Genomic DNA, 144,179 nt, shown 5'->3' on the forward strand with positions numbered 1-144,179 from the left:
AAGAGATCAAAACGAACTGAAAATGCTGGGCCACAGACCCAGTCCCTGACAGATAGTTGGGGTGGTAACATGTTATTGCAAAGGACAAAGCTTCTTATTTTCTTTGATAATCATTCATTGGTTGGTATCCTGTTTAAAATGACTCACTGAACTTTTTTTTTTTCCACATGTGGTCCTCATGCAATATAGAGACAAAATGAAACATCAGTTCGAAAGAGATACATTTTATTATGCTTCTTCTGTGTAATTGACAGATGTATTTCAGCTGTAAAAGCGTAGATGAAGCCCTCCATAAAATGAGATGGTTTATTAGCCACCTTTTTTAGTGGTTACATTAAGCATCAATTAAGTTTTTGTTTGTTTGTTCATTTTGTTGGTATTTTTTTTTCCTTTTTTGATGAAGGCTACCCATTCAAAAGAGGTTCCCCCTTAATGCTACATCAACATAGCTCAATCATATTTTCAGACTTTGAAATGATATTTCATTTTTTGCAAATATTCAAACCCATTCCGTTTCAATTTGTCTGTCTTTGATCTGTTAGCAGAGCTGAATGCACTGCCTCAGTGCATTTGATGCTGCTCAATGAGAGATTAGTGTCTCAGACATGTAGGATGGTGATGGATATGAGGCCTTCATCCTTGGGTAAAGGTACCTTATCATGCAGCAGCGGAAATATCTTAGCTTCTTAATGAAGTAATCAGACCAGGCAAGATGTTTATCAGTCCAGTAATCACACACTTTGAAATTCACTGAAAGACAGCCAGATGTATTACATGACACAACCAAGCATATCAACAGTAATTTACTTTTTTTTTAGCAGATTCTATCCCAGGTTGTCAGCATGCTTGTTCTTATAGCTCTGATTTCGATATATGTCTGGTTTTAGGGGAGTCATCTAGTCAGTTTGCATAGTTTTTTTTTTAGTTTTGTGAGCAGAGCACTTGCATTTCACCAGTGCTGTTTCCTGCAGCTGTAGCATATGATTTTCATCAGTTTTCCTAAAAGTTCACACTAGCGTTTGGGTGTACTGGCAGCCTAGCCACATAAATAGTCCCAATCCCCAATGTCCTTCAGGGACCTCCCAAGGCAAGGTAGAGATTAAAACTGGGTTAGATATGTAGCTTGTAATATTTTGTGTTGTGCTGCAGTATGTTTTTCACTACATTACAATACTTGTACTTTACTGTCCAGTAACATTTTAGTTTTACCTGATACTTGAAAAAAGGCTGCCCTGTATGATCATTAAGTATCCTATTAAAGCCTACTAAGCCACCCCCAGGTGTAACGACAGTGAGCAACTGTGTCTTTAATTGTTGCATCTGCTGGATGACCAGACACAACCCTGTATTATATTTATACATGATATTTCGAAAGAGAATGAGAAGAGTTCACTCTGACTGCTGCAGAGTGAATCTTATTATGGCTGCAGATTTGGCTCAGCAATACAACTGTTGCCTAACAGCAAGGGGCCCTGTGGTTCATGGTTATTTTTCATCATTGACGGGAGGACTCTTATGGTTAACTGCCAGAAGATTATAACACGACTAACAGAACAATTGTTCACATAGTTTCAAAGCAATTTGCAGTATATTGCTTGGGAATGAAGAAGTTAGAAGCAAGGTAATGCAAATTTTACTAATGGGTAACAAAAAGCTTTTTAAAATAAATGCTTGCTGTGTTCTGTAGAGGGCGCTGTAGGAAACTACCCCAGACTCTGTAATTTACCTCACTGGGTTGTTTTTATGGGATTTAATTATGTCAGTTATATCACACCAAAAACATTGGTTCTTGGTAACTACAACATTTATCCTGCACGATACTTGGAAAGAAACAGGAGATAGTGTTTTTTTTGGCAAACGTAACTGTTTATTTGATGAACGTAGGAAAAAAGCTTGCATACTTTGTCATGAGATATATTTTTGAAAGACTGAAAAGTTAAATGCTCACATTTAAGGAGAAAAATATATAGAAAGATAGAGAGTAGTATGAAAAAGTGTTTGTCCCCTTCATGATTTCCATTTTTTTGTATACTTGTCACACTTAAATGTTACAAATCATCAAAAAATGTAAATATTAGACAAAGAAAACACAAGCAAACATAAAATGCAGTTTCTAAATGAAGGTGTTTATTATCAAGGGCAGGGGGATCCAACCCTACACTGACCTGTGTAAAAAAGCAGTTGCCCCCTAAACCTAACAACTTATTGGTCTACCATTAGCAGCAACAAGTGCAATCAAGCGTTTGCGATAACTGGGAATGAGTCTTTTGCAGCACTACGGGGGATTTATGGTATCTATGCAGAATTGTTGTAACTGAGCCACATCGGAGGGTTTTTGAGCATAAACCGCCTTTTTAAGGTCATGTTACAGCATCTCAATCGGATTCAGGTCAGGACTTTGACTAGGCCACTCCAAAGTTTTCATATTGAATTTCTTAAGCCATTCAGTGTGCTTCAGCTTGACAACACAATCAGATGGCCGGACATTCTCCTTGAGGAAGTTTTGGTAGACAGCAGAATTTATTGTTCCATGTACCACAGCAAGTCTTCCAAGTCCTGCAACAGAAAAACAGTTCCAGACCATCACTCTACCACCCCCATATTTTACTGTTGGTATAATATGCTGTGTTACTTTTATGCTAGATGTTATGGGACACACACCTTCCAAAAAGTACCAACTTTTGTCTCATCAGTCCTGAGTATTTTCCCAAAAGTCTTAGGAGTCAAGCTGAAACAAGCCTTTATGTTCCTGTCAACAGTGGTTTTCATCTTGGAACTCTGCCATACAGGTCATTTTTGCCCAGAACACTCAATTGTTTCTGAACTTCCTTGGCTCGCAGCATGATGTCTGGCTTTTGAGGATCTTTGGTCTTGTCCGAGTTGTCAGGCAGGTCCTATTTAAGTAATTTCTTGATTGAGAACAGGTGTGGCAGTAATCAGGCCTGGGTGTGGCTAGAGAAATTGAACTCAACTTTCGAAAGATGACACCATAGATAATTTATGTCATAATGGGGGTACAATCACTTTCTCAAACAGGGCCATGCAGGTTTGGATTTTTTCCCCCTTAATCATAAATGCCTTAATTTAAAAACTGCATTTTGTGTTTGCTTGTTTTATCTTTGTCTAATATTTAAATTTGCTTGTTGTTGTGAAACATTTAAGTGTGACAAACAGAAAAAAATAAGAAATAAGGGGGGCAAACACTTTTTCACATCACTGTAGATAGAGAGAGAGAGAGAGCCACAGTGAGAGATCATTTCATCATCATTTCAAAGACAATTTGGAGAGTATGGATGCTCCTACCACCAATTGGCTCCTTCTTATGTCCTTTTTATTTATGTTTTTTTTTTTATCAAACATAGAGGGAATACAGTCAGAGAAATAATAAAACTCTTGTGTTGCAGGGTTTCATTTATTTGTGTATTCCTTCTCAAGCATCATATTAAATAAACTTCCCTTGGAGATTTGTCTAGTCAGCTGGGACACAACTACACTATGAGGCAGCCACCATGCAGGATCCACATATTAGCTTATGAGTAACTGGGACAAGATTCAACACAGCTGTATGATTTCAATATGTCATCCACACATATGGGTTGCAAATATTTCCCCAGAGCCTGGAGCTGAAACTGGAGTCTGGAGAATCAATTGTGTTCCTCACACAACACATACTTCATAAAAAATGATTTTACCCAGTTCTCGGCAGGGAAATCTCCTGAGATAAGAAAACTTACTGTCCGTGTTTGTTCATGTCTGCTTTTGTAGTTTTTGACTGTTTTCCTGTCTTAGTTTTGCAAAATACTGATGTGAGAGGATTTTTCTTTGATGTTCCCATGAAGGATGCCTCAAGCAAAAGAAGAAACAGCCCTCTGAAAAAATTCCTCAAATCAGTTTTGCAAACAATTTTTCAAGCAACAACAACAGTCACCGCCCAGTTTCTACCTGTTTGATGTTCCTTCTTAATCTGCCTGTAAGTTCTGCTTTTCATCTTAAGGTTCCTCCTTATTTTGGAAGCAATAAGAAGTTATTTAGCTCAAAGATGAGTAAGTGAGCACTGTTCCTAGCTTCAGGTAAAAACACACGCATATGAAACAAGCAGAAATACATCCAATGAGGTATCTTGAAAATATCAAGATTCATATATATATATATATATATATATATATATATATATATATATATATATATATATATATATATATATATATATATATATATTTATATGAACATTTAAATGAAAATTTTGATGAACATGGGGCTTTATAGGCTGCATTACACAGCACATTTTCACAGATCATTCTATCAATATAAACATCACTTATGGGGTTTTGCTTGTGCGTTTTGTTTATGATTCCACTGCTGCTATGAATGCTGCTCTTTTGTTAAACACTATAAACATCATCCAATGTTGTCATGACTTTGAATTCTTCTTTATTATTTGTTGCTTACTGTTTATAATATTCCTTATACTTAATTTTCTCGCTCTTTAGGATTTTGAGCCTTAGTTGCTTATTCCAGTTCCTGTTAATTTTCCATTAGGGTTTATTTTGCATTAACCCTTATTGATATGATTATTTTTATAACCTTGTGTCCTTCTATTTCAAGTTTGAGTGTTTTAGTTTCTTGCCAGTGTTTTATTATGATAGCTGTTTGTTTTCTGCATCTTTGTACTTTTAATTCTGCTGTCTTGTTTATCTTGATTAGTTTCATCTGTTTTGTGTTGCCCGGCTTTTCCCACTTCCCTTGGCAACTTTCAGTGTGTCCTAGTATAAATAGCCATGTCTTTTCATCTCTTTTTTGTTGCATCATATTGTGTTCTGCCTGCTTGTGTGTTTACTTGCATGTTTCTAGGATTGCATTTTTTATCTTTCTGGAAATTTACATTATTTTGTTTTTTGCACTTTTAAAAACAGATATTATAAAAGCTTATAGATAAATGGCTCTACCTCTCAGAGTTTTTGCATTTAAGCCTAACTTGCACAATGTCTATGACAAATGTTAGTTTCTACAGTACCCATAATGTGTCCAGTTCCATTCCCTACACTACAAACACTATTTTGTAGCAAGTAGCAATTTCTTCTCTACCCAGTTGAAAATATTTGATGTAGTTTCAACCTCAGGTGTCCTTACAGAAGGCTCTGGGGTCTTATAAGGATATGTCAGTTACACCAATAAAATGCTATGTGGCTGCACTAGGAGTACTGAAAACCACATGTTAAATATTTTTTCACACGCTTGCACACCCCGGAACAAAAGCAAAACAAACCAGAAAAAAAAAAATCTCAATTTTTGCTTCTTTTTTTGTTTTTTTAGGCGAAACGACTCTTATTTATTATTAAAAAATAAATCACTAGAATTTGTCAAAATACTCAAGTGTATTCTTTTAACAACCCTTCAACCAGGGTATTTAATGCTGCTAAAAGAGAAAATGGTCCATTGTGCACTGTATAACTTGACAGTTACTTTCTGTTATCCTTAATGATTGTTAACAGAAGTGAAATAGTGCCGTGGCCTTCCTTTCACAGACAGGAGTTTGAGAAAGCTCAGTGGTTTTGTCTCTTATGAAGGCAAATCAAAGTGTTTTATATATTCTGTCCCTCATTCAGCTGAATGTCAGACACACTCATCGGCGTCTCCCTGAAGACCTCATTATCCTCTTAATTTCCAATAATTTCAAAGACAAATGAGTACACCTGGCATCCCAAGCAATCCTGTCAATGAAGAACACAGGAGACTGTATCATCCTCGTTTCTCCCACCGTAGATAAATGGGCTGATGATCAAAACCTATTTTTCTCCCCTATTCTAAGTAGAACTTCCTTCTCATACTAGCAATTTCCTTTTCTTTCACATTCACAGGTAGGGTTTCATGCAGTCTGCAATGCATCTGATTTGCTGCTGGGGTGTAGCTAATTTGGTTAACACTGACATAGAATCTGACATAGAACTCAACAGTTTGCAGCTATTATACTGTGTTTGGCTTTGACATCACCAGGCCCCAGTGCAAGATAGTCAGCAGGGCAAAGCATCAATAAGGTTCCTTTCTCTGCTCAATGTACTCAACCTCTTGCCTCTGCTCCTTAGAGCATGCCACAACTGTTATTATTATACACACTGATTAAAACAAAAATTGGCCATTAGTGGCCATATGCACTCCACACCGGCAGCTCGCTCCATCTTGCAATATCATATTTAGACATACCATTATATACTGGTAATGGCAAATGAAAGAAATAAAGGCATGTAGCATGTAATGGCATATAAAACATCCAGCAACAGTGAAATGCACTGCGTGGAAGACAATTATGAATAAAGTGAATTCTATAAAACAGACATCTGTGCTCTACATCACAAAACCAAGTGTTAGAGCACCATAATAGGTGAAAAGAATCAGTGACAGTGTTCCAGCTTATTAACAACATAGCTCATGGCTGCACATTTGTATTATAAAGACCAAACAAAAATGTGAAGGCTGATTATTACCTCACTTTCACCTTCACATGGTGGTGCATTCGCGTTAACTTTAGCACTTACAAGTTATGTGCTGCTGCACTGCTAGTGTGTGAGCCAGGCATATTGTCATACTCTTTCTTTTCAAAGGAGTGACCATTTTTCACAGCTTTACTTTCTTTTTCCAGTTGCTTCTGTTAGTTTTCTCCCAAAAGGTTGATTCTGTTCATCTGGACGTTTTGGGACTTACTTACCTGGATGATTGAGCATGCATCAGCACTGTTAGTTTTCTGTTTTGAAACTGGCTTTTCTGTTTATTACTGTCTGTCTTGCTGTCTGCATGTGGATTTGCCTCCTTCTTTCGGCAGTTCTCTTTAGGGGTCATCACAGTGGACCATCTGCCTCCATCTCACCTTATTCTAGCATCCTCCTCTCTCCCACCAGCCTTCTGGATGTCTCCCTTCACTACATCCGTGTGTCTTCTCTGTGGTGTTCCTGTTTTCCTCCTGCCTGAAAGCTCCATATTCAAAACCCTTCATGCAGTATATTCACTATCCGTCTTTTGCACATGTCCAACCCATCTCAGCATCTCTAACTTTTTTTTCAAACTGCTTGACCTTAGCTGTCCTTCTGATACACTAATTTCTAATTGTGCCTGTCCTGGCCACTCCCAATAAAAATCTTAGCAATCTTGTCATCTTTCATTTATTTATTTATTTTTTTTGTTAGTGCCACCGTCTCCAAACCATACATCATATGAGATCTCACTGGCATTTTGTAAACATTCCCTTCATTCTTGTGGGTATCCTTTTATAAGAATCATCCCTGGCAATTATCTCCACTGACTGCATCTTGCCTGCAGTCTTCTACATGTCTCTTATGCACTGTGCGTTGACTTGGATGGTTGACCACAGGATTTTAAACTCATCTACCTTCATAAACTTTGTTCTCTATATGTTCACATTTCAGCCTGTGTCCTTCTCATTTGCACACATGTTAACTTAACTTACTCTTTTCTATATCTTCATTGTATAGCTAATTAATGTTATGCACCCGTAGTTGTCATATACTTGAAAATTGGCGATAGTGCACATAGTCCCCATTCACATGGATTTTTCTATGGCTGTAAAGACCCTATAGTAAAACATGTGAACAACATGAAATTCATCTGTTAATCCTTATTCTGATTTGAAATGTAATTTAGGAGTATGTGCTAATAAACCCCCCATATCCGTGTTTTTAATGTACAAACTGGTTATTTTCCTGCTTAATAAAGCATTGAGCTTGGCAACCAGTCTAATGTACGTACTTTCTTCTTACCATTAACATTTCTTTAGCACTGTTTTGTAATGGAAAGAAGGTTCCCCAGCTGAACCTGCCATTCAGCTACAGTTTTTCTGTGTGGAGTTGAATGTTTTCCATGTGCCTTGTGACTTTTTACCAGGCACTTTGGGTTCCACCCACCATCCCAAGGCGGGATACTTGAGATGTTATTTCAGTTGGAGAAATTGAAATAGCATCTCGAGCATGGCTCTCTGACTTTGTGTTAGCCCTGTGACACTGGTAGCTTGTCCGGGGTGTTTTCTCCTTCTCATCCATTGTCAGCAGGGATAGATTCCTGCCCTCCGATGACCCTGAATTGGACAAGACGTTATGAAAATGGAGAGGATTTTGCAGTCAAAGCTTATGATACTACAGTGACAAGATACTTGAAGGGATGAAGAAAGACTTGTTTCTGCACACGCTAAGTCTTTAATTAAATAAATTTAATTAAATAAATAAATAAATCAACACCAAATACACTACATACAATACACTACAATAAACTATGTAAGTAATATCACAAATTTTCTATTTGTGTATCTTTTTCATATTTTGACTCTTCTCATGTTCCAAAATTTTGCCAAGTAGGCTCATAGACTTGAATGAATTTTAAGGAATTTGTGAATGCTGGCATGTGTAGTAATTGTGGGTATCACAGATGTTAAAACAGTATGTTGAATTAAGCCTGTGAACTCTGATGAGACCCGAACTCACTCATACGGTGCTGACAGCACACAGGCTTACATTAATCCCACAAGAGACCAAAATTACCAAGTTAAAAACACCTAATTTTAATTTGATGCAGGAAAGTGTGATTCTCCCTACTGAGCTCAAGGAATACATTAGTCATGCCATGTGTGCAGTACATGTGGCTTATTTAACACTTAATCATTTAGACTGGTGTGATTTCCAACTGTCAGAGTGGTGGGGGGGAGACCAGAGAACCTTGATGAATTGTTAATGCTTGTAATACAACTGCAGTAATCACTTGTTTTGTTTATGGGGCTGTTGACAGTTGGGAAGGTATCAGGAGCTGTTCACAGCAAGGAAGGTATCACTTCTCTATTATTAGTGAAGGGCTGTACAAATTGCTTGCAGCTGTCTTAACTCACATAGTAGCAGTCTTCAAATCTAACACATGTTCTCAGAAGATGAAAAACTTTGTGCGTGACTCACTATTTGTTCCTCAGTTATAGATTCTTACTGGATATCTAATTCCTTACTTTAACATTATGTAAGTTTTGTGTCAAGATAACTACAATGTAGACTGGAAGTGTAAATTTATCCAAACACAAACAAATCAACAACCAAATGCAACTTTAAAAGAAGAGTAGAAGTAAAAAAGAGGGAGCAGAAGTTTCCAAACTTGTTCAAAGTTAAAACATCACTTTTTTATGTAAATGATTTCACATAAGCTGTCCAACGAAAACTTTCCTGTTTCAGTTAGAAAGCTTATGTGGGAAAAGAGCCACATCAGGGACTAATTAGTGCATGGAACCCTGACGTTGGAGCAAAGATTTGATATGAGGATGTTTTGCCTAAACTTACACAGCATTGGTTTGTCACTCCAAAGAGATCCAATGCATCATTCTGGAGTGGTTCATTATCCCCTATTTGTTAACTTAATATATGCCTTCTCCATTTACAGTAACTATAAACTTACAATACAAACACAATGTGAAGGCCCAATCCCAGAAGCCCATCTGAAAACCCATTTTTTCTAAACAGCCTATGACAAGTAAACTTTTTTAACGTTAAGATAAGCCAGTGGAGACAAGACAGGGAACTTGAGAGAGAGAGCAAGGAAAAGACACAGGTTTGAGCACTTTGAACCTGACAGTATAACACATTATTTGCTCTCATTTCTTTAGTTTTATGTATGAAAAAGTTTAACTGAAATAAAATTGTATTTTTGCACAAAAAACAGCAATTTCCAAAATCTTAGCATATTTAACATGGCATTATGTGCAATAATTCCTTGAAAACTTGGAAACTGGTTATCAAAAGTGGAGGACAAAAGACAAAATGGCAATACTAAGAAAAATATCTACAATAGGTAAACAGTATTTGAAGGTCATGTCCATAAGAAACAGGAAAAAGAAAATCAACAAAGATTTGACATAGAGCTGATCCATCCATTGATCACTGAGGCCTCATCAGAAAATGTGTACATGGGAGGGAAACTGTCAAGAAGACATTCTTAATCGAGGGAAACAGGTAGAAAAGGCTGAAGTATGCCAAATTAGACAAGAAGTGGACTGAAAAGCAGTGGAAAAAGTTGTTATAGAGTGATAAATCCAAACTTGATTTTTCTGTTTGCTGTATGTAGAGGCGATTAGGAGAGAAGTACAATACTGAATGTCTACAGCCATCTGTAAAACCTGTTGGAAATGGAGGTGAAGACTACTTAAAGAAAGTGTGAGCTTGCCTAATACAGTTCATGTTGTGCTGAAAAATAAATGTGGTCATACCAAATATTGACTTCCAAGCTTAATAAAATTATACAAACGCTTTGATGTTTATTTTTTCCCCCTAAATACTGTATTTCAGTATATTTTGTTTCAGTATTTCTTTTCACTAAAACTATTTCCAAACTAAATGTGGAAATTTGGAAAAAAAAAAAACGAAAAATAAATAAGAGGTGGCTCAAAACTTTTTTAGAGTACTTAAATTTTTACAGTGAAAAAATAAACACTGTCTGATCAAATTTGTATTATAACCTGTAACCTGTTGCATTTTTTCTTAAACCTAAATAATATTAATTAGCCTCTGAGTGCTAATATAATAGTATTTAAAACTATACTAATCAGAACTAAACTAACAAAAATTTTTAAAAAATAATTAAATAAATAACATTATTTTTACATGTAACATTATTTTTTTTAACTAATTAATCTTACTGTGCAGTTCTGACTACTGATTGAGTTCCACCTTAACACAAGCAGTTTGCAACCACGGTTTGCTCAATGTGCATTAAAAAGATTAATTTTTCTCTTGTTCATGAAGAGGTTTCAATTTCATGATGTAGCTTTATATTAGTCACACAGTAGTGAAGGAAGTCAGCAGCAGCCTGTCCCCATTCCTCTCCTACACAACTTTTCAAGGCTATCTAGGTCAGCTGTCTCCATGATGGTGCTGTTCTAAGCCATGAGTTTAGGTCCTTCATTGTTTATTCTATCATGTCACTGGAAATTATCTATTACTGCAGAAGTGAAGTATTAGGGAGACAACGCTAATCAAAAAAAAAAAAATCCAGCTCTATTTCCTGAAAACAGTAAAAGCTACATAAATCAGTTATATAATTGTGTTTTCTAAAAAGACTCATTTTTAAAGACTGAACTCAGAGGCACACAGTTTTCCCATTATAACCTCTCTACAGTTATAAACATCAGTGGGAGAAGTGACACTGACAAGTCACTTTGCATCTTATAAGATGATATTCCAACTTCTACAAAGTACTTTTTAAACAGCAAACAAACCTCTGCAGCACAGACTTTTGGGTAAAACAACTTTAATGATCATGAGCTTGAATTTGAAAGGATTTTTGCTCTCTTTGATCTTTTATTTCCAGTTCACCTTCACATACTCCAGAGTCATGAACATTTATAATATGCAAAGTATTCCTCCATTAAACCATAATCAACGTGAAAGCTTCATACCTGCTTAGAACCTTCTGACCTCAAATGTTATGAAAAGCAGCACTAGTTGGGTCTACTGGTCCTCCGTAGAAAAAAATTGCACCTTAAAGTGCAATTAAAGCTGTTTTAGTATGTAATGTGCACTGTAAACAAACTCTACTGTAAGATGCATGGTTCCACCCCCAAAACATATGAAGGTGTTATGGGTGAAGGAGGCAGTAAAACACCATAACATTTGCAAAAGGACTAGTATTTTCTTAGATAATCCATTCTGCTTCTTTCGACAAAAGATAAAAACCTGGGGAGCTTTTTCCCCAACAAATATCCTCATATGGCTGAGATATTACCCCTGCCTTATCGCAGAAACATATGGGCAGTGCTTTGATAGATTGTGGCTCTATAAGAAATCTTTATTCAGGGAGTGACGGTTTAATCCATGTAAACCTCTGTCTGTGTCTAACACTTATCTTACCATTCACTTTTTACAAAAGCCCAATTTGGCACTCTTCTGGAAACTTTACACCACTTTTTAATTAGTTGCCATTTGATTTCATTTTTCAGCTAGAACTTGTTCTGTAAGTGTCATGTATGCTTAATTTCCTAACAAGTAACTAATTGCCTCGAGATTAGTTTTTCCAGTCATGGATGAAAAAATCTCTTTCCCTTAAAAAGCTTCACTCTCCACAAGATTTATCTTTTGCACAAATTGCATGCCTATGGATGTGATAAGAACATGCTGTGCACAATAGAATGATATTACATCAACTTGGGAAATTATGTTCATTTCATGTCATTAGGCTCACGAGGAGAGGCCGCAGTGTAGCATAAAGATCACACTATCCATTAGAGGTCAAACTCAGTGCCTTCAAATCAAATAGGATTCTTAATTACATATAGTAAAATTGGCTAATTGTGCAGCTAAATCATTTAGAGAAAGTAAAATGATTTCCTCCTCTGAGGCTGTTTATTGACTTCGACATCATCAACTATAGGAAAGTTTAAACTTGATTAACCAAAATCAGTTGCAGGACACTTAATGGATGGATTGGTCAAAAGAGATTTTCTTCATTGGATGGAGAAGATTGAGAGAGACATCACAAGCACAAGTAGAAGTTTCACCTCTCATCTTAGAGCCTTTTTGTCAGATGGGACCTCTCGTATGAGAGGTGAAACATCTCCAAGAACCTAAAATCAAGTCCAGTTTCCTTTAACTCAAGTGCTTAATACTACAGTGACCTGGATAACTCTGAACCTACGCAGGGAGCCTCCAGCTTCTTCACAGTGGACCTTAAATTGCCCTCAATCCACCCCCCCAGATAAAGTGCTACAGATGTCAATTTAAGAAACACTGGACGGCTGCGTGAAAGTGGTAACATTCAGTGACACTAACGCAAAGACTTTGTAAAAGTTGTATATCATAGTTACTTATCAAGTGATAATTTGATTAGGCAGTAATAGATGAAGTGTACATAGTCCAAACATCCCACAGTCTATATTCCAGGTTCATGTTGATTGCTTATAAAACTGAATGCTCATTAGCCAGAGAATGTTTTTGACTGACAAAGAAAACGCATGCTTAATTGGTGATGGAAAAATTGTTTCTCAACTAATCATTTTTGGTACATAAATGAACATTGCAAAGGTTTGGCACAGAAATTGAATCAAAATACGTTTTGGCTGAAAGAGGAAAATGTGGTAAAGTACATTTTACCCTACCTGCTTTGTAAATGCATACAGCTTTCAGTCTTCAACCAGCAGACAATTCAACCATTTAGGTTGAGGCCAACATCCTCCAGAGCATGACTCCATGTTTTCAGTACTTTTGTAACACGGGCGGACTTTTTACGCTAAAAAGAAAGATTCTTTAAAATACAAGGGGGAGCAGGAGAGTCGGATACCACGGGCACAGAGATGAAGCAGGTCTCATCAGAAACAGTTTATTACTAGGCCAGGGAGCACAAATAAAAACACCCTTAAAATGTATGAAATAAAATGTTATCTACTAAAACTAAATAAAACAATTCTAAAACTTGTAAAACTACTACATTCATTAAAAGCCCCCTGCTATAATTATGCCACATGTTCATTATGGGTCCATCAGCAGGCCGGGAATTCCTTCTTTAGAGCTGAGTCCACGCCAGCCTCGTCTTCGGCAGACAAGAAAGAGCCTCCCATCTTCTTGTCCTTCCGCTGGCCCATCTCTTCCCATCCCGGCTTGCGTTCTGCACCCGAATCCATTATGCAACCACCACCACAGCTCCCCTTGCGTCGGTGTCCTGTAACATAACAAATAGGGGCCAGAACAATGGTCCCAGAAGCGGCCCGGCTCATGGCCATGGCGACCCTCTCCCAATCCAGCAAACAGTAGAGACCCTACTCACAAATGCAGGCAGAGGTAAACCTCTGCCCTGCTGCCAGTCACACGCGTTGTCTCCTACTGTTGCCGTTCCATGAGGTCAGGACTGGGTCGCCGGGTCGCCGGGTCGCTGTGTCACGCTGGCCATCTAGCATTAACCTTCCAGTCTGGGGCCTCTCTCCCTTCAGCGCTCAGCTAGCCTGCTTTTAAAAGGTCTTTACACAGCTGATAGGCCACCTCTGGACACACCCATGCCTCAGCAGGTGGTCCCTATCAGCTAATTTGTCCCATGTGCAGCCAGTCCACAGTGGATAAAAACCATGTCACATAAAACACTAAAAACCATGCAATAGAAATAGAATAAAACCATGCAAATAAAATGACACTCATAAATAAACACTAAAAATCAAAATAAAACAATATACAAGATAAATACACATTTCCACTGTGTGACATCCCCCCATATTTTAACTGTAACAGTCCCTGTCACAACATTCAGGTGTTCTGTCCAGGAGGGTGGCTGGACAACATTTGACCTTGCTGGCTACTGTGTCTCTGGTAGTCCCTTCTGTACACGTAACACATGAAACATCAGCAATAATCTGCTACCAACGAGTTCCTTTGAATGCATCCTAGAAAAGTTACAGCACAGGTGAGTTATACAGTCCAATTGCCACATCCAGGTAACCTGCTTTTCTTCAATTTCGTGACCACATAGCATAGCTAATGTATGGGATTACCAGACCATTGGTTCCTCTCAGCTGGGCACTGCTGGGATCCTTCCAGGCATAGCCTGGTCTTCGTGCTTCTCCTGCACTACTGCATAGCAGCAACCCATGATCCCACAGCCAGCAACTCTTGAAGCTCAACTCCTGATATCCCTGTGGTTGAACACTACTCATGAATCCTCACGTGGCAATAAAAAGTCTTTTCTGTACAGCCCTTCCTTACAACCCTCAGCGAGGGTAGCTGATTTAAACACTTGGTTTTGCATTCCATCATCTATATCTGTAGCCCAGGTACTGAACACTGCTCCCAAACCTGTATCCTGTCGACAAACGCCAAATGTAACACGGGCGGACTTTTTACGCTAAAAAGAAAGATTCTTTAAAATACAAGGGGGAGCAGGAGAGTCGGATACCACGGGCACAGAGATGAAGCAGGTCTCATCAGAAACAGTTTATTACTAGGCCAGGGAGCACAAATAAAAACACCCTTAAAATGTATGAAATAAAATGTTATCTACTAAAACTAAATAAAACAATTCTAAAACTCGTAAAACTACTACATTCATTAAAAGCCCCCTGCTATAATTATGCCACATGTTCATTATGGGTCCATCAGCAGGCCGGGAATTCCTTCTTTAGAGCTGAGTCCACGCCAGCCTCGTCTTCGGCAGACAAGAAAGAGCCTCCCATCTTCTTGTCCTTCCGCTGGCCCATCTCTTCCCATCCCGGCTTGCGTTCTGCACCCGAATCCATTATGCGACCACCACCACAGCTCCCCTTGCGTCGGTGTCCTGTAACATAACAAATAGGGGCCAGAACAATGGTCCCAGAAGCGGCCCGGCTCATGGCCATGGAGACCCTCTCCCAATCCAGCTGCACCCAGTAAACAGTAGAGACCCTACTCACAAATGCAGGCAGAGGTAACCCTCTGCCCTGCTGCCAGTCACACGCGTTGTCTCCTACTGTTGCCGTTCCATGAGGTCAGGACTGGGTCGCTGTGTCACGCTGGCCATCTAGCACTAACCTTCCAGTCTGGGGCCTCTCTCCCTTCAGCGCTCAGCTAGCCTGCTTTTAAAAGGTCTTTACACAGCTGATAGGCCACCTCTGGACACACCCATCCCTCAGCAGGTGGTCCCTATCAGCTAATTTGTCCCATGTGCAGCCAGTCCACAGTGGATAAAAACCATGTCACATAAAACACTAAAAACCATGCAATAGAAATAGAATAAAACCATGCAAATAAAATGACACTCATAAATAAACACTAAAAATCAAAATAAAACAATATACAAGATAAATACACATTTCCACTGTGTGACACTTTAAATTTTCACTTGTTTACTCATACAACCCTATTGCTTGAGGAAAGACATTTAGATGATTTAGAAGCCTATGAGTCGTCAGAAATTTGCAGATTTGTATGATATGGTTCCCTTGGCAGGCGTACCAGTAAAGAATGATTTTATGAAGGATGGGGAGACATGTAAAGGATTATGGCACTTAAGATTTGACTAATTGTTGCTGTTTTTCCCTGATAGTCAAATAATGTTGGTTCAAAACACCTCAAATAGAACCTAACGCAAAAGTAGCCACTGGATGTCAGTTTCAGGAAGTTCTCTGCTTGGCTCTCAGTGAATGATGTGACCCTTGCTTGGGGGCCAGCCTCAGGCTCCTCAAAGATGCTAGAAAAATTTCTGTGCCTGTCTCTCTGTTTCAATCAAATTGTGAAAAATGACAAAAGCAAGTCAAGTCTGTTCTGTTAGCAGAGGGAAATGTTAAGCAAGGAAACATGGAGGCAGAAAGAGTGAGGCAGAGGATTTTTATAGTCATGAGTGGGGGGGTCTGAAATATTCATTATATTCCCTTTGTCTGTGTTGAGAGCATCGTCAGCATTTCTGAGGCAACCAACATTGAACAAGAGCACGACAGAAAAAAGTAGTTAGGGCTGGGTAGTGCTATAACATTTCTACAGGTTCGGATATGTGTTTAATAGGTTTTGCTTCCTGTAATAACCTAAATGAAAGCACATTGTGCTTTTTATCAAAGACCTGTGTAAAAGTTATGTTAATTTCTATATGAAGGTATTTGACAAAACTGGCAAAATCCAGAAACCACAGCAAAACAGTGTGGACTGTTTTGGGGACTGAATATGCCCCTGGATATTTTATCCCTGTGTGAGCCCGACAAAGGTGCACCTGTAATACACTAATTGCTCTCTCTACCTTGCTTGCAGGAGAAAATCAAGCAGTGAGAGCAAGAATTGGCCAGTTATAATATATGAATGTGAAAAGCTAGACAGATCAAAAATAGACTCCATCACCTTTTCGAGTTTGAGTTGTGTTTTCAGAAATGTCCAGTCTGTAGTAAACAGCTTCTGAAGAAAGGCTCTACAACACCCATTAAAATTGAAAAGTTGACTATGAAGTGACTCCAGTGGATATTGAAGATATCGAGGTTGCATCTTTTTTGCCTGTGTTCTCTTTCTAAAAAAAAAAAAAAAATCTTGAAAAGGAAAAATATTAATGGAAACACTTTCCCCCCCACATTTTGCCATGTTATGGCCCAAACTATTTAAATTAATTTTTCACCTCATAATTCTACCCATAATGCACCATAATGACAAAGTGAAAACAGTTTACTTGAAATTATTGCAAATTTAGTAAAAATCAAAAACTTACACAAGCATGCACAGCCTTTGCTCAATACTTTGTTGAAGCACTTTGGGCAGCAATTACAGCCTTTAGTCTTTTTGAGTAAGATGCTACAAGCTTGGTGCACCTATTTTGGGGCAATTTCTTTCATTCTTCTTTGCAGATCCTCTCAAACTCTTCCAGTTTGGATGGGGAGCATCGGTTCACAGTCATTCTCCAATATGTCCAGAGATGTTCAGTTGGGTTCAAGTCTGGGCTCGAGCTGGGTCACTCAGAGACATTCACAGAGTGCTCACAAAGCCACTTCTTTGTTATCTTGGCTCTGTGCTTAGGGTTGTTGTCCTATTGGAAGATAATCCTTCCAAGGTCCAGAGTGCTTTGGAGCAGGTTATCGTCAAGGATGTCTCTGTACATTGCTGCATTCATCTTTCCATCGACCCTGACTAGTCTCACAGGTCTTGCTGCTGAAAAACATCCCCACTGCCATGCTTCACTGTACGGATGTATTAGCCAGATGATGAGTGGTGCCTGGTTTTCTCCAGATATAACACTTGGCATTCAGACCAAAGAGTTCAATCTTTGTTTGATCAGACCCGAGAATTTAGGTGAGCGGTCATGTAGTGGCTTCCATCTGGCCACTTTGCCATACAGACTTGATTGGTGGAGGGCTGCAGAAATATTTGTCCTTCTGGAAGGTTCTCCCCTCTCCAAAGAGTAACACTGGAAATTGTAGAAACATCTGACAGACGAACGCAAGTGAGCTCGACTTTCATGGAAAAGGCTGTGAATATCTGTGTATTTTTATTTTATTTTAGTTTTAATTATCTTTGTAATTATGGTGCATTATGTGTAGAATTTTATGGTGAAAAATGAATTTCATCCATTTTGGAATAAGGCTGTAACATGACAAAATGTGGAACAAGTAAAGCACTGTGAATAATTTCAGACGCACTGTACATTCATTGTTTGCAAATATATATACCTCAGCCCTCTGCACCCTTTTATGGCTGCATGTGCTGTTTCCCTATAACTGCCGTGGATGGCCAGCAATTTTCTACTAGCAACTATGAAAACATTTTTGAAGACCTTACATTTGAATTTATTTGAATAACACCAACACAGAAAAAAATAGATATGCCAATGAAATATTCTGTAATGTTTAACATTTGTACCCGAGATACTTTAAATCTTCTGGTCAGTGTTTCACCTCGGATGTGAAGCGTCGACATCTGTTTGCTCTGGATGAGGCTGTTAAACTTTGTGAAAGGAGTCCAATACAGGTCGACGAGTCAGTGCAGTTCACTTTTAACCAATATGAATGATAATGAGATGATTTGCTGAGAATATCCTTAATGTTTCTGTTGGTAAGCGATGCTGTGTCAGTGTTAGTGAACCTTCTAACATTGTCAGACTCAGGGAATTAGCAAAGAAACTCTTACAAAGTGAGAATATAATCAATCTGGTTATTACAGGAAAGTGTGTTTTTTAGGATATTTGAGCCTAACATGGCATAAAGGTTTATCATCTGTTGTTGTTTAGCCAGCAGGTTGTTAGCTGTCCAGAGCAAGAAGGGTCATAAGCATGTTTAAGCACGCTGATCTCCGACTTCAGTTCAGGAAATGAGGCTACAGGTACGGAGGAAGAAGATGGTGTTTAGAGTTTTCACCCGATTTCCCATTTCTTTCTTTCTTTGTGAATTCTCACGAATCTCAAACATTATTGGGGTATAGTTGGTTAACTGGATAAGTAAGTACTTTCCCTTTTCTCATTTAACAAGTGAGAAAGGTAAAACACTCATTGAAGTCAGCCTAACAACCACATAAAATAAACAAAACACATTGTAAGCTCATTTTGCTGGAGGTGGCATTGTTGCGCATATGGCTGCCTCAGCACCATCCTCTGTGTGTTGAATCATGAATAGCTTTGGTAATGCCTCCCACCATGATAATTCCATGCTGTGCTGTATATCCATGCTTGGAGGAAGAAGACAAATGTACAAATTTTCACATATCCACTTATATGGATTTCAGGACTTTATTGAGCATTAAAAAATATACACCAAGGAAAATATCATTTTCCTTTTCCCATATTTATGTTCTTCCTTTTCAAAATCTGATTTAATGCTTCCAGATGAACGACCCATGATCCAAAGGGACAAAATGAAAAACAAAATAAATAAAAATAGAGCAGTCCTTTTTAGTTCAACAGTATAAGTTGGAAACCACTGAAACAGTTTGAAAGCATATCTGTTTGTTGATATCCTTCACTGAAAATCTGAAAAAACGGATTTCAAACAGATTTGGTTGAACAAGACTGAAATCACAGACTAGGTCGTCACATCTGACTCTGGATCTCCGTAAAGTTCTGCTAGTTTCTGGAACTGGGGTCCCCAGTCATCCAGATAGTTAAAATCCTGCTCCGAATGTGTGCCGGGTGAGTCTAAAGGACTGACGGATCCTGTAGGTGAGCCCTGACCCTCGTAAGCGTAGGTCTGAAGTGAATCGTACGGCGGCACGCTAGTGTCCATGTCGGCCTCCACTAGTTTCTGCTTGATGAATTCATGCACATCCACCTCATCCAGCTCCACAGACGGGCTGCGATGGATGCGGGGCGGGCCGCAATGTTTCCTCCCCTCTGGGCGAATGTCCCGTCGGAACTTGAGCTCCTCTGCGGCAGCCGGGTTACGAAGAGCGATGATGTCGAAAGCCTCCGTGTCCTCCTCGCCACCGCCCTCATCATCATAGGTGACCACATTCTCTCTAATGTCTTCTTCAGAGATGATAAGGGGCTCTTTCTTGCTCCGCCTTAGAGTAATAAACAGGACTACAATTGCTGCAACACAGAAAAAAGATTTTTTGCAGTGTTAATGCTAATCATGGTGAGGACAGTTAAAAGATGCTAATGTGCTATGTGCTAATATTAGCCCAGTTAAATGTGTTTGTTTCTTAAAAAAAAAATCACTGCACCAAAGCTGTTTTTTGCGCATATACAGTCTATAATTTCCACCAGGATGCTTAAAATAACACAGGGCTAAAAAGCTACATGCCAGTAAGCGGCATTAGAAATCATTAGCAATGAATCCCTGATTATTATTTGAATGCTAACGATTGACACGGTGGCGATGTGCACATCAGAGTCATTGCTGGAGCCAATTCAACCTCATATTCAATCAAAATCTCCAACATTTCAAATACTTTTCTCATGCAATGACCTCTAAGTTTTATGTGAATAGAAAGAATGTGCCTGCTCATCCACATTAAAGAAAATACGGCCTGATGTTGCCAAATGTCTGTACTGACAAGTAGCTTACAGTGTAAAATATATTTTCCAACTCTTAATGAAGTCATGAAGTCAAGTAATACTTGATAACGTGCTAGAGTTTGAAACTTGTTACTGCAGCTAATGAGAGTTATGCTTCTTTGGGTTAATGATGACCTCTTACCAATATGTTAACGTGAACATCTATTTAATAAAATGGCTTCAGTGAGGGAAGAAAATTTTTACAGCAGTGCAATATCTAAAAGGAGTTCATTAAGTTACATTAGCACAGACAAGTGAGATATATCAGTATTACTGCAGAGCCGACTGGGCTTCACACTGACGCTGCACTGAAAGCTACTAGGAGAAAAAAATCCCATAACGGTTCACACCAAGATTTTTTTTAAATAGTGCATTTTGGCATTGCACATCTAACTATTATATTCTATATTCACCTAAAAGCAACACACTATTGTGTTAGATCGGCCTGTAATGATGAGGCACCTAACACATACATGGTGAGAGATAGGAAGGTGATGTGTTGGATAAAGAGTAACAGGATTCAGCTTTCATAACCTCAGGGATGCACCGATGCATTTACCTGATCTAATGTATTTATTCAAGCAAAACATTTTTTGTATACATATTGCAGTGGACTTGGCATGCTGTAAATGACTATAAAGCAGTTCTGTTGTCAGTGCACCTCAAAACATCCTCTCTTCAAACTTGAGTTAGTCAAGCACTGGAGACTTCATTCCAGTAGTTCAATTTTGTAGGTAAGAGAATAAAAGTAAAACCAAAGTGCAGAGTTTCAGAAGAAATAAAAAATCTATACATTACACAAAACACCCTTTTATTTTTGTAACTTTGTAACACTGCTTGGCTTCTGATTAGATTAGATCTATGGATCTGAATTAAACTAGCCTCCTTAAGTTAAGCATGAGAACTCAAATAGTGAAATGTATAAAGAGACATTTTTTCATGTCTTTAATATTTGAGTTTTTTTAATGGCAAGATAACAACTTTGGTGCAGTGAGACACAAAAAAACTGTCCCACTATACCCTCATACACCTGATGAATAAAGTAATTACACTCAAATTCATTAAAAATTTCACCACTGAATGTTTTTTCCATGCTTGTGTTTTAATATTGTTTTTTTTAAAAAAAGGGTGATTAATCGGTAATAACGCCCCTCCACCTCCCCAAACTTTATTCCACCTGGTGCTTTGCCCAAGTGGGGTTATAGAGGGTGAAAAATGCAATTTGTCTGGGACAGTGCTTATCACTCAGCTTGTTTAAAGCAACCAATTACACAAAGCCACCATGTGACTGTGTGAGGCAACTTGGGTAAATCACTGAGCAGAAAAAGGAAACAATTTATTTTTTGATTATTTATTTAACTTTGTCATGCACGTGTTGTAGCTGATACAGTTAAAATTGTTTTGCACCACCTCTCTCTTGTGCTATCTGCAGTTTAACGCCTCACTGTGATTTAGAGGTAAACAACCTTAGCATACAGTAAAAATGTTACTGAGGCTCTGAGAAAATGCACCTTTATTACTTACTGGCATTTCATACACCAGACAGCACTTTCCACAGTTCATGATCTACTTGCATTTAAAGTATATTCCTGTCCACTGCACAAACTATATTGGAATACACTTTCTCCATTAAAGCTTCATAATGGGCTATTCAGGTCATTCCATGTGGCTAGCCTCTACCAGCTATAGGGTATATATGTTGCTCACTATAACACTCATGGCACTGGAAGCACTATTTGAGTCTACAGATTTGTGTCTATTACAGTAGAGGCTGTTGCACAAGTCACAATTATTATGTGAGTATAGGAGATTACACAACAAGACTGTGTTGTATTATAAAATTAGGTTTCTACAGTACTGTGCGAAAGTCTTTAGCCGCTGCTCATTTCTTAATATTTTGCTAGGAAAATGGGAACTAGGTAGAGCAACATGGAAATACAGCATATAAGGCAAAAACAAGATTTGTACAATTCTAACAAGCTTGAAAGTCAATATTTGGTATGAACGCCTTTATTCTTCAACATGGCTTGAACTCTCTTAGACAAGCCTACTTGAAATTTCTATAACTAGTCCTTGGAAATAGTTCTCCAGGCTTCCTGAAGCACATTCCAAAGCTCTTTTTACTCTGTTCTCTGTCAAGATGATCCCAGAATGGTTCGCTAATTTTGAGGTCCAGACTCTGGGGAGGTAAATCCATGACTTCTGCACAGCAGCCTTTCTGTTATCCACCAGTTAGTTAACCAGTTTCTTTAACTTTTTAATGACATGCTGGACAACATGCCAAGACACTCTGAACCTTTGGCTAATTGGCCTTTGGAAATCACGTTGTTGTGAAATACTACATTATGCCTGTTAAACTGTTATCTCTGGACTTTTTCATAGATTCAACTAAAGAACAAATAGTTTTGGGTTTCTTTTTTCTTTTTTGCGTGATCCCTCCTAAAATGATCAGGTACAAGGACTGGACTGAAAATGAGTGAAATAGTAGCAGTCACAGAAAAACTTTCAGAAAGCCTACTGCTCAAGACTAATGGACCACGTGTCTGGCTCCTTGGAAGCAAGACTAAAGAAATGAGTAGCTTAGAACTTTTGCCCTGTGTGATATAATAAGTAAGTGGAAACTCATAAGCATCAAACCAAAGGTCAAAGAGAGCAAAACTTGGTTGACTGGAACATTGCTACAGAACTGCTATTATTTTTATGGCTCAATATGCAAGCCATGGAATTCATTATTTATATTTCAAATATGCAAGACAGGCTTTAAAATCATTATTAGAAATTAATGTGGTTTGTAACTAAGAGATGGAGTCCTGAGGGAAAAGAATGACTCAATCAGACTAGCACTGACACTTTGCCTAGTAGCCATTTTATTTGTACTAAAACGAAAGGCAAGTTTCAAGGCTTATTACATAAAATAAGATGCTAAAATGAACTTAAATCTTACCCTTGAAATGCTATTTATGGTACTCTGTGTCAGTACAAACTCATAAGAGTTTAGATATCAAGGAGGCTGTAGAGATTATTCTAAAATTCCTCATTTAACCCAGCTAGTAAAGTAATAGTGTACTATTTCCTCCATAGTGAGTTAATATTAGTATTGGAAACTACATCCAAACAATGATGGGCTTATGAATATTTTAAGCTATTTAAGGCATGCGTAAAGGTCATTATCAGCTGAATCATTAGTTTGCATCCCTTTCTGGTTTGCTGCAGGCCTAATTAAATGGCTTATTAGAGGGCACAGAGATAAAGCACGGACATTAATCGGACAAACAGAAAACAATCAGCCACAGACAAGTCACACTGACAAGCAAAGACGAGCAAGAACTGAAAGTGTGCGCGCTGTGTGTTTAGGCGATACACTGATTTGGTACCACTTCTCTTTATTAAACAGCTAGCTAAAGTTTACATGTTTTTAAAAAAAGATTTTTGTATTTTCTGGTCCAGGTTTTATAGTGTATTCATTATCGCACATTAATTAGCTTAAGCAAACCCTCAAAGGCTGCAAAGAGTTTCAAAATAATCAGTGCATACACATTGTGTTGCTTTCTTTGACTTAGGAAGAGCTTATGTACACATGGAGTATCCTAATTTGCACTGAGGTCTGAGCACAATGACAGCAATATAATGGAAGATGATTAAAGCCCTGTAAGTTTACCGTCATTATGCGGTAAATGTCGAGATACATGTTGCATGCTAGTACCAAAGCCTAAACACACTGAGATGCTTAGCCTGACAGTACTGGGGGAGGGGAGTGTATGACATGCAAAAGAAGTCTCCCAGTGGAATTTAAAAAATGAGCATATCACGTTTAGCGAACGCGCACCATCATTCCAATCCGACATTAAGCTATTTCTTCATTATATTTGGTAAAAGAACGGTGCAGAGGTGCCAAATTTTGAGGAATGGTGAAAAGATGTTGAATTATGAAAAACGACACAGGCAAGAAAAATGATGGGAAGGTAAATGGAGTGGAATGTATTTTTTTGACTGGGACACACTGACAAAATCTCAAATTTGTTCGGGTGACCCTCTGTCGAGAGGCGCTACGTGAGAGACAAAGAACCTGAGAGTAGAAAGTGTGAAAGCAAAATACAACACAGGTGAAACGCAAAGAGAAAGCAGGTGTGATATTTTGTGTCTCTTCCTTGTTCTCTTTGCTTCTCTGTTCAAAAGAGGCTCTTTCTTGTGCTGATGATTAGTGATTCAGCATGTGTCTCTCACTCAAGGGTTTGCACCAAACAGTGGTGATGGCCTTTTGTTCGCCTCAGCCAGAGGCTGGCATAGAGGACGAAGAAAGCTGGTATGAATATGCATAACCTTCATGCACTAATGTCCACAGACAATCAGTAAAGAGAGGAGGGGAGAGGAGCAATGATGAACCTTTGTTATTACATAGTTTTTCCTAATCATGTTCTGATGTACTTTAGTTTGCAGCAGTCCTCACACCTTTAGTAAATTCAACAATTTCCATTCGATCTTCTGTTTGAATTTTCAATATATGTCAACGATTTTATTTTTTTTGTCGGTCTGAACTCTGATGCTTGCCGACCAACGTTCTACAGGGAGTGCAGAATTATTAGGCAAGTTGTATTTTTGAGGAATAATTTTATTATTGAACAACGACCATGTTCTCAATGAACCCAAAAAACTCATTAATATCAAAGCTGAATGTTTTTGGAAGTAGTTTTAGTTTGTTTTTAGTTTTAGCTATTTTAGGGGATATCTGTGTGTGCAGGTAACTATTACTGTGCATAATTATTAGGCAACTTAACAAAAACAAATATATACCCATTTCAATTATTTATTTTTACCAGTGAAACCAATATAACATCTCCACAGTCACAAATATACATTTCTGACATTCAAAAACAAAACAAAAACAAATCAGCGACCAATATAGCCACCTTTCTTTGCAAGGACACTCAAAAGCCTGCCATCCATGGATTCTGTCAGTGTTTTGATCTGTTCACCATCAACATTGCGTGCAGCAGCAACCACAGCCTCCCAGACACTGTTCAGAGAGGTGTACTGTTTTCCCTCCTTGTAAATCTCACATTTGATGATGGACCACAGGTTCTCAATGGGGTTCAGATCAGGTGAACAAGGAGGCCATGTCATTAGTTTTTCTTCTTTTATACCCTTTCTTGCCAGCCACGCTGTGGAGTACTTGGACGCGTGTGATGGAGCATTGTCCTGCATGAAAATCATGTTTTTCTTGAAGGATGCAGACTTCTTCCTGTACCACTGCTTGAAGAAGGTGTCTTCCAGAAACTGGCAGTAGGACTGGGAGTTGAGCTTGACTCCATCCTCAACCCGAAAAAGGCCCCATAAGCTCATCTTTGATGATACCAGCCCAAACCAGTACTCCACCTCCACCTTGCTGGCGTCTGAGTCGGACTGGAGCTCTCTGCCCTTTACCAATCCAGCCACGGGCCCATCCATCTGGCCCATCAAGACTCACTCTCATTTCATCAGTCCATAAAACCTTAGAAAAATCAGTCTTGAGATATTTCTTGGCCCAGTCTTGACGTTTCAGCTTGTGTGTCTTGTTCAGTGGTGGTCGTCTTTCAGCCTTTCTTACCTTGGCCATGTCTCTGAGTATTGCACACCTTGTGCTTTTGGGCACTCCAGTGATGTTGCAGCTCTGAAATATGGCCAAACTGGTGGCAAGTGGCATCTTGGCAGCTGCACGCTTGACTTTTCTCAGTTCATGGGCAGTTATTTTGCGCCTTGGTTTTTCCACACGCTTCGTATGCGACCCTGTTGACTATTTTGAATGAAACGCTTGATTGTTCGATGATCACGCTTCAGAAGCTTTGCAATTTTAAGACTGCTGCATCCCTCTGCAAGATATCTCACTATTTTTGACTTTTCTGAGCCTGTCAAGTCCTTCTTTTGACCCATTTTGCCAAAGGAAAGGAAGTTGCCTAATAATTATGCACACCTGATATAGGGTGTTGATGTCATTAGACCACACCCCTTCTCATTACAGAGATGCACATCACCTAATATGCTTAATTGGTAGTAGGCTTTCGAGCCTATACAGCTTGGAGTAAGACAACATGCATGAAGAGGATGATGTGGACAAAATACTCATTTGCCTAATAATTCTGCACTCCCTGTAAATTCATGCGGCCAGATCATATTTCCAAGTTTATATATAATCACTTACTGTCACTGCAAAGAGGGGTTGCCATAGTAACAAGGCATGCATTTTCATTGAAGACATGTTTTCTGGGTGCTGTGACAAGCTGGCAACACCAAATAAGCCCTGAGTATTTTCACTGTATTTCTGATGGTCTTTTATATTCGTGGCGCATAACACATCCTTCACACATGAAATCAGCAGAGTGGTATCTATGTTGGCTGTCACCATACCCTTCCAAGCTTGTCCTATGCTCTTCTAGTCACAACATGCAATGTCAAACACGTGCCCTGCAGGGAGTGATGGCAGGATAAAAAAGAGAGATTTGATTATAAGTAAGACAGAAGACTCAAACTAAATTCCCAATTTTAAAGAAATTGATTGCATTCACATTTCTTTCTGAATCGAGTTGCCTCAGAATAAAAAAGTTCCCGTCTTCAAGTGCCACAGTGTCATTCATAATAGCCTGTCAGTTGTACGCACCGCCTCTCTCCTCTCGTATTGACCCTACAATCATCATTCCCCTCACCTGTTACTGTCTTTGTCCTTCCCATCTCCTTTTTAGTCACCTTCCTTCTAAACTCCTCTTTGTGTGCTCTCCTTCTCTTCTGTCCTTCACATGCTCTTCTTTTTCTTCTCTCTCTACCCTCATTCCAGATTCTACCTGTGTCCTCACACGCCTTTTCATCCTCCTTTCCTCCTCTGCCCTTGTCATAGCTTTTCAAAACCTCCCACTCTTCCTTGCACTTCTATGGTCCATCTCCTCCATCCATGGCCTCCATATATTTGCCCCCAGGCAGCGCCCCCCTGCCGAAGTCCCCACAGTGGCTGTCCCAACTTACCCAGCAGGATAACGATGCACAGCAGGATGGCAATCAAGGCCCCCGTGCTGAGACCTGCTGATGATAGGAATGCTTCGCCTTGGCACATCCGGATCCTGCCATGGCGCTGGCATGGGCACACCCGCAGGGTCAAGGTGCTGGTTCCGCTCAGCGAAGGCTCCCCACCGTCCCACACTACAATGGGCAGCTCGTAGAGCTCCTGTGTCAGATGGTTGAAACGGCGTCGTCTTGCAATAATGCTGGCTGTACTGTCTGTAAAAGAATAACAAAAGTAAAAAAAAATGTTGTCCTTCGTTAAAAAGACTCATTCTCTGGGTCCTCTTTTTAGTCATATGTCTCTTCCTGTGAAGTATATAATTTCCTGTTTATGTGTAAGTGTCATTAGCTAAATACATCAAAAAAAGCATTCACTGGGTATTGTGAATGTTTTTTTTCTTCTTCTTTTGAAGTATTCGAAGATGGTCGATTTCTTACAAACTCTACAGCTTTTCAGTGTGCCGAAGCTAATTAATTTCAAAGGTATTCATTTACTATTTTAATGTGCTGCAAAAGAGCAGATCACCTTGGCCCTTGCAGAAACATTTCTGTTAATGAAACATGTTACTTAGATAAACAAAAGTAAAAAGGCTGGGGAAAAAAGCAACTGAGGTAGACTTCTAGTAGGTTCTATAGCAAGGCTGAGCAATGAAACTGAAGCAAATGAGAAGACACAAAATCACTGAAAAATAATCTTTGGAAATTACATTAATACTTTACTAACCTTTACCCTGAATGTACCGTTTTATAATTGTGTGTACTCACCACATCTATTGGACAGACTGGGTAGTTAAGGCCAGTATTACTAATGAAATTACAGATATATAAAATCTAAGGGCTGGATTTACAAAGCGAAGAAAATTAGCATGAGACAAAAATGCAACAACATCTTCCAACAGTATAATCATCTTTAAACAAAGACACACTTGTTGCAGTTGCTTTCAATGAGTCAACACCATCACAGTAGTGGGCCAAAATATGAGAAGAACCACTTAGAAAGCAAGTCATCTACTAAGAAAAATACATATACAATATAATGTAAGCTCAGGTTTAGTTGGTGTATTTCTCCCCTGGAAGAGTTTAGCAATTCAGATCAATGAAAGGTAATTGAAGGAAATTCAATATGAATTTGATAGAGAGCAAATTCTTCTCAAAGAAATTGTATTTGAGCCGTGTGTGATCTTGAGGGTTTAAAAAGTAATTCTCTGGATAATAATGGAAGCTCTGATAAAGGGCAAGATTCATATGCGAGGCTTGGTTTTCAAACATTCAGGATGACTAAGTGAAGAGCAACAGGACAGGATTCACCCATGCCAATAAAACACTTGTTTTGATGCCTCTGGTATTCCAAAAACAATAAAATTGCTGTAAACTGCCTACAGCAAGGGATAGTAAATCAGGTTTGCATGACCAATTGGAAAGCTCTCCTCCCAAGATTTTGAGCTCCAAAAAGGAAACTGCCTAAAAGGCCAGCTGCATAAATACTTGTGTCTACGCCTTTAATCTGCAAACTGACACAGTGCCTTATTAGTAAATTCCATCAATAGATTTTTAATGGGAACAGAGGGTTTTGAGGTGGCATCAGTTGCAGATTATTATGCAGATATATAATTATATGCTGCACCTTCACCAAGCTTTAGAGATTTTTATTTTTATTTTTAATTCCTTTGGGATATTAATAACAACTTAGCTGCTGCTGTTATAGGTTTGTGCATAACGACAAATACATATTTAAAATATGAGCTACACAAAAAACTGGATAGTTATATTGTATTGTATATTCAATTTGGAAAAGGAATTTCCCCTCTTCCAGTGTAAGAGATGCATTGCAGGTTTAAGTAACAACTTAAGTGTGATACATACTAGTGCAAATCTTAATATTTGGTGGTAGATTTATGAATTTGAAGACAAACATGCATTGGTGTGCAGAGGGGGACAAAAAATCTGGAAACATTAACAGATGTAACATGAACACTAGGACAGCAGCATATGCAGGACTTTTAAGGTACTGCACATAACTGGACGTAAGACATGTAGGTGTATAATAATGTAAAGATAATGATGATGATGTATCAAAGTACTATCCTTTAACAGAACCAGCTTTGTCATCCCTGTTCATTTTAGCTATATGCATGGGTGAATCAGCTACCTGGATGAATAACTTGGGCCTCACATGACTGGCTACCCAGAAACCCGCAGATGACACATTGCATGCTGATACATATTCGTGCAGTATTTCAAGTTTCAAAAAATGCTGAATCGTGCACAAGGGCAACCTTTCCTCTGCACTCAGTGAAAACACCTCCGCCATGCTGTACTATCGCTCTGCTGCTCTGAGACCTCGCCTCCCACTCCAATCTCTGCTCCATCTATGAATAATTATAATGATCGACAGTTGGAATGACAACACGTACTTCAAGCTTTATTAAGTCAGACTTGCAGTATCACCGTATCAGCAAGCAGATGGGTGGGGGTTTTGAGAGAGTGCAGTGTGATAGATGCAAATAACAAGAGAGCGAGATGGGGAGGTGGAAGATGAGAGCAGAAGAGGGGGATGCATGGGGGTGAATGGAGGAGGAGTGTATGTATGTGTGAGCCAAAGGAAGGAGTAGTGAGGATGGAGAAGGAGGCTAAAGCAAACAGAGACAAACAAGGTCTGTGTAAGTGATGTTCTCCAGCAGAGCTTTTGCACTTTGGAGCACAGTTCCACAGCAGCATAGGTCCTTGTACAGACCACAGCGAGGAAGTTTGCATCAGTTATGTCATGCTAATTTCACATTAAACCTCCTGTCATCACAGGTGGTTGGAGGAGAGCTCTGTGCTTGTTGATTAATACTGCAGCGAGAAGGGCCATCTGCAAGCACACTGAATCCACGTGAGAGGAAACACAGTACTCATTCGTAAAGTCTCAGTTTAACCATGTGGCGTCTCCAATACCATGTGGCATTTCTTGCAGTACATGACAGGTGATCAACCAGGAAATGAGAGAAGATCTGGTTTTTAGGAAAGTATTAGGAAAGTAATGTTTTTGCAATCACTAGAAAAAAAATGCTCCTTTTTTTCTGGTGTCTGCTATACAGCATGGTGAAAGCCTCCTTACGCTAGGTTTTAAAATGGCCTATTTTCTTTTTTTACTTTTCCAGAAGCATTAGCATGATGCTGGTTATCACTTACATAACTTTTGTGTCACTTATTCATTCCAGTCTCTCCTTTTGTGAGATAAGGCATTTATTATACAGTGCATCAGAAATTTTACAGCAGAAAAAAGTAAGTTTCATAAAAAGTGGTTATGATAAACTTTAAATAGCCAGTTATTTAAACTTTATTATTGCCTTATTTTGCTCTTAACCATGAAATGACAAACAACAGCATTAATACTAATCATTAGTAATGACACTGCTGCCATGACATTTTGATGGTATCAATACACACACACAAACACACAAACACAGTATTTTATGATGCACTTGTTAATGTTTAGAAATTGCTAGTGTCAGTTTGTACTAAGGTCCCCATTTGTGCTGTTGTTTTGTGAGAGATGAACACAAGTTGTGTTTTGACATCTAAGGGTTAGTAATGATTAATAACAAAATAAAAGATATAGTGAAACTGTTCTCTATTCAAACAGATGAAAACTGCAGTTTAATTCACAACAATTTTACAGTTTATTAATCATGGTTGTTATAAAGACCGATCAAATAAGTTTGGTAGACATGCAGAGATGATCAGGATAGTTAGTGGCAATGTCTTCGCTCAATAATGAGTCAATTATGAACTCAATTATGTGCTCAGGGTTGTATTTTCCTATTGGTAATGGTCATAGTGTGAATAGGGAATCCTTGTTCTGATGCTCTATAGAACATATGAAGTGTGACTAAAAAAATAAAATGGAGCTAAAATAAACCAACAATAGACACATGCGACGCAACCACATCTCTGCAGACTTCACACTTGCCTACACATGCACTTAGTTGGATTCCTTGTGAACTTTGGTGGGTGTGTGTAGGTGCCGCTGATGGGATTCAGCACGAACTTTCTTCTTAGCTGCCACTTGAAATGTAACATTGTTCTATAGTTCCACTATTTTGGGGAAAATATATTCTGGGTCACAGAGTAAACGTGGGTACCTAATGTTAATGTTTACACTCATTGCAGATGTTTGTACAGGCTTATACATACAAACGATAACAAAATATGTTTATTTAGGTGTTAAGTGATGTGTCAAGATATTGAATTTGTGGCAACAATCTCACAGTTAATTCATAAGACAATAATATGAGACTCAGATAACAGTTTAATTTACAATATGAAAGAGTATTAAAAAACACTTTCTGATAAGGTTCAGTAAAGAAGTGTGTCAAAGTGTAAGGCGAGGAATCAAATCTGACAATCTTGGCACAAGGCACCAATCCCTGTGTCAGCTTATAAATCACTCAGTGCTGCTGAAACTTCTTTTACTTTGGATGCTGAGACTGTATCATTTATCACATCACAGATGAATGACACTGGCTAGTTTCTAAAGAAAGGTAGAAAAAATAACTTTTTTAATGTTGTATGGTAGCACATCATAAGCACAATGTCTTATGACCTATTTAAAAAAAATAGGTGCTTTTTCTTTTTTCCAATAAGCTTTTGTCAGAGAAAATAAGGTCACTTGAAATTGAGTGAATAATGTAGAAACACGGTTTTCTGCCAATTCAATTAAGGTTATAATTCACTGTGAAACTATAATGCTCCCAAAGATTTGATATTGTGGGAGGGCTTGTATGCTCTGGTGTACTATATGAAAATACTAAAACTGATGAGGCTTTTCATGTCGTGTAGCTCAAAGTAACCAGGTTAATGTCTGCTGGCAAGCAGTTTAACAACCAAACTACTGCTAAAGGTTACTGGGTTGAGAAACTGTACAAACAACGAGACTAATGAGACTAAATATATGGGTTAGGTTAGGTTAGGTTAGGTTAGGTAGGTTAGGTTAGGTTTCAATCACACGCTCCTAGAGACATCTTGCTGACCTTCTAATAGCCACTGGTTGTGAGAGGAAAAAATGCTTGTTTGACAACTAAGCACAAGTGATTGCTGGAGGTTTCTGTCAGTTGTTGTGAAATTGATTTCAAAGTCCCATTCACACAGGCCTAAAAACAAAGTAAGGGAAAAGTGTTGTAAAGGAAAAATGTGCTTTGTATGACTGATTGGTAAGTGGAAATGACATTGATCGATAAGGGGTATACAATGGTGCACTAAAAGCCTCTTTTTGATTGGTAGCAGGTTGCCACAGTAACCCGTGGTTTGCAAGGATGACACTGACTTGTCTGCAAGCACTCGCAGACTACTCGCTGAGTGACAGTGAAGTCCAATGAAAATAGGCAAGGCTTGCCTTCAAAGTAAAAGTTGTAGGTTGTAGCAGTAACTACCCTTTATTTATTGTGAAGGCGAATGTTCTGTATCCACTTGTGTTGCACTGTTTGAAGTTTCACTGTAGCTTGGAGAGTTAAAGGTTTGTTTTTAGACAAGTTGGCATCTTCCAAACTATGGGCGACCATGGGAATTTCGCTAAGCAATCCATGCAATCACAAGGAGGACTTGGTGCGCCACCCTCTTTGTCACTGGATGACAAAGAGGGACTTGCTAGAGGAACTTGTTTCTTGGCGCGTGTGACTGTGCCCTAATATCTTGAAAAAATGCAAAATCTACCATTCTTTCCATTGTTTCATAGTGACGCCTACATTATATTTAACAAAGATTAACGCGAATTTATGACAATATGTTCAGTGACAACAGATAGCAGTTTGTGTTTGAGTTTACGGTTATCATGTTGTGATAAAGGGCTGTGTTTTACATGTTTAGTGAATTATGGGTTCATCTTTTTACTTTTGCAGAGTGCCGTTGTGTACCTCTTTGCTACTGCATCACATTTGCTCAATTATAAAACGTGACTGCTGACGCCTTTCATGATAACATAAGCTGCATATGTTCTTGCCCCCATGTGTTAAGTTAAAAAAAAATGGACCCAGTTGCAAACAAAAAAGCTAGAGTGACTGGCGGGAGGTATGACTAAAAGGAACTCTAATCTCAACATTGTGAAACAACAAAAGAGCCTGCAGCAGGGTTGCAGGGGGAAAAAATCAACAAGGATAAAGCAAATTTCCAACAGGGGAAAAAGACTAACTCAGGAAACACACAAAGGGTGCACAAGTGCTTGACAAAGACCTACAGTAGGAATGACACACAGACAAACTACACACTGGGGAGAAGGGCGATAAGGCAGATATAACCTTAAGCAGACACTGGTGAGGTTGGGAAGGGAAGAACATGAGGATTTAAGAACCTGAGGGATTAGCCTTCAAAATAAAACAGAGAGAAACAGAATGGAAGTAGTTAGGACAGTTAAGAAAATATAGATGAAAAAAACAAACCAAAAAACTCACAGACACAAGGGCAAAGCCAAGACGACGTTACGACTGATCATTTAGAAAACCAATTGAACTTCAATTGAATAAAAGGAAAACTAATCAAATATTTCAGTGTGAGTTTGTGACAGCGTTTAGTTGTTTGCTATAGGTTTTGACAAAGCAGCACATGACAGGTCTACACAAACGATGCCGTTTCAGCAGATAATAGGTGCTTGGAAATCTAGCAGCGTAACACCGATTGCAAGTGAAGTGTGAATGACATAAAAGCTAATTAAACGTCCCATATTGCTATGGCGTGACAGCGCTACTTTCAGAACGGCTGATTAACTGAAATATTATAACGCCTTCTATATTTGCAGTGGAAGAAGATGCTTTCAGAAATCAATTGATCTATTTACGTATGTGGCTTATTCAGAGATGATAGCCTTAGTTTAATTGCCTTTTTAGAAGAAAATGCCATCACAATGTGACAGATAACAAGATCAAAGAGGCATTCAATTTTCAGTCATTGTAATGTAGGCATAGTCAAGTTGACTATGTTTAAAGGGCTTTTAACAGAATAGGTTTGTCACAAAGTGCTTTCCCAGAGCAGCTGAGCAGAAGCATCCCCTTGCTTTTCAGCTTTAATGGTGCCTAATACGCTGTAGGAGTTTGACCTGCAGTTATTGTAGTGCATCCACCACTTCAGCTGCATCAACACGTCTGCATGACAGCTCAGTATTTCAGGTGTCCTGGCTTCAGCTCCACTGCAAGCAGAAGGCACTGATCTAATTTTAAGACTAAATCTGTGTTTTCCTTTTTAGCTAAAAATCCTCACTCAACCTCTTTGCTGATGTGATTTTGTGAAACAGAGCCGGTGCTGTTGCACATCTCTGCAGGAAGCGCATTAGCAGTAACATGATATTAGATATGATATGGTGAAGTAAAGAAATAGCTTGATGGAAAAAAAACCAAAACACACACAGAACTTTAGCTGTCATCTTCTTTTAAAGCGAATACTAAATATCAGGAATGAAAGGGTGGATTCTATTGCAGATGTAATTGGTTAATTAGTTAAAAATATATCGGGGAGTCCAGCTGAACCTGTTTTCCTCACACAAAAATCTGGGCACAAAGCCACCATAATTCAAGTTTCGTGGCGATCCATTGTGCAAATGGTAACTGAGAAGGAAAGGAGGTCATGAGAGAGTTAGCCGTGTGAGTGACTGAGAGGGATTTTCATCAGTTGCACAACAACAGAGGGGGGTATTAGGCCTTGGCAGAGAGCTGCTACCAACTGTTGGTCTGCTACAACAGAAATGAAAGAAGCTGCTTTGAGTGTGAAGAGCTTACTTTAATTATCAGACAGTGGAGTCAACAGTATGGCTCACTGTGCCTCGCTCTCACTCTCACTCATATATCGTGAGCAGGCAGATACCTTCTAACACACAGTGCAAGCAAAAAGCTACGCATATGGTTTTTACACCATTTTCTGAGTGCAGCCGCACATGTAGGCTCTAATATTTGAGCGAACTGAAACCACATGAATTCTGAGTGCAGCAGCTTAACATTTCAGAGAGCGATTTATGCAGATGAGAGACGACTTTAGAATAAAAGGTGATATGAATCATTCTAAGTGGACAAGGAATTGTAGTATAAATGAGTAGGCAAGCAAATTAAAAGATCAGAAAGTGCCAAATGGTAAGCTCAATGCTATGTGATTAGTCATTTGAATTTTTAGCCTTGGAATGAGAGGGAATAGAAGCACATGTGCTTCCGAGAGGTGTCACTCCTTCATCTGGACAACTGCACATCTTGAGTTAAGATAGTCATTAGTACTTCTATGCTAACATAATGGGGAAATACTAGGAGGTATGAAAGTTACAAATTATGATTATTGTATAATGTGTAATGTGATTTTCTTCCTTTTGGTATAATGTATCTCTAAAAAACTCTTTCCATGCCATAACACATAATTGGGTGATCCTTTATGGGATTATATAAAAGATCTACTATGTCAAAAAGCAAGAGCCTCTGAGATGGTATGCACTAAAATCTCAACGAAATCTAAAATGAAAAGCACTATTACGCAAACAGCATGAAAAAAAACCTAACTCTTGCCATCGATCCTTCAAGAATGAAGAGCTCCTTTTATTTAATGCTTTGGGAATATTTTACTGCAGACGGTTCTGTTATAATAAATCTAAGAACTTTTGAGAGAATCATTTTGCAAGAGTGAGAAATATTTTCAAATGATGGGTATGTGGACTGGACATGTAGATTTTTAAAAGCTTTAAAAACTTGAATGATGCAGTCCTTGCCCATCTGTCACAGGCATGCATTACCCATGAAGCACTAGCCTCTAACACCTGGCTCCAGGAAGATGCCCTGGTTTCCCTAATACAAGCAGATCTTTCAAAAGACTCAGATCCAAGAAGGGCTTTGAATCACTCTTATCTGTAACGTGAAACCAATTTACCCTGTTATAACCTATCAGGAGCTTTTATCCCTACACAGAAAAGCTGCCAGGACCAAAGGTCTGTAAATCACTGGATTAAACTTTTACAGTGAAGCAGGCACCAAAGAAAATGTTGACTGCCCCTTTCACCTCACTATGCATTTACACTTTGATACTCTCTGCTGTGAAGAGCATCATTTTATTTCTAAAGTTCAAAACCATAAAATACCCCTGATGTTACAATAAAAAACAAAGAAAGGCAAAGAACAAAGCAAAGAATTACTGTCTCGCTGTGACAAGTTGATGTTGTCCTTTTTCTTAGCTTTGCATTAATGAATAATATTAACAATAACAATATTAATAATAATGAGTTGTTTAAAGAGTCACCCTCCCACTGTGTTTGGTATATTCCAGGTAAGACACTCAAGATAAAAACACTTCCACAAAGAAATCATTAATTATGGCTCCTTTGGCAAGTGTCCTTTCTCCTCTGTCTCCCAGGTGCATCACAGGAACATCAGTTGACCAGAATCAACTGATTTCCAGTGTTTAAAGCTCGGATTAGTGACTAGCTAGACACCCTTTCGTACAAGTGATCCAATACATGCAGGGGAAATTGCGCAGGTAAACAGTTGCGCAAACACTCACAGCTCCATGCTACGTTGTTAGCGCGAAAGTGAATGAAGAAACAAAGTTTGCAAAAGTAAACCAGTCGAAAAACATTTGTACCCTAATGAGACACTTAACATAGACAGTTTAATCAAGCTAAGAAAGGAAAGTGGCTAACACTAAAGCTATCGAGAGCTCAGAACCAACCACAAGCCAGCAGCGAGCAGTAAAAGATGAAACCCATGAATAAAAATTCTGGAGTCAAGAGAAGAACTTAGCTTTGAAGCACTTAGAATAAAAAGTGAAAAGGAGAAGGGTCAATGTCCTGTTACCTGCTGAAGTTATAAACATATTGGAAAATGATGCGTGACAGAATCTGACATTAGTTTTGTTGTATAAATCTGAAGCACCTGCTTTTAAACGGTAAGGTAAAATATGTCAGGTAAAGGCAGGTGTACAGCAATTCATTTTCAGATCCTTATTTATCTTCCTTTTCAGTAGGATAACAATATTTTGTCAGTTGTGAGAGTAATAGAAGATCCTGGGGAAATCTCTTTGTTATGAAAAAGTTTCCACAGAGAAGAAGTTGAGTTTTGTTCATATATGCTGTCAGTTACTGTTTCTTAGAAATAAAACTGAAATCAGCAAAATTGGTATAGGCAAGTCACACTAAGAGTATATTTGAAATCAGCCAAGAACATTTTGTAATCAGTGCATGTTTAGTACAACTCCAAGAGCTAAGTTTAATCCTTTGTTCCAAACAGGAACTGGCCCAAATACAAGACTACTAAACAACCAAGCCACATGTCATAGAACTCTGTAGAGAGAAGCAACATGGCCCAAAGCAGAACCTAGATAGTACTGGTGTAGTTCTGGATCACTTTCTTTCAATTTTGTTTAGGTATGGGCATAAAATTTGAGCTTATACTTTAACCACATTAACCGCACAAGGTGCCAACACTGAAGAGTGCCATCAAAAATAAAATTAATCCACTGTGTGTTTCAGTAACTCAGATGCCAAGAGTGAAGCCAGGAAAACTTGTTTGCTCACAACATTTGGAGGAAGAAAATTATATACTCCAAATGAAGCCCTGCAGGCAGTTTGTCTGCACTGCTTTCTCCCTTTGCCGAAAACTTTGGGCTTTATTACCTGACAGGCTTTTAATGTGCACAAAAAAGGAATGTAACACCCTAAGGTAAAACCCAAAAATGCTAAATATGGTCACTTTAACACAGCATATGGCAAATCAGCAAGATATGTTTTTGTGACAGTAGAGGTGTGTCTTCATACCCTTTAAAGTGGCAAAAATAAGAACTATATTTAACAAGTGTTTTTCCAGGACAGACACACACACACACATGCACGCACACACCGATATATCTAAAACAGTTCTAGGATTTATAGCAAACTCAAAATTTCTAGCCTTCCTCTAAAAAACTCTTGCACCACACCACTTTTTGGAGGTTCAGTAGCTGACTGCAGAGCTGCTCTGTATGCATGTCGTGTGTAAAACTGCTAAAAAAAACAGGAGCCAAATTAACTACTTATACTGTGTATCCACTGAAATGTTTTTTGGAGCAGTGCTAAAGTCGATCTTTGCCCTGTTTGATTTATGTACCCCTTAGGTGTGGAGGTGGGCAGGGAGTGAGGGATGTCTTTGAGTGCCACTTACATGAATGCAGCAAAACTTCCCTCTGCACTTTAATGTAGTTGAAGTAGGCAAGGGAATTCTTGTGGTGGGAAGTAACTGGACCAAGGGCTAAACAGACTCATCTCTGGTTATCACATTGATTTTTTTGATCTCTCTCATACTACCTTCCTCTCTGTTTTTATGCCCCTCTCCGGCTCAGAGATTCATCTGGAGTGCTGTGAACTCCTCTTCTCAGTGGGAAACTGTGAGATCTTCAGGCTGAGAGCTTTTAAAAGCCCTGTGATTGCAGACCAACCCAGGGCTAGGTATTCCCCTAAGACTGAAATTGTTGCCATGGTAACATCCACTGTTGGCCCTGGGCTGGAACAAAATAATGCACACAGGAGGTGGAAAGAGAGTGCCTGAGCAGGTAATCCATTTGACAACACAATGCTCAAACATGCCAACCCTCTATGGCGCTTATGTTTCATGCAAACCTGACTCACAGTAGGTACTACTGGCAGCATTTGAGTCTTCAGATGCTTACCATACCCAGCTGACAGAGAGAATATTTTTATTGCACCTCCAAGGTGCGGGAATATCAGTGCAGCTTATTGGATCTCCAAGCGTGAGCAATGAGGATATCTCTGTAGGCAGAGTGCAAAACTCATAATGAATGCAAACAAACATATTGATCACTTTGATTACCTTCATTGTCCTTAAGGGTAAAGTTGGGATTAACTGGTAGCTGGCTTGGTGAAGCAAAGGAAAACCGCTGTCCGTTGGCAAAGTCATCCTTATCCACTGCTGTGACAGTCTGGATCACCTGTTGTTCACAAGACAAAGGATAAATCACGTTCCAGAGACAACACCTGCAACATTTAATTATCTGCCACACCGCTTTGAAACACTAACTCTGATTGCACAGAGGACAAGGAGCTGATTTAGGTTCTCTAGCATGTCTTGTGATTTGTTGATCATAATTAGTCACAGTCAAGAGTGCCTCTGACCTACAGCCAAACGCTCATGTAACTATTTTTTCTTTACTTGTGTGCGGTGCCCGAAGGAGACTATCTAGTTGTGACACTTGCATCTGAGAGCTTTTGGCTTGTGCAAGGGGGAGCTGGAATCTAACAATGAAAGGCGTGCTCTCGGGGCAACCTTACTGCCACTTCTGTCAGATTACTACGCTTAATTGGTAAAAGACACAGTGAGAGCGAGGAGAGATTGTGTTGAGAGAAAACAATGACCTGATACCCTCTGTCACCGAGAAAAAGTTTAAAGTGTGAGATTAGGGGCGTACTGGTGTACTTGCTCAAGCCTCTGTCCTTTGTGTCTATTTGTACTTATGTGGATGTCATGCTTGACAGAGTGGCTGAGTGGAGCGGAGCTCTCTTTCTTCTAAGGGTTCGAAAGCTAAGTTCTAATTGCTGTTGTTTTAATCAGTGTTGGAAAAAAAAGACATGCTAAAAAGATCATTCTTAAAACTCAGTGGGATGTTTGCAAACAATATGGAGCTATACAATTTGCTGTCAGCATGAAAATGTCTGCATGGTTTGATAGCGGGTGCAAATTTGTCTTCCATTAATCCATTGTTTGGCAGATAGTGACAATCAGCTCTTATTTTAGGCATCTTTTGGGTTGAACATGTCCAGTGATCTTTGATCTAATTAGGAAATTAGTTTAGTGTAAATAAATAAATAAATCCTACATGTCACAATCTCAAATTATACACCAGAACAGCCCAGTGTCTGCTGAAGTGAGAATTCATACTGAATTTGTTGCATTGAAAGAGTCACCTGCAAAACTAAACAGCCCATCTTGAAAAGTGCTATCATCCCTGCTTTTCTAAAAGTTGTACATGTATGCTGCCTTACCACTACCTAATGTAAGGTTTATGCCACAGCTGCACTAAATTAAAAGTACTGCTAATTACTAAACTCATGCTTCATGTTTATGCAATGATTAATCCACCAGTATGTGCAAGCTCTTTAATTTAAATTACATTTCTACTGCTAAGATGTAATTATTGTTGTCATTCATGGATTTTCAAATATACAGTTTTACAAAAAAAAAACAAAAATTAGTAAAGCACATTATTACTTTTATATTATAATTCCTAAACAGAAAAAAAGTGTCTTAGTAGCTGAATGTAATTTTTAATTTTCAACATGTTTCTAAAATATTTGTGTTTTGTTACTGGTCTAATAAATGTGTTAAACACACGAGGTCACTTATACAAAAGTCAGGCATTTTTACTCCTTTAGCAATTGGCCAGTATTGCTGGAACAGTTACTCATTTTTGTATTTTAACCATGGGACACCTCAAGCTTTAAAAAAAATCAGCTCAAACTTAAATGCACTGTAAAAAAAAATAAAAGAAAAAGAACTAAAAAAAAGAACTATATAAGAACCAGTTCCAACCATTTACAGTGTACCACTAAATATAACTTTAGGTGTGATAAAATGTTACTTCTTTATTAGCAAGAGGTATTGTGTCAAAATTTTGATTGTCATCTTCCAACAAATTAAAAAGAAAAAAAATCTAATTGCTGTGGTATTAAAAAGAAATACAAACATATTCTAAAACATTAATGAGAAGCTCAATTTTTCAAATGCATTGTCTTCTGAATAGTGGTATCACGCTGTCTCATTCAGTGCATTATAATACTTACCAGTTAATCCCCTGAGCCAAGAGCCCTCAGGCAACAATGTAACCTTAATACAAATTTAATACAAACTTTAATTCGAACTTTTCTTCAAACTTTACTTCCAACAGCTCAAAACTATTAAAAATGTATTTAGTTGTGTCTTCCTAGTCTTTACTTCATCATCCTTTGCCGAACCAGCCTTTCAGCCATTTTCCATGCTGCTGATCGCGCTGTATCTCAAAAACCTTCTTAATTTGAATGAATCAAAGACTACTGAGCGCAAATTGGAATGAGCTTCGATTTAGAGCTGTCATGGTTTGCTGCTGAGATACTCATTTTGAATGAGGGATGATTAAGCAGCTCTCTCCAGTGCCTTCGCAGTCTCTTATTGCTCAGCTCTCGGTGAGCAACCCAAACTGCTGAGGGAAACAACAGTTCGGTGCAGAATTCATGTAGTCAGGGAAATGACTGTGCTTAATGGACAGAGCTCAACACTTTACTTCTGAGGTGTTTTTGACTTGAAGGAATGTTTTAATGTTTGAAGTCAGAGATGAAGAGGAAAAAAAAAAAAACGGAAATAGGTGTTTTTGTGTTTTTCTAGGCAAGTCCCCGACACTTACCTGTCCCGGCCTTGAGCTCTCACAGACAATAACTTCCTCATCTGTTGCTATTTCTGGTGGATTGTCATTCACATCGAGCACCTGAACAGTTACAGGAACATGACTGAGAAGGCTGGGATTGTCTAAAGCAGAGAAAGAGAAAAGAGATAAAAGCCAAGTGTGAGCCTTAATAGCAAAGTGAAACATTCAACATTTCAAACTAGGACACACTGTGCTCTTCCTGTTAGAGTGTTTATGGGTTTTGTCTGTCGGTTTGTCATTATAAAAGCACTGAGGGGTGCAATGCTGCACAAATCAACTTTGTTTATTAAAATTGATATAGTCATGGCATTTTTTTCAGTTGTAGTTCTTGGTTATAATACATAACCCATTTTACATGCAAAATATTCAGTTTGTAAGATTAAAAAAATATACTCAATGGTTAATTTTTAAACTCAATTTAGTGAAACTGCATTTTTTTACAATCTGTGCAATGTGAAGAACATTAGTATTTACAGGATGTTACAGGTCCAATAGTGCAAAATTGTCAAAGAAAAAGGCTTTTATGACCTAAGAAGACCACCTGAAACAGCACCAGTACTAAGCAAAAAAAAAAAGCAAAAAAAAAGGCCCAAAAAAAAGCAGGGCTAAATTTACTGTTATAATGCAAGTGTCTAAAAATGGCAGATTGAGCTACTCTTATGACTGGGAGTATACAGGTCACATGTAATTTTTCTCTGGCCCCACAGCAAGGGCCCTTGAGCAATCTAGTTAACCTCAGCAGCCTGCAGCTCCTCTGTCACTGACAGAAGAGTTGTTTTGTAGCTTCCAGGTGCGAGTATGTTTTACATTATGAGTGTACCAGAACAGTGCTGAAAAATAGCATGCTTCCTCAGCAGAACCTTCAGTGAAGAGAAAAAAATATATACATATATATATATATATATATATGTGTGTATATATATATATATATATATATATATATATATATATATATATATATATATATATATATATATATATATATATATATATATATATATATATATATATATATATATATATATATATATATATATATATATATATATATATATATATACACACACAAAGTTAACGAGGTGTGAATGTCTTTCATTTAAATGAATGCTCCTACATCTTTACTTACTTTATCTTGTGCAGCATTCTGTACACAGCATTTTTTTCACCGCCTATTGAAGATTTGACTTTGCACCAATGCTATTCCAAGACAATATTTCCACCATAAACTACCAAATTAAACCCCCAAACACTAAAATGTTATTTTATCATACATTCATCCTCTAATTCACTTTCTCAGTTTGGACAGTCCATCTATTCCCACGGCTTTTCAGGATAAAATCTCTACAGGATGGTTCACAGTGAACTGTTTGGTGCTTTGTCTCGATGACACTGTGTCCTTGCTCATTCAAAGAGGTAAAAATTTATCATTCTGCCTTTTGACAGTGTCTTGGCATGTAACTGTATCCTTGAATACTAAAGAGAAGTTAAAAGAAACATTAGCATTCAGAATCCCACTCGCCTGGCAAGAGATTTGCCTAATTGTGATTACAAATTATCCAAGTTACCTGATAGCAATTGGAGTTAGAGGGGCATGTATTGATTTAATTAATTTTCACTGCAGGAAAGGACACTGAAACAATTGAGACTAATTTGATTTTTTTAGTTAATTATAAGAAAAAATTATACTCCACATTCTAATCAATATGCAAATATTATCCTTCACTGTTGTTTTCTCGAGTCTTCAGACTGTTAATTCCATTACTTACACTGGACTGTTTAAATCTGTTGATTATTTTTGTATTGCTGTTAATAATCCCATTTAGGCATCTTGGTGCTCTGAGTAAGACGTGGATAGAAATATAAGCAGTCCAACAACTGCACACCTTTTTTGGTCAACTACAAAACTTTAATTACTTAACTTTAAGCAGTTTTCTTAATAACATTAGAAAAATAATTATTTTTTTATTTTTTATTTACCATTCAAATTACATTTGATTTTTGCAGCATAGCTCAAAAACCTTGCGGTCTGTATGTCAAAATAAGAGGAATATAAGATTTTGTATGACTATATATGAATATATGATTTTGTGAAATATTTTTTACTTGAAGATCTGGATAGAACAAGTATTGACAAAATTACAGTACATAATGTGTTTTTGTATTCTTTCCAAACATTTAATATAGAAAATTAAATAATTGCTACAAATCTGCAGCAGTGAAAGTGTCTATTAACATACACGGTACTGATGCCCCTTCAGATAAGATTATCTACATACACTTTCTGTAGATAAATGGAAGCTGTTCAGTGCAGATTCATGTGCTCATTCCTTTTGGAACCTTTCTTTTGGTGATATTGATTTGGACTCCAATTTTACCCTCTGTCTGAGTATATGATCCCCGCAGGGTGTCTTGTTATCTAGTGGGAGAGCATTTAAGAAAAAAACAAACTCGGGGTAGAACTACAGCACACACCTATTTTGTAATTTCTGCTTTTTGAATCATCTTGCTGTCATGGCACAGAACTCAACCATAATTTGAATGCGATTCTGATTTATAATGTCTCTTATTAGCTTGAGGCAAAACAAAGCAAGAGTGGAAAGATTGATCACTCTCTTGAGTGCCTCTTTCAACCAAATGCATTACAGCATTTTCAAGTGTTTATGGCTGTTCAGTGGATTATGTGCAGTGCATTTTGCATCTCCCAATTTGCTTATTTACCTTTAATAAAGGGTACATTTAATTTTTATGGATTTATAAACCAAAAAATCCACTTTGTTAAATACAATAACTGTAAAATTAAACTTACTTCACATAAGCTTTGTTAAGATGAAGCATAGCAAAATACAGCTGGTATCACCACTACCCACTCATGAACATTCACATAAGAGTAAACAGATGTACCAGTGGCATTACATGTACTCACTCTTGTAAACATTTTGTATACGGAAAGCAACCTGGGTACCTACCAACCTCCGAGGCCATAACAGTGATGTTGTGCCAAGGCATATCTTCCCTGTCCAGGGGCAGTGTTGTATATATAACTCCACTGTATTCGTCGACTCTGAAATAATTTATACCTTCCTCTTTTCTGTCCAAGAAGTATCTATTGAAAGAAAAACAAGATTGTATTTGATGTCATGTATACATTTGGAATGTGCAGTACAAACCCACAGCGAAACCCTCTGTTAGAGATGTCAGTGTTGTCAGGATAAGGATATCTACACACTGTTCTTTACATTGAGATGTCATCCAGTTTTTTTTTAAATGCTAATATCTTATTGTATTCTTAGAAATTCAAAAGTTAAATAATCAATTTAGTGCTAAACAGACTTGAGCATAAATGACAACTACTCTTCACATGGCAATAAGTCTGAACGCACCCCTCACTTCTTTATATTTTGCTAGTAAAAAGGTGAATAAGAGCAGCAATTTATTTATTGTGCATTCATACATAGAAATACATTATATAAGGCAAACACAGAGTTTGTCCAATTCTACAAATCTCCCAGTTCTACTAAGTTTGAAGTAAATATTTGGTACGACCACCTTTATATTTCATGCTTGTTCATTTTTTTCTGTCCAGGTATGTGTGTTTAGAACCACTGTTGAGAAATGACACCATTGCCAGTCAAACCCTTCCAGATGGTTTTGCATGGTAGATCAAAATCTGAAAGTATATGTTTTCATTGATTCCATCAATTCTGACAAGACCCCCAACATCACAGGCTGAAAGGCAGGCTCAAACCATGACAGAGCATTCCTCGTTGTATAAGGAGGTCACTGTCGGACCTCTGTCCTTACCTCTGTGCATAATGACCATTCAAACCAAAAACTTCTAAACCTGCTGTCAGTTCCTGTTTAATTTGGCGTACCTCAGTCTTTTCTTCCTGTTTCCCTTAGTTTTTGGACAGTCACCCTTGCCTTTTCCTGTTTCTTGAGCCTAGAGAACTGTTGGTCAAGACCACTTTAAAAATTTACAAAAATTACAAGAAGGTCTTGGAAGCAAAGCATAAAGAAATTAAACACTAATTTCTTAAACACTAATCTAACTGGACATTTCAGTATTTCATTAACACTATGCCACAGCAACATGTTTATCAACAACCTAAAATCTCTGAAAGTGCCATTCTGTACTAATTTTGTTCTTCGTTTCCTATTCTGTGTGTAAAATACTTTTATGTATAATAAAGAATTTTAAAACTTTAAGTATTTACTTAACTTACTTAAATTGCATAAAGTTAGATGGCTCGTGAGAAACATTAAAACAAAACAAAAATATATGAGGTAAAATCACAAAAATCAAAACTACATCTACTTTAAATAGCTAGTCTTGTTTTCCATCCCTTTACCATCCTCTGTGCTGCTGCTACTTTTAGATAATTCTTATTTTGTCCTGTCCTGACCACTTGCACATTTGAGAAGCTTGCTGGATCTCACCCAATGTGACAAGACAGCAATGCTTCAACTTTAATGCCATTTTGAGGAAGAGGACAAACTTGCAGGGAGCCTAATCTGGTGAGTACAGCAGGTGGCATGGAAAGATTGTTTCGGCAAGGCCGAAAAGCTCTTGTATTTTCATTGCCTTCTGCTATGGTGAACGATGGCCTACACCGCATGTTGTGCTCTTCCCAGATGCCTTAGGACATTACAGCTGTACCCTGTTTTAACAATCTGACCTCAGGGGATGAATTCCCTGTGCACAACTCTGTATTTGGAAGAAATAATGATGCTCATGGTCAGCTCCTGACCTTGTGTGCCACCTTTAGGCTTGGCCACCGCATTCATTCATGGAAAACAAATAAAAAAAACAAACAAGAAAAGAAACAAGTCTGGTGTCAGAGTCCTGGAGCTTTTATTACCAGTGATTATTCTAGAATCGTGACATTAGAGGGTTAGTCTGACACAGTGTTTGCTCTAGATGTTCATTGAGGTGAAATTGCAAATGCAGAAGGGTAAGTGGCTAGAAAAATCTAAAATCTGCAGGAACGTGTGAAGCGGTCCAGAGTTGCACAAGGAACAGACATTTCGCAAAGAGGAGATCGGCAAAATTTTAATAAATTGTTACCACGCCTGATGGAATTCCTCTGGTCATACAAAAAATAACTAAAATAAGATGACATAAATAAACTCTTTTAAAGTTGATTCCTCATGTTTGCAACATTTTTCCAAGATAATCTTGATAATGTGATTAGTGGATTAAAAAAACCCCACAAACTCTAGGAAGCTCCTTTAGACCCACAGATGACAATACACAACCACCATCACTGAGCAATACTGGTCAAGCGTACACCAAATCCATCCATCTATTTTCTGGTTATCCAATTCAAAATCACCAGGCCGTGGAGTCTATCCCTGCTGCATCTTTGTATATAATTCTTTTAGTATCCTTTTCAGTACCAAGTTATAGAAGAAGCCTCAGGATATTATGCAAGGGCATTGTGTTTTGACCCTGGCCTATATTCTACCAAGCCAGAGTGGAAACACTATGCAACAAATATTTATTTGCTTTTGTTTATGTCCATTTTATGTAAGAAAAAAACAACAACTGGAAAACAAAACCCTGAATTAATAAGATTTAGTAAAGCACAACAAGAATAAACTGACACACTGAAGTGACTGAAGTGTAGAGGCAGCATGAGCCAAAGGAGACATATTTATGCTCCTGTGATTTTCAAAGCCTGGTACCTCCACTAAAGCACATGAATAGAATAATCCCTACAGCTTTTAAATGGACTTTAGGTCTTGACAGAATGTTCTGAAAATACACATTTCTAAGTCAAGAGCAATTATCTTCAATATTTAATAATGACAAAAGGCAGTGTTCTCCTGGCAATGTTTACACTCTTGTAATGGCTTTCTAGCAACAGTGTTATCAAACTGAATGCAAAGGAGTCTGTGGAATACAAAGCAGAAATGAGCTCCAGTGCTTCTCAAGAGTTCAAGCACGAAATGAGCATTGACTACGTATTCCCTAATTTATCTCTTAATGACCTATTTATACCTTTAATCCAGCATTCATTCTCCTGTGCAATATACCCTTAAGTCGACAATTTTCAATCGACATGAGAGCTAGAAATGCAATGGGTTTACTGATGCCAGGATTGCATTTATTGAATATTTTAGCTCAGATTGCCAGTGTTCCTGGAACCCCCAGTAGTAATGTTGTCATGATTTATTTAATTTTCAGGCTCATAAGAGCATGACATCCTTTCAGCTGTAAAAGTAAAGGTCTTCAGAAGAAAAGCATATTGTTTGATGGCATGTCAGAAAAAAGAATCCACTTTAATACCATTATTTACTGTTTTGTCATTTTGTGTTTATTTATTTATTTTATTCCCACAGATAACCAGTGAAAGGTACACAATGCACAACACTAAAAATATGTTTTGTTCTATTTTTTTTAATATAAACTACTCATTTAACCTAAGATTTCAATTTATACAGAGTGTTTAAAAATGGTAAAACACTATACTAATTAAGTGACTGGTTTGGTAGATTTTAGTGGTATTTCACTGTTTCCCGTCTTACTTTAATGAGTCTGTTTGATACTACAGTTGACGCAGTCAGTTAATACTGGCTGAAGATGGGAATCTGTGCTGTAAGTAATGGTAACTAGGCCAAAAAACTTTTCAAAATTGTTCCTAATAAATATGATAATGTGTAAGCGCAATCAGAGGTAAAGACCTCTGGAAAACTCATTTGATTATTCAGATGTCAATTTCAAACCATTTCCCAACATTTCAAATGTCACTTCAAACACATATTTATTTCATTGCATGCATGGGCAGACTTCTGATGATCAAAGAGAGGCAAACACTGCTGAATTTTACATTCTGATACAGACACAAGAAGCAGGGGCACACTTGTTTAGCTTTCAGTGTTCAAGTGGATGTTATCAAAATACTTCCTGCTGCCTTCTTCTTTACATGATGAACAGCGCAAGTAATGTACTGCGGGAATGGACCACGTATTCCTCAAGGAACACATGGAAAAGTCTTTCATATGTAGATTACCTTTTTGTTTACTACAAATCTTTCACAGCTTGTCAAGATTAATACATGAATCAGAAAAATCAATCTTCACCCTATGTTTTCCAGACGTTTCAAACTGTACAACATTCATCAAGGACGACGAAGCTCACCTCATGCAAAACAGGTATAATTAGAGATGCTGTGATAGGGAGTTTTATGGCTGATTAAGTTAACGGATGTCATATCTGTGTGGTGCGACTGACACCAATACAGCAAGTGATAATATTATCCAAAAGAAACTTTGAAAAATGAATAGAATAATGGACAGAGGCAAATAATTCTCTTTTACCACTCCAATGTGAAAAGGAATTTAGTATCCCAATTAAAACCATAATGCTGTTTGAAACCAACTCCAAAATGTAAGTTTTTAAAAAATATATAGTTTCTTTTCTACAATAGACCAGCTGTATAGCTTTGAAAATACTCTTCAAACCTGGACTTGATTATTTTTGGTATTTTTAAGATCCTCTTGATCAAAAACCATCATTTATATGTAGACTTGTGAAATCTGAACTAACAAAGAGAAAAGTAAAGACTAATGATTGCATAGTTTTAAATTTGTGAAACCCTTACTTTGTCTGTGACAACACAAATGCCAAAAAGTTGATTAATTAGTCTTGGTCTATTAATCTTGACCTGTTTGCTTTGGTCTAGATGTGAAAAATAAGGCAGAATAATGATTAATGAGCTGAATGATATAATATATTTCATATATTATGTTGAGGTCTGGATACAATGCCAGGTAACTCAAACAAACCTCTGCATAGAGTTGGTTTTGTTATTATTCCAAAAAAGGTTCTGACTGGTAATTCATCTTTGCTGAGAAAGAAGCAGAAAAATCCCAACATAGACTTAATAAAATGGAAAGAAATCCAAAATGTTTCTAAATTAAATAACCTTTCTGGCATAAAAATTCTGAGTGAAGTTTCAAAGGTATGAAGAACACAGCCTGCCTAAATAGACGGTGTAGCTTGAGCAGCACATTAGCAGGGCAGCAGCTGTCATGTACCTTGCACTCACAATTATAGCAACATCTCTGGTGCTCCATCTAAGTCAACACAGGAAGCATTCAGGCAGAGTATGAAAGGAAAAATCCTGTATTTTTAAACCTCCACCCTCCATTTCTTAACTTTTGGGTTCTGCATTATTAAAAGGGACAAAAATATTTAGAATTATTTCAGTATTGGAAACTACAAAACAGTCGTGATACAATGCCATGGGCCAACTGTCCACTTAGTAAAAGTGGTTATAACTGCCAATAATAGGTTTTGATTGTAATATAACAAAAGTCTCACTAAGAGGGACATGCCAACCTAAAACTAAGGTGAGTGAGAATTAGTGAGAGCAGACAATGTGGAGTAACAATACTGTACATAGTAAAGACAATATATGCTTTCTATATATAAATATAGAAAGGTTAGATTAAAACAATAATAATAATAATGATAATGGCTTGGGGTTTGGGCAGCAGAGTGATCTAGTGGTTTGCACAAATGTCTCACAGCTAGAAGAGACACTCGTATGTCCTCCTAGTGTCTTGGTGGATTCTCTCCAGGTACTCCAGCTTTCTTCCACAGACATGACTGTTAGGTTAAATGATTATTTTAAACTGGCCGTAGCTGTGAATGTTAGAGTGATTGGTGACCAGTCCAGGGTGTATCGAGTGCCATGCCCTACAGCAGCTTCAGCCCAACCATGACCCTGAACTGGATAAGTGGATGAAGATTGGTGGATGGATGGGCTTGGGGGTTAAGCAGTTCCACATTGTAAGTGCCTTTTAGGGAGCAGTGACTTACTGAATTTACGTGTATGTAAACGCTCCTGTATGTGCACATTTCATTGCTGACAATTATGTTTTCATTGGCGATTTCGACCATTTTGATACCTCAGTTAATTAGAAGGAATAAATGAAAATGCATGACATGAAAATGTCAGTTTTTGAAGTAAACCTGATGTGATTTTAGTATTTTCTCTCATATTCGTATTTCTGTCATATTATTGATGCGATTAGAGTCAGTACATGTAATTTCTTGCTTCTGACAGTTTTTTCTACTCTTGGGTGTATGATGTCAGTCTGTATTTATGTCTAATATCATCACAACTTGGCCACCTGCTTTTCAAGTCTTTCATTTGCTAGGGCCAGCCAGTGAGAAGGTTTTTAAAGGGAGACTGTCATAATGGAAGAATAGTTGTTTTAGATAGTGTGTAAACATCATACATCCATTTTCAAATTACCATCCAAGCAAGTGAGTAGTAAAAATAAGGACATGGACAAACACTTCATGGCTTTCTTTGCTCAGTAGTGGACTCATTCCAAGCATTTCTGCCCTTTTGATTAATTTTAGATGGAAAACTAGATCCTGGGATGTATGTAGATATAAATAAGCCTCAATCATAATGTGGCTACTGTGGAGTAATAAAAATACATAATAAAGTATTTGGCTCATGTTTACAGTTGTTATAGCATGAGTAAAAGTTTTGATTAGCTTTGTCCTTGAAGTTGATGGTTTGAAGCATCATTTGAAGCCAGCCAATGGATATGGAAATGGAAAGTACACTTGCAATTGGTCACTGTCCTGCAGAAAAACAAAGTGTGTGTATTAATATCTGTGGCCTTCACCAGCTCCACCCATTTCCCTGGCACACCTTACAGACATCAACTAAACACCTGCAGCTGTATATTTACTGAAATTCTCCTGCTGGTTATTTGTTATACTGCTCCTTCAGCAGCTGTTGAAGTGTGTGACATACTACCAATGTACAAATAAGACTCTTCTTGTGCCAAAGTTTCTCCTCATCTATTAGTCAAACTTTAAAATCCACACACTGTAAAAACCTTGCTATGTTAAATGAAAAAAAAAATTAAAGCTCTCCATTGTTAAAGGACCTTAATATTAAACAAAGATGTTTGCTGCTGTGAGATTCAGAAAGCACCATACACCAACTGGGCCTTAAATGCCTGCAAAAAGGAACGTGTATTTTAATTTGTTGAAGTGAAAGGTCAAATCGATGTTGACTGATAAAATTTGCTTCTGCTTTGGGAAAAGCTGTGACATACTTCAACATTTGAGGTCACCATTTCCGTTTGCTTAAGCTGTGTAGGAGGTGACTAGCAGATAGATGATTTCAACCAGTGGCTTACTGTAACTGTTTGCTGCTGCAACAGTAAAGTATCAAGAACCTAAACAATCTTGTGCTTATGACATGCCCCACTGCAGCTCCCATCAGGCTCCAGCATTAATGGAGGAGTCTTTAGGCACTGCATGGTGCCCTGGATAAACAAATTACTGGAAGAGATTACAATTCAGAGTTCTGGGTATATATATTTTCCCCCATGTAACCCCTTTATATTACCTTATGGTATGTACTAATGAAAATAAACCTTCAGTGTCAGTCCACATTTTTTTTTTCTTTTGCACTTCATGAGCCAATATGTTCCAGCTTGAGTCCAGCTGATGCTGATAATGGCTGACACAGCTTTTCCCATACATCCTTAACTGCGACTCTCTTACAAACCTCTGGAGCATGCCCTGTCATGTACCAGTCTCAGATCTTTAGTTTAGTTAAAATGTGTGTCCTATACTGTCTCTAGAGCCAATTTCTGTGGTTTTAGAGTATTTTAGTGTTAATAAATAAATAAAATTGTCACTCAGAACTGGGTTTTGCGTGTTGTACCTTGTCTGCATCCATGCCCCCATTTTAACTCATAATCTTTGAATAATAATTAAATTTTCTTGCTCACATACTATTCATACTATATGTAGTATCAACCAAAAATGTGAAGTGCCATGCTGCTGTGTAAAAAAACCCAGTGCTCTGTGGTCCACGGCATAAGAGGTTAACAGCAATATAGGATTGCTTCTTATTGATATAACAGCAATACTTCATCTCAAGAGGAGTATCATGTTTACAGCTGGTCCGCCATTTACATCAAGGCTATAAAGAGAATTCAAATGATTACAAGCAGGACAGTTGCTTGAGTGTAATGTCATGAAATGAGATACCTGTTCAGAGAGACAACCTAGGATTAGTCCACTGCCTAAGGCTAATACCAATCTTCTTTCAACAGTACAAAAGCATGTGTTTATAGTGCATACAAATGTGCTAAGCAGTTGCATTGCCTCAGGTTACTTCATAAGCGTAGAGACAAAATAACCAGCCGTCTGATGCCAAAAAATTCGGATTCACTATGCTCACAATCCACACTGCAGTTGTTTTTTTTGTGTGTTTATCTACAATTCTAGTATCAGGATAAGACAAGAGTCTATTTGAAATGTTGCAGTGCATCTATAAAACATGATGTTGTACAGCAGCATGGAAAAACTCTTTAGACACTGAGAATATAAAGAACACAGAGAAATGATAATTTTCTTGGAAAGAGCCAGACATTTTTGCATTTTTAAAGTGGCATTGAGTGATAGTTCTCCAGGCTTTCTAAAGGTCTTTCAAGGTCTTTTTTGCACATTGGTAGCTTTTTCACTCTTTGCTTATTTTCTTTATTTATTTATTTTTACACGGGACCTGAGAGACGCATCTGCCCCTGAAGATGATCCACGTACTGTTTACTGAAACCTCATCATATGACTCAGTATCACAGCAAAACGTGTAATAAACAAGCCGGTCCACGGTGTCCATTTGACGCTTTGCCTCTCCAAACCGTCAAATGGACACACATGCCGAAATTACAAGCATGGGGAGATGATATATTCAAAGCCAGGAAGTCAGAAGTGAGCAAAAAAACATATTAAATGCATACCAGGGTCCTTAATCATCAGAATTGATTACGCTGTGAGACTAATATGTATGCAAATGTAAATGTGTTAATAATGTCTGTTTAAATGCTTTCCCATGATTATTTTCATGTTGGCTTGAAATAAAATATCCCCCTTCTGCTGTTACTGCAACTTCTGCATGCGTGTACATTTCAAGTTTTGGAGAGCCAAAGCGTGAAATGGACACGGTGGACCAGCGTATCTATTACACGCTTTGTCATGATATCGGGTTACATCAGATATGGTCTTGAGGTCTTGATTCTTACTAAAGGGAAACAGGGAGAAAAGGCTGGGGTGTGCCAGATTACACTAGAACTACACCAGAAATCCCACCAACGGGTCTTACGGAGTGATGAATGCAAATTTGAAAATTTTGGTTCAAACTATTAATATATACAGAGGGAGTCAGGAGACTATAATAGCGAGTGTCTGAAGCCATCTGTAAAACATAGTGGAGGTTCTGTCATGATTTTGGGGCACATTTCAGCCAGTGGTGAAATGATGGAATTTTGACACAGAGAAGTACCATCAGATTTGGATCCACCATGGAATACCATCTGCAGAGCATTTGACAATGGTAATAGTTTCATTTTTTAGCATGACAATGATCCCAAACACAATATGAGCACAGTAAAAGCATATCTGGATGCAAAAACACACAATAGAACACTATTGACCATGGAGTCTCCCCACAGCCCAAATCTCCACATAGAATGGAACAAAAGGCAACCAAAATCCAAAGGAAAGCTTTGGAATGTCCTTTAACAGCGTTGGATAACTATTCCTCAAGACTGCTTAAATACATTAAAAGAAAGTCTGGCTAATAGTTCAGCAGACTCTATTGAAGAATAAGGGTGGTCATACCAATTATTGACTTTCAAGTTCAGAATTGTAAAAACTCTGCTTTTGCCTTATGTACTGTGTACCCTGGATGTTTACACTACATATGTTGTGATAAATAACTCCACTTATTTCCAATTTTCCCAAAAGATATGATGAAATGAGGGGACTTACGGACTGTAAGTCTTCTAAATAATGTGCAATTTTCAAATTTCACACATGGTGCTTAAAGATGCTATACATGGGCTACATCACTTGCTATGCTTTATTATCAAACTGATGGCTGTACAGTATCTGTACACATATATTACACAGATTTTGCTTGGCAAACTTATGTTTTATCAACTAAAAAAAGTCTAACTAAAGTCTAAAAGTCAACTAAAAATAATACAGTTACTGTAGGTGCCAAGTACCTGGAAGAGAGATGTGGATTAAAAAAAAACAAAATATAAAATTTTTTTAAATGACTTCACAACTATCCAGTGTTTAAGGACTGCCCTTCTTCTGAAATATCTATAATTCTTACAGCAGATTGTATATGTTGGTAAATGTAATAAGAGTATCTCACCTGACATGACTGTTCCTGCTGTCAGGATCTCGAGCTGTTACAGCCCCCACCTCCGTGCCACTTGGTGAGTTTTCATAAACATCCATGATATAATAATCCATAGAAAACACAGGGGCTTCGTCCACATCCCCAACTGTAATTTTAAGGGTGGCAGTGTCTTTGAAAGAGCCAAGATAAGAAAAACGAGGATCCACATGTGTATTCACCCCCTCGATGTTGAGCGTGTAGGTCTTCTTCCTCTCGAAGTTCAGAGGCTGTTGGGGAAAAAGCCCCACAGGGGCCACATGATTAGCATGCTCATAGTACAATTAATTTAATCGCACCCACTATTTCTTTTCGTTTTTTAAAGCGGGGTTGTGAGGAATTTATATCTGTGGTCAGGGCCTAGTGTGTATGGGAGTAGGCGTGCCCCCAGTTTTTAGCCCCATAAAAAGAGACTGTAAAGAATTATGGCTTTATCTTGCCATCATTTCTATCAAGAAAGTGAGACTGTTACAGCAGAAGGGATTATTTTACCTCACAGACCAAAGGAGTTTCTAGTTTATTGCTTCCTCAGTTGGTTGTTTTCTGCTGGGTAAAATAACCATCTAGTGGTTTTGAAGAGATTCATATAACAGCTTCATTTACCTGCTGGTAAACAGTACAGCCCCACTTTAAAAAATCCTAAAGCTGACCCATTAATTCTAAACAACAACATGCTTTCTGGACAAACACAACTGTGTGTACTTTGTGGTGAAATTAGTGCTTAAACAATTGTCTCTATATGCTATTACAACACTGCATGTGATACATCTGCGATATGAGGATTTTATCCTAATGGTCCAACGAAATTTTAACCGAATGTTCAAAGCACTAAAGTGAGAATGCACTTACCTTTTTTAGGCTGATGATTCCTTCCCTCGTGTCTCTGTCTGCAGAAATTGAGAACATGTTGGCCCCCTCTGAATTGATGATGCTGTACCGAATGTCCGCATTGACTCCAAGGTCCTCATCATTGGCTTTGATCTTTCCTACAGGCTTCCCTACTTGAGCTGATTCAGGAACGTAGAGCTGGTAGTTTTCTGTGGATGAACATTGATGTGTATCCATTTAGAGACAGCAGAACAATTTTAAACACATAATCAGCCTCCTCTGCCTCATAGGCTTGTCTGAGTATTCTCCTAAAAGGCCTTAGCTAAGCAATTCTAATGTGTAACCACTTGTTCCTCTGGGAATGTAATTAAAAATATTTTGCTGTGTTTCAGTTGTCATTAAATGAGAAACTTAGGTTGATAGCGCTGCAGTGGAGCACATCAAACTCAGAGGCAGATGATTATTCAGAAAATGTTGATGGTCTTGAAATAGTTTTTTTTTCATTGCAGCACAAATGGAAAAAACTCAGAGCCGAGGGGGATTATACTTGATGAGGCACTTCCAAAGACAAAGAATCGCAACTTTGTCATTACTTAAATTTATCATTATAATTGAGAAAATTCCGACTGCAAAACACAGGGTTTTGATGAAATGCTCATTTAATTTAAACAGCTAATTATGGAAAATTTGACTCCAATGAGAGGATACACAGTTACAAAACAAGTATCATTCATCACAGTGAGGACTGCTGAGTTGGTGAAATTTACAGTATGAAATGACAATATATGCTGCAGCAAAACAGCCCCAATGTGTCCTGTGCAAACTTATTAGGACTTTTAGAAATGCCTTCCGTTTAATGTAACACACTTAAAATACAGTAGAAACTTCCTCTTATAAATGCCTCTTTAATGTAACTGCCTCAGGCAGGTGTGGTGTAAGTGCTTCTGCCCAAGGCCAAGCCTGCGTGGTCATGCAATGCAGCAGAAGTTAATGTATTCAGATAAGCAAAATAAGATGTCAACATTGGCACTGGTTATTTAACTACTGTACATTCACCTTGTGGCTAGTTTGCCAGTTTAAAATGTGCTGCCATCCACTCTCCTAAATGGAAGTGCATGATATTCCAGCACATGTGCAATTAGAGGAGGTCAGTTCTGCAGCATAATAATTTACTATAATGCCCCTTAAAACAGCACTAAACTTTGTTAGGTCAACCATCATCTTCAGGTGCATTGTACATACTTTGGGGAAACTTGGGCGGGTTGTCATTGACATCTGTCAGTGTGATGTTGATGGTGGTGGAACCAGAGAGGCCTCCAACTTGACCTGCCATGTCTTTGGCTTGGATGACAACAGTGTAATGTTCTCTGGCTTCTCGATCCATGTTAGCTAAGGCAGTCCTGATGATTCCTGTGCAACATTTGAGAGGGAAAAAATATAAACACAAAACATAAACTAGGTTAATAACTTTGCAGTTAAAAACTAATAAATAAAAAACATGTTATCTAGAGAACAGACAGAATATACTTTTTTCACTGTTACATTGCTATATTTTTTTCTTAGCAAAACCTCTTTAGTACTACTGACACAGCCCTGTGTCACTCTTCTTCTTAAAGGCTAACACTATAATACTGTGCATCTTTATCTTTGATTCTCCTCACCTCTCACAGTCAAGGTTAGCTTTTCCTCAATATTTATTATATTATAAGAAATGACTATGCAACCTTGGATTAAGGCAGAATGCAACTTTCTGGGGGACCCGATTTGTCATATTTATTACTACAATAACACAGCAAACACTGCCATGAACTTTCACAATGCTAACTCGGTGATATATGACCGGAACTCTTCCCACTATTAGAAACTGTACACAGGTGAATCACAGCACAATAACAAGTTAAAAGATGGAAGCAGTATTAGCTTCCTGTGTTGCCATTAGTAGGTGATTTATTGAATGTAATAGGTTCATGAGAATGTGTTTGTGTGTGTGTGCGTGTGTTTGACTGCAACTGTATCTTATTTGTTAGTCTATATAGCTTTGTGTGCGTGAATGTCTATATCTGTGCTCGGGGCTTAATTCGCCATCTTTGTTCCTGAAACCACAGCAGCACATGGAGCCTGATCTAATATGTTCTGTTACACGAGCGTTGATTGTAAATTGTGCTTTTCCCCACAGCAGAGACCCTCTGGCAACCACTGAACTCATGTTCTTTTGAACTTCTGAACCCTGCCATAATACACAGGGGTTGTCCCGGTGCAGTGCAGTGACACCTGCGGGTTGGTGTTGATCACAGGGTGAAATCCACTTTGCTGCTGTCGATTCCTGTTGTGAATCAACAATCAACATGAGAGAATTAATCGAGGCATTTTTACAGGTTTCCCATCAACTGTGTTGCATGATAAAACCACGTTTTTGTCATTGTTTGGCTTTATTTTATTCATTTTATATGAAGATGCCCTGAAATAAGGAGGTTGTGTAGCATCCCACACCTGCTGCTTAAATTCTACAAAAAATAAAACTTCATGAGCCTATTTAAAAAACATTACTTTTGTATCTTAATATTGTGGCATTATAAGGTCACCTTTCTTACAGTTATCTTCAAACTTAAACTCACAAAAAGAATTACAGTATTGTATTTCTATCATAAGAAGACTAAGTGTGTCTCAGTTTGGATATTATTATATTTGATGTAAAACACTTGCATTTGGGCAATTTAACAGGGGTTAAATTGTGATATGTGAGCAGGGGGGTGGGGGCTGTGTCACAGTATAGTGGATTGTTTTCATTACTGGGTCAACTGTCTGTCTGTTGCACCCTCCCTTTTTTTAATTCACGGAGTGGTTAGATCAATTTCATGCATCCAGCCGTGCCACTACTGCAAGCAAGCCTCTTTTAAGCAGCAAAACTAAACTATCTGCAATAATCCACTTGATATGGTAGGGGAAAAATGTGATGATTCTCCAGGGGAAACAATATTTGGATTTAGCTGAAATTAAAAATGTAACTCTAGTGCCATTGGATTCATCCTGAGTGGGAGTTTTGTTCAGAATGATTTCACTGCAGAAACTGTGAGTCTGAAGCAGCAAAGCAATTTGCTATAGAGAGAGAGAGGGGCAAAAAAGCCATTCATGGTAATAAGGCTACATAAGATCACAATGGCAAGTCAGAATGTTAAAATAATAAATGAAGTTACTACTGCTGTGTTATGTTCATAAAATGCTCACAGCACCTATTGCAATATGGGGACAGTATAGATGCTGTTGCTGCAGCTGTGTAATGTTATAGCCCTTTAATGAAGTGGAAGAAAATACAGCATTTTACATCTGATTGTTCGCTGCTACACAATGTCTGAAAGCTGATTTTATACCACTTTCTAAAAAGAGTGATGTTGACGTGTGAACGGGTGAACAGCTTGAAGGAGAAGCAGCTTAGGTGCTGTTTGGATATCAGGAGAAGTTAATGTAATAATGTCTACTCACACAAAATGACTAAAGACAGACTCCAATCACAGACTGACTTTTCATCGCCAGGTTTAATGTTTACAGTTTTTGTGGCATCATCACTTTTCTTTTGTGCCATACAAAGTATTAAAACTGCAGACTATATTACACTTTCACAATAACGTGTCATTAATATGAACGGCAAACCTTGGTCCTGGTTAGTGGCCAAGTAAGTTATCACCATCTGATTTGTGTTCTAAACTCAGCATTTAAAAAAACTGAGTTAAGTGAATTAAGGCAGGGCTATGATTTCCAAAATTCCCCAAAAGAGGCAGCTATATACCTGAGTTATACGATGAGCCATTTTCCTCTTTCTTTTCTCCTGGACTATAGACAGAAACTAATCCACTTGCCTCAGGCTGAATAATCATTAAAAGTGGGTCAAGGAGTAAGGCAGCCAATAGTATTAAGATCCAGGGGATCTTAGGTTAAACATCACCTGTCACACAGAGCAGTGGCTGAAGTCCCACAGAGTGCTAGTGAATTGGGATTCATTAGTAGTGAATCAACAAAAGCCTTGCCACACTTTAAATATCAAGACCAGAGTGGACAAGTACTATCTAAAAATAAAGGCAGGCTTTATTTGGAAAAGGAATTTAAGGAGTCAGTTTCTACTAAAAAAGGCATCCAGGATTTCACCCAATGTGACTGTGTAATCTTAATGCAAGCTTTAATGTAATGCTTTTATATGTAAACTTAAACCATGAGCTGTGAATATAACTCTTACCACTCTTTTTAAACTCTGACCTATGGATTCCTCTTGTTCACATTTGCCTCATGGCTCATTCTTACAGATTTTCTATAAAGAGGCCAGGGTCACGTAACTGTTTTTCTAATAGACTTTATTAATAATTTTTTTTTTTTAAAGTCACAATATTTAAACTGGACTCAAACTTAAGGCCTCAGAGAAACATGAGTGGTTAATGCGAAACAAAGTAAAGCTACATTTAGGCTGTTTTTTGGTGACATGCTTTCAAGCATTCTCGTATTCTGCCAGATGCAGTCGTTGGAAGATGGCTGTGAAATTTAAACACTTCACAGGTTTCAATGTATGCCAAGAAAGTACACCGCATACCATTAAACTGCCAATGTTGGCAATCTAAGCCATTGATACACTGATTTATTGATACCCTATTATCTGAATGTTGCAGCATAAATTGAGACTCATTAGACCAGGCAACATTTTTCCAAACTTCTGTTGTCCAACTCTGGCGAGCCTATGAGAATTTCCTGTGCTAAGCTAACAGGTTTTGACATATTTAGCATTCAGAAATGCTCTTCTGCATACCTTGGTTGTAATAAGTTGTTATTTGATTTACTCTTGACTTCCTAAATGCCTGAAGCCAGTCTCCTCTGACCTCAGGCATCAACAAGGCATTTTGCCCAGCAAACTGCCACTCACTGGATGTTTTGTCTTTTTCAAATGATTCTCTGTAATCTCTAGAGATGGTCTTGCAGGTAAGTCCCAGCAGAAAAGGAGTTTCAGACCAGTCTGTCTGGCACCAACAACTGTGTAACACTCAAAGTCACTTAAATCACCTATCTTCCCCATTCTGATGCTGGGTCATCTGGACCATACCTACATGCATCAGTGCATTGAGTTGATACCATGTTACCGAGTGATTAGATATTTGAGTCAACGAGCAGTTGAACAGTCACACCTCATAAAATGGCCATTGTACATAAATAATAACCACCCTATGGAATGTTTAATTTGCATATACATTTTACATTATTATTATAATAAAAAAATAAAAAAGACATTAAATAATTAAATATAATGACTAACATATTTCAAATACAAAATACATGATCGGAGAGGGTAGAAATACAATGTTTGTCTTTTAAGCCTTTCCAGAAGATGAAAATACTCCAGTTTTTCATTGAAAAGCTTTCATTAGAGCACAAGCATTTTATTCTTGTCACAGTGTTCTTTTCAAATACCAGATCTCAGCATGGCTCTGCTGCTTTTCTTAGTTTTAAAACTAATCAAAGTGCTTGCAGCCATTTTCATGTAATGATGCGAGCTCTGCAAACTCTATTGGAAGTCCTTTGTTATTAACTGCAGTCTTGGCATTACTTAACCTGGGGTCCTTGAGACACACAGACCTTGGCAAGTGGCCATGCTTTCCATTAAAACCACACCAAGACAGACGATCTGACCTTTCAAGTCTCTTATTACCCCTTTACTCATGAGGGTGCATCGCTCCTGAGCAATATTTCACGGCAGTGGTTTTAGGAACAATGAGCAAACACGAAAGTATGAGGTTTTCTTTTTTCACTATGGGAATTCCACTGGTATTCACTATAATGAGGATGGACTATTATCAGACATTTAAAATCAAACAAGCAAATGACATAACACCTGCAATGTGTGACCGTTCTTTCACAGCTGTTGCAATGCATTTATTGTAGTAATGTACGATCAGCGAACTGCATTCAGTATTAAATGAAAGTTCTTTAACAATACAGAAAAGGCGATGAGGGTATTCTTCAGAAAGTGCAAGTACCTGAAAGGTATGTCAGTACTTTGACACAAAGATCGCACCCCTGAACTCCCTATCGTGACCATTTCTGAGCTGTAATACCTCAGAAAGTCTCTGCTAAATCTCAGTGGAGCTCGTCAGTTAATTTAGAAAATAATTGAGAAAGAGCTGACTTCCTTCAACCTAGGCCCATTTGACACAGTGAGGTGGTTAGCCTTTTCCTCAACCTCCCCAGTCTATTAGAGTTGATACCATCATACTATCCACCTCTTTGTCTGGCTGGAAACTTCTAAAGGAGGACAATCTCCTGGGTGAACAAAAAGGATTATAGGAGATTACTAAAGCGCTCTTCAATCTCCAGCTTCAGGAATCTTGGTTTTTTGCCCTTCCAATACGATGTTATCCCTGTGTGTCTGAACTCGAAGAGCATTTCCCGGAAAAAAAAGGTAGATAGCTTCAGCAAAAGCCGCTTGAATAATCAAAGATATCGCACAAAAACACGGCTTCTTGTTACTTTACAAACTTTTCTCTCTGTTTATATATCAGTCCATCTATCCGACTGGGAAAAACTGATTGCGCTGCTCAAGTCTACAAAACAAATGACTTTCCCTGATTCAAGAGGTAAGACTTAATCCATTAACGGTGAAAATGTCTTGATCTGTGTCAGCTCCATCAGTAAACTCGAACAGTCACAAATCCCAGATCAGCAGAGAAATTAGCCTATTTAAGAAGCAAAGGGGACTTAGTGGGCCTGTACTGTGGTTTGTCTTTCTGTGTGTGTGTGTGTGTGTGTGTGTATGTGTGTGTGGGGGGATATAAAAGTGAAGAAGGGTTAAGGGGCAAGACTCAAAAGGAACCACTTTGATGTCTCTGTGACAGATGCACTGTAGTAAAGACTGGAGTTACGACCCAACCACAGCATTAAAAGGATAAATGCCGTCACCATCTTTTGCTGACTGTATGCTTACTAAATTTGCTGGCTTGCAGTTTTGTGATTTCCAAACCATGTAATCAAGCAAATCCATTGCAGTGAATGTTCTTAACAGAGTTAGCAAGTCACTAAGCTTCCCACATCAGACTATCAATATTTCTTAAAAAGTTCAACAGCACTCGGATAAAAAGGGACAGAGCCATCACAGAGAAATATGTGTCAGATGCACGCCCATGCAGCATTTTGGACTCTTTCTCTGCAGTGATTAACATTCACTCAGCAGAAAGCGGTTCAGTCTGTCTGTCTAATTCTCTGTTGTCCTTGTGCTTCATCTCTTCTGTTTGACCCAAATCCCCAGACAAGTCACAACAAAAGCAGCAGGTAGGGGTTTCCAGGTCCTTCCTCAAAGGGCACCTTGACATGATTTGTGACTCGTACTGGAAACTTTTAACCGCCAAATGTTTTTAAAATGTTAGTTTCACAGATGTCTATATAATGCATCACTTCTGTAAATGTTATCTAAATCTATAGCCTTCAGCAGATAGTCTAGTGTCAAGGCTGGAATTAAGATGAAACATCTAGCCTGCCTTTGCTCAAGGGTAAAATCCACTTACCGGCAACTGTAAAGTTCAGTTATTAATATGGTACTCTCCAGAAAAAGTGTAGGCGACAAGCAGAGACAGCATGAAAGCTGCTGTAGTTTGAAGTGGAAAAGAGGAAAAAAGAAAATAATAAGAATAATCCAGTGAACTGGTGAGTTTAAAAGTGCCGGTAGACAATTTGCATGTTTCCCCCTGCAGAAGTTGTAGTTGTCTCATTTACCTCTTGGCAACTACTTAATATGTTTAGAAAAATGTCAAATATCAAAGCACTTCTTTTTGGTTAAATCCATTTCTAGGAAAATGCTGTATACAATAATTCCATATAAAAAAAAAAAAAAAAAAAACAGGAAAGAAACAGTGACTGTAGATAATCGCATTGTTTTAAGAGTGTTGAAGTTAGCAACACATGGGGTAATCACTGATAAGCTTGTGTACACTTCTAGAATATGTGATGCTGTTGTAGCGTGCAGCTGCAGAGTCTCTGTGCATCAGTTTCTGACAAGTGAATAATATAACACACCTCTAAATTACATTTGCTTTGTATAATACCAGGGACACCGTGTACATTTGGCTCTGCATAAATACTATTTACATTATTCGCACATTTATTGGCAAAGTTTAAGCTAGCATGCGATCATATTTCTAGCAGCAGCCTGTTTAAAATACACATTTGGTAGCAATGTCAGTGTTACTTTAATATACATACATATATATCTTTTAATTATCTGTGAAACTGTTCTTTAAGAAAATTCATAACATGTCTTGGAAACACTTGGTTTCACAGTCAATAATCTTAAAATCACAACAGTGTCCACAGGCTAATTCAGTCATTCCCTTTTTTCTTTTTCTGCTTTAGCAATCTCCTCTTTACTTACTCTTTTATTAAACCGGTATCATCGTAATTAATTATATCAGTAAGACAGATTGCCGGGCACCTTTAACCATTAAATCTGGTTCTCCTGTCCTGATTCTTTAAGCTTAGAAGGACTTAATGAGCTTTATCCAGATGTCAGATCCTAAATATTACACATACTGGTGAATTGAAATGGTTGTGATAGAAATATTATTCTGTCAAACACTGTCATTATCTGCACTGACAAATCAGAGCATTTAAATTGCACATCATATCGCTAGAGTAGGCAAAAACCCTATTATGTTATATACAGTATGTGCCTGCATACAAATTTACCATTTTCTATGCAACATGGGAGAAATTACTAATGAAAATGGATTCTGTGGCCTCATTTAATTTTTTTTTCAGCACACACTGTCCCCTTTGGCCTTCCATCATTACCAGTTGTATCAGTATTATTTATAGGCAAATTTACAACCTAGGAACTGTTCATTCTTTTACTTGAAGTACGTTCTCTTCTGTTTCTGCACTGCAGAGACTGTGGACAATTTTTAGCTCCTTTTGTCAGGGTAGGTCCCAGCACAAAGGAACCTTTGAGTGACCCAAATGTACGGGAGCTTCAGCACATCTGTCTCATCAGTCTGTGACTGACCTTGAAATGCACAGTGTAAAACAGAATTAGACCACAGTTAGGTAAATATCTAAGATGTTTATTTGTGTATTAATATCTGGTATGGAGGAAAATCTAGAAAGAACAAAACATCAGTTTGACACCACGTCCTTCACCAAATGCTTTCATATCTAGCTTATACTGGTTTCTTGATGCAAATGTTTTATGTGTTGTATCCACAATTTTAAATGCATCATATTCTTAGAATCAGCGACCTACAGCTATAGGATCAAAAAGGTTAAAGAAAGCCTTTTTTCATATTATAACTATGTGTGTTAACCTTTTTGAGAATGGTGAAGTAACAAACATGAATGTAAACTAATGTCAAGCTTGACTGTTTCAGGAAGTGTTTAAGGCTTTATGGGATGCTATAAATTAAGCTAACACTTAATTTGCAGTTAGCACTGCGACAGACGGGCAACCTGTCCAAAGTGTACCCCGCCTCTCACCCTCTGGTAGCTGGGATAGGCTCCAGCCCCTTCATGACCCTAATAAGGTTAAGCGGAAACGAATGGATGGACTTAATTTGCTAATTGGATCAAGGGATCCTTTTTCAATAGCTGAAAGATTTCTTTTGACTTGAAAAGCTTACATAAACTAAATAAAACATTCAGGAATGGTTTGTTTGTTTGTTATTTGAGGGTTTTTTGGGAAATCCGAGTCCTAAAATATAAATGTTTTGGCAGTATATACATAATATTTCCGATTACTGAAAGGCATAAAGTACCCCACAGCAACAACCGCAGGTGCCCTTTAGTTTGATCAGGGACATTAAGGTAAAGTAATTTTATTTAATCAGACAGCTGCAAGGCATTAAAAATTACTTAATTGGATACACAAATGCTTCAGGAGCTGAAACAACAATTTTTGAATGCTTTGCTAAGACAACCTGTAATGTCAGCATTTTGTCCTCCTCTGAGGTTGAAAAGAGTAATGCACTGTAATTGTGGTCAATTTAGCATTTAACAGAATTCATCCATCTCATAAAGCAAGTAGGGTTGAGATGATAATGTTAAAACCACCGTGCTCGGGAGAAAGCACAGGTAAAACTGTTCACTTTGTTTCTTAGTGAGGATTTGGGTCAAGTCTGAGACAATCCTTTGGGTATTCCCTCAATGCCATATGTGCAGGCCAAATGCTACTATTCCCCTGTCCTTAAGTGATCTTTCTGTCTACCTCATGGGTCTTGTAAAATCTATCACTGCTGTATCAGGCCACCAGACCAAGGTCAAATGGGAAGAGGTGCGTGTGTGTCTGTTTGTCTTGTCTGTATGTTCTTGTAATCTTGCTACTAATATGTGTGTTTCCCATGACAGCGTCTGTGCAGTTTAAGCATAGTGGGAGCCAGGTACATGAGGCTAGGAGAGGGTGTAAGCAATCTAATGCACTGTGAGACAGATGCAGAAGCAGCTTCATTTCCCCATTGTGGCACTCAAACGTGGCAGCATGCCAACTCCAACAGCTTTAAGACTTGGACTTGGCATATTAAAGACCACATGCAAGAGCAACCTGCACATTTTTAAACTGACCGCTGAAGGCCCTTGTCCTAATTTGAGGGAGGAGGGCGGTTTGCTAGTGGCAAAATCAAAAGCCAACTCGTATAAATTAATACATGTAGGTGGAACAGCGCTGTGCAGCGTCTGCAGCTGGAAAAGCCTTCGATCGCATCCCCACCTCCTCCTCTGCACGCCCCATGCTGAATTACAATGAAGACAAGATGCCTAGTCAGCTCAAGCAAAACAAGCCATCTGATGTGTCAAAAACACTCTGCATATGGAAAAAGGAAAAGGAAATCACTGGTGATTAATCATTGTTATGCCTCCAAGCTGGCGGCAGTCGTGCCCAAAGAGAGCTTTTTTTTTTTTTTTTTGGTTGTCTTTGTACACTTGTCCATACATATGTTGATCTGTACATCCCATTTTCGTGAACATGTTGTCTCAGGAATGGCTAAGAGAAAACCCTTATGCTTATGCTCATGTGGAATTGAGGGTGAACTAATTATGGGTAAATTTCACTGTGATCCCATCAAATGTTATTTTGGGGACAAATAATGTCACAATTTTACAAAAGCTGTGACAAAATTTCAAAATCTCAAAAGTCACTTCTGTAGACACATGAATTTAAAGTGCCAGTGTCTATCTGGCAGAGGTATACCTCCGTGAGGCATACCTTAAAAACATGACTTAACTACACAGCTACAAATCCAGTAGCTGGGAGGATAAAATATGCTACATTGCACGAGAGAGCCAATTTTCATTCAAAAATCGGCATTGCTTCTGAATCACCACACCCTTGTGAAATTGCTCCATCAATCCCCACTGCCTTTTCCCTCGAGGCAAATCCAAAATATTCAGCAATTTATTTGTGTTGCTAATTCAGCAAAGAATTCATGTTTTACATGGGCGGTATGGTCTCAAAGGGACCAATACTTGTTCCAGACAGCAATGAATCAATTCATACAAGTAGAGTGTTGTTCATGTTAACCAACAGCAGCAGGAGCAGCAGAGGCAAGCGTGCAAAACGTCAGACATGTATGCACATGCACAGTCCTCCGTGCTTTTTTACATCATATAAAAAGTTATATATGTCTTGCACTTTAGATGCTTTATTAACATTTAATAGATTCTATTAGCCTCCATGGACAAAAAATAGATTTTGAAAAAACACTGAGCGCTGCCTGCTGTGCAGCCCCCACCAACCCCTTTCAAAAAAGGTAAGAAACAATGGCTTCTGAAGGCATCTCAACAAATGCCTCCTTTGACCCCTGAGGAGTCAGTTATTGCTCACAAAAAGTGGATCGCATGCTCAACAATACAGCAGCTGCACTGTATGAGCAGTCCATAACTCTGCTGTGGCTGCTTTAGCTTTTATGATATGAGACGTGCTGCAGTAACAGAACAGGATGTTCCACTGTGAGAAGCAAAGACTTCACAGCATGACGCACACATCATTTTAGGAGATCGACATCAAAGTTATACCTCCCATTTATAACTCATTGTTACCATGCTTTCAAGAGCATGGATGCATTTTTTTTCCCAAGCATGCAGTTATACCATACCTGTTTTGGGGTCAACGGAGAAATATGGCTGTCCTTGTAGGATACTGTAGACTATTCTGGCACTGTTTCCATAGGTGGGGTCGTCTGCATCGGTTGCTGTGACTTGCAACACAGATGTGCCTTAAAAAACAAACAAACAAACAAACAAAAGAAAAACACCAGCATATTATTCTTGTTGTTTCTTTAAAAGGTTCACAAATGTTAATGCAATTATGAGTTACGGCTACTTTCAGCTGCTTCTTTGCCACAAGGCGTCACCACAGCGGGTAGCTCGGGTAGCTCCACATATTTGATTTGGCAGTTTTATCTATGATGACCTTCCTGCCACAACCCAAGCTATAACTGTGCAATTGTTTGTTTGTTTTTTTAACAAACAGATTCATGTAAAAAAATAATTTCTATGCAAAATAATAATAATAGTAATTTGAATATGGGATAACAGTGCTAGATTCAGAATGATATTTAAAATGCTGGGCATCTCTTGACTTTATCCAATGAGCTGAGGTGCAACGAAAACTACATTTCATATTTACAACTGCCCTCTGCGCAAAACCATCTTTCTAGAAAAATAAATAAATTCTGAACTAATGTTGCAATAAATAAAGAAATGAAACTAAATTGAAAAAAATCTTGCCTGCAGTATCCATGAGTTATGTCATGTCATGTAAAAAGATCATTTGTGTTTCCGATTATGCTTAAATGGGAAAAATTGATTTTTTTATTTTTTGTTATTTAGAAATTAAACACTTGGAGTGTTACTCATTACAAGGTTCATTAACTCATTATAATTACTTGATGAGTAGACTGTAATTGGACTACAGGCTAAAACATTATGTATGTACACGTATGTGTATTTAGATACATGGATGGAGAGGTAGATATAGAGGCATGCAGATAGATAAAGTATAAATATCTTAAGGCCTGTTAATCTTCTGGACACTTGCTTTCTTGTGCTCCTTAGAGAATTAAACTATATTAAACAAGGAAACTGAAAAAGGGAAACTCACTCTACTGTGTCCCACCAAATATGATTTATTTTTTCCTTGGAATCCTGCTGGAGCCGAGTAAAATGCCAGCCATAATGAAGCGTGTACCTCACAGTATGCTTGTGTACTCTCAGCCTCGCAGCGAAAATTGTGCCGGGAATTATTTGGACTTCATCACCTCTGGGATTGCTCTGGAAGCTCAACTGGTTCTAAATCATCTGTCAATTAAAACTTATTAGAACATGATTTAACTGACGGACCTTAGCTTGTTCCGTGTTACAGGCATAAGCAACGTCTCTATAAATCGTAGCAGAAACGACAAAACAGCTTTACTCTGCTTTCTATTTGGTGTTTGCGTGTATGTGTGTGGGTATTGTTTTGCTATAATATCCCAGGAGAGACTTTAAACTGACTGCAAACGGAGCTGTGCTGACTGGTCCAGACTGCGTTTTTTGAGGGTAAAGACTTCATTTCAGGATCATGTTTAGAATTAATGTTCAGGTTAGACTCTAATTTATGATGGTTAAGGTAGGGTTAAGGGGCTAAAGGCTGCGTTATATGAGTGAGTGTCCCCACAGGGATAGCATATATAATGTTTTTGTGTGTACGGCTGCTGGAAGAGGCGGTAACAGGTTCGTGTTAATGCATATTCTGGGTGATAATGCACTCATTATGCTGCCCTAATACACTGTACAGTGTGCTTGGCTTTGCTCACAATGCACTTCAACTCAAGTGTTCAAGTACTCAGTGTATATATGTACCGTATATTTACAGTTATTAACTTGATGAGTTCTACATTAAAAGGTCTGATTGTACTCAGTAGAAAATGAACACTTAAATCTCACTTCTAAAAGAACAGAGAAGTTAAACGGAAATCTGTTTTTTTTTCAGGACTTTTAAGGTCACTGTACCTTCATTTCATGTTGCAGTCTTCCTAGGGATTAACACTTTTACACCACAAATAGCTGGTGGCTGCTTGAACATCATGTCTTACACAACCACTTAAACTAAAGTGGAGGCTGGAAACTTTTACCAGCTGAACTATGGAGAACATTGCTTAACCTAAACCCTGTTTACAATTTTTACATCTTATTTCATTACGTTATTTAAAGATTTTAGCAATGTTTTTGTCATACGGGACAACATAAATTAACTTTAAAGGGATAAAGGCTTGTCTGACTGTGAAACTGGATAATGAGGTTAACAGTAGATTTTCTCACAACCTGAGTCAAGTCTCTTGTGTTTGCTTCTTTCCCAGTTTGGGATAAATTAACTTGAAATGTGAAAGCAAAAACAACATGTGCTACAAGTACATTAGAACAAAATGTATCTGTGCTTTCTGATAGATAACAGCATCTACTGGAAATAACAAGAGATAAAAAAAATAAGTCAAGTGTGTGCAACCATTAAATTTTATTATGCTTATTAAGAGTTTAAGACTTACCTGATTGTGAGATTCTGCTTAACATTCTTATCAATAACATTTATATTCCCAATAACACTCATTTAATCTAAACTATTCATTTAAACAGGGGGCTATCCAAGCCTTTGGGTTTTGAAACCACTAACTTTTACCTTTAAAGAAAAGAGCAACTATAACTCCATCTCAAGTGGGAGAGATAAAGCAGGAAATTGATACTCCTTTCATCTTGTACTCAAAATATAACTGTTCAATTAAATAAAAGGAATGAAACAGTCGGACAACCTGGCGCATGCCCAACTGATCAATTTAGACAGGAAAAAGAACATCACAACCAATTAGTTGCTATACTCCAAGACAGCCCTTTCCCACACTTGGGAGCTCCAGTATTGACAAATGCAGGGGGATTAGTGCTTTAGAGTGTGATGACAGTTGATTGTTACAGCCGATTTGATGCTGCAGATGCCAAACCAAAGAGGAATCACTTTAATGGACATGAGCAAAAGAGGGGGTGGGAAAAAAAGGCTAATTATTTTCCTCTTCACAGTCCTTGATTTCCTCCCTTGGGTCATCAATGGTGATTGATTCTTATTGTGTAACCGATGATGAAGTTTGCAGCGAACATGGAAACTTTAGAATAAGAAGCCTTGTTAGAACTAAACTAAGGATGCCAATACAGAAATTAGTGCCGTTTTCATTTGTGCTGACGAATACAGCAACTGCTGCATCTTTTAATCACGACTGTTTCATGTGGAGTTTAAACCGTGTGTAAGAGGAAGACTCTCCCTTTCATGTACCTAAAACTGGACCCAAAAACCTAATGATAGTCTCTAAACAAGGTATCACAGCATACAGTGCTAAAGCACACTCTCAAAAGAGATTAAGGCGTGCTCCTGACACTTCTGAGAAAGAAATATACTGACTAGAAATATATGTTCATGAGCCCTGCCATGAATAATCATGAACACAACCAGGAAGATATTGACTGTTTATAAAGAGGGAGCGTACAGGTCTGTTGGGGTTTGCATATTTAATTTCTTTTATCACATTTCCATCTCGCTCCTGCATGGAGCTGATGAAGTTATTAATTTTCTGGTTAAAGAATTTCTGCTTCTTTCCAGTAACTCAGGAGATTCCTTTAGACAGATGGATAGAAATGGAATGTTTTCAACAAACTGTCAGCGCCAAGAATTTACTATCACATTGTATACCGAGTTAAATTGCTCTGACAGCAGTTTGGCCACCGTTTGGACAACCTACATATTTTGAAAGAGCGCTGTGAAATATTAGAGTAACGTTTTTGAGCTATTGTGTCGTGAGGCAGAATCCACTGGACTGAGAAAATGGTGGCTATTGTTCACACAACCTAAAAACAGAACAAGAGAGTAAAGAAATACAACATAAATGTTTGCCACAAGATGCTATGCGTATGAGACGCTGTCTCGGTGGAGGTGGATAAAGGCTTTACTTTTCTCCATGATATGGAAGACTTCACTGTCTCGATGGCGGGGATTGCTGCAGAGCCACTATTGAGTGCTTTATAAAGACCTGCCCACCAGGGACGGAAACCATCGCAGCAACCAGAAAACAAAGATGAGAAAGAGGACTTTGCTGGCTTACAGAACATCAAACATTCTGGAGAACATTATCGCAGAGGACGAACCAGAATGCTGCACAGGGTAATGACATATTTGATAGTGGTTCTTCACACTTATATCTTTAAATCCATCTTGTTGGAGCTTTGGGTTGTACTTTAGTGTGTAAAGTCAAAGCTCTAACTGTAATTTATTGTTTTGTTTTACGTTTTTTTTTTTTTTAAGATGATGGATTAAAAAGGATTATAAACATGAAGAAGATTTGAAAAGCAACAAAAGTTTTTCATCTCTCAAACCATTCAAATGGAGGCTTACTGCTATTGGCAATAGAGAACAATCACTTGTAGGTCCAGTATATTTTGAAGAGCTACTCACCCACTTCAGACATCTCAGGCACCAAAGCTACAAAGGGTCCATCTGGAAATTTGGGTGCATTGTCATTGATGTCTTGTACTTTGATGATGAATTCTGACTTTGGTTCCAGGGCCTCCTCTGTGTTACGGTCCAATGCTTGCGCATGGAGGACATAATGTGTTTTCCGTTCCCGATCCAAGCTCTTAGTGGCATGAATATCCCCTGTCACTTCATCGATGATAAATATAGTCCCAGCTCCTTCGCCGCTCAGAATGTACCTGACAGATCCATCACCTTTGTCTGAGTTTGAGTGAAGCTGGAATGAAAAACAGACAAAGTGTGTGTGAATGTCAAATTTCTTCTTAACAACTGCAAAATACCTGCAAGATAAAATTACTAAGGCGCACTTTGATAACTATGGCGCTGACTTGTTAATGAAATGGTTGTTGATTAAAGTCTGTTTTAAGCTTTTCTCATTTTAATTACAACTTCATCATGAAACTAATTGGAATATCTGCAGATTTTGGTCTTGGAAATCATCTGCAGATAAACTGATAAAATATTGTTAAAAAATATTAAAATTAGTAATAAAATTGTAACATCTAACTTGAAAATCCTATCTCTGGCTCGTGCTAAAGCAATGCATCCTTGGAGATTGAAGTTTTTTGGGGACAATCCTTCCAAAGCTGCTCTTCTTTCTCACCAGGGGAGAGAAGAAGAGAAGACCAAGCCACTTTTTAAGCCATAATTGTTACCAAAGGGGTTAAGATTTTTATCCCCGCAGCTCAGCAGGCCGTTAGATATGAATAATATTTTACTATTTTGCAGAATGTCAAAAGAAGGATACAATAGTATTAAGATTAAGATTTGAACAATTTATTTTTTTCATCTTTAAGCAATAAAAAAGCATCTTGTTTGAGGCAAGATTTAGTCTATGGAGACACATAGATGTAGGCACATATGCACTGAACAAATAATTTATATTAGTTGTAAAGACTAAATAGTAAGCAGCACAACACAAAAGTTGAAACAACATACAAACTGATATTTTCAGTGGATCAGTGGAAGAGATTTATCATATTAACTATTTTTAGCTGAGAAGTAATAAATCACAGTCACAGTTCTGTTGAATGACAATTAGCAGCATCTGTCATAGCACTAAATTTTCACAGTCACCAACAGTTCCTAACAGAGGACCACAGAGGGTAAATCATCGACACGCTAAAGAAAAAACATTAAAAAAATCAGTATTTATTAAAAAAAATGCAAACACAGACAAGGAACAAGCTGGGACTCGTTTGACTCATTTGATTTGCAGGGGTGCAGCAGCAGTGTTTCCAGGGAGACACAAGTCTAAGCCTTAGATGCCTAAACTAGTTTGTCAACAAATAACCTTCCCCACTGACATATCGACTTTGGGCTCAGCGATATGAAACTTAAAAACACTGAATGCAATAAAGAATTTCCTCAGTGCTTTGTCAGCTTAAGAATATCAACCTTTTTGTCCTTGACATGGATCAGACTCTCCCAAATTCAGTTTGACAAGGACCAAATGATGATAATGTACAGTATATACAGTATATATAATCCAAACCCAAGCCAAATAAGGTAGAAAAACCTCTGCATAGCACACACTCTCAAACCATAGCAATTAGACCCATTTCCTAGATGAGATAAAGAAGCAGTAAGGCTCTCATAGAAACACTGGAGCAGCATTACTGTGAAGCAGTTGCTTTTGCATTAGCAAAAGACATTAATGAGAACTTTACACCAATGGAACATAACTGGTACAAGTATTTAGCTTTCTGGCTGTATCATTTTACAAAGTAAGATTCACAAAGGCCTATACTGAAAATCATTTGACAAAAAATTGTTTATTTCTATAAATAATTAAAGTGATTATTTTTAGTGTATATGAAAGTCTTGGTAATGTGCTATCAAGGATTTTTAATAAGTGGCCAGCTAGCAGCTTTGATTTTATTGTGGGGGGGAAGAAAAAGAACTGGTGCAGCGTCTGAATTAGGACACAGCTAAAATGTTTTGAAGTGCAGAACTGAAGACAAGACAGCCCATTTTCAAAGTAACCTAAATATAGTAGCAATTCATCTTACCATTCAATTCATTGAGCGCATTTAGGAGTGCACTCGTTATTGACTAAGACTCATCATATTGTGTCTTTTTTGTGTTTGCTTTTTGTTTTTTGCACCACAAGAAAAGCTGTATAACCTCCCTGTAACATGCAATAGGACATGTGATGTTAAAGCGCTGCTCTATTTTCACTTTCAAGTGAGTAAAAGAAAAGCTGAATTAGAATAACAAAGAAGGACACATGGTCTAAAATGTACAACCGCTATAGAATACACAGAGTTATTTAACATGTCCTCAGCAGAGGTTCTCTGGCCACATCTAATCAAAACCTGGACTAGCAAATAAATGACTAATTAGAAAACTGCTGCTGATTGCAGCCTGACTCTTAATGAGAGCTGACTGTCCTTTCTGTGGTAAATATCAAGCCTGTAATTAGATAAGCAGTCAAAGATCCTGTTGAATTAGGTAGTTAATCAGCTTCTTGATTATACTAATATGAACCTACAAAGCAAGAAATCAGGATGTTTCCACATAGTAATGGCAGTATAGGACAAGTTAGTTTTTAGACTTGATTTGACCCACTTTTAATTCAGTTCCAGCAATTTAGAAATATTAGCTTCAAGTGTTGGCTGTAGAAGGATAATCGATTCACCCAATATATTAAATAATTCAAACATAGAGAATTTCAGATATTACTTAACAGTTCAATTCTATATCTTCTACATGCACGTATTCGCTTCTGTCAAGCAGCACTCTGCTCCAGCTCATAAACAATTTTGCCTCCAGTCAGACTGCTAATTTAGCCATTGACTTGTTTTGAAGGAGTCAATATATTATGCTTGGCAAAAGCACAAACCAATGATGCACATGGTGATGATTACCTTCCAAAATCTATGGATGATGAATGATTGTTAACAGGTTGCGGGTCATTACATAAACACCATAGGCTCAAAGTACAGCAGCTGAGAATAAAACAATAAGACAATGAATGTTTAAATCAAAGGAGTTTAATGAGCAATAAGAATGCCTGCTCAGTATGTTAAGTGGTCTTGACTCATCTTCATGATAGAAATGTAGCACATGCAATGCCTTTGATAAATATTCTGTCCATTTTGATCATCAACATGTTCAAGCTCGCCAACCATCTCTGCTAACAAATATGGTCTCTTCAGCATTTTTAGAGTTTCTCTATTCCATTTACCTTGCTGCCTTAAAAGACACGGTTCTGCTATAAAAAGTAAATTACAACCATACGTGTTCAGCAAAATACAACTGAGGTAAATAGGTAAATTCTCCCTTCATTATATTTAATATTTCAGAGTTTATAACATTTACTCATCTGCCATTTTTTTGCATCTGTTCAACTGTGTGTTAATGCAAGTTGATTTCCAGCTTATCCCATGGCAGCAATTCAATGCATTTAAGAATGTAGACATAGTCAACATGACGTGCTAAAGTTCAACCTGAGCATCGGAATAAGGAAGAAAGTGGATTTACATAACTTTGAATGTGGCATGGTTGTTTGTGCCAGTGTTTATGGAGAATGGTCTGAAAAGGAGAACATATCCAGTGTATGGCAGTTTTTTGTTGATGCCAGAGGTCACAGGAGAACAGCCAAACTGCTTTCAGCAGATAGAAAGGCAACAGTGAATAATACACAACTTGTTAAACTAAAATATGCAGAAACGCTTCTCTGAAGCACGGGAGCTACAGTTGTAGAAAACCACACCATGCGCCACTCCTGTCAAATTAGAACTGGAAACAATTTGCAAAGATTGAAAAAAAATGTCGCCTGGTCTGACAAGTCTTGATTTCTGCTGCAACTTTTGGATGATAGGGTCAGAACTTGGCATAAACGACATGAAAGCATGGATCCATCCTTCTGTGCATCAACAGTTCAGGCTAACAGTGGTGGTATAATGTTGCAGGGGATAATTTCTTGGCTCACTCTGAGCTCCTTATTCCCTACTAAACAATATTTTAAACACTACAGCCTACCTGAGTATTGTTGCTGACCGTGTCAGCATTCTGACAGCTGCTTCTAACAAGATAAAAGACCATGTCCCAAAGCTCAAATCTTCTCTAACTTGTTTCTTGAACATGACAATGAGTTCACAAATACCCTCCACAGTCATCAGCTCTCACTCTAGTAGAGCACCTTTGGGATGTGGTGGAAGAGTAGACTTGCATTATGGATGTTCAGCCAACAAATCACAGCAACTGCGTGACATTATCGTGTCACAATAGACCTGAATCTCTAAAAAATGTTTCCAACACCTTTGAATCGGTACCAAAAAGAATGAAAACAGTTCAGAAGACGAGCTGGAATTAGCAAGGTGTACAGGGAGTGCAGAATTATTAGGCAAATGAGTATTTTGTCCACATCATCCTCTTCATGCATGTTGTCTTACTCCAAGCTGTATAGGCTCGAAAGCCTACTACCAATTAAGCATATTAGGTGATGTGCATCTCTGTAATGAGAAGGGTGTGGTCTAATGACATCAACACCCTATATCAGGTGTGCATAATTATTAGGCAACTTCCTTTCCTTTGGCAAAATGGGTCAAAAGAAGGACTTGACAGGCTCAGAAAAGTCAAAAATAGTGAGATATCTTGCAGAGGGATGCAGCAATCTTAAAATTGCAAAGCTTCTGAAGTGTGATCATCGAACAATCAAGCATTTCATTCAAAATAGTCAACAGGGTCGCAAGAAGCGTGTGGAAAAACCAAGGCGCAAAATAACTGCCCATGAACTGAGAAAAGTCAAGCGTGCAGCTGCCAAGATGCCACTTGCCACCAGTTTGGCCATATTTCAGAGCTGCAACATCACTGGAGTGCCCAAAAGCACAAGGTGTGCAATACTCAGAGACATGGCCAAGGTAAGAAAGGCTGAAAGACGACCACCACTGAACAAGACACACAAGCTGAAACGTCAAGACTGGGCCAAGAAATATCTCAAGACTGATTTTTCTAAGGTTTTATGGACTGATGAAATGAGAGTGAGTCTTGATGGGCCAGATGGATGGGCCCGTGGCTGGATTGGTAAAGGGCAGAGAGCTCCAGTCCGACTCAGACGCCAGCAAGGTGGAGGTGGAGTACTGGTTTGGGCTGGTATCATCAAAGATGAGCTTGTGGGGCCTTTTCGGGTTGAGGATGGAGTCAAGCTCAACTCCCAGTCCTACTGCCAGTTTCTGGAAGACACCTTCTTCAAGCAGTGGTACAGGAAGAAGTCTGCATCCTTCAAGAAAAACATGATTTTCATGCAGGACAATGCTCCATCACACGCGTCCAAGTACTCCACAGCGTGGCTGGCAAGAAAGGGTATAAAAGAAGAAAAACTAATGACATGGCCTCCTTGTTCACCTGATCTGAACCCATTGAGAACCTGTGGTCCATCATCAAATGTGAGATTTACAAGGAGGAAAACAGTACACCTCTCTGAACAGTGTCTGGGAGGCTGTGGTTGCTGCTGCACGCAATGTTGATGGTGAACAGATCAAAACACTGACAGAATCCATGGATGGCAGGCTTTTGAGTGTCCTTGCAAAGAAAGGTGGCTATATTGGTCACTGATTTGTTTTTGTTTGGTTTTGAATGTCAGAAATGTATATTTGTGAATGTGGAGATGTTATATTGGTTTCACTGGTAAAAATAAATAATTGAAATGGGTATATATTTGTTTTTGTTAAGTTGCCTAATAATTATGCACAGTAATAGTCACCTGCACACACAGATATCCCCTAAAATAGCTAAAACTAAAACAAACTAAAAACTACTTCAAAAACATTCAGCTTTGATATTAATGTGTTTTTTGGGTTCATTGAGAACATGGTTGTTCAATAATAAAATTATTCCTCAAAAATACAACTTGCCTAATAATTCTGCACTCCCTGTATGTATTAAAGTGACAGAAGGTGTGAGTGGACTTGATCCTTATGTGAAAAGATCAGCTTTTCAAATGTATTCATGTTCAAAAATACGTGAGGAATGAAAGTCCCCTCCCTTCATTTTTGTAGTGTCAGTTGATTTGGGTGAATTCTGGGTGAATCTAAACATTGGTGTAGGTAACCATCCATTAAACCATAAACAGAAATAAATAGTCTCTAAACATAGAGGTGAACTTTTTTCCCTAAATATTTTTTTCCCTTCCAGGCCACAAGTGATCCACATCACCCAACTGTCGAGTAATTTTACAAAATTCGCTTATTTTGGTGTTTAAATCAACATTATTTTAAAAAGTTTGATAACCTATTTAATCGTAAATACCGTGAAACTTAATAGACTCTACCCTGACTGTACCCTGACTTTACCACTGTCCCTATATGGTCCCCATCACTGCTATTAAGGGGGACATTTATACTTCACATATTTCCTCTCCTAACTGTACCAAAACAAGCTTGTGGCAATTTTCTGTCACACTATTTTGAAAACTAGGCTTTATTTCTCTGCAGTGGGTGCTTCCACTACAGTCCGCCTTCAGTGTTGGAATATTTTATTTATACTTCATTAATTTTGATCACACAGAAAATTTCATGACATCCTGCCTTAATGCAATTAGTGTCAATTTTGTTAAACCACAGAGCGGGCTTGATGTGAGCTTAGCATACATCAAGACCACGTGTGGCAATCCAGAAGATGGGGGATTGAAAATGATGGCAATGTCCAAGTCTTGCAGTAAATAATAAATGAAAATGCATGACAATCTTTCACAAATGCTGCCAGGAAAGGTCCAAGAATTTATGAGGAAGGTGAAATATAACCTCCAAACCTTGTTGTTTTGTCATCTCTGCACAAAATCTTTGAGGAATTCTTTTCATCCACAGGCCATCAAAACAGGGGATTGTGTTTATCTCTCTGCCTCTACTGTTGACTATATTAAAGACTAGTCGAATAGATGATTGGCATGTGGCTGGCAGCTGGAAATGCATTTCTGAGGAGTTTAAAGAGATCAACAGAGTCTGGAGCTCTAAAGCTGCATAGCGAAAACACTCCAATGTCAAAGAAAACCAACCTTGTGCTTTCATCATATGCCCACAGGAGCAACCCGGTATCTATACTGTATCTTCACTTTCTTTTGTCAACACGCTGTACATTTTCACAGTTTGGACTACGTAGACTCATTCTTGAGAGTGGCTTGCAACTGTTTGTGTTCACAAGCTAATTGGTACTCAGAGCCAACCAGTTTACTTTTGGTACTGTCAAGCCAATTACAGGAAGAGAAGAGATTTGAGGAAGAGAGGAATCCTCCAACCTGAAAGAAATCTGCCGCTAGAACATAAGTTCTGCAACATTAAACATGGATTTTACTCTTTGTAGTCATGCTGGAAAACATAATAAAGTTAATGGGTCAGACGTAATCAAACTAAAGCTGTAACTTATGATTACAGTAACAGAATCGCCCATTTAGTCTGTCAGAGTTGATGACAAATAGAAATTCTCAAATTACAAATTATGAGTTAGTAAAGCATAATGTGAAAAATTGCACCCGCAAATTACAATAACCGAGCAGCACACGAACAATTTCTTCTACACCTGCATATCCTTCGCACATTTTTAACATTTAACCAGGAAACATATCTGAAATGTGTTTTCCACGAGTGTCTTGGGATGAGACAGGCAGCATAATCTTGGCATATTTTTTGATGGTGGGAGAAACCACGGCGCCCTGTGTAACTCATGCAATCCTGGGTAGCATATAAATGCTCCACACTGACGAGCCCTGTCAGATTACCAGCTGACAACCAACCTTCAAAAGGGTTCTCATTAACAACTGATCAAAATAATCAAATAGTATAGTATTTCTGTAGTATTTATACAGTGCAATAATTATCTTTTCATTTCTTTTGCTTATTTTTTATTTGTTTTTGTTGTACTATAAGATTGCTGTCTTGATTTATAGCTGGTTTAATTATATTTATTGTAGTTAATCTTGTACTATGTGCAATTCTTGTGGTTTATTTATTAAATCTGTAAGAGTAGAATTAATTAATAAGAGGGTCACACAGTTATATAGCCTTGTAAATGTGGTTTCATACTTTACCCTCCCTGTAAAAGGGCCCTGTCTAACAAACTCTGCGGTAATATGTGGACAGCACCTGTCTTTCTATGTAGATGTCCCTGAACACACCATGGCAAAGCTCAGCTGAAGTAATCAGCTGATTTGGCATATCTGGTCTGGGGAGCCAGGATAAAAGCCACTCCAGCTCATTTAGCCTTCTCTCTCCCTCTGTGGCTTTCCATCTGCGACTGTTCATTCTTTGGTGATTTAATTTAGTTCATGCTCCAAAATGCCCCACAACTCACCATGCTCACATACATACACTAATACATACATACTAATACTTCTGATTAGGACGTGCCACATTTAAACTGATTTTTTATCTGTGTTCAAAGAAATTGTGTACCCAAAAATGTTATTACAACAAAACTAATTTGTAACATTTATTATTATTATTATTATTATTATTATTATTATTGTTATTGTTATTGTTATTGTTATTATTGTTATCATCATCTGCTATAATAATTAAGTTACTGGACCCCCTCTTGATATCTAATTTAAAATGGGTGAAAAAAAAAAAACAGTTAAGTCTAAAATGTTTCATAACTTCACGTAAATTAACCAGGAGAGCTTTAAAAATTCATTAAGTAACACTGGCACCAGGGCCTCAGTATTTACAGTCAATAAATAAAACCACTGCTATGTTTAAACTGTGCAAAGAACCATTTCATAAACAAATGTGTGATCCCTCAATAATTTATTACCTGAATTTACTTATAGTCTGAAAACCAACAACAACAAAAAAGCTCATAAAATAAACACAATTAAATGCAAGAATTTTAAAAGATGCAAAGAATACAAAATCCTAGCTGAAAGGCTTAAATGTACATTTTTCTTTTAAAATATTTTGATAGGGAACTCTCCGCACTTCATGAGAGAGTCTCATCTTTCATAATAGTAGCTGTCCCACAACTGCAACATTTCTACAAAACAGTGATTATGCCTTAGTTTAATATTTGTTATATAACAGCAGTCACTTTGTGATTTGGCACTATATAAATGAAAATTGAAAATTGAAATTCACATCCACTTTGGTGTCAAACTTTTTTGGACTTGAGCCACAGTCCATGTCTCAGGGGATATGGCATCCAATACCTTGGTTATTGCAGCCAAAGCCTTGCTTTCTTTCCCTAAAAAAATGAAGAAAAAACAAAACAAAACACATTGGCACTCCAAAGGAAATTTGTGACTTTTGAAGGTCCTGACACTATAGATTAATTTTCTTCAAACAGCAGTTCTCCTCTTTTTGGTATAGCTGTCAGGGTTGTCTCTTATGAGAAGATTATAACTTTCTCTATGAAAAACCTTCAGGTAAACAAGCTTCCCTGTATAAATATATGTGGTGTGCAGTATGTAGTATGTTTTGTATTCTCTAACGTTTCAATGGTGGTAAGAACAAAAATGGCTGGTGTGCATTCTCCATCTGAAGGTAATTTTCCGTGTGTACTTGTCTTGTCCTCGGGGTAAGAACAGTTTTGTGCACGTTATAGTGACTGACCCAATCAGTGTCAATGCAGTGTCAAGTCCCAGTCTGTGTCTGCGCTGCTGATTAAAACTCAGTATAAGTATCAATCTGCAGTTGGTGTGAAAAATGTAAATGAAATCGACATTGTCTGCCCAGTTATCAAGCCTAACCTGGCAAGCATGCTCTGTCAAAACTTTCGGGTGAAGGTTGTGCTTTAGAAATGTAATTTCAAAGGTACAAGTAAGTAGACATGAAAGACTTGGGAGACTAGCTGACTCACAGGGTACAGTGAGCCAAAGACATTTTTACACCAAACGGATGTGAATACAAATTTGACAGATTCAGATTTCACAGCTGAAAGATATTAAATCCTTTGTTTCATCATGAGAAAGAAAAGCATCAAAACCACATATCCCTAAGCTTGAACCATCAAATATTAAATTAGGAATTTTCTGCCAACTGATCATCCAATGTATTAACAGATCATTTTACTACTAAAAGGGACATTATCGAGGTGCTTTTTAGTCCCCTATATAGCTATTTTGCAACCAACAACATACAGAAAACAAACGGTTCTAAATGAAATGGCAAAAAAATTATAGGTAAAGATTAAAAGTCTCAATTTATGAAATATTGGAACATGAACTATTAAAGCATTAAGCTGTGGCTTAGACATAACCACCATGCCAACAATTCTCTTCCTTCCATTCTTCTCTGCTGAAGAAAGAGAGCTGAATGACTGCCTGGTTCTGCAGCAATCAGGCAAAAGGCTTAGAAGCGGGGTGCAATTCAAACTGGCATAACTCTTCTCCCATTACAGGTAGAGACAGGAAAATTACTTAAAGCCTGCCTGTGAACTTAAATGGAGTGTGCAAATATCAACTTCCTTTAAAAAAAAAAAGCAGCACATGACATGTAACAGAATCTTAACAATTACATCAGACTAGCTGCGATACGCTCTACTGAGTGCCATCCTGATACATTATTAGTGGCTACGCAGTTTGACCTTCATCCGTTTCCCCCCTTATACTTCTTTTCTCTCCTTCACTAGATCTATCCCTTTCATTGTACAAAGCCTGATAATGTATGTGTCTCGTTGGATTGCATTATTGGTGAATGCCCTTTCTAATGATTTCGTAGTATTCAGTGTACAGATCCACATAATGTATGTGCCTAGCTTGTCTTGTTTTCTCTATGCTTGTTTAAAGGAAGCCACTATGCAGCTGATATGTCCAATCAATATGAACTGAGTGAAGGAGAATGTTTCCCATGCAGACGGAAAACGAAGTGTGTAAAATACTCGATCAGATTTCATACTACATGTCAAATACAACCTTTTTCCAGAAATGAATCTTATCCTATTTCTAACTGGTTTTCCAGAAAGCTAACGTTCAGTCGCATGTTAATTTTATGACCAGCTAAATCAGCCTGGGGACTAGTGGGACACAAAGCAGCGAGTCCATAATTCTAGGTCAACATCTTTGTTTACCAGTGTATGTGCACTGTCATAGTTTCACAACTCCGTTAATCAGAAAAGCACTAGACAAAGAATAGACACATTTAGTTCATGCTGTTTCTGAAACATTGCTTTGATGTTGAAAGAAGGTCTTTCTAAAGCATGCACAGGAGTTGAAGGTGAGAGTCACACCCAAGAACATTTATTTCATCAACAATGTGCATGGCAAGTGGGGTGAGGGTGGGGGCTTGGAAAGGAAAGAGAAATGAGGAGGCTATGCACCCTTGCTGATAATCAATGTCTTGGCTTCATATTTGCAATTAGTGAAGGGGATGGGTTTGTTTTTGATTAAATCGCGGCTCTTATGCTCCACTCAAGAGGACTTAATCACTTTTTATGTGGGTGTGCTTGATTGTCTGATTTTGACCATGCTCCCTCCCAATCAACTCTTCTGAGCACCCCCTTCTATTCAATTGATTTGTAACAGTCACAGTAAACCCTGATGATGAAGCACCCGCCTAATGACCATACATCAAGAGGTGGTGATGAGGGGCGTGCTGAAGACATGCCGTTGATGCACATCGCGGATCCGCCCTAATAGTTGTCTCTATTTTGACATCTGGGGGGAAACGGAATGAGTCGTTGTCTTCGCAGAAGGATGGTTGACTTCTTGATATACAGTAATAAGATTATCAGTGTCCCGGAAGCAACTCTGACACTAATTTAACAGCTCTGCCTCTAACCGCTGCTAAATTTGATATTTGAATGAGAGAAATGAAACTGTGAGCACATCAGCTGTTGAAAACTTGAAGCCTCTGCCTCATAGTCAGTCATAGTGAGTGAAGGCAAATGGTTGAGGCTCCAAGTATCTAAATTGTGCTAATATTGTTGAGTGCTTCAGGAAAAAGAGGAGGGAGTGCACCTTGAAAATAAGGCTTGTCTGCATAGTTATATCATTTTCTGAAGTGTAATTTACTTAACCCAGCTTACGCTTTTTAATTGTTCTCTTTTGTCAAAGAGTAATTGGGTTGCGTTTAGAATATATAAAAACATATTGATCAGCTTTTCCAAATGAAGACTGATGATCATAATAAATCATTTGATTGCTTTAAACTTAATTTTGTGTTCATACAACATGGTCATCATGCAAAAGTTGGTTGTATACTCATACCCAAAGTTTTTTAATAAGGTTTTCATTTTATTTTGTTTTGACTTTTTCTTTTCAACGTAGTTTAGTTTGTGTTAGTTTCAAGACTAGTTTCAGTGTTAGTTTGAATCTTAATGTATGGAGGATATATGCCAACATTTAGGGACATGTGCACAGGTATTACAATCACACATTTTGAAAGCAGCTGAGTGTTACTCTTGTAGACATCCAAAGTCTCAGCGAACATATCCACCAGCTAAATTACAATAACTTTTTTTTTTACAAATATTACAGTAACAATAATATTTCCTGTTATATTTTTGTTATAATTGTTATTTTTAGGTGTTTCAGTTTGTTTTAACCTTTAAATATCTTTTTTTTCACATGTCGTTTTAGTCAACTATAATAACCTTGCTAATAGCTAACCTAACTGATGCTGAAATTATTTGTTAATCATTATTATTTTATTATTAATAATAAAAAAGTACACCAATTACTCTGTTTGGGTTTCATTCTTAATCAAATTTTTGTGTCTGAACTCAAACTTGTAATTTTTCTTCTTTATAATTATGGGCTCTCCCATTGCTAGTTTTTTTTTTTTTTTTTTTCTGTGTGTTTTTTCCTAGTCTGTTATCATTTATTACTTTTAAAATCTAATAAGTCTTATTTATTTATCAATGTCAGTTTAAGTTCCCTCACTGTTTCCTTGTCTGTTGCTATTGCTCCCATTTTCCTACATTTTTTTTTTTTTACATTTTCCATCTACTTCTAATTACTTCCCGTGTTACTTTAAAGGTTAGCTCTCGTTCGTATCCTGAGATTCCTCCCCTGATTTTTTTTTCACCTGCGTTAATTGCTTTCACCTGTGTCTCATTCCCCTCCTGTTTGTCATCCCCCAATCTGCCCTGAGAGTATAAATAGTCTTGTCTTCCTCTTTGTCAGCTCATTTGTCTGTGCTCCCTGTTGTGCTAAATCTGTTTTGTGCAGCCCTCTTTGTTCCTTTTTTTTTTTTAAATTCCAAGGCTTTTGTGTTTCTGGATTCCTATTTTATCTAATCATTTGGACTTTGATAATTTTGGATGTTTTACTAACTGTGCTTTTGCTTTCCTGTTTTCCTAGACTTTTAGTTTTTTAGACTCTAAATTGGCCAATAAAGAGCTTGCTTTTGTTTATCGTCTGCCTTTATGTCCTGCATTTGGATCCTCTCTCCTCTGCAACCCTCATTCTATGACACTTTCTGCCAGTCAGTGTTTGCAAACTCTGATAAATTTAAAAAACAAACCTCATAAAGTGAAATCATTGTCAGACTATAGCGAGTTGTTTAGAATGCATTTTGACAAATGTCTTTACCATTTTGCTCTCCGCATGTTTACCTGCAGAGAAGCAAAACCTGAGGCCTACGCTGGAAAGCAATTTCAGCATACCCACAGAATCTGTATGATTTCTGTATTCACTTACCCTGATGCCTGCAGTCAGAACAAGCAGTCACATGAATCTAAGTCAGCCCAGGCTTTAACCTGCATGTTCACACAAAAGTGAACGATTACTATTGTCCTGTAAACAGAGCAGCTGATTTTAATTTTAAGGATAATTTAAATACAATACAAACAAAAAGCAACACAAAAGTGTGTGTGTGTGTGTGTGTGTGTGTGTGTGTGTGTGTGTGTGTGTGTGTGTGTGTGTGTGTGTGTGTTGATATAATAATAAACCTGAACCTATTTGAAGCCAGGAGCAAAACTGGTAAAAATGCTGACACTGTAAGCAACAGACTTATCATAATCGACTATTTTATTAAATTTTATTAAATAAGTTACCTGCTCGGGGTGAAATATTGCCTTATAGTACAGGCTTCTGCTCAAACATGATTGGTAAATAAAACCAGCACCTTGTTCAACAAAGAGTCTAACTTAAGATGCTGCGTTAACCAGATTTGGTTCAAACAGCTGTGAATGTGTTCGACCGGAGTTAAGTGCATCCATGACTAATGAGGAAAAAAAAGGATCATTATCAATGGAGCTTAGATGCCTATATTCACCATGGCAACTTGTAAATAAACAGCAACGCCTTAATTTTTAATCCAGTTGAGTGAGGAATATGAATCCGTGTCGGTGTGGATGATGATGTCCTTTTACTCAGTGCCATGCAGTCATCATTTATCAACTTTACATTTATTAGAATTAATAAATGTAGCTGGAATCCCACTTAATTTTTAGAATGTAATCTGACAGGGACAAAGTACAGACAGAAAATGTAAAATACAGACAATAAAAATATGGATTAAGCAGTTTACTTATAGATCTGTGACATTTAGACCCAGTAAGACACATTTAGTTGATTTCCTGGAGATGTGGAGGTTCAAACTTCAGACATCATGCATTTAAAAATGTTGCCCAGCATCTTACTGTATTTCATTGTGCCAGCATATTTTTAAGATGAAATATTAAGTCTGCATTGAATCCAGTTTTAGAATCATGACTCATGTTCACATCATCTCCAAGATCCAAACTGTGAGTGTTGCTGATCACAATCCTTCATCAGTGGTTTTTATTAAAAAAAAAAAAAAAAGATTCCTACAATAGGAAACAGTAAATGTTTCAGTGTAGAGGAACTGATGTTAGGCCAGCTGCTGATTCTAAGTGGACTTGAGGTGTGAATGTGAGCGTGAACGGTTGTCTCTGTGTGTTAGCCCTGTGACAGATTGGAGACCTGTCCAGGGTGCACCCTGCCTCTTGCCCTGTGACCGCTGGCATAGGCTGTCACATTGCAACCCTTAACTGTATAGGCAGAGGGAAAACAAATGGACGGATGGAAATAACAAGCTAATGTCTAACCTGAGCGTAAACTGATGGAAATGAATGCGCTCTGAGGAATGATGGAATGCCTCCAAATGTCAATCATTAAGCTCAGGTGCATCAGGAGGGGAGGAGCCAAGTTGTTTGTTTTTCTTTTGAAGAAAGCCTGCCAGCGAGCAGGTTAGGTTGACATGGTCTGTTGCCTCATTAAGGGAATCAAAGTTTAAGTCTCTTTTTAAAGGAAAACTCAGAGTTTCCCTCATCTCAGGGTTAATACACTCTTCACTAAACCTGCTTTCTGGAACGCGGCCCAGAAAGCTTCAGATAAGTTTCTACTTGATTTGTAAATAAATCAAGTAGAACTATAAATATGATGTTGCTGTTCTAAATCATTCACTGTGCAGCTCCTAAAAATCTATTTGATGTGCATATGAATGGAAAATATTTCAGTTTTGAATTAACAGGCACATCAAAGACGTAGGTATTTCAACTTTTAACATGTCATTAATACCTCTGCTAGTTTGGTATCACAGATCAGGCTGAAAGCAAACCCAGCTGACATTTATACCTACATCAACTCAAGGTGGCCAGTCGATCCGTGCATGTTTTATCAACATCTGAACAGCAATTTTAGTGCAATCAATACTGAATAAGTGCATCTTATTGCTCTTGCATGCATACAAAAAGACACACATCTTCGCCCTTGCGGATGACTGTGTCCTTAAATATTTCTCAGTGGTTGCTGAATATTTTTCTGCCCTTTTTAGAAAGTTTCCAACAGCGCAGCTTAATGGTGAGATGCTGGCTGTGAAATTTCTCTTGTTACTTCATGTAACGCTTCAATGGTTTAATGCTGAAAACATCTGAACGGTCTTGTGAAGAATGATGATGAAAAGAAATGTTATGTAAAAACTTTACTTCGCTCTTTTTCTTCTTCTTCGCACTGTTGCGCTATTACTATACATACAACAAGACAGTTGCCTGATTCTGTCAAAGCACAATCCATTTTTAGAAGCATGAATAAAACATTTAGCCATCTTAGAGGTTGCCACTTTGCTCTGCAAATGAACACAGGATAAGACAACTGGTGCTCCCTCTAGTTTGGGCTGCAGCACCCACTCTGTCAAATATCGCATTATTTAAGGTATACTTTAGCAGCAGGCGCGTACCCAGTGAAACTCATTTTACTTTTTTTTTTTTTTTTCCCCCTGACTAGGGGATCTGGTTCCAACAGCTTCCACTACGTTACAGCAGTCAGTGAAGCTTCACTCATATACTGTATTCAGGGTTTGGGGATTTCCATCATCTTCAAAAAATTACCGTCCAATCTGTACCTGTCTTACTACTTCAAAGCAGCCTGCTGAGCTGACTGACATGGAGACATTCACACCTCCCATTGGGAGAATGGGTTGTCTCCTGTCTACTCTCTGGACAAGCCCTGTCCCCTGCCAAGCATTTGCGTCTCACTCATGCATGAAGCTGTCATTTTCCAAATGCATCAACCCCCCCAGAAAGGTGTCACTGGGGATTATAGGATACCTCGGGGGATTAAAATGTTCTTGACAGACTGGCCGTTTCACTTATTCCCAGACGTCTCTCTATGCTGTCGTATGTGAAAGTATTGATAAAAAGTTCAGCTAAGATTTCTGACTGTCAAAGGCCAAATCTTACAATGCGATAGACATGTAGTTTTGACTGTGTGGATGTCCTAGCACACAGCGGCGTTTCCCTTTTTTTTGGGACCATGCAATGACTTGCAGTGACAATTTTTAAATGATCATGGAACATCTGTTTCAAACTTTACATTTTTAGATGAGTGTTGGCAATTCCCTGCAGTGGAGCTGCTCATTTCCTGCTTGCTAATGTCCAGAGTTTTTAATCAAGCAAAGGGGGAAAAAGGAAGGGGGGGGGGAATTGCCAAGTGCATTAATCCTCCTCCTCCTCCTCCTCCTCCTCCTCCTCCTCCTCCTCCTCCTCCTCCTCCTCCTCCTCCTCCTCCTCCTCCTCCTCCTCCTCCTCCTCCTCCTCCTCCTCCTCCTCCTCCTCCTCCTCCAGTCTTCGTCTAATTAAGGGTCATTCTGTCTCCTGGCCACATTAGGACACTGCACACTTGTCTCAACCCACATAATTAAATGTTTTTTGTGCTTACCATCTGGAGACCTCATCTCTTTAAACATGCATGTCAAATTGACTCCTTAATAATGTTTATGTTTCTTCTCAGTGCTTTATTATCATCCAGGATTAGCTGTTTGTGTTTACTTTGCTTTCATCAGCATCACCCTCCACACACACACGAACACGCACACAAACACAGAGTGCACACACAGAACAACAGTACCCTTAAGGTAGCAGCAGATCTAGCACAGAGCAGTCAGCAAACTTAACAATCGTGAACTTCAAAGCAGCGGACAAATTTAATATAAAAGTAACCATGTTTATGCAGTAAGTGCATCAACAAACCGGTGCCCCAGATATGGTGCAGCTATTGTTTATTACTGCTTCTACTAAGGATGCGATGCCTCATCGATGATACAGATTTTATATATATATATATATATATATATATATATATATATATATATATATATATATATATATATATATATATATATATATATATATATATATATATATATATATATATATATATATATATATATATATATTTTTTTTTGGTTTTCTGGGAGTGGCAATGGGATTTTACAATATATTAGGAAAAAGAAAACTTTTCAACAAAGATCCCAGATTGGCTCAATAAGCAGACATTTAAGGTTGAAAGAGATATTTGCTGATGCTTTTTTTTCCCCGTCTCACCCTTTGTCCAAGCATGTCATCCCTCTTTCCTTTCTTTCTCCCTTCAAATAGTACCATTGTTGAAATACAGACATATGTGGAGTCAGAGAAGCGTTCTGCCTTTCTCATTCCCTTTTTCTCAGAGCGCAGTTGAGGATTAGTCTGTGCCTGAGTGCCTAGAATAATGATCACTGCAGCGGAGAAACACATTTTCACATTTCAGGAGATAAGGGCAGGCAATCTGCAAGCAGAGGACTTAACCAGCTCCCTGTGGCTTATTGTGGAGCTGACAGAAAAGTCACAACCAAACGTCAACAACTAGGCTGCATCATACCTTGCACAACCAGGAAGAACACCCACTACTACGTTTTCCACTGTGAGGGATATCAGTCACTCTGACACTCCGGTGGCATTCATAACATTTCCAACAATGTGGCACCCCAGCTTACTGTGCCAGTGTCCAATTTCTTACTGAAGTGGTTAATTTCCCACCATCTGATCAAATCTGGGTTTATTTCCCACAGAGAAACCAAATCTAATATTTCAGTTCAAAGATGGCTTGATGTAGAGGGCTACTCTCACTTTCAGCCTTAATCCACTCTTGCACATAGCTGGCTTCCCAGAGTGGTAGGCATGCTGAGAGGCACTCATTAACTCCAGAGAAGAACACATTTTTGGACATTATCATGAGAGAATTGGTTGGACATCATAATGTCAGAACTACACACCTTTACAAATGAGACCTGAATATTTCACATCAGAAGACAAGGCGTTTGGGTGGGGGGGAGGCATGTATAATGCCGACACAGCAATAAAACAGCTTGCTCCTTTTGTAAACTGTTATAAAATAATAAAGAAAACGGGGGAGGGGGGGAGAAAAATGTCAAGTAAGCATTTAAAAGCAAGTTCCCTGAGATAAAAACAGTTTTTGTTTTTTTTCCTTTTCTTTTTTTCCTCCATGTTTCAGTCAATTTAATAAAAATCCTACCTTTCCCACATACTGTGCATCTGGTCCCATGTGTTCTTCTAAAACAAAGAATTGGTTCCAGATCCATCCACGCTTAGGCCTGTGGTGCACCTCCGTCTCCCCGTTAGCCAGTTTGGTCTGGTTCTTGGAGGGCACTTTGGTAGGAACGTGATGGCTCGCCCCAGAGCACCTCTGGATGAAACAGAGGCAGACCAGAAAGGGACAGAGACAAGAGGTGGTAGATATCCTCATGGTGGCGTGTGCTTTTGTAAAGTTATCCCCGCGTTTCGAGGTGGCAAGGTCCTCCCACCGCCGCCGCTGTAGCCGCCACCTACAGCCACCGCTGCAGACCTGTGCAGTAGTCCCAGCAAAAGAGGAATCTAAATCCAAACTATAGATGGGATGGTCCGGGAGGATCCTCTAAGGTTCATGACCCAAAGCGATATACATTTACATTATGGAATTTCCCCGACTAAGAAAGGCTGTACACATGGACGTGAACTTCTGGGTAGTTCTATGAAGAGCAGAGGTTAATCCCGGAAGCCATTCTGGATTTCCTGGGAGAGAGAGGAGAGGGAAGAGAAACACAGAGTTGGAGATTAATTTGATGGATATTAGAAGCTAAATGTTCACTAATTCCCTCCAATTAAATTGCGGCTCGTAAATCCTTACAGATGAGGATGCCTACTTCAAACTGGCTGACTGTGATAAACAAAAAAAAGCAACAAGAAATCCTGCTTCAGTATTGCAGCCAATTTTGCCATTATGCAGATAACAAAACAACTTCTAACTTGTTGAGTAACAGTGCTGTTAAAAAGGTTGTCTGCGCCTATGAGGTCAGAGCGCTTGGTGACTGATCCTGCCCTGTAAGGTCGGATTCATGGATCGCAACAGTGTGACCCAAACGAGGACTTAAAAAAAAATAAAATAAAATAAAGCTAACAGGAGGTTTTAATGTGGATGTTTTAAATACAGCTAAGGCGTACTGTGAGGCTGAAGACTGTGCGGCATGCACAGTGAATAATAAATGTGGCAGGAAGAGACACATTTATAATGAAAAGGACAGACATCAAGCCACTCAGACGTAAGGCAGAGGTGATTTTCAGATGGCAGTGGAATGGAAAAAGGGAGAAGGAATGTTTTTCCTAAATCAAAATTATATACAGTATCGAAGATGGAATTAAAGCAGTAAAAAATAACTGCAAGCACTGCTGGATTTCTCTTAGTGTGCATTCAAGTGAAGCACAGTCAGTCCCTGAATTCCCTTTAAAAATGTGCATTACAGGCGCACCTGCAACTCAGCGGCCTTTAAGGAGGAGGTATGAGTGAGTAAACTGGCTGATTTTTGGGGTGTATTTTAAAGCTAGATGTGCTATTTAACTGCTGCTGAAGCATGACATCAGTATTCACTGCTCATTTTCTTTTTTTTGATGAGGAAATGTTTCTATGTGACCTTGCTATTCTGAAATGCCCTTCAGTTTGGTGCCACAACTAAAGAAAAAATGTCCGACTTCAGTGTCTGATATGTGCAAAGCTAAAAGTACTTAGCTGGAGAGCTGTCCAGTGTTACCAACTTAAATGAACCCAAATGTTGAATTTACCTTAGACCAAAACAAAACAGCCATTACACCTGGACTCTTGACACTAAAGTTTGGTTTAACAAAGGCATTTGCACCATTTTTGTAAATCACGTTTAGAGTATACAGTTAATGTACCGTGTCAAACATTTGAATTTCCCCTTCACAGTAAAGCAAAAATAGGGTTAGCAGACTCTAAGTTTTGTTTTGGCTAATCACTCATACTAGGCATGTGACAGGATACATGTCTGCTCCATACGTACAGAAAGCATCTGTAATGCATGTTGACTGCATCCAGACATAGAATTGGAACACATTGACTGACATTTCAATTCCATTTTTCAATTCAACTTTATAAAGTGCCAAATCACAACAAATCACCTCAAGGCACTTTGTATGTATTATTTTAGGATCTACCTTACAATATAGAGAAAAACCCAACAATCATATGGCCCCATATGAGCAAGCACTTTGGCGACAGTGGGAGGGAAAAACTCGCTTTTAACAGGAATAAACTTCCGGCAGAACCAGACTCAAGGAGGGGCGGGACCATCTGCGATGATCGGTTGAGGTGAGAGAAGGAAGACAGGATAAAAGACATGCTGTGGAATGTTTCTGAATGGATTTCAGAAGTCGACAAAAACACGAGAATTAAAAGGAGATGTTTAAAAAAAAAAAAAAAAAAAAAAAAAATGCTTATGACAAAAACCCATGTTTGAAGCGAGTAATAATGTCAAATATTATACTGAACTATTTATAATGCATGGGTAGAGGTTTTTAATTAAAAAAGTCAATGTCTTTTGCTTTTAAATTAAAACCTAAGTTCTCCATTCGAACATGAAATAATAAATGAAGTGTGAATAAACATAAATACGGTACAAGAATACAAAATGTAAAAAAGTAAATAAATAAATACAAGGAGGAAAAACGGGTTTGTACTTTGTTTCCCTTCTCTCCCCCCCCTACATAATAAAATGTTCCACAGTCTTGAATACTAACTTACAGCAGCGAGTTGGTCTAGCATTAAAGTGTTACAGCAGAATAGCAGCTTCACAGGGATTATCAACAGAACAAATACTTGCATTTGATATATAACAGGATATAGGAGCTGACAGACTTCAAAGTGTGCTTCTATCTCTTACAATGCATGTGTCAACATTAGAGAGAAATGCTGAAACGGGATATTAATGCAACTTACCACTGTCACATACTTTTAAGGATAATCACTGAATTATTTTTTTATAAATATATATATTTTTTTTTTTTCTCCATGTGGATTAAGATGTGCTCAGAACTCCTTGGCTAATCCCCATGTATTAAATATCTTTACACACAAATTATTGAGCTAAACTATAGTTGTTGGTCATGTTCACTAAGTGCAGTGGTTGTAATGTGAAATACTGAATGCCGGCTCGTGCAGTCAAAGGAAAGGAAAAGTGGTGTGGTACAAAGTCTTGGATTAAAGCTGAGCTGGATAAATACTGAACCACACACTAAACGTGTAATCTTGGAAATGATTTTCATCTCTATAGGTAGCTACGCCCAAATCCTGCTTCCCCTGCTCTGCACCTATATCTGAGAAAATTACACCAAGCCCTGTAGAAAAAGGTAAAGCAATATCATAAACTGTTTTAGAGATTTTAGGGTTTGCTTCTTGGATCGCAATAATTTTTCTGACTCAATAATACAATTCGGTGACAGTGTAAAACATTTTCCTACATGGGAAAGCACTGGTGAACCGTTTGAGGTACCTGAGCAAGTCAGACTCGGTGTCAGAATATCTTTTCCAGTGGTTTCACTTTCGCCTCCTGGGGCTCTCTTCAATCAGCCTCCTAATTGTCTGATTATCGTGCTGATTCTAAGCAAAATACATTTCAGGGAGCCATGAAATCAACAGCATCTGGCTCCATCAATGGAAATAATTTCCCCCCCTGTATGATGATTATATTGTTTTGAGCAGCCTTCAGCCCACGGCATGTTTATATATGTGCAGCGTTTAACAGGATGGGTTATGCAGCAGAGGCAACCGCAAAGATTTTGGCAGAGTGTTTGCTAGACTGTCTACATTTATAAGCGCATCAGTTGTATTTCAATATGATTTTGTCAATGCAGTACTTTTCATTATATTATTCCAGTTAAGTTCATGCACAAAGTATGCCAAACCAAATGTTTCTATAATAGTTTTAAAGGATTAAGATTGTTAATATTTTTCTATCACCAAATATTTAATAACAACAAATCCAATGTGGGTTAACTGTCCTACTACTGTACAATAGTTGGGTCAAATCCATTAAAACCAAAGGCCCATATGAGCAAGGCACATTTATTTAAATACAACAATACAAACAAAATAAATTGATATTACAGAAAGATGTATTACATTACAAATATCTGTATCTGCAAACAAAAGCATATTGGCATAAAAGCTCCTTCTACAAATATTTCTGATTTTTCCAAGTGCAACCTCACGGGCTGAAAAATGAAGCCAATCCCAAAGTGCCAGAAACGATATCTCCAGAGGCCACTTAAGGCTGGCTCCAAAAGGGAGTCAATCCCCTACACTACCATATTAAAATCCTGAACTAGGCAACATTGAAAAGAATATTGAGAACCCTTTGCAAAAAAAACAACAACAATGTTTTGGATGTGTATACATTATAGGTCCATATGTGTATACAGCGTATATACACAAAACAATAACAATATGTACAATATTCATATGAATGCACAATGTTATTTTAAGGAATGCATATGTGTTTATGGGAGTCCACAAGCCAACTTTATTTATGTGTGTTGCTATCAGAGTCCAGAGTTTAGCAGGCTAGTGGCTGTGTGGAAGAAGCTGTTATTCAGCCTCCTGATTTGGGAATGGAACCTCCTGTACCTCCTTCCAGAGGGAAACGGAGTGAATTGTTTGTGGTTTGGAAAGAAGTCATGTATGATGTCGTGAGCCTTCTTCAGACTGCTCTTTCAGAATCCCAGGTTTTGTTTTGTTTTTTTGTTTTTTATTATACATACAGGCATGAATATCAGCTATGGGCATTTGGTTAAATATCCCTTAGCAGATTGTACCTCTTCTTGGCCAAATTGGTAGGGTTATTTTAAATTGGTCTCCTGGCAAGGGGCATACTCATGAGCAAAGGCCATTCAAGAAGCTTAATATTAGCCTGATTTATTCCTTCCAAAACCAATGGTGATGTGTGTTTTGGTATCGCTGTCCTGTTGTTCAATTGTGGGTGAAGTCAAGGTGGCTGATCGTTCTTCCCAATCCCCAGTGGTACTTCAACCTTTACATACTTTTTCTTCGACTTTTGGTCTCTCTAAACTTCAAACAACTTGAAAAAATATATCTCTGTCTCCTCTTTTATTCATGGGAACCTGAAAACTCAATCATAGTGACTCGACTGGTCCTGTAAACAACTTAAATTTAATAAGACCTCGGCAGAGCCAATAGTTTTTGCACGTAATCACACCCACTGATGACACTGCGGGAGATGAAACACTTTAAAACGCAGAAAGATAAAACAAAATGACGGACCAATATGGTGGAAGAGATATTGGTAAAAGCAGAAGAGATGCACCTCAATTCAGTATGGCAGAGATGGAGAACAGGCGTCTGTCGCCTGCTGCTAATAGCTAATGTTTTGGCCTCCTGCTGAGAGCTCACCCACTGCATTCGATTTCACAGCATCAGCTTTCTGTCTATGTCAAACACCAGACAGCAGAACACAGGGGCGGGTCAAAACACATATCAGTGAACTACTGTTCTATCCTCAGAACAAAAAGGGCCAGCTAGAGAGCGACGGCCACAGCAAAAGAGACTCTTGACTTGTCACCTCACAGAGGAGAGAAATACAAACATTTTCCACCAGTTTATGGGGCCTGTTTGTTGCCTGTAGTCTCAGGCAATGTTACACTGAGCTGAAGAAAGTAAACAAGAGGGCTGAAGTGAGTACAGGGAAACAAGCAACAAAGAAAAATTAGTGACACAGCAATATGTGATTATGTGAAATCAGACTGAAACACTGCTGTGAAATGTTCCTGAGGCCTGAACATAATTTTATGTTTCTGGTGTTTCTGTTGATTCAGAAGGGGCTCTCAATAAACTTGTTTTAATGGATGCTTAAAAGAAGCCAATTTAATGGCATATTTTTCACTAATAGGTCCAATGCGTGATTTAGTCTCCCTTTTTAAAAAAGGAACATTTTCTGAAAAGAGGGGAAAGACAACAATTTAGTTGCCAAGTGTCACAATAGACAAATCTATGTTGTCTGGCTGCTTCTATCTTCTAGTGGTTTATTATTCTAATTATGATGTTCTAGGTAGTCTTTCAAAATCCCCCGCTACCGTTTTGTACTTCTGTAAGGTCAATAAGGAGCCGTCCCTAATCCTTTTGGTCATATGCGCTAATCTTGCTGCTCTGTTGTCTTCATCACTTCTGTTCTCCCATGCTGTCAACACCACTCTCTTTTCCAATAATCTATCTGCCCCTGTGCTTCACTTTACCTTTTGACCATCTATTGCACATCCTTCCTCCTGCCCATCTCCACCTTATCCATAAAGACCTTGGGGGTGTAAAACCACTATTTCTTACCTTCATCTGAGATTCTCTCTTCTGTGATGTTGCTTCTCAGCTGAGTTTAACTGCCTAAAGGGCTTTTTGGTTATTTGGCAAGCAAATTTCAGCAATAAGTGCTGCTGATCTGTCCTCATTAAATTGTACTGATTTGCAGCATTGGCAAATCCTTTGTTGTTCTGGTCAAACCTTTGTCTTTAACTACTTTGCTTTGTCAGACTCCTTGTCCTGTTACCTAATCTAAAAATACTTTCTCACTTGATTTTCCTAAAACAATCCTAGTTAAAACACAGATGTAAACTGAACATATCATAAGAGAAATTAAAACCACATCTGAGGCAAGTGTTGGATTTGGAGAGATCAGTGGCGTACGGTGACTTTTACAGAAAGCCAAGCAGAGACAATTTATGGATCATTTTTTCTTCACAAAGGTTTTTAACTATTCTTTGCTCAGTTCTCTAACTGAGGACTAACAGTAAGACGCCCAGCTGTTTGGAATTTGTCTAATGATTCACTGTTAACACAATTTATCTATTTACTATAATACAGAATTTAAAAGTTACTTTTATGAGAACTGTAAAATCACGTTTGATTGATCTGTACCAGTTCTAAAAATAACCACTGTTTAGCTAGAGTCTGTTGGGTCATTCGACCCTGCTCATTGTTGATGAAAGAAAGGAGATTAGTCTGATCAGCTTCACAAGCAGGGCAATCCTCTGAATTCCTGGCATCTCTCTACAGCCTATTTGTCTCCAATTTCATGGAACCTCCAGGGTTTGCCACACATTCAGAGGTTTACCCAAGCGGTAATATTTCCACAGTGAAATCTTATTAGAGTATGCAGGAAATCATGTCTGAATGGACTGCTTTAGTGGTTAGTTTATTGACCCAAATGCCTGATCTTACAACTCTGGCATAAGCTTTCTAAAATGCAATCTGGCTTTAGTTGGTGCTGATTTCCCCCCAAAAAACTTCCAGTCTTGACGCATTAGAGGTCCACACAGCTTTAAGAAAATGACTCTTACAGATGAAAGCTACCGAACAATAATACAGTTTTTCTGTTACAGCATGTGGTGCTCAGGTGTTGGTCTTGCTCAAGAGAATATTGCGAGTTAAGCCAGAAATATGTCCTGCAGTTCATAGACAGGCAACCCACATCGCAAATCACACACTTGCCTCTAACATCCCAAAATTCCAAGACCCCTAAGGACAAAACACCAACATTAACACTACATTGGAAAGGCTCTAACATCCTACTGCTCTACACTGCTGCATTTAATAGAACTTCCCAAACTTTGTCCATTAGTGTGTGTGTGTGTGTGTGTGTGTGTGTGTGTGTGTGTGTGTGTGTGTGTGTGTGTGTGTACTTTTATTTTACTGTTTTCTTCTCCAAGTTACTATGAGCACATATTCCAGTACCTGCAAGAATCAACTTTGATCACATTGCATACCCCAAGGATGGTCGGCAGAAAACAGCCCCAAGATCATATATTAATCATGAGTAAGTTCTATAGATAACATTTCCCTCAACTCGTCTTGTCAAACCAAGATCTAAAGAACTGAGAATCAGCTCGCTCTTTCTTCTTGCCTAAAATGATGAGGGCAGAGTAATTTAACTTTCAGACAGTATGACTGACTAACATTTTAAATGAAGGTGTATTTTGTGGGATAAAAAAACGGAGAGAATACTGGGCTGTCAAAAACACTTGTGCTGCAGAGAATGAGGGAAGTAGAAGCCTTCAATCGACAGAGTGCAGGAGACTCCAAACTTCAGAGTACCTACAACTAGGCGTGAGAAGCTTGAAAAGGTGGCATATTGTAAACACTCCTGCATATATTCTTTCTCTCTCTCATGCACATGGCAAATGCAGAAGCACAAGAGACAAATGCTCCAGCCTTGCATTTCAATCTTCTTCCAACACTTGTGGGTAATTAAAAGCAATAAGCAGCAGGTTTTTAAACACAGATTAGGCCTGAAGGTAATTAGGCCCATTGCAGTAATGACTCCCACTGAGTCATGTAGGGAGGATGGTGTGTCAGTCACCCCCTCCCACCATTTCTCCCAAAGTCAACAGCAACTTGTCCTTCTAGTAAACAGCCCTCCAAACACCATCTGTCCTAACCCTTAGCTTTGATTACCTCAGACCTAAAATGCACCATTTCTCACTTGGCTTGGCAAAGCAAAGATTGGCAAAATGAGAGCGAGAATTAGATTAGCCTTTGTTGTCTCCCTTAACAGAAGTTTGTGGTAACGGGAGTTTGATTGTACATATGTGCAGCTATGCTCACTGTGTTCACTCGAGTGCCAAAGACAAAGTGTCCCAACAAGATCGGTAAACACTGAAACATGCGTACAACGATGTGTTACAAAGATATTCCACCAATGCTCTGCATTAGGGCTGGGCGATATGGCCTAAAATCCATATTGAGGTCTAATTTTGAAGCATGTGCGGTAACAATATATATCGCAATATATTCTTTTCTTCTGTATGTCAAAATGACTGAACAGTATAGCATCCCATTTTAAGAACATTTATTGTGCAAAACTTTTCTTGTTTTCAATGTAACACAAATAAAAATGAAGATAAATGCGCAAAAATGTTTGAGTAAAAAAAATACAAGTAAAATATCGCTAAAACACAAACTTCTAAATTGTTTAAAGTGCAAAATGTGCCTTTGGAAAATGCTGGTCTGCTGGTTTGTAGGGCTAACTTTTTTCTTTCCACTTGACTGACTGGGCGTTTGTGAAAGGCACAGTTTTTGGCTTTCGTCATATTCCAAAACGTGCTTCATTTTCAGGTGATAAAACAAATTACTTGTACTCCTTCTCTTCGCTATTACTGTCGACCGGCATAATTTGCAGATGATATTTTTCTGCTCAACTTCCGACTGCCTAAACCCAAACCAGGTCCATATGACCGACGTTTATGAGCATCTCCTCCTCCCCACCAGCTTGCAGCCGCTGCGATGGTTTTGACCACAACAGGCGCAGCTTGATGACATCATTGACATGCGCCATCGCGGTAGAGCGGTATAGTCAAAATCTCTACCATTGGTTTACGGTAGAAACTATATGAATTTGGCCGTTTATACCACCCATCCCTACTCTGTGCAATATGCTGATGCAAACTCAAATGAGTAAAGTGCAAGCAGCAATTTTAGGGATGAAAAATTAAGCCAATGCCAAGTACCACAAACTAATCAAATTATTTTAAGGCAAAGTTGCCAATAAATTGAGTGACATGGTTTCACCAAGTTGTAATAAAATGTAACTTTAAAACCATGTACTTGACACTGTAGAAGTCAGTTTTTGGGTTTGTCAAACTTAATCTCACTCTTGAAAATTAGCATTGCATTCAATACCATATAGCGCTGACCATCTTAAAAAGTTATTATGGTACGTCTAGTATTAGATAGACTATGTAAAGCACCAGTTTTAGTTGTCATTCAATACTGCAGAGATGCCCCACATTACATTACACGTTTCTCTCAATATGATCCATAGCACACACACAAAACGTGTAGTTCTTCAAAGCCTCTAATGGTTTCATCTCCCCATGTTGACAAGTTAAACAACCTTAATTATATCTGTGAAGCAGGACTCCTTCCACAGACTTTTTTTCCCTTCTTGGTGTCAAATTAGAAAACATGCCTGCACTCGTCAGCCACACTATATGTTGTTTGGCTGCTTAATGAGAGCTGGGCGGAAGATGGAAAATGTCCCATCTGTTGTGTGTTTAATGGTTGGATTTCTTGAGCTCTCATCATACAGGAGGATTGCCAGGATGGAGTAGACAGCACCCATCTGCTGGCCACTGCAGGGAAAAAACACAGTTTTTCAGCTCGCATCATCATCATGTCTCTTCACTTTGAGTGCAGCAAAATACTCCAGCAGAGGTCCATCAAAATTATGCACACAGACTACTGCACACCGCCAAATGCCTAAATGTAGGAGCTTATTATTTATCTTTTTGGTTTTCTTTTTTTTTTTTTTTAGGTAATCAAGGAAAAACATAAAATGAGCCAGTTGAACAAGCACGCATCATTTTGTCGCTATTTAATTACTTTCTATGAAATGATCAGTTCATTGTTACTATGCTTTTTTTTTTTTTTTTTTTTTTTTTTTTTTTTCATTTCTATAAGAGAGTGTAAAGCTGCACTGAAAAACGCTCCAAAAAGTCACCTGCAGTGTGGTTTTTGTTTGTTTTTTTCTTTACTTTTGGTAGCGGTAGAGATTAGGGGAAGAAAACTATATATTACCACTTGATTATATACTAATTTACAACAGTATCAATACCAGCAGTAGTGTTGTACTTCACACAACACCACTGCAGACAGGCTCACAGCCTCCCTCACTAGCAGCTGAAGTAGTTGACATTCACGGCACTGAGTAACACTTTAAGAGGAATTTTCAGAGGCCAGTAAAGCTCAAATCTCACCAACGTTGAGGTTTAAAACATGTAAAACTGTAAAGTATCATGTATGTGAACCTGGCCGGCGCACTTGTTTCTTTTAAACATTAATATTCATTACAACGTGTTTATTGGCAATTGTCTGAAAGCCATATTCTGCTAACTTATCATTAAGGTAGTGACAAGCAGTTATGGATAATTAAAATATGACTGTAATATTGGAGCTGGGCACCAAACAACATCATTCTAGCCCATCTGTAACGTTAAGATACAGTTCTAATTTAAAGCATAGCACAATTATTAATGTCTTAAGAAGTGTTATGTTTTTCTTAAAATCCAAGGTTGATGCTGAGAAAAAGTCTACCGGTAACTACACAGAAAGAGTGGCAGCCTACTTTACCACCTCTCTTTGATCAGCAACAAAAATATGGCCTCAAACAACCTAAACACACTGTCTTCTTTGTGTTTTTCTTTTGTTTCTTTGCACTGCTTACAGGAAACTGATCATATATACCTTACAGTTACATTACCTTTTCGGCTGTTTTTGTTAGATAACTACATCGGACAACTTAAATTTAGTGTTGTCTTTCATTGTGTTGTAGTAATTTTCTATTTAAAAAAATAATGCCATTGTATCAAAAATGGTATTGAGTATTTTCCTGGGTATCTACTATTGTGACAGGCCTACACATTATTAGTTTTCAGTGGTAATTCAGCACTATAAGCCTGAAAAAGGGGGCTGAGAAGAAGTTTAAATCTACACTGTTTTCATCCATATTTCCTTGATAGCAATGTCAACTAAATAAAGATGAAATGAATTCACCACAGGTTTGAGATGGAAATAATAAATGTTATAAATCCTATAATGAACCTTCAAAATGATGAATTTATTTTTTATCAAAACAAACAAACAAAAAAGGCATTAATGATCACATTTAATAGCTAGGAGCTGGTTCAAGAAATATTGGCCATACTGCATTAATAAATGACTAATTGCTCAGAGAATTTGTTGAATAATTTTCCACCAATTGGCTGATCATTGAACTGACTACTCATTGTAGCACTACTTGAATGAACACCATGCTTTTGGGGATTTAAGTCAAACAGAACAAGAGAAAAAGGCACAAGGTGGATTCAGACTGGAAACACATTCATATCACCTACAGCACTTGGTTCTCTTCATGTCTGAGGAGTCTAAATTCAGGCTGAAGCTACTGGAGTTTGGCAGGCTTCACTGTTTCACACACGCTAAAACACAGAGAGCAGGTGGGTTTTACAACAAGGAGGGTGTCTGTGCTCTCATCCACAAAGTAGGGCTGAGGCTATTCACATTAGCATTTCATACACAGATAAGCTTGCTTTCTTGCTGCCAGGTAGATTCCCTCATGAGAGGATGAAGTGCGAGAGATTTGGGGGTTTCGCCGATGCTTGCCGCACTGCTTTTCAAGTGCCCACAGAGACTAGCAGGGAGGGTGTTAGGAGCATCAACAGACAAATATGCCACCTCATCATCCAAATAAAGAATAAGCTGGTGATGCAGACGGCAGAGGCAGTGAGAGGAGAGAATAGTCATAGAAACGCAGAAGGAGGTGTATGTACAGTGGACTGTGGGCAGAGGGGGGCAGTAAAGGTTTCATTTTTTTATTTATTTTTTTTTTTTGATATGTACATAACTTTCAGGACTGTCAAAAACTAAAATAACTGTAATATCATTAACATAATCTAGCCCTGTTTATTATGAATTTGAGAATCTGATTCACTCACAATTTATGTTCTCTGAATCACCACTGGGGTTTCCTAGATTTCGATTCATTCAGTTTTCTGTTTATCGTTCCTCCAACAATTCCTTTTTCAGTAATTAGAGCGAGACCTGACACGTGGTACGTTTTGTTTCACCACCCTGGCTTAATGCAGGTTTCCATGTCTTGATGCAATCTACCTTCCTTTTTGCTGAGTTTTATACATTTCTGACTCTAGTCTTTAGTTCCTTGGTGTGATAGTTAGCTCTGTTGCCTCATAGCAAAAAAGATCCTGGGTTCAAATATACCCACTGGGACCGTTTTATGTTGAGTTTGCATGTGCCTGTGCTGGTTCTCTATGCAACTCTAAAGTGGCTGTAGGTTTGATTGTAATCTTTAATAGTCTGGCAACCTGTCCAGGGGGCACCCCACCTTTTTCCCTATGACAGCTGGGATACTCTCTAGCTCTGAATTGCATGGAATGAGTGGAAGAAAATGGATGGATATATAGAGTTCAGTATTTTCTGTGCTAGGAGATTTGAGTAGTACAAGATTATCACTGCTACAATCAACTTTACCCAGGCCCTGTGTTGATGTCTTCAGATCTTATTGTGTACTCAAAAATATTGCAAATTAAATTTCTCGTGATTTATAATCCAGTCAACAAATCTGAAAGTGTCTAATGTTGCCTCATGCTCCAAAAGCAAATGTCAGTTTCTGACAAACAATTTCATTTTCCAGATTCTGGATTTAGTTTTTAATGCATTCTTGCAAAAGAATATCAAATTGGCCTTTTTGGTTTGCTCTTTATAGAGGAATTGGTGGCACTTGGTGCAATGCCACAAATAAAATGCAATGCAAAAAACAAACAAACATCAACTGGATGTCAAGGTTGTCGAGCTTAAAATTTGTTCTTGGCATGTTTGACTTACTCACGCACATTCAATTAATTTCAATGCATGGAGAGACACTTTGTTGCCAAACTGTCAAACCATGTGCCAGTTTACAAGCTCACACGTACAGTCTTTGTGCTGCGGTAGCAGGCAGATGTTACAAAATGGATGGTTCAATCATGAGTCTGAAAACTACAGGCCGATTACACGCCACGCAACTTGGCTCGAGAACTAACAGTAATGGCAGTGAGTCAGTACAGTCAGTGTTGTGACAGGATGAATTATATTTTTGTTATTTCAGAAATATTAAGTATGAATACTTAGGTATAAATACAATTTAGAGTCTAAAATTTAAACTGGGACAAGGAAAAGAGCAAGCATGGCACCATTCTTGTTATGTGGGTACAGTAATGTTAAACTCCTCTAAAAGGTGATATTGGAGTAGAATTGAAGTTTCAATAGCTTGTTAGACTGTTTTCTAACTTTAACAATTACCAGGAGTAACTCAAGGGGTGTTAAAATTCCATGTGTTGTCTAACTCTAGTGGACAGCCTCCCATGCTTCTCTTGTCTTCCTCAGGCCTGTGAATCAGTATGGATACCCTATCCATCTCCCATCTTGCCCTCTCACTCTCATAAAGCATTGACATGGCCCAATTAACATCTCTTTCGCATGCCAGAAATGCACGTGAAGGGTGAACAGGTCTGACAGACTCAGAGCACACTAATGTTTTATCAGCACCACACACCAGGGTTTCTCCGCTCTATGACACAGACAACTTACTGACTTGACTCTGTCAGCTCGCTACATGACTTCTGAATTAGTCTGCATTCCACCCATCAAGCCATCCCTCCATTTTTTGCCTCTTATTGAAGTCTAGGTCTTGGGGGCGCAGTCAGAGCAGACCCACTGAGACCTCAGTCTCCCCTGCCATCTCCTCTAGCTCTTCCTTAGAGACACCAAAGGGTCCCCAAGCCAGTTAAGACATACAACCTCTTTTTTTCTGTTTCTTGGGTCTGATCTGAGGTCTCATGCCAGCTGGGCATCCCAAACACACCTCACCTGGAAGGGTATGCTTCTGAATCATCTCAAGTAAGTGTTTTTTTTTTTTTGTTTGTTTGTTTTTTTTGGTGATGAAGAACATTAGCTATACTTTGGGCCCCTCTATAATGATTCAGCTCCTCTTCCTTGATTATAGGACGAGTCCATACAGCCTTCAAAAACATATCATAGGTATAAGGAGCACACCACTTCAAGGACTTCAAATGTAAACTTGACATATTTTAAACTTTTTGTACCAACTCATTTAATTTTATTACCTAAAACTAAAAAAAAAAAGGATTTTTCTTCCTCAGTGAGAGTAAAACTGATGTGACACAACAGCTAAACATTGGCAAATGCCATCTTATTTGATGAAAGGCTGAAGGCAGTCAACATAGTACTACTAATAATAACACTCATCTTTACACAACATATTGATGCATTTCTAATTTTATGGTTGTAAATGAAACAACAAGGTTAGAACTATGATTAAGGTCAAGGTTGGGGTTTTATACATTGTGTAAAAAATACACAAAAAGAACAAAAGTGCATACTGGTAATACAAAAACATTGATTTTATGATATCAGTCTGTCAACAGGGGCTGATATCTATAATCTTTTTGTTTTGGTCACTCACAGCTCATGGTGATGGGGTCATGGGTAGAAATGTAGATAAATCATCAGCTTTGCCTTTTGGCACCGTTCTCCTTTCAACAGAACAAAAGTACATTATCTACATTACTACAAACTGCACAGATCCATCTGTCAATCTCACAGCCTACTCTTCCCCTGTAAGGTATTTACCCTGAGTTGTTACTTCCACCTGAGTTTGTGGATGCAATGCCCCTCAAGTTTGGATGTATAGTATGATAAACATTTTACCAACCAATTCTTATGAGGTTTCCACAAACAGCAGATGGATAAACTGAAGGGCCAGATGCATCTCTCAGGTCTCATTTCAGGTCTTTGCTGGATTTCTTTTTCCCCTGTTTCTTAAGGAGATGACTTTCAAATTCTGTTCACCTGTCCTCCATTTGTCCACTCCTCGAATCTTTTAAGGACAGACTATGACACACACCATGTTGAGAGATGCTAAATTTTCAACTAATGGTGCTTTAGGGATTCCGCTTGTTGGTGCAGAAATACCATTTTATTCCTGTGAAACTGTTATCTTTGTTACTAGCAACCTGTCACAAAACCATATAATTTGGCATTTTTGGCAGACTCAATGAACAAAAATGGAAACAAAGTTCCTAAAGTTGCAACTTAAAATGGGTTCTTTGCTAAACCGTCTGCTATGTGTAGACACAACACTGGTTTATTTCTTGAGCCAGAAGCCTTGTTTGTGCTTGAATGAGTCATAAGCCAATGTTAAGTGGCTCAACAAACTAAGAAATCTTTAGAAGACCTTCAGAAAGCTTGAAGATCTAATGCGGAAGACAACTTTAAAAAGTGCCAGAAAGTCTGAGTGCCTTGCAGAAAAATATGAAGAAATGTGGATTGGCTCTAGACTTTTACACAGTACTGTAGATGGATTGTATTCCTTAAAGTCCTATTAACGCTAAAAAACGCAATGTTTTCAGATGTCTCTGGTTAAAGAAACACATTCTTTTTATTAACAGGAGGTTTAATCCCATATTGAAAATAATGAAATGAATAAATGTGCATAAATAGTGTTGAACTGTTGTTGAGCATAATGCTAAATATCAGCCACGTTACTCTAGATTTACATTCTGACTTTCTAGAGTTCTTACTAGAAATTTTGTACTTGGGACTAAATATAATAAATGATGTAACCAGGTGAATATGGTGAGTGTGACCAAAATGGCATACCCACCACCACATATCCACAACACACTCAAGCAAAGAAGAAAATAAAATACTGTGAGGCAGCCTTCAGGATCCCAGTCACAAATGCACAGTGATTACATAATGGCAGTTCATCCTTAAGAGCTATGTAATAAAAAGAAAAAAAAAAAGGAAAGTCTCTGAACAAACCCTAACAAATGTGAAATGGAAATCCAACCCCTCTAATAGTACATTAAGTATTCATGCAGCACATTGGCAATCAAATGGCTCTGTTTTCATGGCTGGCAAAGTCATTCGTCCAATAAAACACTGGACAAATATTCAGACAAAATGCTCTCATATGCTTTGCTTTTTTCTCTCTTTTACAGGACACCTAAATTTTCATTCATTTATATTTCACATCATACATTGTTGTCTTCATTTAAATAAAGCATTGTGCAAAAACTGATTTTTAGATGCATTGTTTTTATGTAATTCTCCTTAATGGCACTATACTCATTCTGACAGAACACAAAGCCTGTCTCCTGTACAAGAGACCAGTGTTTCAACTAAATCCTTAAAAGGCATTTTTCAGTGCTTAGAGAGCTGTTAGCTGGGGCTTTTGTCTGCTGAAAGTTAACAGGAGCCCCGTCTTCTCCCTGTCTCCAGCATCTGCTAAGATTGGACGAGTCATTTTAAGGATCCTAAAGTTTTTAAAAATTTCACAATAAAAGCCAAAAGAATTCATCCAAAATCGTTCGACGAAAAACTCTGGTTATGGATTCATTCTTTAGCCAAATAGGAACAGGTTTATCATTCACTTTGTGTTACTGAGAAACCACAAAGCAATGGCCTACAGGCTTGCCAATGATCACACTTCCATTTATAGTGGTGAGTGCTCTATAAGGAAATGCTTTACTGCTCTTTCATCACTGACAGTGAGAGTAGGAGATGAATCATTCTAATGTTGCTCTCCCCCATACAGAAGACACCCATAGTGCAATAATGTCAGCGTGATGCAGACTGCTCGGAGTTCCACCGTAAGCAGTGAAACCCTATATCAAAATATAGGAAATGCTAGATGCCAACTGACCTGAAATGGTGAGTTAAAAGTAGAAGAAATGATTCAGGCTCTTACTGGTGGGTATTAATGAGCCAGCTTTGTGGTATTTGTTTTGCTGAATCACTGATTTTTCTTTGCCTTTCTTCTAAGAAAAAGAAGACAAAGGTTCCTCCAGGATTATTTGATCTGAGCCACTGCCACGTATCAGTTGATCAGGTCTTGGAAAAGTCCTTGTATTGGCCCACACTGCTTAACTAACTGTCCATAATTGCAACTTCAATAGCCTGAACAGGAGAGCACAGAAACTTTAGTTAATCAGGATCGGTGCTTACTATCATCCATTGTGAGATAGTTATAAGATAGTCATTAGCATTCCTTAACAGGCACCTTTTGCTAAACTGGTTAACAAATGTACAGTAGGCACCTACCTTAGGACAATGGATTATATACCAAAATATCAGGAATATATGATATCAGTGAATCCAACAAACTTCACTCCATTTAAATGATTTTCTACAAATCTTAAAACTGTTTTACTGAAAAAGCAGCAATGAAACCAGAATGGGTTACAATTCAGCTTGAAAGATGTCTGTATTTTTTTTTTTCTTTTACTTTGCTCTGTACCTCATTTGCAACAATTATTTTCAATTATATCCTGGTAAAGGTGTCCCCTGGATTCTTAGTTCCTTAACTTTTATTAAGTGTTGCTTTTTCTCCCTCCATCAGCTGTTCAAATTAGCTATTTCTTTCTTTCTTTCCTTCTTTTTTTTTTTTTTTTTTTTTTTTTTACTTATTTCAAATTAATGACTGCTGCCCCTGCCGGGAATTTAAAATACAGTGTTTAGTGCATGATTAACTCTCAATTTGAGAACTCATTTTTGCGTGTATGAATACATTCCCATCAAGGTGTCATGTCGCAGAAGTTTAACAACAAAATCCCATACATCATTTAACACTGCAAGCCACACAATACAGTCACACTGCTGCATTACAAGCAGGGGATTATTTCACCATCCTGGATTTAGAAGAAGATTGCAATGCTGACAAGACTCATCAACACTTGCTTTTCCGAAGCTATTATTCTTCCTTGAATTATGTTCTTATGTTTTATGTGCTATTGAGCACACATAGGGCGAGTATGACCACCTTTGCTCTCTGGGAAGAGATTGTTTGGAGGCATGATTCATCTTTTAAATGACCTTTTTGAATGTGCTGTTGAAGCAATAACAATCCACTGTTCTTATTCCTGTCTAGTCTCCTAGAGATATGACAGAACCTTGGTGTTCAGTTAGACAAACTTATCAAAGAAACGAACAAAACATGGCCTTTCAGAGTTCTTTGGCACAGTTGTCTGTGGGTAGCAGGGGGTAGCTAAATGTAGTTTTCCTATAATTTGAATGCCTGTTCTGAAATTGCACCTAGTTTGACAAACTGTTATTTTGTAGAGTTGTAACTTGCTGCCATGCTGAGTGTTTAAGATGCCTGCTCTGCTACAAACACACTTTAATGATTGACTGATAATTGCACAATTTTTCACACTTCAGCTGACACTTGACTTTATGGTAATGTTTGCATAACTCGCATCAAACAAGGATTTCAGTGATTAACATGTTCACTTTGAATATCACGCTGTGTACAATGCATATGGTTCATAGTGTGATAAATGCATCAAGGCCAAACACTTACAGCTGATTTTAAATGCAGCTTGCATCAAATCAAATTTGACTGAATGGTGCAATTAGTTCTGGACACTTTGGAGAAAAACAAATCTTCCATATCAACCAAGAGTGTCTAATGAAGTCAAGTCAGGCTACTTTAGTACATCTGCATTTCACCTTGGATTATTACCAGGCAGGTAATGATCTCTAATGTGCCACTCCATCTTATTGGATAGATGCATCCTACATGATCATCTGGTCTGTTAAATGCTGGAATTACACGATTTGCTCATATGTGTGTGCGTGTTTTTAGAAAATGAATTTAGCCCCAATCATTCACTCATTATTTCAAAGAAGTTCATTATAATTTGTAAAACTACCCGGGCCATGTTACCAGGTTAAAAAAAAAATATATAGGTGTGTGCAGGTTCATGTCAACATTGTAGATTTAACACATCTTACTCAGATGAACATGAAACTGAGGCTGATCACCTAAAATTGCGAAGTCAGTCTATCTGCTCCTGTTTAGCTCTTATTTTTTTATGTATTTTATTTTTGCTAGTGCAGCTGGTGGGTTATGTTTTGCATATGTTGCCATGCTATTCTAGACTCTTCCACTTGCCAGATTAAATTGGGCAGATGACCAGTACATTTCAGATTCAAGCACCAACTCTTAAGGCCTCTTTAGAACCCAGTCAGCTGCCTCAGTTTTGCTTCAACAGCATGCATAGAAATGATGATAAAGTTAACACTTGCTGTGTTATGTTCCTGCTATCGTTTTAACTGGACTTTGAAGGCTGTGATAATTAATTCAAAGCTTAGGTCAGTAATCGTGCGGTGCTCCTGTAACATCTGACAAATATTCAAAAATAGGTGATAATGGCTTATCCAGGCAAACACAGAAAGATAGGACTGACAATTTGTAGCACGGTTCTGCAGAGGGCCTTTCCTTCATGAAATGAATGCAAGTATGTGATGCCTTTTACATACAGAAGGCACTGTTGTCACCAAACTACTGGTCTTCAGTCTGGCTCTGAAACTAATCAATGATGTTTGATTGATTAATTATTGGAGCCACCTATAATGCAGACGTACGAAGTAAATGTTGGTAAAAGCTTTCCAAATGTGGGCCTTTAGTGATTTTTGCACCATGGAATACTCTTATGGGAATTTTAAGTCATCTTTCACATCCTATCAACTAAACCCTTGGCCAAGTATCTGGCAAATGTTTGACAAATTAACTGATACTAAAATACTGATTTGTTTTTCCCCTAATTATATCTAAATTGACAATTGGAATAGTATCCACTGTGAGCATTCCCAAGGCCCCAAATAAATAAAAGGAACATTCGTACACAGAACCTTTTTCATTAGAAACAGGATTTGCATTTTTGTCTACATTAATGTCAGAACTCCAACAGTAGCAACCATCTGGTTGCTAATAAAGCCATTCAGTATTCAGCTATGAAGCAAATATCATCCTTTTCCCAGACACTGCAGCCCAAAACATGCCACTGAATTGCATGACACTTGCCATCTTTTTTCTCAAACATTTGCAAACACATCAAAGAGGTGAGGCTCCCTGAAAGATGCAGCGCAAGACTGGCAGCTATACAATCCACCCTGTGCTTACCAGGAGCCAATCAACGCAACATTAACAGGGACAGCTAAACAACTGACACTTGCCTTACGCATTTTTACACACACATACACACACGCACACAAACACGACTGTCAAAGCATCTCCCAGAATTCAGATAACTGAGGCATTCACTCTAAATGCGCCTTTATTTCTGTCTCCCTACAGAGAGACGGGGTCTGGTGCGGAGAGAGAAAGCTCTACTTAGAGAAGCTGCAGTCAATGAGTGGACTCTTGTTTCCTGCAGTGCGCGTAAAATTCAGTCTGGCTACACTGGTGCGGCACACACATCAGAGGTATCGGATAGCCTCCAACTCCCACTCTGTTAGAGCAGCTTGTCCATCATTCATAACTCCACCGAGCCAATGTGTGAAACAACACCCCGGGAGAAAAGACCGAAACGCCTCAGAGCCAAATACACTTCTGATAACCCCCCAAAAATGACGTGTGCGCACTCTTTTACTTTTTCCCCCACCTTCTTATGTCCGTTTCTTTCCGCCTAGTGCTCAATTTCACGCGGGGTAAAAATGCAAACGCGCGCACAGTCAAACTCGGCTTAGAAGCGCGTACTCACACGCGCAAGACCCCCAGGCAATTTATTTACCAGGTCTATGAAGCACAGCAGCGTATACGCGGAGGCACAAGCACGCCACCGAGAGTTAAACGCACACATACAAATGGCAACTTAAAATAGGTTAGACAGCGAAAAAAGCCAGACAAACTTATTTATCTCTTACCTGTCCACGCGCACCCCCCTGAACCCACATGACAGCTGATTAAGGGCGAAAAGAATGCTCGCGTTTGAGTTTTTTCCCCATCCTCTGCTTTTCTGCGTCTCTTTCAATTCCCTTCCTCTACCACTGTCATCCTCTCCAGGGCAAAGCTTCACAGCGCGGCTTGCAGAGAGCCGACACTCTCCCTTCCTTCCCGTGTGCGTGTGCGCGTATGTGCGAGCGACCGGACGAGAGCCGAGTCGGTGAGTGTGTGCGCATCTCTCCGCCAATGAATCCTCCAATCGTGCCCGGTTACTGCGGCGGCTCAAGTCGAGGAAGGCGCGGGATTGGTCGGTTTTCAGATCAATCCACGGCTCTGAAACTCGCCTCGCAGTGCCCCCCTCCGCTCCCCCACCTCTCTCCATTATCTCCCTCTCTTCCTCTTCTCCTGTCTTTCTCTGTTAACACGTGATTATGTAAGATAGTGATCAGGAAGCGATACGTTATCCCATTCTCATTTTCTTACACACACACACACACACACACACACACACACACACACACACACACACACACACACACACACACACACACACACACACACACACAGAGCACCAGACACAGCCTACCTTCCTAGAGCGTCCCAGCAGAATACAGAACACAACGAACACTACTTCATGGGAAGAGAAGGGGTGTACTTTGAAACTGGAAAAAATGGCAAATTGAAAGTTTAAAGGCTTTAAAAAGTTACTGAGGGTGTTTTACCGTTTTCTAAATATCATTATTATTATGTTCATGTGCAAATCATCTAAAAAAGTTACTTCCATCGAACATTTCATTAATTACACCTTGCTACCACTGGATTGGACCCCCCTTTTGCCTTCAGAAGTGCCTTAATTATTTGTGGCATATATTCAGCAAGGTGCTGGAAACACTTGTTACAGATTTTGGCCCATACTGACATGATAGCATCACAATATCTCTCACAGCATTGCAACACCACCACCAGCAGTAGCTTGAATCATTGATACAAGGCAGGATGGAGCCATACTTTCATGTTGTTTACACCGAATTCTGACTGTAGCATTCGAATGTTACAGCAGAAATTGAGACTTATCAGACATGATGGTGTTTTACCAGTTTTCTATCTTCCAGTCTTGATGAGCCTGGGTGAATTGTGCAGTTTTCTCCTCTTAGCTCACCGGAGTAGCACTCAGTGTGGTCTTCTGCTGTCGTAGCCCATCTGTTTCAAGTTGAATATGTTATGCTGAAGAGCATCTCTGAATGCACAAGCTGGTTGGATAAAGCACTTATTTGAGCTACTGTTACCTTCCTGTTAGCTCAAAACAGTCTGTGTCTTTCTCCTCAGACCTCTGGTATCAGCAAGACATTTTCTCCTAGAGGACTGCCACTCAGTGGATACTTTCTCTTTTTTGGACCATTGTCTGGAAACCCTAGAGATGGCTGTGTGGGAAAAACCCAGTAGACCTGCAGATTCTAAAATCCTCAGACCAGCCCATCTGGCACCAACAACCATGCCACACTCAAATTCACTTAAATCACTTTTTTTCCCCATCCGGATGTTTGGATTGAACCACAGCAGGTCATCATGATTCACTACCATGTGATTAGAAATTTTAATTAACGAGCAGCTGAACAGGTATACCTAATAAAGTGGTTGGTGAGTGTATATGTGTTTTAGTCTGTTTTTCACTTGAAGCTAGAGTTTCATTTTAAAAGCACGAGAGACTCTAAATCAAATTGTTGTTTAGAACAGTGGGAGCAACAGACTAAATATTAAGTTTTCTCATTTTAAGTGTTTAAAACTCATTCAGTTCCAAATTGTCTTTCTATTTTCTTTTACCTGCACCACACTGAGTTTTCCAATTGTTAAAATAAAAAAATATATTTTTTAAATCAAAAGTTTGTGATTAAGATTTATGAATTCATAGCACATTGCTGTTAGCAATTCTGACTCAAAGCATTGGACTGAATAGTAAACAAAAGCATTAAACCACATAAATGGACAGTAGAAGAAAGTAAATGCTGATGCCCTCGAGGGGGAAAAATATAAACAGCAAGCTACAGTTCAGTCGTAAATTACAGCATAACAGAATTTTTTATAGTTAAATCAGACCTCAGTGTAACTCAGTTGCTCAAGCCCAGACATAATTCATCATCAACATAAAGAAATGAAAAAGCAGAAAAGTAGGCATAAAATGTCATATTGTACTGGCCGGCAAAAAGACTCACATGAATGTGTGTGTTTAAGTTCAAACTGCTAATTTAGTGGTGATGTGTTGGTTGTTTGTTATGTTGAGTTTTGAATGTGATTGTTGTGAAAAATGGGATTTCCAGTGTTTTGTATGGCTGATAAAATTATGAAGGTTCAGCCAGCAAAGAGCTACCATTATCAAGATTTCTGTAGCAAATGAGCATGTCTGGCCAGTGCTCATCTTCAGGGTGGTTGTTAAAATTTTCAGAAGCAGTATTTCATCAGCTGTGTTATAACTGAGTTGCAAATAGAAGGAGAATCACGAGAGAAGCTGATTTAAGTTGATATCTTGCCAGAATTCATCAAACACAAACATGTATTCAAGGTACATAGGTGATGGCATGCAAGTTGAGTCCTGGTTTAGCATGAGGGATAATGTTTTTACACACATAGATGAGCAGTACTTTATTATATCAATAAAATGTGAGATTGCACCAGTAACACTAAATTAGTGCTACATTAAATCTACACTGTTGCTCTGGCGTGTCCTATGCCGTAACTGTAACAAGTCTGTTTGGAAGTAATATGAGATGTAAACACAGTATATTGATTGACATATGGATAATATCTTTCTGAAAGAAAACCGAATAGACTGTAATTTATGTTTCTCATTATACTAATTCAATACTTGTATTTTATCAGTGTAGACATGTGCCATTTTTTTGTTTTCATGGCCCTGACTATACATGCATTGACTCACTTGGCTCTGATGTCGTTTCTTTTCTTTAGCTTATCATATCTTAGCTCAAAATCCAACATAAACAGCTCAGTTTCACTCGTGCAAAGCTGACACACCAGCACCAAAATATAAATGCAAACAGTGATGTCGCCCACAATGACAAAGTCTCTACAGGGATTCAACTCAGTGCTAAATTTAAACTTAACAGGATAATAGCTACCAAACAACTGGTAGTAATACACTGTAAAGCTTCCATGCAACACAGGACTATAATATAATTTTTTTATATTGCAAAACTGTTTCTGTAGGCTACAGTAGACATGGAAAAAACAAGACAAAAAAATGTTTAATGTTGGCAAATCCATCCGCAAGCGTTTTATTTACTGTACAGACATTGCATTGATCTGCAAAGCAGACAAAGAAGCGGTATATTCTAGTATTATTTATCATTTACCATCATAAGGGCAAGAGACATTAATGTGTTCAGTGACAAAGAAAACGTAATCAATTCCATGCACAAGCCTCAAAGTATTATTACTCCAACATGGAACATAGCATAGTGTACTTTGTTGTCTAAATACTTTCATGAAGGGACAGGATGCTTAAAGTAGTAGCTTAAAGCCCTAATATTATTATTATTATTATTATTATCATTATTATGAACACATCTGACCAAATAATTGGTCCGCGATTTGGAGGGATAAAAGGTACACTTCTGAGGTTGATCTTTGCCGAGTGCACTGCTAGCAGGAGGGTCTGTTTCTGATTTTTTTTTTTTTCCTTATAAAAAGTTTTTCTGATGGGGAAAAAAACCCCATTTATATGTGATATAATATTTCAAAAGCTTTCAACCCAATCAAACATACTTAGATTTAAAATGGAGCACTCGTTAAAAACATGTAGCATCTGTTAGGTTCTCTGGTTGAGATTTTTGAACCACTCAAAGTTGAGCACTTTCATCCTCCAGAATCTCAATAGTGCCATAAGCGAAGCATGGCTAGCAATTACTTCGGTGAGTTCAGAAGGCTTGGGGGAGTGAGGTCAACATCTAAGCAGTGGTATTCAAGTAAAACAGGGTGAAGATTTATACATTTTAATTTGCTTCTCTGGCATTTTCTAAGAAGAAAATGTATAGATTTCAAAATTTGAAATTTCTTCTAATAGCTTATTGTTATCTTTTATGTCTCAAAAGAATGAAAACATATATCCCTCCTGGGTTTACTATATACATTGGTTTCCGCTCCGGCATACTGTTGTCTGTAGTGTCTTTAAGCAATGAAAAGTTTTAAACATTAACCTCATTGTTTTTTTTTTTTTGTTTTTTTTGTTTTTTAACCTGTCCCGTTTGGTTCTTTTGCCATCAGAATTATTGTCTAAAGGCGAAGAAAGATGCCCAACGGATTTACTTTACCAAATGGACCATCCCAGCCTTGCCGTAATGGTCCATCTGATTCACCTTTTATTGTTTATTTTATTTTCACTTGCTGAATACGGGACAGACTTGACTGGTGGAAAGAAAGGGGAGAAAGAAAGAGGGAAAGAAAAAAAACAAAACCTGAGAAGAGGGACGGGGAAAAAGGGCAAAAAACAAAAACCAACAGAATAAGCAGACAAAAAAAAATACATATCGATCACCTAATAATAATAATAAACAAGATCACAATGATATATGGGAATGTGACAGTAAATACTAAATATTAAACATTATGGTGCAGCACGTGAGATCGACAGCGCACAGTGTGCTTTGAGGTAGGAGCCAAAAAGGGTGTAGTTTGTGTGTGTGATCACCCGTGTGTACACCTGTGAGTATGAACGCGCTTGTTTTTAAAAGGTTCCTTCATGTAATGATCTGCTAGAGGGTGTGGGGGGCCACTGCCCCATCCTCCAGGGCATGAAGCAGGTATGGAGGAGATCAAAACTCCAGACATCCAGAGGCCCCCAGAACACAAGAGACCAAGGAAGACCAACAGAGGGGCAGCTGCGTCACTATCCCAGAAAGAGCTGAGGAGAGTCCCAGATGAGGGGTCACTCAGCAGCCGCGGAGCAGAAGCCAGGGGGGGTTGCAGTGACGTGCCCGTGAGCTCCGCCGGCAGCCAGCTGTGCCTGAGTGACCGAGCCCCGGGCCGAGGCCGAGGGCACCCCATCCCCAGTGGCCCGAGCGAGCCCCAGGCTCCATGCCCGATAAGCAGCCGCCAAGGAGTGAGCCGGTGGGTACCTGGGCGCCCACCCCCGGACACAAAGAACCACCAATGCACCGATATCTGAGGGCGTCTGCCACCGGCAGGGGAAGTGGTGGGGGGAGATGGGCCTCCAAACCTTGGAGGGCCTGAGATGTCCCCAGAGAGGTGGCGTCTGATACCCAACCTGACATATAGACACAGACAAACAGGCACACACAGATACAAACATCTATTCCCACCCTCATGCTCTCAACACTCACCCAACGTGGAGACAGACATAGAGAGACACTGTACACACAATCACACTCCCCAAGCGTACTCTAAGCCCCGGGTCTGGGTACCCTTGCCCCTGGAGGGGGAAACTGCGCCCAGACCCAGGTGGTGTTACCCTTTTCCCTGCGGTGGGGAGAAGCAGACCGCCCCGACTCCGCAGCAGCAGGGAGGCCCCACATTCCAGACCCCAGTCGGACGGCCAACTCCTCCTCCTAGCCCCCCCGCTCCAGCAGGCCGCAGAGAACGGGGGTGTAGGAAGACTCCAAACTCCCTCCACCCGCTCATATGTAGTGTTGATGCATGTGTGTTCTAAGGTGCATTTAAAACCCAGGAGGGCATGGAGCTACCTGCCAGAGCAGCAGGTAAGCGTATAGCCCCTCCTGCTAGCCCTCAATGTCTACGTGTATTTATAATTGAGAGGTGGGCAGCGACGCCAGGGGTGAGGTGTACACCCTGATGGTGATTGGAATCCGTGTAGCGTGCCCACCCCCAAGATCCTATATGTATGTGTAATGAGAGTGTGAGTAATGTGAATGTCTAAGTTGTGGGATAAAATTGAGGCAGAGGCAGCCTCATTGTTATAATTATAAAGACTCCGGGCATAAGGAGTGTGGTTTTCCACATGCATTGACCTAATCCATTATATTTGCTTTCTCGTGTTTCCCATTTGGACAGGGTCTAAATAGTGAAGACACTGTGCAAAAGTCTTGGGCCATCCCTCATGTGTGCATCTTTTGCTAGGAAAATGCTAGGATACAGTAGTTTAATGAAATGTGCAACCATACATGGAACTAAAATACAATGAGCTTCTTGAAGGACATTCAATACTCTTCTTTTGATGCTGCCTACTTTACCTTTGAGGAGGTCAATCCATGACTGTTACTGTTCAGTTATGTGTTTTTCTATCCATGCTTTTATTACATTGACAGATTGTTTGGGATTGTCATATTGAAAAATTGCTGGCTAAAATCCGCCCTCAAGCCATGACAGAACCTTCACCATAGCTATAGATACTTGCTGTTGTACATTTTTCAACCTCCTCCAAATATATTAACAACATTTGGTCTCTTCACTTCATAAGACCAGTTACCACTGGTTTTCAGTCCAGTTCTTGAGTAATAACTCAATGTTTTCTCTCTTTTTCCCTTCTCTCTAAGAATGGCTTCTCGACAACCATCCTCCCACTGAGACCATTTCTAACAAGGTTTCAGTGAACAGGTTCAATTGAAGGGCCAAAGGATGCATTTCTAAGACCCTGTGTCAGGTCTTTGTTGGATTTTTTAGATATTTCTTAAGGATATGACTTTTTTCAGGACACACTACAAGCTTTGCCATGGTATGCCAAGTTCCTGCTTAAAAGCTCTTTCTAAATCACCTTTTTGGTGCCTATCAAACTGTGTTATCGTTGGCATTTTTCATTGATTCAGCTAAAGAAATGGGAACAAATTATATGATTTTTGTGACAGGCTGCTAGCAATAAAGTGCCCAAAATGCAGTTTAAAACAGGCACTTTTCCAAGTTGTTTTTATGTAGACACAACACTGGTTGACATCTTAAATTATGTAGGTGTGTTTTTTATACTTAAATGACTCATAGGTCAGTGTTATGTAGCTTAGCAAACAAGAAAAAATATTTATGACAAATTAAGATCCATGAACTGACTCCAGCTGTCCCATGTATTCATACCAACTGAATTTTTAAACTAACTCAATTTTACTTTTTCCATACAGAATAGATTCCTTTGTGAAAAAACAGAATGATGTATCGGTCAGTTCTGGCTTTGCTGTGCATATGTAATGTACTGGGCTTATGTTTTATTTTGAATCTGTCCTTGCATTGCTTTACAGTGCTCTATGAAATTTAAAGCTGCATCTTCAGCCACGTGTGCATCCATAAAAAAACACTTTCCTACTCAAGTGTCAGCACATCTCACGTCACTGTCAGCCCGTCACAGTGTCTGTCCCTTGGGGCTTTTAGATGTTGTTTGTCTGGCCACAACTTGACCCAAGAATAAATGCACAGACTCACAGCATGAACAAACAGCGTCACAGAATATCCAAAACTTATTTTAATATATTCAACAGCTGGTCAAATATTAATTCTCTAATCCCCAGTACACAAAAATAAACCACTAAACAATCTTTTAGCCTATTAGTGAAAATGGATTAAATTAGCTAAATGTCTTAGATGTTTTTATCTGAGCAAATCCATAGAAGTTCAATATAATAACAATAATAATAGGTGGTCAGAATCTGCCTATTTAGTGTCTCTAACGTCTGTGTGGATCTGTGTGTAAGTTATCCAGTTGGTGACAGTCACTAAAATAATCACTAATTTGTGGACAGTATAAATTGATTTAAAGTTAACCATGTAAAATTATACTCTGCCATGTCCTTAATTATTCTTTCATTCTTCTAGCTTGCTGTGCATCCTGTTGGCATCCTCTACTGCAGGTGTTTCTTTCAAGTTTCCTCACTTTGTAGTGTTTGGTTAGCTTTCATGGGTTCTGTGTCTTGACTTTCCATTTAATTTTGGGAGTCACTTTTCTTGTAGATCTTGCTTTAGTTATTTAATATATGTCTTTGTTGACAGCCTGGAGCTCCCTAGTATTTTTATACATTGCCATACACCAGTTTTTGTTCTTTTGTTTATTTTATTTTTTGATTTATGTATATGACATTCATTATTATCCTTTTTAATGACTTGATGGTGCAGTGATGATATCATTAACAATAATGATGTACTACAACTTTGTCCTGATTTAGCGTTTCACTTCAGAAGAAAAATAGGATCTAAATGCAAACAAAAAAACTAACAGAGGCAGAAAGCAAGGAACAAAAGTGTTCTTTAATGAACCTGTTGGAGGTAACATTGGTACAATGGGGCAACAAATGAAACACAGTGAATAGCCAGCAATTAACAGATGAGTCCAACAAAGAATAATCCAAAATGTAAACAAGAGTGAATCCAATAGGTGACCAAGAACATGAGAAATAAACCTGAGACAGGTTCACAGCAGAGACACAATTGACAAGAAACACTTGGCACTGTATAGGGAGCTGACAGGAAATGAGCCACAAGTGGAAACGATTAGGGCGAAAGGAAGAAAACAAAGGTAGCAAACCAACCAAAGAGACACAAATAAAATAAAGCATGAGGTGACTGCAGACTAAAACAAAGACAAAACAATGAACACTGACAGGGTGAACTGGAGACAAAGGCAAAAAAGAGCCATTAGACGAACAAGGAAAAACCAAACAGATAAAAAAATCTAAGGGCATTTCAGTTATTCAGTGTAGGAAACACCAGGAAGCCCAGTTGCTTAATGATTACTAGGGTAAACAGCAAACAATATGTCTTGAAATTATACTGATATTCTATAGAACTGTTCTGCTAAAACAACACACAAAATAAGTCTGCTTTTTATCCCGAGTCCATGAGTGCATTCCGCCTCTTAGCTTAACGACAGTCCTTTTTTAGTTTCAAAATACAATCATCTCCTATAACCAGCACTTCTCAGCTTGGCTGCACTGTGTTTCATGGGTTCAGAGGCCAATTACACTGTTTGGAAACTCTTTTTCAGCACGGTGCTCAGCATTATTTGACTTTCACTCTTTCCTTTCTATCAGTCAACCACTCTTTACCGCTCTCTTCTGCACACACACATTCACATCACTCAGGTACCCTTGGGCCAGCTGTTGAGTCCGCCTATGAATCCAGCTATGCTATTGCTCTCTCTGGATCCAAAGGGAAACTTAATGAATAATGAACACAGCGGTGAAATGGGAGAGTGGGGGTGGAGAATGAGTACAGGAGTGGGGGAGAGAGAGGCCCTTCAAGACCAGGATACGTTGGAGAGATTGAGGGAGGGCAACTTGTTAGTGTTCTGCCATCAATTAGGCCACAGAGGAGACATGAAGAGAATGGGGGCTGATGCGTCACGGGGTTCTGTAAACCAGAGTGTGCTTGCTGAGGAGACAGATTAGGCGTCAGAGACGAGGAGGAGAACAGCAAGATGAGAGTCAGAAGGAAGTGGACATGGAGAGACAGGGGTCTCGAAGGCATCGGTTCCTCAGCACACTGCCTCCAGCTTCATCTATCATCCAAGCCTAGTTCTTCCTGCCAAGACAACTGTGTTTCTGGTCTGGATCCAGAGTTGGCATACAGCTTCAAAAACATTCTAAAATGGATGTGCTCAGTATATTAAACAAAGTAATGACGCTCCTTGAAACAGCAGGCAGGTGTTTTTAGTCTTAGCACTTTAAAAAAATAAAATAAAAAATAACTCTCACACTTCATGAGGATCTGACTTTTTCATTACTGCCAGATGTTCAGGCTGTATTTTACACTTTCACAGGCATTTGTGCAGTACAATTAGCTGGTTTAAATCATAATCCTCGTGTTACTTTTGGTCCCTCATATATCATCCTAAATTATTGCTATTTGTGTCTCTAAAAAAATTAGAGCATGCAGCTTTCTGGTTTTAGTTAGTTGCAAAATATCATCCCAATTATTTAAAATTTAAGAATTCTACATTGTATTTATATCCACTAGCAATGCTTGCACCAATATCAGAACAGGTAGTCAGGGCTGTCTCCCACAGATTAAATATTCATATACAACTAATTTTAAAAGCCTTTGTTGACTCTACCGTGTAATATATGCATTAGTAGTAGAAGTTATAGCAGATTTTTCTGGATTAGGTTTAGGAGAGAATCAGTTGTAATGTTATATCAGGCAGACCACATTGCTGACATCAGCTAGTCTGAGTGCCAAGTCACAATTCCTTGTGTCCAATTGGCAAATTCCAAATAGTGTGAGATATTTAAGTAGCTTTAGTCACTTTACAGTTGCTGCACATATGCAAGCCTATTTGCAACCCACCTCCATCCAATCTCCTCCTTTTACTTAATTACTGTGTCACTTTTGTCACTGATGTCTGCTCTGTTCTGTACAAAACCTCTGACTTTCAACTCATGTGTCTGGCAAATACAAAATCATGGTCCTGAGTTTTTGTATTGTTAGTCTTGTGTTTTGGTTTGACTTTAAGTTTGGTTACTTTCCTTGTGCCTCTAGTTTTCCTGCCTCATGTCTTCCCCTGTCTTTGTCACCATCTTTAGTGTTAAATGCCATGTCTCTGTGTTAGTTGGGGTTACTTCTTGTTTTACTTTGAATGTTTGGGTAAGGTGAAATACTCAGGAAAAGGAGGTAGGAGGCAATATTTCTAATTGATTTTCCTAGAACTTGGTGGAAACCATGATGTCGAGGAAAGTTGCAAAGGAGAATTGGAAAAGAGAATGGTTAATGCACTTACACTAGACTCTGTAACAATGTGACAGCTGATGTCTGCTGTTTTGAAACTACAATATCAAGCAGATGCAGTTAAAGTGCACAGCTTAGTTCACCCCTAATGTGTTCTTACTGTGAAAAACAATAAATGTGTCATGTATTTTCCTGCTGGAGACTATAATTCCTTATGAATTCCTCCTTTCCTGCTCCTTTTTTATGATTTTTTTCAGAATGAGGTAATATTCTATCCATTAATGCTGATCCAGATTGAACCTAAACCCAAAGTAAAAAATGAATTCATGATCATACAAAAAGCTGACAATGCAAATATTATCTCTCATTGCATTTTGATCATTGACTATACCTCACAATCTGGAATAGGGGAGTTTATATCTAGTTTATATTGAGTTTAGGAGGCTATGGACATGCAACCAGTGCTTATAATTAACATTTATATGGTCTGCGGCACTTTGTTGATCGGTTCCATGAATGGTCGGATGTTGCATCGTTATGAATAGTGTGATGGAATTACTACTTCTCTACTCTTCAGTCATAAAGGAGGCCAGGATTCCAGTTCACTTAAAAGGTGTTGTAAAATCTTTGGTGGCATAAGTGAGATGAGAATATGTTATTCTGGTTGACTGATATAAAGCAATCCATACATTCTGGTTTCTCAGAAGCCCGAGTCACTGCTTACTGTTCTTAAAGTTATAATTGCTTGTGGTAACCAGCACTTAAATTATAGTTGATTAATTATTTTCCCCCTCTAAACCCCACTTTAAGGTATTAAGTGACAACTTAATAGCTTAAAGTGGGGTTTATACTGCATGTGTTAAAGGGATCAAATGTTTATTATGAGATATAAAATACACCAGTGTATGATTCACTCTTTTGGGTTCAACTTTTAAAAAAACATTGTATGAAGTTCACAATATGGGAAAATCTAATCAAAGAGTAGCAAATAGGCAGTAAACCTGTATGACGGTGACAAGAAGTGAATGATTTCAACGATGGTTTATTAATGAAGGCCTAAATAACTTCCTTGAAATTATGAGTATGAAACTGTAAACACGAATGCTTCTTCCTAATGACAAGCAACACATTGCTTCAGAGGTTACTTGGGTATCGATCTGCAGGGCCATTTCTCTGCATGATGTCTATTTCCCTGATGGGTTTTTAATGACGTGTCAGTAAATCATTTTGCCAGGGGGGCTAAACGGGGAAGAGCTTTTAACGATACTCTGAGATTACAGTGTGCTCCTTGGACAAGTTTGTAAGCGATTAACTTGTGAGGACATTGTTGTGTTGTACAAGATAGCCACTTTATTTATTTATTTCTTTATTTTAATTGTGAATGGTTCTGTGGACACTTCATATATAAGAGATATTTGGTCAATTAATCACAGCTAAGCAGAACTGAGGGATTATGCACTTGAGTGAATCTCATTTCAAGCTGCTGGTTTGGGCGGGTGTGTGCACTGGAACTGCTGTGGACACAGACAAATGGCAGAGGCAGCCAGCTATACTGAAGCTGGGAGACACATATCAGCAGAGTAGGACTGGGAATTTGTTTTCCTTCCACAGCACATTTAATTTATATGTTGCTGACGAGCATCAAGGTTACACACTGCCCTAACATTAAAAATCCATGTACCACTTTTCCCTCTGTGGAGAATACTTGGAGTACTGTTACACATGAGCACTTAACCAGCCAAAACAAATTGCTGCTCAGGAATCAAACAAATCGCTGTTTTTGCCACTGACTATGGAAACATTGTTTCCTCATTAGAATGCATCAAACGTCTTGCTGAAGAGCACGCTGCCTCTAAAGGGCTGCAACACTACAGTATCTCATGCACAATGGTTTGTGAATAGCTGAGTGTCTACAGTTAATGTTTTAGAAAATCTGCTGAGTAGCTAAAGGATTTACAGAACTTTTAAAAGAATATATGATATTAGTTGAAATTATTACATTAAAATATGCTTTTGGAAAATGGTATAACTTATAGTTTTGAAGGGCCTTTGAAAGTAGCCTGATTTTATAAATTTGCCTAATTACAGAAACACAATGGATTTGAAATAATAACAGTCAAAATGTGATTAAAATGTAGACTTTTAGCTCTGCTTTTAGGGCTTAGTTGCAAAGGTCATTGACCTCCAAAGGCTGTTGGAGAAATGACTGAGCGGAAGTTAAATTGCTAAATTATATGATCTTGTTTCCTTATTCTTTCATGAGACCCTAAGAAGACTCCAAGCATTGGATTTGCATTACAAGATGCACAAGACAGGAACTCTATATATTTAGTGCAAACAGATGTTGATGCAAGTCTAAGTGGCCGTCACTGGCTGTAAGTTTAACCAAGTTTAACGACAGAGATAGAAGAAGCTTTATGAGTGACAAAATACATCCTCCACCTCAGCAAGGTGGTCACTGATGATAACTCACTGATGGTGACTGAGTTTCCATGGTAAAGGCGCATCCCTTTACAATGACTTCTGATTTATACACAAATAAACAAACAAATAAAGAACAACAAAAAGGAAAATAGTGGTGCAAATGAAGGTAGATCATATTTCACATCACTATGAATGTCAGAAGATGTTGTCATATCCCAAAATTTTTGCAACATGAACACATTCCAAATGAGCACATATTTCTTAAAAAAAACACCCCAACCCAAACGAAACAGTCTGAGCATTTGATGTGCTGTCTTTGTGCCATGATGGATTACACATAGGGTGTAAATGATTTTCAAACTGCACTTGATGTGTCACAGATTTTTTGGGAAGTTTAAGCATCTAGCCTAGACACACAGTGGAAACACTTAGTACCCTCAAGTCACATATTACTTAAATTATCAGCTGTAAAGGCAAATGTAACAACTGTAACATCTGACAAACAGCAAACATTACATCTGAAAAGAAAAGCAAGATCATCAACCCTATAACAGAACAAAGTCATCAACTTTCAAACCTATCTTTTGTACTTGTCTATTGAGTGGCATCATGTAGCTGAGCTCCATTTTCGTAAATGATGACTAAACTCAAGAAATTATGTTTCTGAAAAGAGACACTGGCAAGGCTTATAAATCCTAGTGGGATAGTTTATAAAATATTTAAATGGCAAAGAAAAAAGGAACTTTGATTAGTAATGTCGTGTCAGAATGCTTGTCTTTCTCTGTTTAATCAGGATAAATACTATAATTGTATATGTCAACAAATATGTTCAAAACACTCAGTTGCAAAATATTCTATTTCCCATTACTTACTATTAATGCAGCAACTAAACATTTTTCTAAACCTCTATTGTTAGGATTTTTTTAGGATGCAAGGTTGGAAAATGCACTGTAATTTGCAAGAAAGTAGGAAAATTCTCCATCTCCTTCAGCTTAGTATTTCAGCTATTTTGGTCCCAACTTTGGCGCCTGAGAAAGAACTTTGATGGAAAAAAAATGACAATAAACCAGTTAAAAGCTGAGAACTTTGTCAGTTCAAAGGAAGAATATAACTAAAGGAAATTAGTCTAGTCTGCAGTCCCGTAGGACTATATTGCACACATTTAAAATGTAAGATTCCTAATATCCACTTGAGTGTGGGCATTGTACAAGCAATATTTTAGCAAATACAAATTGCCATTGAGAGAGTATAACCAAAATACCCAAAACAGAAAAGAAAAAGACAAACTGTTGGTTTTGTAGTGACCCCTCTAATATCAGTGATAAGTCAAGTCCCAGCTGTCATATCTTAAAGCTTAACCGGGGGCTCCAAGGTAACCTGCTGAAAAATAGTAGATATTCCTGTAATCCTGCTTTTTGTCCTCTGTTCAGTTATTCAGCTGTGAGGGAGGTACAGTATGTCAGATCTATCAAACCCTCCAGTCAGAGAATCATCTGCTATTTGTTCCTGCCATCTTAAATGTTCCTGAAATAACATGTACTTTTACTGCTTTAAAATATCTATAAAATCTGCATAAAGAGGTAGACAGAGTAGTAGTGGTGCAAATACTTTTAATTAACGTTTAAACAGGAGAGACCAGGGACTGAATCTCACATAATGATATTTTCAAATTTTCAGTTTATAGCTTATAAGTTACTGTAAGGTTAAGATCAAGATATGTCCTAATATACATCACTTTTACAATAATAAATGGATTTTAAAAACTTACATTTAAATTGCTACAGCTATTCAAAACAAGTAAATGATACGTCTATATTGAAAGAATACTGGTCTATTTAACTGTAGGCCACCCTCTTACACAAATGATCATCATCTCTTTTGGGAAGACGAATCAGATCTTGCTATTAAGCTGCAGATAGCCAAGCTTTACGCAAAAAAATGGTTGTGCATCTTCTTCAGGTGTCCACCTTCTTTAGTGTCTTGACAGTCTCATCTGTAAAAGTTACATTTGACCCTGGAAATCATGTGGAAATTAAAAATTAAGTAGCATTTTTTAACTTTCACCTTGTGGTATTTAATTATGTAAAGGTGTCTCATTGCTTTGAAGTGTGAAAACTTTTCTATTCCACTTTTAAATGGCAGTGCTAAAATGTAGTTGTGAATGAATTACTTAACATCACGTATGGTGCGGTTTACACCATCCATACTGTATGTGTGATTTTGAAGTGTGTTTCTATGCCATTGTAGGTGGGTGGCTTTCTTTCTTGCAGTCACGCTTACATGAGACTGAATTTTATGCGGGGAGATTATAAAATTAGATCAGTAATCCAAATACCATAGAATATTTGCAGGTTAATGTTGGAAACCCTCCACAGCTGTGTGTCCTGCCTCTCACTAGCATAAGGTCCTCCCATGCACAGAGACCTTAGTTATAGAGCCAGTGTAACCAATCAGGACTCACTCAAAGACTTTGAGTTCACACTGAGGCAGTCAGCATAATTAAAGTTGTAGAGCACAGTTCTTAATTTAATAAATATGCAGTTATATTTTGTCATGTATTTTATCATGCTTTTTGTACATTTTCAGAAGCTCAGTCTATTGTAATAAGGATTCAGTGAAAATATATAATACATGAGTGCATATTTTTTCTACTGGAAAACAAAACTTCACCCCAGTCTGAGGTCCAGAGCACTATGGAGTAGGTTATCATCATCAAGGATGTCTCTGTACATTGCTGCATCTATCTGTCCCTTGACAATGACTAGTCTTTCAGTTCCTGCTGCTGAAAACCATTCCCACAGCACGATGCTGCCACCACCATGCTTCACTATAGGGGTGGTGTTGTTCATTTCCTGGTTTCCTCCAGACATAACCTGAGCCCACTTGCCTTTAGTCAGACTTTGCCTTTTACTTAGAAAGGTTCTGGACACTACCTGCCTGATTAGCAAAATCCTGCAAAAATGGTCGTCCTTCTGGAAGATTCTGCTCTCTGTAAAGAGCAATGCTTGAGCTCTGTCAGAGTGACCATCTGGTTCTTGGTCATCTCCCTAATTAAAAGTTTTCTGCCCCATTCACTCAGATTGGCTGGGGTGCCAGCTCTCGGAAGATGGTGGTTCCAAATTTCTTCTATGTATTATTTGGACCTTCAGTGCTGCGTTATATAAGTTATATAAACAGGCGTGTGCCTTCCAAATCATCTCCAGTCAACTGAATTTACTACAGATAGATTTCACAGATTTCACAGTGGTTAGCACTGTTGCCTCACAGCAAGAAGGTCCTGAGTTCAATTTCACCATCAGGCTGGGGAGTTTGCATGTTCTCCCTGTGTTTGGGTAGGTTCTCTCTGGGTACTACTGCTTCCTCCCACAGTCCAAAAACATGCAGTTAGTGGGGATAGGTTAATTGGAAACACTAAATTTTCCATAAATGTGAATGTGAGTACGAATGGTTGTTTGTCTCTGTGTTAGCCCTGTGACACTGGCGACTTGTCCAGGGTGTACTCTGCCTCTTGCCCTAAGACAGCTTGGATAGGCAATCTGATGACCTACTGTTTACAAATAAGTAGGATATGTATGTACCTGAATCTTTTAAAATACTGTTAGGTTTTTTATTCCATTCAAATACACATAAGAAACATAGCTGAGCTGCTGCGTTGTTTGTACAGAGAAGCTGGACAATCGCTTTCCTTGGAAGCCACAGCCTTAACATACACCACCGATTCACTTTATGCCACTTAATTAATCCTTTAATTCGATAAAGACAAATCATATGTACTTTGTCTTATCTGACAGCTGCAAATAAAAATAAAACGATGCTCTAAATTTAAATACTATCAGTGATGGCATATTTGTTTATTATTGTCATTTGTCTGCTGCTTGTGACTCCCTTTACCCTTTGAATCATTGATGTGATCAATACTGTGCCTGAGTACTGCAGCGGTGGATGAAATCCAAGTCAGAACGTTAATATCAGATCAGGCACAGTGACCACAAGGCATTGAATCATCTGTCCTAATTGCTGGATGAGAGACTGCATGGCGAATAATAGTTAACAGCAAATGCATTAAGAACAATGCACCAGAAGAGGCTGAAAACATGGATTAATTTCATCTTATGGTTTGACAAACCTCATGGGACAGGTAATAATAGTACATATCTATGACTACATGACTCCACGTTGTGAAAATGAAATGAAAGGTGACTCCAAGTGGTGCATCACTGTATTGAATAGCTCCTTAATATAGCCTGCCTTGTACTTTTCCTGATGATATGGGGGTTTTTTTCTTAACAAATACCAGCATTAGTTTACTGCTACCCAGTAAGCAAGGTTGAAAAGAGGATTTTGGGACAAATAAGCAATCAACGACGACTTGCTCATTAGGTTGAGAAGATTGTGTGAGAGGATTGATATGAGACACCATGAACTCTCCCCTATTGATGCAATGAGTGTGAAGGTGACTGATTTGTAAACCAGGATTGCTTTAACAAAGTTCTGCCAAGGTTGTACTCTGGAGCTGGAAAATTGAGCTGTATGTCATTTGAATAACACTTGTGTAAGTGTGGGAGAAACGGATGTCAGCATAGTTCAGATGAACTTTATCATTTAAAGGCATTAATAAGAGTAGTTTCTGAAAACTTTTAACCATGATCTTGTTTAACAAGGTATTGGTATTATTTTGTTAGATAAGATATATATATATATATATATATATATATATATATATATATATATATATATATATATATATATATATATATATATATATATATAATAAACATGTCTCATTGCAATGACTCACATTCTGTCTAGATTCTGTCATTTCCACAGCTGGTCAGTCTTTTCTATTGTGTTTTATTGAACTTCTTTTCTATGTTATTCAATTTCTGTTTTTATTGCTGTTTTATTTGTCTTTTGCAGCATTTTCCTATTTGCTGGTGTTTTCTTAAGCTGCAGTCCATCATAGTATTGCCTTTACTTTGTGATTTTGTTTGAACAGTTCAAAAACTGAACAAATAACAACTGATCAAATTGAGATAAAAAAACGAACTTCAATTTATAGTCTGACCATCTGTATTGCCAGTTTTCTGTCTGCAAAATGTTCATGGTATGAGTTGTGTGCAATATCCCTATTTATTTCCTTTTAAATAAATTCTAACTTTTGAGTGGGCAGTGTGCATACCCCCTTTCAGCTGTTTTTTTGTTTTTTTTAAAAGTTAGGCATCTTTATAAATAACATATAAAAAGTCCTTTACTGCTGAATGTCACTTATTTCGCCACCTTTAGCTATATGTCAAGCAGTTGCTCCATAGTGTATTGGTTTACACATTTGCAAAACAAGTAAAAGGTCCCTGGTTCAATCTTGGGATGAAACACAAATCCCCTTGGAGTTGTGGGGGGGGATCCCAAATTTGAAGCTACCTGCTGTGGGAACGTGTTTTGCAGCTAGGAGTAGCTCTCGCATGCACGTTTTCCACTCTTCTCCATATTTCCTTTTCTTCAGTGGGCAACTTGTACAAAGTTATCTGTAGACATTACAGATGTTACAGCAGGTAGATGTACTGTTTCAGATGTACATGCTTTGTAGATCTTCCAGTGAGAAGTCCTTGAACTCATTCCTCTTTGTGATAAGCTGCCTGTTCATGGTAGGCCAAAATAACCCTCAGGCCACTGGGATATATCTCAGTGCAACTGAGAGAGTCAACTACCACTGAGTGAGCTGTGCATCATGTCATAGTTGAAGCAAATATGGTATAAATGTTAAAAAAATCCATCCATCCATCCATCTTCATCCGCTTTATCCGAGGCCGGGTCGCGGGGCAGCAGCCTAAGCAGAGAAGCCCAGACCTCCCTCCCCAGCCACCTCCTCCAGCTTATCCGGGGTTCCCAGTTCCCAAGCCAGCTGAGAAATATAATCTCTCCAGTGTGTCCTGGGTCTGCCCTGGGCCTCCTCCCAGTGGGACATGCCCGGACACCTCACCCAGGAGGCGCCCAGGAGGCATCCTTGTCAGATGCCCGAACCACCTCAACTGGCTCCTTTCGATGTGGAGGAGCAGCGGCTCTACTCTGAGCCCCTCCCGGATGGCCGAACTTCTCACCCTATTTCTAAGGGAGAGGCCAGCCACCCTTCGGAGGAAGCTCATTTCTGCCGCTTGTATCCGCGATCTCATTCTTTCGGTCACTACCCACAGCTCGTGGCCATAGGTGAGGGTAGGGACGAGATCGACCGGTAAATTGAGAGCTTCGCTTTTACACTCAGCTCCCTCTTCACCACGACGGACCAGTGCAGCGTCCGCATCACTGCAGCCGCAGCACCAATCAGTCTGTCGATCTCCGGCTCCCTTCTCCCATCACTCACAAACAAGACCCCGAGATACTTGAACTCCTCCACTTGGGGCAGGAACTCATCCCCGACCCGGAGTGGGCACTCCACCCTTTTCCGGCTGAGAACCATGGCCTCAGATTTGGAGGTGCTGATCCTCATTCCTGCTGCTACACACTCGGCTGCGAACTGTTCCAGTGCGAGCTGGAGGCCTTCACCTGATGAAGCCAACAGAACCACATCATCCGCAAAAAGCAGAGATGAGATTCTGAGGCCACCAAGTGAAGGCCCTCCGCCACTTGGCTGCGCCTAGAAATCCTGTCCATAAAAATTATGAACAGAACCGGTGACAAAGGGCAGCCTGGCGGAGCCCATCACCCACCGAACGAGTCCGACTTATTGCCGGCAATGCGAACCAAACTCTTGCAACGGTTGTATAGGGATCAAATGGCCCGTAGCAATGGGCCAGACACCCCATACTCCCGCAACACCTCCCACAGGACACCCGAGGGACACGGTCGAATGCCTTCTCCAAGTCCACAAAACACATGTAGACTGGTTGGGCAAACTCCCATGCACCCTCAAGTATCCTTGAGAGGATAAAGAGCTGGTCCAGTGTTCCGCGACCAGGGACTAAAACCACATTGTTCCTCCTGTATCCGAGGTTCGACTAGCGGACGAACTCTCCTTTCCAGCACCCTGGCATAGACTTTCCCAGGGAGGCTGAGAGTGTGATCCCCTGTAGTTGGAACACACCCTCCGGTCTCCCCTTCTTAAAGATGGGGACCGCCAGTCCAGGGGTACTGCCCCTGATCTCCACGCAACATTGTAGAGGCGTGTCAACCAGGACAGCCCTACAACATCCAGAGCCTTCAGGAACTCGGGCGGACCTCATCAACACCAGGGCTCTGCCACCAAGGAGTTGTTTAACTGCCTCAGTGACCTCGCCCGAAATTGGCGGGTCATTCCCTCATCCCCAGACTCTGCTTCCTCCTCGGAAGACGTGTCAGTGGGATTAAGGAGGTCCTCAAAGTATTCCTTCCACCGCCTGACAATTTTCTAAGTCGACGTCAGCAGCGCTCCACCAGCACTATACACAGTGCAGGTAGAGCACCGCTTTCCCCTCCTGAGACGCCTGACGGTTTGCCAGAATCTCTTCGACGCAGTCCGAAAGTCTTTTTCCATGGCCTCTCCAAACTCCTCCCACACCCGAAGTTTTTGCTTCAGCCACTGCCCGAGCCGCATTCCGCTTGGCCTGTCGATACCTGTCGGCTGCCTCCGGAGTCCCACAGGCTAACCAAGCCCGATGGGACTCCTTCTTCAGCCTGGTGGCTCCCTTCACCTCTGGTGTCCACCATTTGGTTCGGGGTTACCACCACGGCAGGCACCAACCACCTTTGCGGCCGCAGCTCACTGCAGCAGCTTCGGCGATGGAGACGCTGAACATGGTCCATTCGGACTCAATGTCCCCAGTCTCCCTCGAAATTCTGTTGAAGCTCTGCCGGAGGTGTGCATTGAAGATCTCGTGGACTGGGGCCTCTGCTAGACGTTCCCAGCACTCACTACGCGTTTAGGTGCACCAGGTCTGTCCAGCGTCCTCTCCCGCCACCTGATCCAACTCACCACCAGGTGGTTATCAGTTGACAGCTCAGCCCCTCTCTTTACCTGAGTGTCCAGAACATATGGTCGCAGGGCTGGTGATACAATTACAAAATCGATCATCGACCTGTGGCCTAGAGCGTCCTGGTGCCACGTGCACTTATGGACACTCTTATGTTCGAACAAGGTGTTCGTTATGGCCAAACTGTGATTTGCACAGAAGTCCAATAACAAAACACCGCTTGGATTCAGATCAGGGAGGCCGTTCCTCCCAATCACGCCCCTCCAGGTCTCGCTGTTGTTACCCACGTGAGCATTGAAGTCTCCCAGCAGGACAACAGAGTCTCCAGGTGGGGGCACCCCCCCCCAGGGACTCTAAGAAGGCTGGGTACTCTGAACTGCCACTCGGCGCATAAGCGCAGATGACAGTCAGGACCCATTCCCCGACTCTGAGGCGCAGGGAACAAACCCTCTCATCCACCGGGAAAAACCCCAACGTACCGGCAGCAAGCCGAGGGGATATTAAAATACCGACCCCAGCCCGCCGCCTCTCACCAGGGGCAACTCCAGACTGAGACAGAGTCCAGCCCCTCTCCAGGAGACTGGTTCCAGAGCCCAAGCCATGCGTAGAGGTGAGCCCGACTATATCTAGCCGGTACCTCTCAACCTCACGCACTAACTCAGGCTCCTTCCCCACTAGAGAGGTGACATTCCATGTCCCTATTGCCAGTCTTGGCAGCCGGGGATCAGTCCGCCAGGGCCTCTGCTCCTGGCCGCCACACATCACACAATGCACCCGACCCCTATGGCGCCTCCTGCGGGTGGTGGGCCTGCGGGAGGATGGGCCCATGTCTCCTCTTCGGGCTGTGCCCGGCCGGGCCCCATGGACTAAGGCCCGGCCACCAGACGCTCGCCTTCGGGCACCCTCCCCGGGCCTGGCTCCAGGGCGGGGCCCCGGTAACCCTATAAGGGTCAAAATCCAAACAACAAAACTATTTTACTCATATTGTTGCAATGCAAAAAGCATAGACCAACTGAGATGCCATGCTACCAGATCATTGGCTACTGCCTCAACATCATCAGCAAGCCAGGAGAAATATTATTCTGGAAATCAGCTTTCCATATTTATATTAATTTGAGTGTTTACATGGCATATTGCTATTAAAATGAACACCCGGTTGTGGTCTGCCTAACAACAACATGTTGTCACATTTTGTGCATGTCAGGCTGCGGTTACGGCTAATTTGATGGGCTCCAAATGCAATACATCCAAGACTGATTAGGGTATCAGAATCTGGTCGGAGTATTGCTTCAACACAGCAGTGGAACATCTTTTATGTCACACTGTCATTTGGGATCCTATCTGTAGAAATGGTGTTGTCACTTAGACTGCTTATGTGATATCTAAGTCAGTAAATGGATCAAGACATAATTTTAAGTTGATTTAACAATATGCTTCCATGCAAGGTATTTTTTAAGAGAATCTGACATTAGCAATATTGCATGTGGCCATTGTGATTACACTGTATTTCAAAGTCTTCGTAATATTGACATCGAATATATTTTAAGTAGCTCCGAAAACCCAGCGGGGTGGGGGCATCATTTAGCCATCATTATTTTTCCTACCACATTTTCTATCAGCTTTTCCTGAACTATAGTCAATTCTTTTTTATTATTGCATGTATTAATGCAAAGCACACAGGCCATGTAAAAAGGACATTGCCTTTAAAATGTCAGCCTACAGCTTCCAGACTTTTAGTTTTTAAAAAACAAATGATATTCAGTAATCTATGTAAGAAAAATACCCAGTAATTTATGGATGGATGCAGAAAGTCATGGGTCAAAATGTTCCATCACACACTTTACACTTTACTTAACTATACTAATTTCTAACCCTTAACCCTCAACTTGATAAATACATTAGCTTAGTGGAATAATGCAATAATTAACTATTAATCAAAAATAATATAAATATTACAAAAAGCTGAAATTTGCATGCAAAACTTACTACTATAAATTGCCTTTTACATTTACCGTACTGTGTTATTTTTCTAGGAGAAAGTATTGCTTACAAAATACTGTGGTTTCTTGAAGGATACCCCTCTGCTAAACAAGCTCTCTGAAGCTTTCAGATGGTGCTGTGCACATATAAAATGAAGGTAATATTTTGTGACAAGTGAAATTGCAATCTTTTCTTATAATGGCAGGGATACATGGGGATTGTAACATTCAAGGGACCAATTAGAATAATGTCCTTTTAGTGCTGAAGTCCCAGTCAGCCTCTGTCTCATCTTGTGTTTCATTCACAGCAAAAAAGCTATACTAACACTAATAAGCCCGTGGATCATTTCCAATATCTTTTACACCCTTTCAGATGGTTAAACACAGTTAGTTCAAAGGCATCACTGGCATGGATACAAGTTACAATTTGGTTGTGGCTTTAAGAGGTTCTCACTCATTGCTGAGTCAAGAGCATGTGATAAAACATGAAGTGACAGGCGTGTTTTCTACAGCAACACCACCTAAATGTCTGGAAGGGATTTGCTGCAGATGAGACAAGCTGAAAGGTGCCTGAAGCCTGGGAGGAAAAAAATATTCAGGGGAAATCCACACTGTCAGATGTCATTCACATTAAGAGGAAGCAATGTGGAAACACCTGTGTCACTCAAATAGTCTTACACTGTAGACAGGAAATGATTACAGAAAGTTAAAATATGTGAAGTTTTAGTCATATATAATTTTTGGCTAGTGAATGTTAGACTGAAGTTAAAAATGATAAATAATAAAATTAATATTATAGAGACTTAAACACTCCTAATACTAACTGATGATGATGTTATTTGACCTATTGTTGTCATTGGCCATGAAGCAATAACTGTACACTCATAGCCATTTTGATTTTTTATTAATATGTTATGAAGTCTTTTGCTTTTCATTGTGCAAGTACAAGTTTAGGTAATTGGATTATTTCCTCCTACTAAAAAATTGGTCCACAATTTGGATGTCAAACCATGACCCAACCTGGACATCGATATGACGTTCAACATTGGAACTTGACTGGGCAATTTTTTTGAATGCCATGTGGACGTCTATGACAGCAGCAGGGAATTTATATGATTAATAAATGTAATATTTTACAAATAAAAAAATTGTTGTTATCAACATGATACTTATGAATAGTGATTATTTATAAACAAATGATTTATAACTGTATGTGTTAGCCTATTGATTTATTCAGTAAATGTTGGTTTTTGTTTTGTTTGTTATTTTACATTTTCCTGTTTTTCTTTAACTTGTTTATTTACTTCAATTAATCAACGTATTTGTTTGTAACCAGGTAAAACTGCCATTTATTAAGATGTGTTAACATATAAAAAACATTGAAATCCATGTTAAAGTATAAAATAATGTAGGCATACAAAACAGACTCTTTATTAAATCTTGAGTCAGCTCTCAATTTTTTATTCTTTAATTTGCTTCCAGTGAACCAAACCACTTAGCCATAGTCATCCAGGTTTTCTTAAGGTCCTTTAAACATTGGCTGTTTTTTCATTCATTTTTAGTCCCTTCCCTGTCAGAGAACTGACGCGTTAATTTTCAAGTAAGAGGAACGTTATTGCAAAAGCGGTAATTAACCAAACTTTCACGTAGGAACGCTGCGTTACTGCGTTACTAAAACATGATAATGGATGAACGTCTCATTCAGTGACGGAGGAGTGCGACGTGAATGACAAAGCTGTCTGCAGATCATAATATATCGAGTGCGGGACAGAGTGTAGCATGCAGCGTTCAAAGCGTGGAAGTACTGACCTTGGTTTTGAGTTTGAGTCCATAAAAGTGACAAAAACATTAGTGTCCGTTGTGCGTGGAATTTTGTTTTACAGCTGAAAAAACCCCTAAACTTCCAAGCAAGCACCGAACGACGTAATGTGAAAGACAAAGAAACTATGATGGATTTCTTCCACTGACCGCTGCAATACACATCTGCACCAGGGTAAACCTCCTCCGCCTACCCCAGTCCTGCTTGGCAACAGGTGAAAATAGAGCAACAGGACAATAGTCTTTGAATTTATTTTCTGCTGTGTTTTACTTGCATCTATTTGAAAGAGTGAGTGTAAACACAAAAAAATAGATGGAATGTGAAGAAAATAGGTTTAAATGTTAAACAAATTTCTTCCAGTCAGAGAATGTTGCATATAATTTAATTTTTGCTTGATGCATAAAGTTAAAAGATTAAAACTAATAAAACAAGTTTTAAAAAGAGATTTTCCATTTGATTACATTTTGTATGATGAATTATGCAGAAAAAGTAGAATTGGGCTGAAAGATCATCGCTTTATCACCTATTCAGGTTGTAAATAGTGTTTTTAAAAAGTAACTAAGTAAAAAGTAAAAGTAATTGATTACTTTTGAAAATAAGTAATCAGTAAAGTGATTATTTTGGGGAAGTAATCAGTAATTAGTAACTGATTACTTTTTTCAAGTAACTTGACCAACACTGTTCCCTGTAACTGACAATTTTCAGAGGAACGCTTTGAAGCCACTTAACCAAACTCAAGGATTGCGTCTACACATGATAATGGATGAAAGCCATTCTTAAGGAGGGGAATGGAGTGATGAATCCAAATATTTTTTTTTTTTTGCTCAAATCATAGGTAGAGAAGAGGTCAGGAAAAAGGTACAATAGTGAGTGTCTTGGTTTGGGGCTGCATTTCAGCTGGTGTTGGGGATTTTGTCTTAACTGATGGAATTATGAAGACAGAAAACTATGATCAGATTTTGATCCACCATGCAATACCATCTGGAAAGCATCTGCTTGGCAACAGCTTAATTGTTCAGTATGACAATAATCCAGAACATACTGCCAATGAAGTGAAAGCATAGATGGAAAGAAAAAAAAAACACAGTAATTTATAGATTGGCCTCTTCAAAGCCCATATTTCAACATTATTAAAGCAGTGTAGGATGATCTTGACAGTGAGTGGAACAAAAGCAAACAGCATCTAAAGAGTCATTTGAAATGTCTTTCAAGAAAATACTTAAAGAAATTAAAAGAAAGCCTTTTTTTCTACCTTGATATTTTCCTAGCAAAAAAAGCTGAAATGAGGAGTGGCTCAGAACTTTTGCACAGTACTGTACAAAACAAAAATACTGATGTCAGTGTCTCAAAAATAATGATGCATGGTACTGTGGTGGCTAGCTCTGTCACATCACAGAAAGAAGATCCCAGTTTCAAACCCAGCAGTTGGCCTCTCTTTGTGGAACTTTCATGCTCTCTCTGTGTGCCTTGATGTCACGTACTCTGGATTCTCCCACAGTCCAAAGACATGAATGTTAGGTTAATTGGTAATATTAAACTGGTAATAGGTGTGAACAAAAGAATGAATAGTTGTCTGTCTCTGTCTCCCCTACAGCAGACAGACACCCTGTCCAGAGTGTACACCCCCACCTTCCCCCCACACCCATCCTAAGATTGTTAAACTGTGAACTCCCATTCACTCTGAATTTGACAAGTGGAAGAGGATAGATGGAAAAACAATGATGTGCCCACCATTGGCATTCAAAGACAATCATGACAAGTCTTGTGATTGTTACTACAAAAAAATGATGCATTTCACCTACTCATTACTGTTCTTAAAAGTAATGCAATACCTTACTTAAATACTCGCTGGAGAAAGGAGAAAGCAATTTGTTACACAACTCATTACATTACTTTCTCATTACTCTGTTACAGTCCCACACACTAACACAAATCCCTGAGACACATACAATCCTTCTTTTAAGTTTACATGTGAACAAAAAGCAAAAAAACAAAAAAGAAAAAACAAACAAACAAAAAAATCCCCCAAACAACCCATAGACACTTCAAAGTGATCGTCAGATGATTCTACTGTAGAAACACGAGCATGAGGCTACAAGTCTGACTGCTCGTCAGTTTGTTACTTGTTAAAGATCGGGATCTGGTTGCTGGGCTGGGGTCTGCATTCATAGCTTTATCATCACTGTGAGTATGCTATCTGTGCAGATATTTGCAAAAACACAAAGCGTTTCTGGATACAGTTTGCACTTTACTATCATGCTCTTTCCTTTTGTGCAATAAAAATAAATGTAATGCCCATATCCCTGCTTCTGAAAAGCTGTATTGCTATTTTGCTCCACCATTTTTCATTTCCAATTTTACATCAGCTAAAATCAGCTTGTTGTCATGGAAGTGGACAGGAAGACAAAAGCGTGTTTGTTTGATGTTTGTGAAAACACACAGCGTTTTTCAGATAAATAAACATTTATTTTGGTGTGGCAAGTTTCAAGCTAACATATCTCAGCTTGGTGGAGACCACCCTCCTCTGGGTCCCGGCATCACTAAAATAGTGATAGCCTGATTACCTGAGTGGCCCCAGCTGCGCTGCCTGCTACACCAGCCCTGCAGACCACATCTCCACTACTTTTGTTTTCTTTCTATCCACCCGACATGCAGATAACTAAAAAACCTTTGTAAATAAGGTAACAACATAATTGTAAATGCAATCTGATTACTGAATTTAGCACATTAACGCTTTACAGTGCTGCATTACTGTAAACGTAATTACATGTTTTCTAATCTTGAGCCTACTATGTCTTTTTTAAACACATGGGTTGCAACAGAAACTAAGTGGGTGAGCTGGCTTTGCTGACCTGTAACCATGAGCACAATATTATCAAAAGGCACACGGCCACACAGACAGTTTCAGATTATATAAGGCATATTTCTCAGCAGAACAAACACTGTCTTACAATAGCATGGAGTAACACCATTTAGGAAGAAAAAAATTAGGTATCATACTGTCATGTCAAACTTTTGTTTTATTCATAAAATCATATTCATATTCAAACTAAAGCAATAAACCCCTGTCTTTATTCAGTGCAGGTAAAAAAGCATTTTGAGGAAAACTCTGGATCCAAGAAGACATGATGCAAAAAAAAAAGATGATCATAATCAGGCATGCTTTAAATCTTCTACAGAGAAAGAATAGTTCTCTCTTTCAGTCATGGCTGCTTTGGCAAATTACACTATCTTTTCCTTTGAGAATAAGGCTCCATAATCTTGGAGCAACAAGATGCTCTCCCACTGAGAAGTGAGACTGTTCACAAATGTTGCAAGCGTCTCGATTTGTATGCAGGCCTTGTTTCAGCTTCTTTTCTCCAACACAGAGTGTTCCATGGGAGGCACTCATTATGTTCTATAACACCAAAGTAGACATTAAATTCAAAGACCATGTGTCTCAGATACAGCAGAATTCGGATGTTTACACCTTAGCTCCAAGTATTTTCTGGGAAATAAAAAAAAAAAAAAAGCTATAAAATCTTAACAATATTAAAAATATATATCATGTCTATACAATTCCTGAAGCTACTTCCTAGCGACATATGAAGATGTGAATTGTCATGAGAATTTGCATATTAATGGGAACTGACCTCACAGCGCATTGTTCATTCAGTGGTGCTAGTTTCAGTCATTATGCAAATGTACTGTTTATAGGGTTGGGGAAACCTGCAGTCAGCTGAGACTGAAGAAGTCACTTGGATGAGTGACGAAACATTTCTCCCATTGAAAAGACTACGTCCAGATCAACAGAATCAACCTTTTGGGATAAAGAGTTAGTTTTATTCCATTCACTGTCGAGATGATCTTTCACTGCTTCAGAAATGTTGACATCAGTGCTATGGGGAGGCCAATCCATGACTGATAGTATTCTATTGTGTGTTTTTCTACACAGATAGGACTTTACTACACTGTCAGTGTGTTGCCAAACGTGTTCCAGTGTTGCATGGTTTATCGAGATCTGCTTTTCAGTGTTTTTTACAGATGGCTGTAGGAATTCTCAATGTGGATCCTCTCTGCTGACATTCTCTGTACATATTGACATAAATTTGAATAAAAATTTTTCAAATTTAAATTCATCACACCAATAGCTCTTTAGAAATTTCTTGTGGACCTCCCTCTGTTGTTGGGAATCACTTTTTATCTCTGTCAGACTATGTTATCCTTGGCCTTTTTTTTCATAGATGTAAATTTAATGAACATTTAGAATGCTATTTGCTAATTAAAACATGTCTTTTAATTAAAGTACTACCGTTATTTTTTAAAATTTTCTTTTCAAGTTACTGTAGAGCAAATTATTTCATCCAGGCATAGATGTGATTGACTGAAGTGAAAATGTAAAAATGACAAGTCTACTGTGTTTTTGTTCTGATGAAACCCAACAAACAACTTCCTCCTTTTCCTGCTTGTGGGAAAAATCATTATCTAATGAGAGCAATGTTTGGGGAAGCTGGAAATAGCTCAATGAATATTTTAGAACCACTTGCACCAGCAGCTATTTGCTAAGAGCTACTTGCAGAGCGGTTCAAGAAGAAAGAAAAAAAAAGTGGTGGGGTGCACTGTGGGGAGTTGAGGCGTGCCACTTCTCAGTCTCACATACAGTTGATTTCCTTAGCACTAATCTTTGAGAGACAGATCTGGGATTAGAGAATCAGGACCATATCACCAGGTAATCCAGCTTGCGTCTCAATGGCAGAGGTCACGCAAGTCAGCGTCTGCTGCTAAATATGGCCTCCAGCTGGTGTTCTGCAGAATGGCAGAAAGAATCCGGTGAGATAATCTTCTCACCTACTCCAACAAGCTGTGTTTGTAGGTCAACTCACTGACACAGGTTGCTGAGTTATGAATACTCTGAAAGTTAAAATATTGCTTTCTAGTCTCTTTTAGATTACCAGAAGGTAAAATATAAATGTAGGTTATTTAAGAAAAAAAATAAGCATTTAAAAGCATATAAATAAAGAGAGAAGTAAGGTTCCTCTTTACACTGTCCAAAAGAACCATGTCTTACCATAGGGTCGGAAGGAATTGTGTCCCTACCACCATATTTAACAAATTCAGACCTCCAGACATCACACTTACAAACTAGAGGCTCTCGACAGAGTGCATCCAAGATTGGAGAATCACATAATCTTTACTGTGAACTCCCATGTCAGTTGCTGTTACACCTAGCCCAATCAATACTATCCACCCATAACAGCCCTCCAGCGTTGCATGCTGACCTATGGAGGCAGAGGCAGTTACTTCTGAGGTTGATATAGAAGTTGAAATACATCTTTTGTTCAGACCATATCCTCAACTATGAAAGAGCCTTTCAAATGTAACATTTCCTCAATTTCACCTTTTAAGTGTGACATGACAAGTCTTAGAGAAGATCTACTTTGTAGCAACAAGTCTATGAAAAGGAATAAAATATAATAGTAAATCATTCTACTTTCTGTGGTGTCCATTTCAGTCTTTTTCCTTTTGATAGTTACAATTATAGTCCTGGAAGTAAAGTTTCATAGAATTTGATATAATTGTCATTTAAGTTGTTTTGAGTTGTGGTTCTTCAAATATCAATGGAACCCAGTAAACTTGTATCATAAGTATGATAGGAATCTAGCAGAGGAACTGCAAACTCCTGTAAGATATGAATAACAATGCCATTATTTTCATGTATCTTTTATTTTAAATAAACCTGTTTATCTGTGCAAGAATCAGCACATAATTCAACCTCTGTCTCGAATTAAAGACAATGTGTCCGGTCAACCTAAGAAGCCATGAGTAATCCCCTCTACCAACTCCAAATTCCACACCCAGAATTTGCATTCAAATTACAGATTTGTTGAGTAATCACCATCCACTCCATCACTCTTGCCCCAAACAATGCAATGAGAGGTAACTGCTGAGCAGAGTCATTTGGAGTCCAGTGTGCTAATACAGCCTTTGCAATGCAAGGGCAACATCTTAATCTCTTACCTCATTAAGTTGTATAATGTGCAATAAAATTCTCATTCCAAGCACAGGAGAGAAGAGTTTAGAGTCCAGCGTTATTTCCAGTCACAGTGGTGGCAAAATCCCACATGGACATCAGCAGGTGCATTGTGTGAAAAGCAGCACAGCACACAGCAAGTGTAAGACACTTTTATCCAGGCTTGAAGTTATTGGCTGATTAATCCTTTCTTATTAACTCAGGGAAATAAACAGATAAAGAGATTGCTGTTGCATGACTGATTTGTAACAAATCCTTATTCTCTTATTTTTTTTATCGTTTTATTTGTTTATTTTTTTGGGTACAGATCTCTGAACTTTTAAAATGTCATCATTGTAATCTTTCTAACCAGCTGGCAGCATTAAAAAAAGAAAAAGAAGGAACAAATACATCCACTGGAGAAATACAAATAGTGAATCTGTTTGTGAACATAATTTAGTTCTGTAAAAAACAAAGCCAAATTTTAAAAAAAAAATGTAGCTAACATAACATTACGTAACATTTTCATTAGTAATATAAATGATAAATAATAATAAATATATATGTAGATACATTATTATCCAGCTCTTTTCTTAACCACCTGTCGAGCTTGTGGTCAAGTGTGGGCAGGGGTGTATCCAGAAGAGGGGCATAGGGTAGCACCTGGCCCAAATATGATTGCCTCCCTCTCTAGTGTTTAACTGCAAGTATTTTAAAAAACTTTGAAATATTTAAATAAAGTAAAATGTCATCTGCTTCCATACCACTGTATTTTGGGTGCAGTTGTTTTTCTTTGTACTCTATGCTACTTACTTTAAAGCGTTAGTTAGATGGTGCTGATCAATTGCATTATTATAGATCAAGCTACCGAGCAATATACAAGTAATTAAAAACATCAACGGCAGCATTAAAGTAATATGAACATCAGTGAATCAATAATTATGAATCAATTTTGATTCTGGTGAGTATCATGATATCAGGACTACAGTATGTCATTCCATTTAATAATTGTACTTCAAATATACTTTGAATATACACCTTATTCACTATGAAACTACTTAAGTATCAGTAATAAATGTACTTATGTAAAAGGTTGAAATACTTTTTTAACAGTTTGCA

At 38.6% G+C, this 144,179-nt stretch overlaps 1 protein-coding gene across 2 annotated transcripts; it reads right to left on the reverse strand.

Annotated features, from left to right (window-relative positions):
- Positions 1-19,154: 19,154 nt before the first annotated feature.
- On the reverse strand, positions 19,155-112,497 carry LOC116324451 (cadherin-18). 2 transcript variants are annotated; one of them, XM_039617011.1, is made up of 13 exons: positions 112,265-112,497; positions 91,163-91,698; positions 72,394-72,688; positions 68,018-68,137; positions 57,159-57,326; positions 55,938-56,125; positions 55,065-55,318; positions 44,820-44,956; positions 41,833-41,954; positions 39,270-39,387; positions 27,436-27,687; positions 26,827-26,883; positions 19,865-19,977 (listed from the first exon to the last, which is right to left on the reverse strand). In XM_039617011.1, the coding sequence occupies exons 2-12, from the start codon at positions 91,391-91,393 to the stop codon at positions 26,852-26,854; spliced, it is 1,917 nt and encodes a 638-aa protein (XP_039472945.1). In that variant the 5' UTR covers positions 91,394-91,698; positions 112,265-112,497; the 3' UTR covers positions 19,865-19,977; positions 26,827-26,851. The 2 variants fall into 2 exon arrangements, with proteins under 2 accessions (XP_031600905.1, XP_039472945.1); XM_031745045.2 differs by lacking the exon at positions 26,827-26,883 and having other exon boundaries at positions 19,155-19,977.
- Between the last annotated feature and the right edge of the window lie 31,682 nt (positions 112,498-144,179).

Source organism: Oreochromis aureus, linkage group 9 (assembly GCF_013358895.1).
Source record: "Oreochromis aureus strain Israel breed Guangdong linkage group 9, ZZ_aureus, whole genome shotgun sequence".
NCBI lineage: Eukaryota > Metazoa > Chordata > Actinopteri > Cichliformes > Cichlidae > Oreochromis > Oreochromis aureus.

Bases quoted from the DNA above. Each gene is read 5' to 3' on its own strand.
- LOC116324451 (XM_031745045.2), bottom strand. From the start codon at position 91,393: ATGAGGATATCTACCACCTCTTGTCTCTGTCCCTTTCTGGTCTGCCTC. The intron at 27,688-39,269 runs GTAATCAAAGTG...ATTCTTTTACAG, and splicing joins TACCCTTAAGGACAATGAAG to ACAGTACAGCCAGCATTATT. The intron at 19,978-27,435 runs GTAAGTTGGGAC...TCTGTGTTGCAG, and splicing joins GTGCATCGTTATCCTGCTGG to CAATTGTAGTCCTGTTTATT.